The sequence below is a fragment of the Rousettus aegyptiacus genome, unplaced genomic scaffold (assembly GCF_014176215.1).
Source record: "Rousettus aegyptiacus isolate mRouAeg1 unplaced genomic scaffold, mRouAeg1.p scaffold_m13_p_8, whole genome shotgun sequence".
NCBI classification, from domain to species: domain Eukaryota; kingdom Metazoa; phylum Chordata; class Mammalia; order Chiroptera; family Pteropodidae; genus Rousettus; species Rousettus aegyptiacus.
In genome coordinates, this window is record NW_023416311.1 from 15,999,337 (window position 1) to 16,109,755 (window position 110,419).

A 110,419-nucleotide genomic window follows, 5' to 3' on the forward strand; every position below is an offset into this window, starting at 1 on the left:
ATCAGAAAAAAAGTAATTACTTTCATCATGAAGACAAGAGAAAGTCTCTTTTTTCCTTTTTCCTTTTTAATTTTTATATTCTAATTTTTTCAATTATAGTTGACTTACAATATTATATTAGTTTCAGGTGATTAGACATTCATTTACCTTATGAAGTGATCGCTCCAATAAATCCAGTACCCATCTGACACCATACATAGTTATTATAATACTACTGACTATATTCCCCATGATATACTCTACATTCCTAAGACTATTTTGTAACTACCAATTTGTACCTAGTAATCCCCTCTTCCCTCCCCTATTCCCCCACTCTCCAATCTGACAACCATCAAAAATGTTCTCTGAGTCTATGAGCTTATTTCTGTTGTTTGTTTGTTTATCTTGTTCTCTAGATTCCACATATGACATTTGTCTTTTCTGTCTGACTTACTCCACTCAGCACAATACCCTCTGTGTCCGTCCATGTTGTTACAGATGGCCAGATTTCATTCTTTTTTTATGGCTGAGTGATGTTCCATTGTGTATGTATGTGCGTGCGTGTGTGTGTGTGTGTGTGTGTGTGTGTATACACACACGCCACTCTTCTTTATCCGTTCATCCATTGATGGACACCCAGGATGCCTCCATATCTTGATCACTGTAAATGATGATGCAGTGAACATATGGATTCACATACCCCTTTGAAGTAGTATTTTGGGTTTCTTCAGATAAATACCCAGAAGTGGGATAACTGGGTCCTTCTTTGTCTCTTATTATAGGCTTTGTTTTAAAGTACATTTTGTCTGTTATAGGTATTGCTACCCCAGATGTTTTTTGTTTGTTTCCATTTTCATGAAATGTCTATTTTCATCCTTTACTTTTGGTTTTTGTGTGTCTTTTGATCTGAAATGAGTCTCTCGTAGGCAGCACATGTAAGGGTCTTGTATTCTTATCCATTCAGCCACTCTCTTTTGATTGGCACATTTAATCCATTTACATTTAAAGTAGCTGTTGCTAGATATGCAGTTATGGCATTTTATTCATATATTTTTTCTTTTTTTCTTCTTAAGTCCCTCTGACATTTCCTATAATACTGGCTTGGTGATGATGAACTCCTTCAGCTTCTTCTTGTCTGGGAAGCTCTTTATTTGCCTTCAATTCCAACTGATAGTTTTACTGGGTAAAGTAATCATGGTTGTAGGAAAATGCATTTTATCCTTTTGAATATTTCCTGCCAATCCTTTCTGGCATAAAAAGTTTCTGTTGAGAAATAAGCTTAAAGTCTTATGGGAGCTCCATTGTAGGCAATTAATTGCTTTTTTTCTTGCTGCTTTTAAGATTGTCTCTTTGTCTTTAACCTTTGACATTTTAATTATGACATGTCTTGGTGTGGGCCTTTTTGGGTTTATCTTGTTTGGGACTCTCTGTGCTTCCTGGGCTTTTATGTCTATTTTTTTTTTTTTTTTTTTTTTTTTTTACTTAGGTTCATTGAGGTTAGGGAAGTATTCAGTCATTATTTTTGTTTCTTATTGATTTTTTTCAGTCATTTATTGAAATAGGCTTTCAAATGCTTGCTCCCTCTCTTCTCTTTTTGATACCCTTATGATGTGAATATTGGTACACTTGATGTTGTCCCAGAGGCTCCTTAAACTACCCTCATTTTTTATATTCATTTTTCTTGTTGCTCTTCTGATTTGGGTGTTTTCTACTACCTTATCTTCTAAACCACTGCTTTAATCCTCTGCTTCACCTAATCTACTCTTAATTCCTCCTACGGTGTTCATTTCGGTTATTATGTTCTTCATTTCTGACTGGTTATTTATTATGTTTTCTATCTCCATTTTTATGTTCTATCTCTTTGCTAAAAGTTCTCATTGAATTCATTCACTTCTTCCCTGTTCGTTCAGCATTTTTATAAGTGTTTTGAACTCTGCACCTGATAGATTGCTTGTCTCCATTTTGTTTAGTTCTTTTTCTGGAACTTTGTTCTGTTCCTTCACTGGGGACATGTTTCTCTTTCTTCCCATTTTGACTGCCTAGTTGTGTTTGTATATATGTACTAGGTAGGGCTGCTATGCCTCCCAGCCTTAGTAGAGTGGCCTTATGTAGTAGGTATGCTGTGGGTCCCAGTGGCACAGTCTTCCCTGGTCACCTGAGCCAGGTGCTCCAGTTATATCCCTTGTATGGACTGTGTGTGCCCTCCTGTTGTAGTTGAACCTTGGTTACTGTTTGCGCATCAACGGGAGGGCTTGACCCTCAGGCTGGTTGTTCGTGAGGACTGGCTGTGACCAGTGGATTTGCCGTTGTGCGGGGGCTGACCCTACAGAGCAAGACTCACTTTAGCAGGGCTCTGATGCCTGTTTTGTATACCCTTTGGGTGTATTATCCTCAGATGTGACACTAGGTAGTGGTCTGGCTCAGTCCGAAGCTGGCACTGGGCATGCAGGCCCGGTCCTACTTAGAGGGTTCCTGCCACAGGCCAAGTTCAACTGAAGCCTGTGCCCTGCCCAGGGCCACCTGACATGAGCCACCAAGAAATATGCAGATGGCCATCACCACACAGGCCTTGGAAGTGCCTTGAGAGGCTAAGCTTCAAATCGAGGCTGGCTGTCACTAGTGTCGGGCTTGGGGCTGCTAAGCAAGAGGTACAGGGCATGCCCGAGGCCAGATGCCACTTGTTTAGGTTTTGTGGACCTTTGAGAGATTTTAGGAAAGTCTGCAGCATGAGCCAAGACAGGCCATTCGTAAGGAAAATCCACTGGAAGTGGCTTGAGTGGATCCATATGTTGAGAGGGGCGGGGTCTCAGGGAATCCCTAGGGTGGGGTGACCAGTGATAACCAAGTTGATTGAGACTCAGATATGGTACCTGCCTGCCAGGTTGGGGAGGACTCAATGAAGGAACAATGACCTCTGCCCACACTTCTGTCTGGGAGAAGCTGCCCCTCCAGCGCTCTCCCTGAAGCCAGACAACTCAGTTCCTCCTTGTGTGTCTCTTTCAAGCTGCTGCCCCAGCACTGGAGCCCAGAGTGAGTGAGTCTATCAGTGAATAAGTTCATCAGTGAATAAGGCCCCTTAAGAAGAAAGCCCTGCAGCCTTCTGTCTCACCTAGCCACAATTTCCGCTGGTTTCGGCAGCCAGAAGTTGTGGGGACTTCTCTTCTGGCACTGGAGCCCTGGGCTGGGGAGCCTGGGGTGGAGCTGGGACTCCTTGCTCCTCAAGGGGTCCTCCACAGTTGAGATATTTCTCCTGATTCTCAGTTGCCATACGCAGGTGTGGGACCAGCCCATTTAGCATCTCTGTCCCTTCTACCTAGTCTCAAGGTGCCCTCTTCTTCTATGTGTCCCCAGTTGTAGGACTTCTGTTCAGCTAGATTTCAGGTGACTTTCTCTGATGGCTGTTGTGTAGTTTAGTTATAATTTTGATGTGGTTGTTAGAGGAAGCGAGCACAGCACTTACCTACTCTGTCATCTTGACTGGAAGCCTCCAAGAAAAAAATGTTCTGATTAGGTTTTTAAACTATAGAAAATGTGCTTACAAAATGTCATTAAAACACTCACATCCAAACACCCTTGTGGTTGGGGTGAGTAGGTGACTGCTAATGGGGACAGTTTTCTGTTTCAGGGAAGATAGAAAAATCCCTGGAGGTAGATGGCCATGATGGTTGCACAGCATTGTGAATGTGCTAAATGACACTGAATTATACACTTATATGATTACAATAGTAAATTTATGTTGTGTGTATTTTACCTCTCCCCCCCCCGACACACACACAGAGTCCCTGGCACACATTTACTGCATGTAAAGGGTAGCCCAGCAAGGCCCTGGCCAGAGTCCACAGGGGCATTTTCCAGGGCCAGGTGGCTTCTGGAACCTCCTGGAACTTTCTGGCCCTCCTCCTTCCTGTCTGCTCTGCACCTGGATTAGGCAACTGTTTAAAGTGACATGCAGTCAGGGATTCTGGCCTCAGTTTCCACCCAATTCCCTGAGGCCTGACCGCATGGTCTTGCATTCCTCAGGAGGCTTGACTCTGAGCCTGGTGAGGAGATGGAGGCTGGGCTGGGAGCCCCTCTAGTCAGAGCCCAAGTCACAGAAATCACGACACCTGAACAGCTCCGCTGAGAGAGGAAGCAGGGGAAGGCTATGCCTGCCAGGGGGTCCCCACCACTGACCAGAGGTGACAGTCTCTAGGGGAGGAAGTGTGAGGTGGCCAGGGTAGTGTCTCCTGCTCAGGGGACTCTATGATCACTTTCTGGTAAAGGAGACAGAGCTTGGTCCTAATGTGAGCTAAACCCAGACCAGGACAGATTTACCTGCAGCTGCCCAGGAGTGGGGAGCCAAGGGAGGAGTCAGGACTAGAATGTGCAGTCCTGAGCTAGACAGCGGACCCCAACCTGGAGCCTTGACCAGACAGGCTCTCAGCTTATGGCAGGGCCCAGGTGGTAGGTTGGGGCTCACCTTCCTTATCTACAGCCTGGCTGGGCAGTGAGGGAATAAAGAGCATTCCTAGAACATCAAAAATCAAGCAATCACTGTGGCTGGCTGCCAGTACCTGGAGAACCTCATATCCCCCAAATCCATCCATTTACTTGACCCCCACCCTGACATCACTATACAAACTTCCAGGTCTCTAGGCATAGCCCCCACCCCAGGAGCCGGTGGCTTCCTTCCCTGCCTCCATGCCTCTGAGACCTCTAGAGGATGGGCACAGGTAGGAGGCTAAGTGGGTAGATCTGGGTGCAGCTCCAACCCAGTGCCATACCAGGGGCAGATGGCACAAAGGTGCAAAGAGAACCTGGAGTCCCTGCTGAGCCCTTAGCAGATGTTTCTCCAGGTGAAGATGTCTTTGGAGAGCAGGAAGGGCAGGCCTCCACCTTCTGACCTGCCCAGGCCTCCCATTGTGGTTATTCCTGGGACTGGAGTGGCGTGGACCCCCACCAGGTGAGGTTGCAGGGACAGAGCTAGCTCTGAGCCTGTGTGTGGGGTGGCATCCAGGTTCGTGCTTTCTCCAGTGTCCCTGGTCTTTATAGTGGGGGATACCTGGGTGAAGGAACCCCAGCGTGGGTAGTAACAGCATTTCCTGGCCATGGCCATGGGGAAAGGCTTGGATGCTGGGACTCCAACACCCTCTGCTCTTCTCTGCTGGCAGATGTGGCTCACTCTAGTGCTCCTCATCCTTCCCTTCCTGGGAGAAAGGGGTAAGTCTTGAGGCCGGGGTGCCTGAGAACCCAGAAGTCCACCCTCTAGACACAGCCCGTGGCCCCTTTTAAATGAGGCAGGTCTCTGGCAGGGATATAGGGGTCCTTCTGTACCCAACTCCCCATTCCAAGGTCTGTCCTGGGCTCCTTCCTGCACAACTCTGTCCCCCAGGAGACAGGTCTGGGGTGGCAGTGATCACATTTAATCCAATTCGTTCTTGGAGTTTTGTAATGTCACACTCATGTACCCTTTATAACTTTCAAAGTCCTTCCCATTGTGCACAACCCAGGAGGAAACTGAGACCCAAAGCGAGGAACTAAGATGTTCTAACACCCCTACATGCCAGAAACCACATTCAAGGCTTTCCCGTGTTTCACCCATGTATACTTCAAAATAACAGTGAAGGAGATCGTACTTACTAGTGAAGATTGAAAGTTGGCCTCATTCTGCAGCCTGGGAGCCACCTATCACACACAGGAACCACTTACATTTAAGTTAATTTAAATTAAATAAGATTAAAAATTCAGCTTCTCAGTTGCACGAAGACATTTCAAGAGCTCAGTGGGCACATGAGGCCAGTGGCTACTGCATTGGACAGCAGGTCAGAGGACACCTATCATCATAGAAAGGTCCACTGGGCAGCACTGTTTGTGGTTCAGAAAGTCGACCACAGGTGATAGACTCTAAAGGTAGAGGTGGGCGGAGAGCCTCTTTTTCTAGGCCCCACTTGGTGGGGAGCTTGCTGGGCTGGCTGAGTCTGGTGTCTCTGTTAGTGAATGGCTTTAATCCTGAGGCCTGCGTCACCGGGGGCATGGTGGCATCCCCTGGCAGCAGCCCTGGCAGGTCAGCCTCAGAGAGTGGAGCCAGCATGTTTGTGCAGCCAGCCTCGTCAGCCACCAGTGGGTGCTGAGTGCCACCTAGTGCATCTCCAGGTAAGCTCTGCTTCCCACACTCATGGAGGCCCCAGGCTGTGAGATTCCCAGGGCAGCTGGAAGGGAAAGAGAGTAGCTGCACCCAGAACAGCCCTGATCCTCACAGGCCTTAGCCCTTTATAACCCCAGCAGGTGGCTCAGGTTTCTGAGGGCTGAAGTCGCTCTAGCACCTCATTCTCTCCTCAGGAATTTGCCTCAGACCCTGGCCATTTTCTTCAAACCAGGAAAAAACTGAATTTTAATTATTTGACAATACTTACAAGTAGAGACTTTTTTTTTCCAAGTAGAGACTTTTTTCCCAATTGTTTTTATTGTGGTTAAATATGCATAACATAAAATTTACCATCTCAACCATTTTTAAGTACACAGTTCAGCGGCATTAAATATACTCACACTGTTGTGCAACCACCATTTATCCCCATAACTTTCCATTTTGTAAAACCGAAACTCTAATACTCATTAAACACTAACTCCCCATTCTTCCTTCCCTCAGGCCCTGGCAACCACCTTTCTACTTCCTGTCTCTTTTAATTTAATGACTCTAGAGACCACATACGAGTGAAATCATACAGTATTTGTTCTTTTGTGTCTGCCTTATTTCACCTAGCATAACCTTCTCAAGGTTCATCCACGTTGTAGCATGTCTCAGCACTTTCTTCCTTTTATGGCTGAATAATATTCTATTGAATGGATGGCCCACATTTTGCCTATCTAGTCACCCATCAATGGACTATTTGGGTTGTTTCTGCCTTTTGACTATTAGGAATAATAGTCAAATGTTGTAAACATTTGTGTACACGAAAGCAGAAAAATTTTAAAGAGTAAATGCCCTTTGACAATATTTGAAAACTAAAAACAAAACAAAACCATCATAAAGCAATTCAGTGCTGCATTCCACACAAAGATAATTCTCAACCAAGGATACTCACTCTCAAGACTGAACTACAATGCCAGCTTAACCTGAAGAGGTGTAATAATTAATATATTATCAGCTGATCCTAAGTGTAATTTGGAGTAAATAAACCTTTCACAATTAAGTTGGTGTCAAGATTTTTCTGGAATGTTCCTGGTAGAAAGTTCTGGAAATAATGATCGATAGTTAGTAGGGCTTCCTGCAGGCATGCATTGTTCCAAGCACACTCTGTGGGTTATGTTTTACTCATGACAAGCTCCTGTTGTAGGTCCATATTATCACTCCCACTTTCCAGATGGGGAAAATGAGGCATAGAGAGGTAAGTAATTTGCCTCAGGCTGTGTAATAAGCAACCCATCACTGGCTTTGTCCTCTCAGGCTCAGCACTGCCTCCCCGGCCATCTATCTGGCCAGAAAGATCAGGGCTCTGTCCACTCTGTCCCTCAGCAGCACAGGCCCTGCCCCTGGAGGGCTCTCGATAGTGAAAGGATAAAGCGTCTTATCACACGAAGCTGGACTTTTATGCTTTCTCCCCGGCCATACTGCATTTCTCAGGAACAAGGACACACAGCATGGCTGGCACTATGTTTCCCATGCCCAGATCTGCCTCAGTGGGCCAGGGCTGAGCAGAGGATCCTCATGGGACTGAAGGAAGCACCCAGCCCACTGCCCTCTTCCACCAACAGCCAGTCTGGGTGTGGCCCATACCATCGGACTCTGTCCTCATAGCCCGTCATTTCCCTCCTGCTTCCTGAACAGCTCTGTGAATCCACAGGGCCTGACTGTCCGGCTGGGAGAGTCCGTCCTGTACAGCAATGCCCGGGACTCCGCTTCTGTGGCAGTTGTGTCACCTGGCACCCGTCCTTCAAAAGGAATGCACCGTAGGGCAGGGACATGGCCCTGCTGAAGCTGGCACCCCCGCGCCCTTCTCCCCGTCAGATCAGTCTCTGGCCTGGCCCAGCTCCCGCTTCCGCGAGGGCACCCTCCGATGGCTGACCGGCTGAGGGGACGTCGGGCAGAATGGTGGGTGAGGGGCTGGGGTTCAGGGCCAGAGGGAGATGCCCCGATGCAGAGCAGAAGGCACTGCCGGGGTGCATGAGCCACCCCAGTCTTCTCTGTGTCCCTGACCCCACCCCCACAGGCCTGGCCCAGGCCTTGTTCTGTACCACCTGGGCCTGCTTTGGACAGGCATCTGCCTCACTGTCCACATATGAACTGCCCCACCCCAAGGAGGGAACCCATTGGACCCCTGCTGCTCCTGTCTATTTCACAGAGAGCAGGCAGAGCCAAACACACTGCACAGTGGTCCCCAAGGGGTCCCTAAGACACCATCCCTTGTCCTACCCTGACTGTCCATCCTGCCCCACAGTGGCCCCTCCTGAGCCCCAGAGGCTGCAGGAGGCAGATGTACATGTCACGGGCCTGCAGAGCTGTCACAGGTTCTATGACCTAGAGCCTATCACCAAAGAGATGCTGTGCGCCAGCTTCTTCCAAGGCCAAAAGGGCTTCTGCAAGGTCAGTCTCCTCTGGCCTGTGCTTCTGTCCCTAATCCACCAAGGGGCCTGGTCCACTGGACCCTTCTGAGCCTCATTTCCCCCTTTAGTATAGTGGGGGTGAGAAAGTAGAGCCTTGTTCACAGGGAATCTGTGATGTGCCTCCTCTGTGCTTAGCAAAGGGCTTCCCAGGTCACCTCTCTAATCCTAAGTGAGTCCACGAGGCAGGTTACTGGTTACTGGGCTGTTGACAGGGGCAGCACCTTATGATCTGGCTGCATGAGGCTGGGGACTCTGTCTCATCCCCAAATAACACTACACACAATAGTGGTGGCTCAGAGCTGGAGTTTGATGAATTCTTGTAAGAATGAGTCCAGGGTCATCCTGACTCTGGCTGTCACGGGAACACGAGCAGGTGCTGCAAGGCAGAGGGACAGAATCCAGGCTCAAAGATGCCATGCGACTCATAAGGGAGGCAGCAGGCATTGGAGGGAGCACTCGGGCTTGGAATAATAACAAAGTGATTGAATCTCAGCCCTGTTGTTTACTAGCTGTGTGACTTTCAACAAATTGCATGACATCTCTGAGTCTCAGAGTCTTCAATTGGTAAAAACAGAAAGGAGGCTGATACAGCTGATATGCAGGGCTGTTGGGGGGAACAGATCAAGGATGGAGACCCGGCCTGTCTACCAAGCCTGGCTGTTTAAAGCCCCAAAGGGCCTGCCCTAGCATTCAGCCCCATTGGTCCCCATGCTCCCTGACTTCAGTCTCAGTGAGAGCTCCCACTTCCTGCAGCATTGACCTGAGTCCTACTGGATCTCTTTGTTATTCTTGCTTCTTTCAGAGAGATTTCAGGGGACCCTGGTCTGTCAGCTCCAGGACTGGTGCTGGTACAGGCAGTAATTGTGAACTTCAGCAGGGCTATGCTGAGCCTGGACTCCTGGGGTACACCCCTTGGGGTACACCCCAAGGTCTCTGCCTACCAGCCCTGGATCCTGTGCTTCTGCTGGGGTATTTCTGCAGGAGCTGATGCCTCCCCAGGCCTCCATGTGACATTCTTGTATTATTTCTCCCAAGTTGCCTGTTTCTGTGCAACCCCTCTCTCCTATCCTGCTGTCCCTGCCTCTCCCTCCCACCTACCCCACCAGGCTGTGCTTCCTGTTCCAATCCCAGCCCTCTCTGGCAAGTAGAGAGCCGGAGCCCATGTCCTGGCTTTAGGGGAAGGAATGTGGGAGGATGGCCAGTTTGACTTGCACCTGTTTAAGGCAAAGTGCTGGGGCCGGGATGGAAGTACAAGTTGGGGGATCCTAGAAAGTCAGCCCCTACCTGTAAAGAGTAAATGCTTTAACCCGCTCCTCCCGCCTGTTCATTTGAACCCTCAGGGAGGGGCTACAGGACCCACAGTTGTCCCAGCAGACACCCCGCGGGGTGCGCTGCATGCTGGGGGTCTGCAGGGAGAGGAAGGGTGTGGGTTGTGGGGATTGTGTATGTAGGGAGGGGGCAGGTGTGGCCAGGGCTGCTCTCAAAGCAGAAGCTTAACACTCCCCCTAGGCAGGGTCAGCTATGTAATTTGCAGGGTCCCTTGTCTAAAAGGCAGGAAACAACTTTTTCCCGTTATTTTAGAATTTCTCTCTCCTGGCTCCCCAGGGCATGGAACACCCCCCACCTCCCACCCCTGGCCTGGGGTCCAGCCCCAATCGGAGCCCAGAGCACAGCCAGGCAAGTGGGAAGCAGGCCTTCCTTACCCGGGACCTCCCTCAGACACAAGGATTATGCTTTTCAAGACTTAGCACAGGAGCCCTCCTGAGCAGGGGGAGGGAGGGGGCCTGTTCACACCGTGTGACGCTGGCCCTGCTCCAGGCCACTCACGGCTCAGACCCTGGCGCCCCCAGGCATAGCTCATCCTAAACTCCCAACACCAACCTCACCCGCAGCCGCAGCCGTGTGGCGCATGGCCCCTGATGCTCACAAAGCCACTAGCGCCCCCTTCCTATGCCTCTCCCCCTCTCTCGCATGGCTCACGTCAGCGGTCCTGCCTGACTCCTCCACCAGCGCCAGGGGCTGGTGCAGGATTCCAAGTTCAGCTGGCAACCTGGGTGCTGAGCTGGGCAATCTGCTAGGGTGCGCTGGGAACCATCCAAGGAGCCCAGGCTAGCGCTCGCCGACCACTCCTGATTGGTCGCAGGCGGTCGCGGGCCTCCGCGTCTGTGCGTCCACTCCTTCCCATTAGCGGCCCGGAAAGGAGGGCAGCTCGGATTGACTGCAGGCCGCGATGACAACATGGGGCCGCTTTTCCTGTGAGCTGGGGTCTCCGCCCAGGGGCCCTCGGCTCTCTGAGTCCCCAGGCCTTCAGCTGGAATCCTCTGATTCCACAGGCCAGGGTGCAAAGGATGGGGGTGTGTGGGCTCCATGTGTCTGGGCTCACAGCTCAGGTGGCCCAAGGGTCGGGTTTTGAGGGTTGGTGCTGGGGCTCTCACCACCTCTGTACTTATTTCCTATGCTTCTGCCAGGCACAGACTAGGAAGAGGGCCCAAGGGGACCTTCCTAAATCTTGGGGGGTGGGCACTAGGGGCCCCAGGTTCCTGAGTCTAGACAAGGCCGAAAGGGGCTTCAGGTGGGGACTTGCGGCTCTGGAGTTGACCGTTGGAACCTCCAGGCTCCGCTCATCTCCTGTCTGTGTTTCATCTTCCCTCTACTGCCCCGCGACCTTTGCAGGGGGTACACCTGGCTCCAGTGGCCTATTTCGGCATGGGCAGGCCTCTCTCCCCTCCCTGGATTCTTACAGGGTCTTTTATTTTTATTTTTATTTTTTTATGTTTTTCTTCTTAAAGAAGTCCCTCTAACATTTCCTGTAATACTGGCTTGGTGGTGATAAATTGCTTTAGCTTATTTTTGTCCGGGAAGCTCTTTATCTGTCCTTCAACTCTACATGATAGCTTTGCTGGATAAAGTATTCTTGGGTGTAGATCCTGGATCTCCATCCTGTCGAATATTTTTTGCCAAGCCCTTCTGTCCTGCATAGTTTCTTTTGAGAAATTGGCTGCCAGTCTTATGGGTGTTCCTTTATAAGTAACTATCTGCTTTTCTCCTGCTGCTTTTAATAATCTTTCTTTGTATATAAGCTGTGGCATTTTAATTATGATGTATCTTAGTGTGGGCCTCTTTTGGATCCCTGATTTTTGGGATTCTCTGAGCTTCCTGGGATTTTATGTCCATTTCCTTTACCAGGTTAGGAAAGTTTTCCATCATTATTTCTTAAAACAGCTGTTCAACATCTTGTTTTCCTTCAAGTACACCAATCAGATGGATATTTTGACCCTTAATAGTGTCCCATATGCTCCTTAAATTATTTTCATAGTCTTAGCTTCTTTTTCCTTGCCATTCCTTTCCCATCCTCTGGATAGAGCATTTGATCCTTTTCTTTATTCGCTTTGTTTATTCCTTTGTTTATTCCATTTAATATACTTCTCATCTCAGATAATGTGTTCTTCATTTCAGACTGGTTCCCTTTTATAATTTCCATTTCCATTTTTATGTTTTTTATCTCTTTGTTGAAGTTCTCACTGAATTTATCTACACTTTCCAAAAGTTCATTGAGCATCTTTATAACTAGTGTTTTGAACTCTGCATCTGTTAGATTACTTGACTCCATTATATCTGGATCTCTGTTCTGTTCTCTCATATGGTTTCTGCTTCTTTGTCTTCCCATTTTGGCTGCCTTTCTGCATATGTTTCTATGTACTAAGCAAAGCTCCTAAGTCTCCTGGTCTTATTTGTATGGATTTGTGAAGTAGGTGTCCAGTGGCACAGTCCTGAGGGGTTTCGCTGCAGGCCAAATTTAGCTCAAGCCTCTGCCTCTCCAGGGCCACCTGTTTAGATTCAGCAAGCAATCCACAGATGCTGAGCTAGCTTATAGCTGCCTCAAAGGGCCACACCAGAAACTGAGGCCAGCTGCCTCCAGTGTGAGTATAGGCGCTACTCAGCAAGGAGCACCTGACTTGCTGAGGCTATACCTAGATGTGTCTTGGGTGGGGCTGTGAGTTGGGGGAGGCAGGGTTTCAGGGACTCCTCTGGGTGAAGAGACCTCTGTTATCCAGTCTGATGACGTCAGGGCTATGGCGGTGCTGTGTCGGCACACTGGGAAGTGGGAAAGCTCAACAGGGAACAATGGATAGCTTTGGTGCTTCTGTATAGAGTAAGTCTCACCTAGGCCCTCACTCCGACAATGTCTCTCTGTAAGTCCCTGGTGCCCCTTGCACATAGCCGAATAGGCACTGGTGCTCAGAGTGAGCAGTTCCGTCACCGCAAAAATCCACTCACAGACGCAGCACCTTTAAGAGGCGTCTGCTGGGCCGCTGCCACAGCCTCCTTCTCACTCAGCTGCTTCGGACTGGGTAGCCCTTGTCCTCGCCCCATCTTACCTTCTGCCATTGCAAGGTGCTTTCTTGGATTTTTCCCTAATTGTATGGCTTGTTCATCTATATCCCAGGCGATTTTTCCTTACTGCTCACTCCTTTTCCATTACAACTTTGATTTGGTCACCAGAGGGATGAACAGAGCCTCTATCATCTATGCCATTTTTTCCCCTCCAATATGTACAAGTTTTTGTACAGTCACGTGGTTTCCTCTCTCTTGGGTATCCTATTTCGAATTACAGTACAGTAGTCCCCACCATCCATAGTTTCAGTTACTCATAGTCAGCTGCTGTCCAAAAAATATAGTAAAGAATGTCTGTTAGTCTCATATTCACTTACATAGTTCTTTCCAAATGTAGCTATCTGTTTGCTAAAATCATAGCACAATCATGGGATCTCTAGGATCTTTATTGAAGACCCTCTGGGACCCCATACCCCCTGACCCCAAACCTAAAAATTGTAGTGGAGAGGCAAGGATACACATGGTTGAACAGCCAGCCTAACCTTGGGCATCCCATGTGCAAACATTTGCTGATTAGCTGTGAGAATGAGGGTGCTCTGAAGGTAGTTCTTGGGTCAGAAGCTTGTGGATCCTGAGCACCTCCATCCCTTTGCTCCCGCTGTCTACTGTGTGGCTTCAGAAAGGTACCTTCCCCCCTGGTCCCCAATCTTCCTGTTAATGCAAGGATGGCAGGCTAGATGCTCTAACTTAGCTCCTGGGGATCTAGCCTGAACCCCCAGCTCCTCCTCCCTGTGTTCTTAGTGCAACTCAAATCCCTACAATTCATTCAGTCCAAGAGGGGAGCCTGCATGAGAGAAGGTGAGGGAGGAGGAGTAGGAGAGGGAGGTGCTTACACACTTGCATTCATGCACCTAATATAAACAGATCTGGCCAGGAGATGAGACACCTGGATTCCCCCATGTTACCACTTCCCCAAACAGAGGAGATGGGGGGCAAAGCCAGCCCCAGGCCTTCCCCTTTGCCCAGAGTTTGTCTCTGACCCTGCACCCTTTGGGATCTGGGGTCTCCTTATCCAGCCTGTGGAACCAGGCTCCCATTGAGACACTGCTACTGCTGTCACTCAGGTCACCTGTCATCATTAGGGTGCAGGCATAGGCACTGCAAGTGAGTGTCTCCCATCTTCTTGGCCACACCCTTCTTGGGAGCAAATTGCTGTTATGAGCTGGGCAAGGGCTGGAAGGAAGGGGAGATGAGGATGGCTGGTGGGGGTGGCCTGGGAGAAGTCCAGGAGCAAGCCAGAGGGAGTAGTGAGGATGGCTTAAGCACCCTGAAGGATTTCTTCTGGGTGGGGCCAAGGTTGTAGAGGGCCAGTCTAAGACTGAAAGTCTAGAAATTAAGAAGAAGAAAGGGACATCCACCAGTGTGAGGACTGCTCACTGCTCCAGACCCTTTGTACGCGGGCACACTCATCCACCACACTCCAAAGAAGCAGCGCTTTCATAGGTGAGATTCACTGAGAGGTTCAGGAAGATTTGCTCTCTGGCCTAGGATCATATAGTGGGAAATACAACCACAGGCTTTGGGAATATTCATTGGCTGAAGGTATGTGCTCAAAGCTTGACCACAGTAAATTAACCATTTTTCTGGGAGAAGAAGTGGTTGGTATTCAGAGAGCATAAGACAAATATCTTTAGAAAATGACTTCTATAATTTAAATTTTTAAAAAAATTAGCTTTATTGTGATATAACATGAATATGCACGTAATTAAATATCGCCAATTTTAATCCCACAATCCGTGTTGGAAAAATGCATACAGTAACATAACCACTTCCACAGTCAAATTATACAACATTGCGCCATCCCTTAGCAATCAATCTCGACCCACACCCCAGCTGGGGAGAGGACAGGGCAGACCCAGGAGTGAGGAAGGGAGGATAGAGGAGGAGCTGAAGGCTAAACTCCACTGGCAGGCCCTACCTGCCCCATCTTCACACCCTGAAGGGAAGGCTTGTGATCACCATTTGCCCCCCATGTGGACCCTACGGCCCAGGTAGTGAGAGGCTGGCTCAGGGGTGTACAGTCAGACCAGGACAGGGAACTCCTGACCCCAGGTATCCTAACTGCAAACCTGAGGCTTCTCCTCACCCAGGCAGGATGATGGTTAGTGCTCTCCCCTTCAGGAAGCCCTCCCTAGTTCCTGTGGGCACACTGGCCCCTCCCCTGTCCTCTGGAAGCCTGGTCTTAGGGGTCCCTCAGGAGGATCTCAGCTCAAAGGCCAGACTGAACCTGGCAGAGACAGCTCAGGCATGTGACTGGACTCACCAACCAACCTCCCCAGAGTCCCTGTCCCACACCCATCTCAGGGTCCTGTGGTCTTTACAACAAATCAGATGGGCACAGCATCAGCTTTTCAACTTGAGGCAGCCCTTCCTAACTGTCCTCTATTTGACCTTTGATTACTGAGCTGATTATAGCCCTATAGGAGGGGCTGGGACATTCCTGTCCCCACCCACCCAAATCGCAGGCTGGGTGGGAGGGTCCCTTTCGGTCAGCAATTCCCTCTTAGATGTGGGGAACTGAGACAGGAGGAGTTTGCCTGGTGACCCACCAGGACCCAGCTTCTCGGCACACAACTTATCTCACCAGCGCCTGGCCCAGAGCCTCGACTCAAAAGTGTGTGCGCCATGTTTGACCCGGTGATAAACAGGGGTGACACTTGCGCCATCTTTGTGTGTGGAGCCTACGCTGAACCTGTGACAACCACACAGGGAAGGGGACCTGCCCTCATTAAACCGGCTCGAGGAAGCGAAGTTGGAGCTCAGGCCACCCCTTCCAGGCTCCAAAGGGTCTGATGTCACCCATTATGGGGGCACGGTTGGGAGGAACCCAGGTCCTTCTGGATCCCCGAGGGCCTTCTCCAGGAACCCACTGGAGATTTCAGGACCCTCACATGTCCTGGCTCAGTTCACCCGCAGCATTGCGACCCCACTTTCGACATACGTGGCTCCCTGCAGGATCCTTGACACCCTCAGGATTCCGGGCCTGGTCTCTGAGTGGGAAACTCCGAACACCATCCACGTGGTCCCTACAACGACTCTGACATGGCCTCATTTCTGTCTCCATTTAACAGGAGAGCAAACCAAGGGACAGGGAGGGATGTCCTGCCCTGGAGTGCCCCCCTATCCTGGCCCTGATGGGAGTCTCCTGCAGTTCAGTGAACATGAGCCATGTGGGCCTGCATGGCAGCCTCCATGGGAGGGCCCCAGTAGGCACAGAGGGAGTGCGGCCCCTTCCCCCCTAAGCCACGCTGGACAAGCAGAAGGCCAGTTTGACCCTCCCTGATAAGCCAACGCTCACTTTTATCTGTCACCTGCCACATGGCTGAGCTGGCTGAGTTCCTCAGGATTCAGGGCCAGATAAGGAGAAACTGGGGGTATGGAGCTTCCTCCCTGCCGCCCCCAGTGGGGGTCTCATCCCCAGTCACCGCCCATCCATCTTTCCTTGCCCCATCTCCAACCAAGGGCTTCTTGTCCCTCAGTGTCCCCCAGCATGATCCGCGTGTAGCTGGTCTAAACGTGCTTGTGTAAGGTTAGCAACCCGGAGAGGGCACGCGGGAGGAAGGAGGCACAGGTCCAGTCCATCCGTCTTTCACGTTCGAGGATGGGCATGCGTTACAGCTGCAATGGAATAACTAAAGATGAAGGGACAATGAGGAGGGCGAGCGCCTCTCCCACCACCGTTTCCACAGCAGTGAGGGCGCAGGGTGAGTGCGGGCGGAGCCCCTTCCCGCTCAGATCCGCAGAGTCTACACCTCGGGGAGCAGAGCTGCTGGCATATGGGAATCTGTGCCCAAGAGACAGGTGCACTGCAAGGCGGCCTGCTGCAGGACACGCCCACCCAGCGCGCTGACGTCTGCAGTGCCGGGGAAACGTGTCCAATGACGGGAGGGCCGCGTCCTTGGACTTGGGGCCTGGGGGCACCGTCCCCGGTATTGCAGGTGGACGGCTGTCCCCTCTCCTGCCAAGGGCGAAGCCTCCAACTGTGAAAGGGGCTCCCAGAATCAAAAACGATAAAAATGCACATTAAACCGTAATGAGGAGCCACACTCGCCAGAATGGCAGATTAGAGGGAGCGACATGGTGCCGTCCCCGTTGCTGGGAGGGGACACATTTGACATCTAGGAAATGGAGGATGCCTCAGCCCCCTTACTGGCACGTGACGCAGTCATTCGGGGTGTGCGCGCAGGAGTGGCCTGGCCACCTGGTCCTAAGACCCCAACTGGAAACACCCCGCGTGCCTGTAGCAGCCTGGACATCAGGCTCCCCTGGGAGCTGACATGGCAGTGAGAAACAGTGGCCTCACTACATTCAGCGCCAGGACAAAATCGGCGCGGTGGTCAGTGAATCATGAGGCTCAAGCGTTACAACTGGTCAGTCACAAAAATGTGAAAATGAGGCAGACGACACTACTCCCACGTGCACGTGGACCGTGTGGCCTGAGAGAGCAGGGGGACGGTGTTGTGGAGGGAGGAGCGAGGGGACCGCGTGGCTGGAGGGACACAGGGCGTGGGGCACGAGGCTGCATATCGTGACCCCATTGCTGGGGACCTGGTCACCCTTAAAATCATCTCTTAAATGGTCCGTGTTGCTTTCTACATCCCAAATACACGTGACCTCTCAACAAACAGACACAGCCCCAGGCACCAGGGGCTGGGGAGGGGGCCATCCCTACAGTAACACCCAGTTGCCAGGCCCAGGGCCCCACAGGGACAGCGGCTGGCCCAGACTCCCCTGGACTCCCTTCCCCCCTCAGTGATGCCCACGATCAGAATCATGGCCACAACGTGTCTTCTCCATGCTCTTTAATGAGGATCAGTGCCCGCTCTGAGAAGGGAGGGCTCAGGGCAGGAGACAGAAGGTGGGGAAGGTTGACGCCTGGGCAGGAAGCAGTGGTGTGAGGCCTGGAAGGGGCTGACTTCTCCAAGCCCCAGGTGGCAGCCCCAGGGACAGGCTCAGGGCTCCTCGGGAACGTACCGATGGATCCAGTCCAGGTAGTAGGTGACACGGGTGTAGATGCCGGGCCTGTTGGGTAGGGCACAGCCATCGCCCCAGCTGACCACACCTGCCTGCAGCCAGGTGCCATTGACCTTGCAGACCAAGGGCCCTCCGGAGTCACCCTGGGGAGGAGACAGGTCAGTAGCCGTTCTTGAGGCCAGTACATGTGGGGCTTTGGGGAGGACACAGGCTCACCTGGCAAGAATCCTTCTTCGTGTTCCCGGCACACATCATGTCATCACGAACAATCCGGACATTGTCCTCCGTGTACAAGCCAGTGTGATATTTTGAGTCACATATGCTGTTTTCTACAATAGGGACTTTCACCTGCTTCAGGGGGAACGGAGGTGGGAGGGATTCTGGGGGTGAGACAAGAGCATGCAACATCAGGGTGCTGGTTATTGGTAGCCTGAGTTGGCCCATGAGGACCTTGTCCCCCAAATGGAATCCCAGAGCTGAGTCCTGGGGGTGACCGGTCCCTGCTCCCCCAAGCCCTCCAGCTTTCCCTGATGTTTACCTCCATTGTCTATGTCACCCCAGCCTGTCACCCAGCATGGAGTCCCTGGGGGGAAGGTCTCCGAGGTAGGGGGCAGAGTGACCGGCTGGACTTGGCAGGAGATGTTCACAGGGTCCTCGAGCTCCAGCAGGGCAATGTCAAACCCCGCCTGGATGGCATAGTACTCAGGATGCACAATGATCCGGCTGACGGGCAGTAGGTTGTCACGGTAATACAGGTGCTGTTCCCGCAGCTGCACCCTGATGTCTGTGGGATTTTTGAAGTCCCTGGAGAAAGGGGGTACCCACTCAGGGGGTGGAGCAGCCTCCTGGACACCAAGGAATATGGGTGGAACCCCAGGTCTGCCCTCACCCACCAGGCCCCATGGTCACTCACGGTCCAACGCAGTGTGCCGCGGTCAGCACCCACTGGGGGTGGATGAGGGAGCCCCCGCAGAAGTGCTTCCAGTATTGACCATTCAATCTCAGGCTCACTTGCCAGGGCCACTTGCTGCCAGGGGCCTCCTTCCCTCCCACGATGTTCACTCGCTCCAGGTCCTGACGTGGGGCTGGGGCAGGAAGCACCCTCAGGATAAGACACAGCCCCGTCCCACTCAACCCTGGGCTTCTGTGAGCCCACCCACTCATCGTGGTGCTTTTGGGGTACAGAAGAAGGGGCAGGGCCAGGACCAGCCAGGGTTAGAACTCACCAGGGGCCATGCGGACCAGGCTCAGCAGGAGAGGCAACACCAGCACCAGCAAATTCAGCATCTGGAAAGAGAGAGGCTGGGGGCTGGGCCAGGCCAGAGTCTACAGCGTGTGGGGTGCAGATGGAGTCGGGGAGCCCAGGATCAGGGATCAGTCCAGGCCTGGGGTCCGAGGTCTTGCTTCTCCAGATCTGAGATCAGTGGCTCACTGCACGGTGACACCCAGATGCTGGGGTCCGGCGTGGGGTGCTTACCTTGGCTGGTGCCTGCTGCTGTTGCCGCAGTCTGCTCTCCCCTCCCCATTTATCCTTCCAGGCCATCAGGGGGTCAGAGGTGGGGGGGCACTCTGTCCTCCAATCCAGAGTGGAGGAATTGGATGATTCAGACCCAGGGCCCAGATGTGCCTTCCGGAGATGGCAAACCTGATTCCTCGAGTGGTCTGACCATGTCCATCTCCGGGCATTATCCGAGCACTTCTGCTGATTATAATGGAACCTTTTTATCTCGGTATCTGAGTGCAATCAGCAGAGGGACAAGGGAAATGGAAGCGACAGTGAGATAACAAGTAGCCAGTGCCAGCTTTCCTTGGACACTGCCCCCACCAGGCCCTACCACCTCTGACCCTTGACCTCTATAGCCAAGGCTGACCACTTTCCCTGCCTGTCTGTCCACCCCATCTCCTCACTCTCTTCTGGGCCTGCTGGTCACTGGGACCTACAGCTCACCTCCCTATTCATGGCCCTCCTGAACTGCCATCCAAATCAATATCAAAAATGAGGTCAAGGACATGGTCAGGAACAAGAACCATCTAATAGAAGCAGGTAGAAGGATTCTTGGAGCCCACAAAGTGCTGGGAATATTTCATGTTCCTCCTAGCCAACTTTTATTGGAGTTGGCTGCTTTCTTATCAGTGAGTTTTAAGAATTCTTTGTGTATTTGGATAATAGTTCTTCATCATTGTGTGTGTTTTGCAAATAATTTCTCACACCTTTCATTCTCTTAACAGTGTCTCTCAAGAGTAGAAATTTATAATTTTTATGAAGTCAGACTAACAAATTTTCTTTCACAGATCATGCCTTTGGTATTCAATCTAAAAATTATAATCAAACCCAAGGTCATCTAGGTTTTCTCCTATGTTATCTTCTAGAAATTTATAGTTTTGCATTTAAAATTAGGTTTATGATCCATTTTGATTTAATTTTTTTTATGAAAGGTCTATGTCAAGATTCATATTTTGCATGTGAGTATCCAGTTGTTGAACACTATTTGTTGAAAAGACAATCTTTTCTACATAGAATTGCCTTTGCCTCTTGTCAAAGGTCAGTTGATTATTTGCATGGGTCAACCTGTGGACTCTCTATTCTAGTCCATTGACCTATATTTTCTTTCATCAATATATCATTGGTTTATAGTAAGTCTTAAAATTGGGTAGTATCAGTCCTCCAATTTTGTTCTTTTTCTTCAATATCACATTGGTTATTATGTGCTTTTTGCCTTTTCACATAAACTTTAGAATCAGTTTGTTGACACCCACAAAATAACTTGCTGGGGCTTCGATTGGGGCTGTTATGAATCTGATCAAGTTGGGTAGATACTATATCTTAATAATATCATCTTCCTTCTCATGAACATGGATATCTCTCCATTTATTTAGATCCTTGATTTCTTTCAGCAGAGTTATGTACATAGACTTGTACCTATTTTGTTAGATTATTTTTTAGTACTTCATTTGGAGGATGCTAATGTAAGTAGTGTTGTTTTTAACTTCAAATTCCAATTCTTCATTGCTGGTATATAGCAATATATATGTAACAATTGACTTTTAACATTAACTTTATATCCTGAAACCTTGCTACAGTACCATATTAGTCCCAGGAATTTGTTTGTTTGTTCTTGTCTGTTCTGTGATTTGTACTTTATTCCCTTTTAAAATTTTTCATTCTCTTTTTATTGCTGAGAAGTATTCCACTATAATGAGGATAGTCTCCTGCTTTGTTCTAGAAGCTTCATAGTGTCAATACCCACATTTCACACAAATCCATCATGAATTAATTTTTGTGTATAATGTAAATAGGAGCCAAGTTTCACTTCTCCCCATATACTTACCTTATTGGTTTTGTACCATTTATTAGAAAGGCCACAGGTTACCCTTTCAATTTCTGTGACATTATTGTCATAAATCAAGTGATTCTGTAATTTTTGAATGTATATCTAGACTCTGTTCCATTCCTTTGATCTCTATGTACAGCTTGCCCCCATAATGCATTGTCTTAATTATTATTATTCTATAGTAAGTCTTAAAATTGGAAAAGATAAGTTCTCCATCATTCTTCTTTTTCCTCTAGACTTTTTTGGCTATTCCAAGTCCTTTTCCTTTTCGTTTTAACTTTAGAATCAAAATGTCAATTTCTGCAAAAAAGTAAGACTGCTGGGATTTGGATCGCATGATCTATAAATCAATATAGGGAGAAATGATATCTTTACAGTCCCTGTCTCTTTCAGAAATGTTTCGTAGTTTTTGGTGTAGAGACCTTGCACACCTTTCATTAAATTCATGTCTCATGTTTGATTTTTTTAATTCTTCAGCCAACAGTGTTATGTTTATTTTCCAATCATTGCTAGATATTTAGAAGTACAATATTTTTTGCGTATTGATTTTGTATCTCACGGCCTTGCTGAATTTACATACTCTTTTGTTGGTAGACTACTTAGGCTTTTCTATGTGCATAATCACACCCATGAATAAAGTGGGCTTATTTCTGCCTGAGCCTAGCTTCCTCTAGAGTCCCACAATTCCCTGGGTCTCCACCAAAGGGAGCCCTGGTACTCCCCTTAGCACCTTCTGGGAGGAGCTGGGCAGTATGGGGAAGGGAGGGGGATGCCTCCTCCACCTACTCCTTACCTGACCACTGGGTCAGGGTCACGGAGCCTGGGTCTGTCTGGGACCACAGGCCTGGGGCTGTGACCCTTTGAGTGTCAAGGTAGGCCCTACGAGGGTGGGCATGGGGTGAGAACAGGGTGGACTGGGAGTGCTGGGTTAGCAGACTCCTGAGTGTGACCATGGCAAGTGACCGTAACAACCCCCAACCTCAGATCCCCCACCAGAAAACACTGAGCTGGGCCAGGGTCAGGGCTGCTGCAACGATTCTTCCTTCAGGCCCAGCATGTATCCTGTGCCCTGGGTGCCCTTTCAGGAGGAGAGAGGAGGTCATGAATCAAGGGGCAGAGGGAGGGAAAGTGGACCCAGGCTCTGTGCAGAGGCAGCAACAAAGTTGCAGTCCCATCCCAGCCTACCATACCAGCTTGCAGCCAAAACCTGTGCACCTGGCAGACAAGAAGCCCTCTTGAGTCATCCTGGGTTCAGAGTGGAGTGAGTACCAAGATGCCAGGGAGTTAGGGAGACCCCATCCTCCACCTTGCCCCTCTGGGCTCATCTGGCAGGCATCCCCAGACCCCTGGGTCAGGGTAGTCCTGACTGCAGGTCTCTGTGTGCACGATGGTGGACTTCCACCTCCTGCAGGATGTATGGAGGCTGCAGAGACTCTAGGGGGACAGGCTGCAGAAGAAGTGAGGGCAGCAGCCCTTTATTGTAGGAGTTCCCCAGAAATAAACCCTCTCATGGTGACCTTACACATGTGGATCATATGCTGAGACTTTGGTGATTTAATATAAAGCTGCAATAATCAAGAGAGTGTGGTATTAGTATAGAATAATGTATAGATTAATGAAACAATAGTCCAGAAAGAGACCCACATAAATGACCAATTATTTTTAAGAGAGAAACTTTCTTAAGTTTCTGGAACAATTGTGTAATATGCATAGGAAAAAACATAAGCCTTGATACTCGCCTCATAATACACACAAAAAACCAGTTCAGAATGGATCATAAATTTAAATGTAGATGTTGAAACTATAAAAGATCTAGGAGAAACCACAGCAGAAAATCTTCACAACCTGAAGGAATGCAGAGGGGACTAAGAAAAGAAAAATATGATAAATAGGACTTTATCAAAATTTAAAACTTATACCGAGTGACACTATTAAGATAACAAAAGTACAGTCTACTGACTGGAAGAAAAATATTTGCAATACATGTATCTCATAAAGGGCTTGCATCCAAATTAAGGAAGGAGGAAAGGAAAGGATGGATGGAGGGAGGGAGGGATAAAAAGAAAAGAAATTCATAACTCGCAAGAAGACACTCAACCTAATTAAAAAGTGGACGACAGATTTGTGCTGACAGTTCATCAGAGAAGTTGTATGAATGACCAGGAAGCTCATGACAAGATATTCATCCTGCTTATTCATCAGGAAACTGCAGACTAGAAGGGCCACTGAAATGGCTACAATGTTTCAGGCTCTGCCCACTCTTCTTCCTCTCTCTGCCTTTCCTTCTGAACCAAGCAGCCCAAAGCCTAGAGTAGGTGAGATCTGGTAGGTGTCTGGTAGGTGCCTGGTTGGGAGTGGTGCTGGGGGCTGTGCTGGCCCAAGCTGGGGTTAGAGTCCACTGGTGGGGAATTGGCCAAATAAGTCAATGAATTAAGAATGAGAACCAGGTCTTACGTGCCCTAGAGGGCAGGCCAATATGGAGAGGAAGAAACTGGAATAATCTCTGTAGTATGGGATTGGGATTGGGATTGGGATTGGGGAAGGCTCACATTTCAATATAAATACAGAATTATAGATGTGGTATGTGTGTGTGTATGTGCGTGTGTGTGTGTGTGTGTGCACATACTACTATGTCCATGCATGTACTCTCTGTATGTACATTGTGTACACACATGTAAGTATGGATATGTATGTTCACATGTGTCTCTTGTGTGCGAGTGTGTGTGCATGTGTGTGAGTATGCATGTGTGCACGCACATTCCCTACTTCTGCCCCAGTGAAACCCTAGAGCAAGCAACAGCACCTTCAACTGGATTTGGGGTCTGAGTATAGTTTGCCCCTGAGAGGAGCTGGGTCCCCTAGAGAAGTGTCTGGAACAGGAAAGTACAGAGAGGCTGGGAATAACCTTGTGCACAGAAATAAAGAGAGATGAAGACCTTCACAAAAAGACTTAAACAATGATGTTCACAGCAGCTTTATTTATAAGAATCCAAACAGAAAACAACCAGAAGTCCATCAATGGGTGAATGGAGAAACATTGTGGTACATTCCTGCAATGGGATACTACCTGGCAATTAAAAAGAATACAAGTGGATTTCCCATCAAGATGGCAACACTGTGCTCACCTCCTCTCATTACCACATCAAAATTATAACTAAATTATAGAACAATCACCTTTGAAAACCACCTAAAGATTAGCTGAACAGAACTCTTATAACTTAAGATATCAAGAAGAAGCCACATCAAGACTGGTAGGAGGGGTGGAGACCAAAAATGAGCTGGTCCCACACCCACATGTGGCAGTTAAGAATAGGGAAGGTTATCTTGAATGCAGAGGTCCCACCCTAAGGAGCAAGGGTTTCTAGCCCCACAGTGAGATCCACAGCTCAAATCACCAGTGCCAGGTAGAGGAGTCCGCTTAACAACTGATGAAAATCAGCGAGGATTCTGTCCAGGTGAGATGGAGGGCTTTTGGAATCCCAGGCATTCTTCTTAAAAGACCCATGCATGGAGTTACTCACTGATGGACTCACTTGCTCTGAGCTCCAACACTGGGGCAGCAGCCCAAAAAGTGCCAGGGAAGAACTGATCTATCTGGCTTCAGGACACAGAAAGGAAGGGCAACTCATTCCAGGACCAAACTGCTGGCAGCCACCTTTGTCCCTATGTTTAGCCCTTCCCAGACAAAGCCTGAAGGTGGGCACCAAATCTGAGTCTTCATCAAACTTGCCCCACCCTAATGACTCCCTGAGAACCTACCCCATCCAACTCATGCACAGGCTGGAACTTTTTTCAGTGGCTATTACAAGCAGCCATCCTCAGTCCACATTGTGGACTTCCCTGAATTCTCAGAAATGTCCACAACCCCCAACAACCAGTGCTTGGCCTCGGTGTTGCTTGAACCTCTTTCTAAACAGCTCCCTAAGCAGCCTAGCACTAGAAGTAGCCAGCCTCAGTTTGTAGCATTGCCTCTCCCAGGCTCTTCCAAACCCAGCACAGGCAGCTAACAACTGCTGTTTAGCTCATGTAAGGTGGCTCTGGGCCTGGCACAGGCAACGGCTGACCTGGACCTGCACCAAAGCTCCTCCCAAGAGACTCCAGAACTAATACAGTAGCTGGCATCAGATCACACCAGAGAGTACCACTTAATAAGCTCCACAAATGATACACTCAAAGGGTGGACTCTGCAAGTGCCAGAGCCCCACTATAGTGAACCCCACTGTATGAGTTCAGCCCCCACTCAATGGTTCATCTGCTGTAGTCATGGCCAGTCCTGAGGGTCAATCCCATCCACTGACATGCCAATAGCAATCAAGGCTCAACTATAACAGGAGGGTACACACAACTCACACGAGGGATACCCCTGGCTCAGATGGCCAGGGAGATTGCTTCACTGGACCCCACAGAACACCTACTACATAAGGCCATCCTGCCAAGACTGGGAGATGTAGCAGAGCTACCTAACATGTAGAAACAAACACAGGGAAGCAGCCAAAATGAGGGGACAAAGCAACATGTTCCAGATGAAAGAACAGGACAAAACTCCAGAAAAAGAACTAAATAATAATGGAGGCAAGCAATCTACCAGATACAGAGTTCAAAACACTGAGTATGAGAATGCTTAATGAATGTAGGGGAAAAATGGATGAACTCAGTGAGAACATTAACAAAGAGGTAGAAATCATAAAAAAGAAGCAGTCAGAAATGATAAATACAATAACCGAAATGAAGAATATGTTAAATGGTATCAACAGTACTAGATGAAGCAATCTGGAAAGAAAGGTAACAGAAAACACGCAATTGGAACAGAAAAAAAAAAGAATTTTAAAAATTAGGATAGTTTAAAGAACCTATGGCACAACATGAAGTGTACTAACATTTACATCATAAGGGTACCAGAAGGAAGAGACAGAGAGCAAGAGATGGAAAACCTACTTGAAAATATAATGATGGAAAATTTCCCTAACCTGGTGAAGGAAATAGACACACAAGTGCACGAAGCACAGAGTCCAAAATAAGATGAACCCAAAGAGGCCCACACCAAGATACATCGTAATTAAAATTCCAAAAGCTAAAGACAGAAAATCTTTAAGAGTAGCAAGAGAAAAGCAGTTAGTCACCTACAAGGAAGCTCCCATTAGATTGTCAGCTAATTTCTGAACAGAAGCCTTGCAAGTCAGAGGGATTGACATGAAATATTCAAAGTGATGAAAAGTAAGAACTTACAACCAAGATTACCCAGCAAAGTTATCGTTTAGAATCAAAGTATAAATAAAGAGCCTTCCAGACAAGAAAAAGTTAAAAGAGTTGATCACCATCAAACTAGTATTACAAGAAATGTTAACGAGACTCTTGAAGAAGAATTAAAAAAAAGATAAAAATATGAATAATAAAATAGCAATAATTACATACATACAAATAATTATTTTAAATGTAAATGGGTTAAATGCTTCAATCAAAAGGCATGGGTGGCTGAATGGATAAGACAACAAGACTCATACATATGCTGCCTACAAGAGACCCACTCTACATCAAAACACACACAGATTGAAAGTAAAAGGATGAAAAAATATATTGCATCTGAATGAAAATGAGAAAAAGTGGGGGTAGCAATACTTATATCTAACAAAATAGACATTAAAACGATGGCTATAACAAGAGACAAGGAAGGACATTTCATGTACAACAGTCAAGATATGGAAGCAACTTAAGTGTTCATTAATAGACATTTGGATAAAGAAGAGGTGCTACATATATACAATGGAATAGTACTTGGGCATAGAAAACAATGAAATCTTACAATTTGCAATGAATGACATAGATGGACCCAGAGGGTATTATGCTAAGTGAAATAAGTCAGACTGAGAAAGACAAATACCATATGATTCTACTTAATATGTGGAGACTAAAGAACAGAATAAACAAACAAACAAAATGGAAACAAACTCATAGAGAACAAACTGGAGGTTGCCAGATGAAAGGGGGTGATTGGGGGTTGGGTAAAAAAAGTGAAGGAATTAAGAAGTACAAATTAGCAGTTACAAAATAGTCACAGGGATATAAAGTACACTGTAGGGAACAGAGTCAATATTGTAATAACTATATATAGTACCAGATGAGTACCAGACTTACTGCATCACTTCCTAAGTTATATAAATGTCTAACCCCTATGGTGTACACCTGAAGCTAATATAATATTGAATGTCAACTGTGATTGAAAAATTAAAACAAAAAATTTTTGAAAGAAATATGTCAGAGAGTGGTGGGGTTAAGTTAGAGGTCACTTAGGTGGTGTGGGAGGTAGTATTTTTAGTAGGATGTTCAATGTCAGCCTGCCTAAAATCATTTAATTGCATGTTTTATAACTTCTTTGCTAGCCAAAATATGGATTTGGCCTATGTATTGCATGAGATCTTTTATAGGGAATGTTTTACATTTTAGAGACAAAAATAAAACAAAATTAAGAGAGGAGTCAAGGTACTTGGTCAGGGTCACACAAATGATTTATGCAAGGTTAGGGCCAGGATCTCGGTTTCCTGACTCCCACAACTGAGCTCCTTCTATCACTACTGTACAATGTTTGTCTGTAAGAGCCATGCACCCTTGTCGCATCAGTATGCCCAGTCCTTTCTGACTATGCCAAAGGTCAGGGAAACCCAAGCAGGGAGACAAATATGTTCTTATAGTTCAGAGCCACATGCCCCGACAGCACGCTTACCCTGAGCATGCTAGTATGCACATTACTTATCACAAACATCCAGGTTATTGGTTAGAAAAGAACGAATCAAGCAGATTTTAGCCACTGTTGTAAACGCCGAGCATGCATGTGGTACTTTGGCGTGGTTTTCCAGGACTCTGAGGACTTCTGGGCTGTGGCAATTCTTTGTGGAAAATTATAGACCAAGGGTTTGGCAGACCTAGTGCTTTTCAGGCCACATGTTCACCTCTCCATCTCTGTGTCAGAGGCCTGGAAACACAACCTGGCCTCAAACGAAACCACTAGGCTCTGTGTGCTGGACACAGGCCACTCTCACAGCCTGTTGTACCAGCTCGTTTCATCATCTTTGGCTCTACTCTTGAAAAAGTACTTTTATATCATTGAAATAGTCACACGTTTTACTGTTTTCTCACCATAAAAAAAAAAATCCATGTTCCCTGCAGATAAGTTAGAAATTATTGAAGAATATACAAAGAAGGAATTTACATCACTTACTTTAATCCGATCACCTGAGAGTAATCATTAGTAAGTGGAAAGTAAAGCCCCAGTCTATTTTTTATGACTTAAAATACTTTTTAAGAATAAAAGATTGAATCATACTGTAAAAAAAAAGAGAAGGAACTCAAAGGCAGAAGGTGACAGAACAACCTACCTGTATCACAAACGTGTGACACGAGCTCCCTGGAGGGGGTATGGCTGACCTAAGTTACTTTGGTAATGAGTAGCAACTGTAAGACTAAAGGCACAGGGCCTGCACACAGCATGGCGTTGTAGTTGGAAAAGTTAATTCCCACAGGGGTACAGGGCGACAATCTGATAGGTACACTGAAAGTGAACAGTGAAGTGAATGGACGGAGGGTGGTGGAGCCAGGTCCTCACTGTTGGGGTGGGGGGTTCAGACGAGCAGGAGGAGGTGAGAGTGAGTGATCCCTATGGTGATGGATTAGAGCTGGAGACATGAGTTCAAAGTCATGTTTATCTTAATATAGATACAGATGGATATGTATGAAAATATTTATAGATACGACTACACACCAGTTAGTGCACACATATTGCCTTGTTCTGTCAGCTGAGGGCTTAGAAGCAAGGACACCCCAAGCGCAACCAGCACATCAGATTGGGGTTTCTAACAGCGTCTCCACAAAAAGGAACCAAAGTCCTTGGATAAATGGCTGATTCTAGAACTGAGGCAGGACATGAACATACAAGAGATGAGCCTGGAGTCTAAGAAGCTGTCACAGCCCAGAGGAGCCTAAGGAGATGAGACTATTAAATGTCATGCAGGGCCTGGATGGGATCCTGGGACAGAAAAAGGATATTAGAGAAAAAGTAAGGCCATCTAAATAAACCACAGACTTTAGTTAATATAATGCCTCTTATTGGGTCATTAATTATAACATATAAATTATACTATTATAAGATGTTGATAATAGAGGAAATTGGGCAAGGGGTATAAATCTACACTTGGTCTAAAACTTAAAAGTATATTTAAAAAAAAAAGAAATATAGAAATAAAGTTCCAGGCTCAGATTAAGCCAGGCAGAGGCAGCTCGGGCCCTATGACGAGAGTCTCCATGTCAACCTACCCTCCCCAATGTCCCTGTCCCCACATTCAATCCTGGGTCCCGTGGTCTCTACCACAAACAGACACAGCACCAGATGCCCAGACTGGGCCAGCTCTTCCTAACCGTCCTCTGTCCAGCCAGGGCCTGATGACTGAGCTGATTAGGGGGAGTCTGGAGAGGCTGGTACTTTCCTGCCTGCTTCCCCCAGCTCCAAATCATAGGAAAGTCCCTCTAGGTCAGCGATCTCCTCTTAGATAGGGGGAAACTGAGGCACTTGGGGGTTGCCCGATGATCCACCAGGACACAGCTTCTTGGGACACGGACTTATCTCCTTTCTGCCAGCATGTGGCCAAGAGCTGTGGCTAAAAAGTGAGAGTTCCATATTTGCCTTGATGATGGGTAAGGTCCACAGTGACACTCCCTTCTAGGCTCCAGGGGGCCTGATATTGCCCAGTGCAGGGATGTGGGGGGGGGGGGTCTTCAGGAACTTAGGTCTTCTGCCTCCTGGACCCCCAGTACCATCCCTTGGTTCACATGAGAAGGAAATTCATGTCCCTCAGCTGTCCTGGCTCAATTAGCCTCCGGTACTAGGACTCCCCTTCTGCACAATTGCAGCCCATCATACATGTGGGAGGCAGAAGGATGGCCCTCAAGATGTCCCTATTCTAGCCCCCAGCACCTATGATTATGGAGCTCACAGGGCAAAGGTCCTTTGAAGACATGATTAAGGTGATGGCCTTGAGATGGGAAGTTTTCCTGGGTGATCCATGTGGGCCCAATATCCTCACATGGGTCCTTAAAATCACAGAAACTTTCCCCGCTGTGGTTAGGAGCTGTGAGGATGGAAGCTGGGTCATGCCCCATGGCTGCCTTTGAAGATGGAGGACAATTTTTCCCAGTTGTAGTCAGGTGCTGAGGAATTCGTGGGCCACTAGAAGCCGGAAAAGCTGGGAAACTCATTCTTCCTTGGAGCCTATTGGAGGAATGCTGCCCTGCCCACACCTGAATTTTAGCCCCACATGTCAGACCCATAAGAGAATAAACGTGTCATTATACAACCAAGTTTGTGGTAATTTCAAACTCAGACGATTTCCCCAAATTTACCAAATATTTAAGAAAGGAATAACACCAAATCTACATAATCCATTCCAGGAAACAGAAGGGGAGAGAACATGTCTCAACTCCTTTTATAAAGTCAGGATTACCATGACACCAAAATTAGTCGAAGATATTATGTGGAAAGGAAACTACAGACCAATACCCCTCATCAACACAGACACAAGAATCCTCAATGAAATATTGGTAAATTGAATCCAGGGATATATAAATGATCTAGATAATACATCATGACCCAGAGAAGTCTGGATGAGAAAACCAAAGACCTTATAAGAAAACTGCAGACCAGTGTCACTTCTGCAAAGAGACGCCAAAAATCCTTAATCTGATTTTACAAAATAGAATTCCTTGATATACAGAAAAGATGGTGACATCGCAGCCAAGGTCAGTTCATTCTAGGGATGCAAGTTTGGTTTAACATATGAAGGTCAACCCAGGTAATTCACCATATTGACAAATGAAACAAGAAAAACAATTGTCATGTCTTTAGATGCAGAAGAGAAACAGACAAAATTCAATACACATTTGTGGTGACAGAAATTCTCAGCAAATTAATTGTGACAGTATGCTATAGTTATAAGGAGAAGTTGAGATCAATGGAACCAATGAGAGAGCCTAGAAGTAGAACTACATGAAGCCCACTGAGTTCCGAGACAGATGACAATGGACTTTAGTGAGTAAAGGGTGGTCTATCAACAAATGTGCTGAAATACTAGCTACTTCTATGGAAAAATCAGAGATTGGGCCTGACCTGACATCATATAGAAGACCTGGTTTGACTCAGAGATTTAGACAGCTGGAAAGAGCATCACTTATACTGCTGGACAAACTGCAAGACAACGTATTTTTTTGACTTCACCAGAGAACTGAGGTCACGGGACAGACAGCTAACCTGAACTACAGAGAGGAACAGGACTGAGCACTTGACCACCTGGAAAAGATGCTGCTGGAGCCAGCCAGACACAGGCAGGCCCCAGATCCAGGCTGGTGTCTGGGCGGGGGAGGGAACAGGCTGAGGCACAGGAGGGGAGACCCAGATGGCAGTGGGATAATGCAAGTGGTCCAGCAGGCTGTGAGGGGGGAGGTGCCCTGGAGGCCCTGGTGACGAGCAGGTCCAGGGGAGAGTGAGGAGATGACGTGGATGGGACAGTGGTCAGCCGTGGCCAATGGAGGTCAGGAGCGGGTGGGCAAGTGTCCAAGGGGAGCTGGCACTGCCTACTTGTCTCAATATCACTTCCATTTTCCTGTCCCTCTGCTGATGGCACTCAAATGCCAAGATAACAAGGTACCACTGTGATCAGCAGAACAGTTCAGATAATGCCCGGAGATGGACATGGTCAGACCACTCGAGGAATCAGGTTTGCCATCTCCGGAAGGCACATCTGGGCCCTGGGTCTGAATCATCCAATTCCTCCACTCTGGATTGGAGGACAGAGTGCCCCCCCACCTCTGACCCCCTGATGGCCTGGAAGGATAAATGGGGAGGGGAGAGCAGACTGCGGCAACAGCAGCAGGCACCAGCCAAGGTAAGCACCCCACGCCAGACCCCAGCATCTGGGTGTCACCGTGCAGTGAGCCACTGATCCTCAGATCTGGAGAAGCAAGACCTCGGACCCCAGGCCTGGACTGATCCCTGATCCCGGGCTCCCCGACTCCATCTGCACCCCACACGCTGTAGACTCTGGCCTGGCCCAGCCCCCAGCCTCTCTCTTTCCAGATGCTGAATTTGCTGGTGCTGGTGTTGCCTCTCCTGCTGAGCCTGGTCCGCATGGCCCCTGGTGAGGTCTAACCCTGGCTGGCCCTGCCCCTGCCCCTTCTTCTGTACCCCAATAGTCCCACGATGAGTGGGTGGGTTCACAGAAGTCCAGGGTTGTGTGGGACGGGGCTGTGTCTTATCCTGAGGGTGCTTCCTGCCCCAGCCCCACGCCAGGCCCTGGAGCGAGTGAACATCGTGGGAGGGAAGGAAGCCCCTGGCAGCAAGTGGCCCTGGCAAGTGAGCCTGAGAGTTAAGCGTCAATACTGGATACACTCCTGTGGGGGCTCCCTCATCCACCCCCAGTGGGTGCTGACCGCGGCACACTGCGTTGGACCATGAGTGACCATGGGGCCTGGTGGGTGAGGGCAGGCCTGGGGTTCCACCCACATTCCTTGGTGTCCAGGAGGCTGCTCCACCCCCTGAGTAGGTACCATCTCTCTCCAGGAAAGTCAGAAATCTCACAAAATTCGGGGTGCAGCTGCGGGAACAGCACCTGTATTACCATGATGACCTACTGCCCGTCAGCCGGATCATTGTGCATCCTGAGTACTATGCCATCGAGGCGGGGTTTGACATTGCCCTGCTGGAGCTCGAGGACCCTGTGAACATCTCCTGCCAAGTCCAGCCGGTCACTCTGGCCCCTGCCTCGGAGACCTTCCCCCCAAGGACTCCATGCTGGGTGACAGGCTGGGGTAATGTAGACAAAGGAGGTAAGCATCAGGGAAAGCTGGAGGGCTTAGGGGAGCAGGGACCAGTCACACCCATGACCCAGCTCTGGAGTTCCCTTTGGGGAGTGGGATTCCCACGGGCGGGCTCAGGGAGTGGAAGTTTGGCGAGTCTAGGAGAGGGAGAGGCGGCAGAGGCAGGATGCATTGAGAGTACGGACTTGGTGCCTGGACAAGTCACTTAGCACTTTTGTGCCTCAGTTTCCCCTTACATGAAAGGGCACAGTCACGGTATTTCATGAATATGATATGAAGAAAGAGAAATCTTGCAAAAAGGTATCTTATTGTTAATAATAAGAGAAAGAGAATAATATCGATTGCTGTCAGGCTGACCTGCATTTTTTCCCTGTGCCCACAGACAGACAGAGGTACCAGAAATCAGGGTCCTGCCCAGGGGTATTGGGTCAGGTTGGATGCAATTCAGTTTGACCTTTCCAGCACAACCATCTTGTTCCCATCTTATCCACAATTCAGAGCAAAGCTTTAGGGACACTTGGCCTGAGCAGGTGCCCTGTAGTTTGTCTTTTGGGCCTTACTCAAGGAACCTGATTGTGTCATTGCCCAAGGACCAGTGGAGACCGAACATCCTGCCCAACCACCCCAAACACAGGGAGAAAAACGAGTCCTGGAGCGAGGGCTGGCCAGGAGGCAGAGCTGGGAGGAACCCAGGATCTGGTCCCCACCCCTTCCCAACCCAATATGGGGCTTAAATGAGGTCAAGGAGCCAGGTCCATCCTCAGGAGAGAAGGGGCTGGCTCTGCAGCGTTCACCGCTGCATGTCTCTGAGTTTGCAGGCCCAGGGACAGGGGAGGCACCAGCAACTCTCCTGCCATCATGCCCCTGCCCTGCACCCATTGGATGACAGGGTTACCTGAGCTCCCCCAGCTCAGCCTACTCCACCCTTCTTTCACTCTCACTCCATAGTAGGTCTTCCACCACCATACCCCCTGAAGGAGGCGAAGGTACCCATCGTGGAAAATAGCATTTGTGACCTAAAATATCACACTGGCTTGTACACGGGGGACAGTGTCCGGATTGTCCAGGATAACATGATATGCGCTGGGAATGAGGAGCATGACTCTTGCCAGGTGGGCCCATGTCCTCCCCCTCAGCCCCCACCACGTGAGCCACTGCTGACCACTCTCTTCCCCAGGGTGACTCCGGAGGGCCCTTGGTCTGCAAGGTCAATGGCACCTGGCTGCAGGCAGGTGTGGTCAGCTGGGGCGATGGCTGTGCCCTACCCAACAGGCCCGGCATCTACACCCGTGTCACCTACTACCTAGACTGGATCCATCGGTACATTCCCGAGGAGCCCTGAGCCTGTCCCTGGGGCTGCCACCTGGGGCTTGGAGAAGCCAGCCCCTTCCAGGCCTCACACCACTGCTTCCTGCCCAGGTGGCAACCTTCCCCACCTTCTGTCTCCTGCCCTGAGCCCTCCCTTCTCAGAGCGGGCACTGATCCTCATTAAAGAGCATGGAGAAGACACGTTGTGGCCATGATTCTGATTGTGGGCATCAGTGAGGGAGGAAAGGAGTCCAGGGGAGTCTGGGCCAGCCACTGTCCTTGTGGGGCCCTGGGCCTGGCAACTGGGTGTTACTGTAGGGATGGCCCCCTCCCCAGCCCCTGGTGCCTGGGGCTGTGTCTGTTTGTTGCGAGGTCACGTGTATTTGGGATGTAGAAAGCAACACGGACCATTTAAGAGATGATTTTAAGGGTGCCCAGGTACCCAGCAATGGGGTCACGATATGCAGCCTCGTGCCCCACGCCCTGTGTCCCTCCAGCCACGCGGTCCCCTCGCTCCTCCCTCCACAACACCGTCCCCCTGCTCTCTCAGGCCACACGGTCCACGTGCATGTGGGGTAGTGTCGTCTGCCTCATTTTCACATTTTTGTGACTGACCAGTTGTAACGCTTGAGCCTCATGATTCACTGACCACCACGCCGATTTTGTCCTGGCGCTGAATGCAGTGAGGCCACATTTTCTCACTGCCACGTCAGCTCCCAGGGGAGCCTGATGTCCAGGCTGCTACAGGCACGTGGGGTGTTTCCAGTTGGGGTCTTAGGACCAGGTGGCCAGGCCACTCCTGCGCGCACACCCCGAATGACTGCGTCACGTGCCAGTAAGGGGGCTGAGGCACCCTCCATTTCCTAGATGTCAAATGTGTCCCCTCCCAGCAACAGGGACGGCACCATGTCGCTCCCTTTAATCTGCCATTCTGGCGAGTGTGGCTCCTCATTACGGTTTAATGTGCATTTTTATCGTTTTTGATTCTGGGAGCCCCTTTCACAGTTGGAGGCTTCGCCCTTGGCAGGAGAGGGGACAGCCGTCCACCTGCAATACCGGGGACGGTGCCCCCAGGCCCCAAGTCCAAGGACGCGGCCCTCCCGGATGTCCCGTCATCGGACACGTTTCCCCGGCACTGCAGACGTCAGCGCGCTGGGTGGGCGTGTCCTGCAGCAGGCCGCCTTGCAGTGCACCTGTCTCTTGGGCACAGATTCCCATAAGCCAGCAGCTCTGCTCCCCGTGGTGTAGACTCTGCGGATCTGAGCGGGAAGGGGCTCCGCCCGCACTCCCCCTGCGCCCTCACTGCTGTGGAAACGGTGGTGGGAGAGGCGCTCGCCCTCCTCATTGTCCCTTCATCTTTAGTTATTCCATTGCAGCTGTAACGCATGCCCATCCTCGAACGTGAAAGACGGATGGACTGGACCTGTGCCTCCTTCCTCCCGCGTGCCCTCTCCGGGTTGCTAACCTTACGCAAGCACATTTAGACCAGCTACACGCGGATCGTGCTGGGGGACACTGAGGGACAAGAAGCCCTTGGGTGGAGGTGGGGCAAGGAAAGATGGATGGGCGGTGACTGGGGATGAGACCCCCACTGGGGGGAGCAGGGAGGAAGCCCCATACCCCCAGTTTCTCCTTATCTGGCCCTGAATCCTGAGGAACTCAGCCAGCTCAGCCATGTGGCAGGTGACAGATAAAAGTGAGCGTTGGCTTATCAGGGAGGGTCCAACTGACCTTCCACTTATCCAGTGGGGCTGTCTTTTGGGGGAGGGCAGCCCTCCCTCCGTGCCTGCTGGGGTCTTCCTGCAGGGGCTGCCATGCAGGCCCACACAGCACGTGTTCACTGAACTGCAGGATACCACCAAGGCCATGATGGCAGGGCAGTCCTGGGCAGGACATCCCTCCCTGTGCTTCGGTTTGCTCTCCTGTTAAATGGGCACAGAAATGAGTCTGTGTCACAGTCATTTTAGAGACCACATGGATGGTGTTTGAAGTTTCTCGCTCCGAGAGCAGCCCTGGAATCCTGGGGCTGTCGAAGACCCTGCAGGGAGCCATGTATGTGGGAAACGGGGTTCCCAACACTGGGGGTAAACTGAGCCGGGACATGTGAGGGCCCTGAAATTCCCAGTGGACACCCGAAGGCCCATGGGGATCCAGGAGGCTGAGGACCTGGGTTCCTCAATGCCCCCAACCATGCCCCACCCCATAATGGGTGACATCAGACCTTTGGGAGCCTGGAAGGGGTGGCCTGAGCTCCAACTTCGCTTCCTCAAGCTGGTTCAATGAGGGCAGGTCCCCTTCCCTGTGTGGTTGTCACAGGTTCAGCGCAGGCTCCGCACACAAAGATGGTGCAAGTGTCACCCCTGTTCATCATCAGATCAAACATGTGCACACACTTTCGAGTCGAGGCTCTGGGCCAGCTGCCGGTGAGTTAAGTTGTTTGCTGAGAAGCTGAGTCCTGGTGGGTCACCAGGCAAACTCCTCCTGTTTCAGTTCTCTACATCTAAGAGGGAATTGCTGACCTAAAGGGGCCCTCCCACCCAGCCTGGGATTTGGAACTGGTCAGGTAGCTAGGTGTGGGTGGGGACAGAAAAGTCCCTGCTTCCCCCAGAGGCCCATAACCAGCTCAGTCATCAGAAGTCAAACAGAGGACAGTCAGGAAGGGCTGCCCCAAACTGGGCAGCTAGTGCTGTGCCTATCTGATCTGCGGTGGCGACCACGGGACCTGGGTGTGGGTGTGGGGACAGGGACATGGGGGAGAGTGGACTAGTGAGACTCTGGTCATGGGGCCTGAGCTGTCTCAGCCAAATTCAGTCTAGGGCTTGAGCTGAGACCCTTCAAAGAAACTGCCAACACCAGGATTCCAGAGGGCAAAGAGAGGGTCCCAAGGGGGTACAAACAGGGTCTGGTCCCTGAAAGGCCAGGACGTGGGGTGGGGTCACGGTCACTGCCAAAGGCTGGGGATAGGAGACTTCAGGGCAGAGACAGGAGAGTGGGATGCCCTCTGAAGCCCTAGGCTGACCATCTAGCCGGGAAGCTCTCACTGTGGGGATGCCCCCACCTCTGCCCACACAGAACCTATCCCTAACAGGAGCCCAGGCAACAACTTCTTCCCACGTTGTCAGATGTGGTTTCTCCAGTATGTGAACGATGCCATGTGGACTCCGCTATGGCGAGCTCAAGTTTTCCCACTGAAGAACTTCCTATCTGTGGATCTGCCTGAATGGGGGAACTGTAGGAGGCAGGAGAGCCCCAGCAGGGCTGGTCCTCAAGGAGACCCCGTGGCCCTGCCGTGGTGGCCACCATCACATAGCCCTCCCTTCCTCCCACGTGGAGTGACTGATTCTGTCATCCGACTTGTTCCTTTAATAAGTTAATATTTATTCCGCTTTGCTCTGCTCATCCCCAAACTTGAGAAGCTGAATTTTCTGCATCAGATTATTGCAACTTTTAACCTGAATTTAGAGAAGAAATGAAACAAAATAGAGGGGCCTCAGCAGGAAACGCTCAGCCCAGACCTCGGGACTGCCATCGGAGGTGCCCGGCACTGGTGTGGGGGCGTTTTATTGCAAGGCTCCCACTTCCTGGTGATGTGGCATTTCCCAGAGACCAGTTAATGGGTGTTTTTCTGAACAGGATGCTGTGGAGGGGGGTGAGAAAGGGAAGATGGAGAGACAGTAACGGAGGGGCGGGGGTTGGGATAAATGGATGAGAGCTCAGACTGAGTGACAGTGAAGCATGGCTGCAGGGGCTTTGGAGACAGCTGCCACCCGAGAGGGCACAAGTGGCCCCAATGAGTGTTCTCTATAAAAATAAGTGGACGTGAGAACAGGGCTCTGCTGGGCATCCTCTGCCTTTTTGCTTTTGGTCACTTTCTGGTCCTTGTCCTGTGGTTGCAGCTCTCTCATTACCGAGACTGCTGGCCAGGCCACCTGCAGAGTCTCGGACCACAGTGGCAAAACATGGAAACACCCAAACCTGAATGGATGGGTGGAGGCTCGCAGGCCGAGGAGCTAGCTTGTTCTTCTTCGCCCAGAATAGTATCTGCCTCCATCTCCCTGGACGGATATCCTCCCGGCTCCTCTGCCAGAAATGGGGGCCCAGCCAGGGTCCATGCATGGCCTCGCCTGGGCCACCACCCCACCGGGTATACCCCAACCCCAGTGCCAAGCCTGTGTAGCATTGTGCCCTCAGCTTACACAGGCTCGTCCACACTGTCATCTGGGGTGGGGCTGGCTGGAAGAGATACTGCTTTCTTTGCAAAACTCTGGGGGACTTTGAGGTAGAGTCCCCGCCCCTTTTCTGGGGGGTCACCAGAGGCCACCAGAGACTGTGTTTTGTGGGGTTCGGAAGGTGCTGTGGCCCCCGAGGAGGAAGCTCTGGGTTCTAGGGCCACCCTGTGGCCACTGTCCAAGTACAGGTCCCCACTGGGGCCCCCCACATCCAATGGTTCGAAGGCAAAGCTGGGGATGGTCAGGTGCTCTGAGCGGCTGGGAGCCTGGCCCCACCGCTCCCCCTTGGTGGTAGGGTCCACCCCCATGCCCTCCATGGGCTCACAGGACGGGGTTCTCCGCCGCAGGGTGGTACTACTGCCTTCCACCGTGGGGGGCCGGGCTGAACCCTCATCTTCCACAGGGGGGTCTACAGAGATGCATGGAGGGCTCATTTTCTTCTTCCTGCGTGCCCCCAGGGCTGGCTCGGCCTCCAGGGCCCGGACCTTCACCTCTCCAGTCTCTAGGCGGCCGTCCCCTCCACCCTGCTCCACCAAGGGCCTCCGGTGCTCGTCCACTCGGCCAGACTGGTCCAGGAAGCCCTGGGCGTCCACATCATAGAGCCTGTGCAAGCCTGGCTCATCACCCACCACCTCGTGGGCTGGGGGTGAGGGGCTTCGGGCTGAGCTGGTGATGTGGCTGACCTCCTCATCAGCTGGGTCTGGGGCCTCCACCTCCTCCCTGCCTGGGGCCGGTGGCTGGCTGGAGAGATAGCGTTGTCCAAAAGTGTGCTTGCGGGTGCGGACGCTGGCGGGCCTTGGGGAGCAGGGTGGGGACTGCAGGGAGGCCCTCAGGGAGGCCTGCCTCGTAGGGGTCTTCCTGCCAGGCTCCCCCCAGCCCAGGTTGCAGTCCCTGGGTCCATCAGCCTGTGGTTCCAGAGAGTCGGTGTGCACAGCCTCCTGCAAAGGCATGGTGTCAGGTAAACCGGGGTAAGCCCACCCAGCAGGGGAACAGGAACCTTTGCCCACCTGGGCCAGGGTAGGCTCTCGACTCCCCAAGGTTAGGGACCTAAGGTGAGATGGGATTGGGGGCCCCTGGTGGGGACATTACTGTCCTCCAGCTCCACCTATGCTGCTCTGGAGACCACCCTACGTGTAGGTGCCAACCACCTGTGCCAGTCACACTAGGAAGGGGCTATAAGGAGCAGAGGGCTGGGGCCTTAATGTAGGGAGAGCCTGCCATGGGCCCTGGAGACCCCACAGAGCTGAGTTAAAGCCACCTTGCACACCATCTGCCCAGCCTGGCACCCTGGGGGTCACGGAGGGCAGTCTGTGGGCGTAAGTGAGGCCCAACAGAACCACTGCAGGGAGCGCTGTGGGGCCATGACACTCAAGGAGGGAACGTGGTACCAGTGGCTTAGAATACACAGGCTCCAGGACACAGAACCCCCAACCCAGTGTCCCTGTCGCTCATCCTTTAAATGGAGAGAGGAAACCCCTAAAGAGTCCCCAAGCCTTGGCTATGGGAATCAGAGAAGGCTTCTCCTACCTGTCTGCAGAGCAGGCGACTAAAGCTAGGGGAGCGGGCTGTGCCCTGCGGGGGCAGGGTGAGGAGGGTGTTGCTGCCCCTGGCAGGGGAGGATGTGGCCGACGGGACCTGGAGGGAGGCGCAGGACTCCGCAGGTGGCGAGTGCTCAGAGGTGACCAAGCCTGGAACAAAAAAGTTGTCTATCGCCTGCCAGAGTCCTCCCACCCAAGTCCTCCCGCCCGTGTCCTCCCGCTGCCTCCATGGGTCTTACCGGAGGGGGTGGTGCCCACATAGGTCTCCATCTCCAGCTCTTGCAGTGGGTGGGCGTGAGGGGCTGAGGCAGGTGCTACAGGCCTGAACATGTAGCTGTCATTGGGCAGTGAGAGCATCCTGGACACAGACACCTTGCGTGCCATCAGCAGGTTGGGGGCATCGGGCCCGGCACCTGGGCTCTGTGGGGCTATGGGCCTGGTGTGAGCGGGGGGTCCCTGTGCTATCTCCAGCTCAAGCTCGGCGTCCAGCTCGGCATCCTCGCGGGCCTCCTTGTTGCTTTCCTCCAGGTGCTTCATGAGCACAGCTACCACCACGTTGACCAGCACGAACTGAGCCACCAGCACGAATGTTACGAAGTAAATGGGCGAGATGGCCGGCAGATAGCTGAGGCAGTGCTTGTCCTCACGGGCGCACTCCCGAAGTGTGTCCTGTGGGCAGAGGGGTAGCTGCAGGGCGGCGCAGGCTGAATCCACCTCCCTGCCTGCCTCACTCAAGCCAGTACCTTCATGATCCCATTCCAGTTGTCCCCTGTGGACACGCGGAACAGTGTGAGGAAGGCCATGCCGAAGTTGGAAAAGGTGGCGTGTCTGCTCAGGCCCTCACATGGGTTGTCCTCGCTGCACTCTGCAGGGCAGAGACCCGCCAGTCAGCAGTGCAGCTGGGCCAGGGTGCACAATGGCCCAGGAGGCCCTGGGACCTGCTGTGGGCCCTGCCTCTCCCCTAGGGAGGGAGTCGTGCTCTTCTGGGGGGCAGGGCGGTGGCCTAATTCAAGTGCAGGGCACCCGCAGGAGACACCTGGAGTCCTGCTTGTTCTACATCTAGGGCTTTCTGGATGGATAGGCCAAGCCCTTGGTGCCAGCCTAGATCTGGCTCAGCCCCTAGAAATGGCACCGCCTGCTCCCCAGGCCCCCTTCTTAGTCAGTATACCCTTAGGCCTTGGTGGAGTAATGGGGTCACTCTGGGGCAGGAAGCTGGACCAGGGGGCAAGAGTCACACCTGGGTTCTGGGGTACCAGTTGCCAAGTCCCAGAAGCCCCCTCTGGGCAGACACTTAACAGACAACCACCTCAGCCACCTCATGGACAGGGTCACTGGTGGCTCCTGGAAGCCACCGAGTGTTCAGTAACACCAAATATTCGGGAGACTCTGGCAGGAAGGGGAGGGGAACCCTACAGGAACTGGGTTGCCAGAGAGCATCCCCGACGGCCCCCTGCCCAGAGTGACCAGAGCCTCAGGCCTGGGGGAAACACTTGGTGATAATTATTAAGGAAAGGACGTGCTGCCACATTTGTCACAGGTGGTTCGGGGTGGCATGTGGTTGTTTGCACGCGCACACTTGCTTAGGCTCACGTGTGACTCTGCACCCCTGGCTGGCATATGAACATGCGTGCATGTCTACAGACACGTCTGTGCATGTATGTGTATGCATGTGTGTCATGGGTCTGGCACCGCACTTCTGTGTGTGCCTAGATGCTCCTGCATGTGCCTGCTGTCACGCTTGCCTCGTGCAGTGAAAGGCTGAGGGAGCAGGGGGCCCTGCCTTGGCCTGGCCAGCACCCTGAGCGGTCCGAGGGCCGCGTGTGCACGGGTGAGGCTGCACATTCCTGGACCTCACTCACCGAGCCTACCGAACAGCTCCACTCCCAGGGCAGCATAGATAAAAAACAGGAGCATGAAAAGTAGGCCGAGGTTCCCTACCTACACAGGAGAGAAGCAGAACCAGGTCAGGCCTCAATCCCGCCTGCTGCGCACGTAGCGCCTGGTGCCCCACCAGCCACCCTCGCCCCATCTTCCCACCAGGCGAAGAGTCAAATTCCCAGAGTCAGCCTTGGAGTCCCATCCTTTACCCGCTCCCCTGGCCCTGTGGTCCCTAGGGGCTCCTTGTTCTGTTTGGAAATCAAGGCCCCCCCTCAGCTCCTCACGCACACTCAGCACCCAGGACTACCCCTGCCTCCAGCGTCTCTGCTCACCAGGGTTCTGGAAGACTCCATGTAGGGCCAGCCTTTAGCCTTGGAGTCCTAAGCAGAGGCCAAGGCTGAGCTCTTCACACTAAGTGACCCCCATTTGAGGCTCTACCATGAATCTTGATGGCCCACCCTCTTAGCACTTGTCATACGTCCCCTCTGGGCAGGGCACCCTGTCTTTACATGCCACCAGCACCCCTGATGCTGGGGCCCAGGCTTCCCTCTTGTCACTCCCACAGACACTGGGCAGGAACAAAGAACCTTGGGGACTATAACTCAGATAAGGATGAGGAATGCTGCTAAGGGGATGGGGGGTACATACTGGGCTGATGGGCATGTGGATGGACAGGCTCGTGGATGAGTAGGTGGTTAGAGAGATGAAGTGCTAGGTAGACAGGCAGCTGTGTGGGGTGAGCAGATGGCTGCGAAGGCAGCCAGCCAGCCAGGAGGGCTGGAAAATGGATGGATGGATACACAGGTGACTGGGTGGACGGATGGCTAGTTGAGAGGGTTAGAACCACGGACAGATGGATACATGGCTAAACAGGCTCGTTGGCAGAAAGACTGGATACTGCACAGATGGGACAATGAGTTTCTTCTAGCTCAAGGGACCACAAAGGATCAGGGTGGGGGATGTGGGCAAAGGAAGTGAGGGCACAGGACCTGAGCTGGCTCCAAAAGAGGTATGAGGCTTTCAGCCAACACCTGAGCCTTGGATGTGGTCCTCAGCACTCAGAGAAGCCCACCATGGCCATGCCCTCTGCCCATATCCCACTGCATCCAGTATCAGATCAGGGGAGATGGGCGCTGGTTTCAGACCTCCCCGGAGGGACTGAGGCCCAGAAGGCGGCCAGCCATCTCCTTCCCTGCACAGCTGTTCCTGGCCTAGCTGTTATCACCCTACAAGTTATTCATCTGCAAGTCCAGATGACCACACAAATGAATGAATGCCAGTGATTGAGGCCCTCTCTGCAGCCTTGTCCTCTTGGGGGCATCTGTAGCGCCCGCTCCTGGGGCAGCTCTCCACTTACTTGGGGCAGGGCTTGCACCACTGTGTCCAGCAGGGCCCGCATGCCTGTGGCCATCTTGAGCAGCTTCAGCACTAGGGCCAGGAAGTGAGTGTTAGGAGTGGGTGGGGGCCAGGTCCAGTCTGACCCTCCCCCCGCTGGCTAAGACCTGGGACCAGCCTCATCCCTTACACTCCTATCGGCAGCGCCAGCCACCTGCAGAGGCCTCGGGGCATGGGGAAGGAGGACATGGGGAGGCCCTGGGCCCTGACGGGTGGGCAGGCGCCTACCTCGGGCGATGCGGAGCACACGCATGATGCGGATGATGGTGGGGTTGATGGGCAGTGCCGCGCTTGTCTCGATCTCCTCCAGCGTGATGCCCATGATGGACAGCAGCACGATGGCCAGGTCCAGCTGGTTCCACCTGGGCAGCCGGGCAGGCTCAGGGCTGTGCTGCCTCCTTCCCCCACTCACAGCCCTTCAGAGTGGGAGTCCCCTTCATTGTCACCCTAGTGTCCTGATGTTAACTCATAGAACACATCCTGGTGTCACTCTGAGAACGTCCTGGTATCACCCAGGGGTTTATCCTGTTATCACTCTGGAAACACTCTAGTGCCACCCACAGACATGTCTTGGTGTCACGGGCTGCATCTCACACCTCTGCTTAGCAATCACCTTGGCAGACCTCAGGCTGAGACCACCGAGGAGGGTGGTAGCTCTCTCCTGCCCCCACTCCCAAGAGACCCACAGGTCCCCCAAGGCGCTGGGTGGCCCTGTCCCAAATACCTGTCTTTGAAGAACCTCCGGAAACCGAATGCCACAAGCTTCAGCACAGCCTCAAAGATGAAGACAATGGTGAACACGTAGTTGCAGTACTTGAGGGCCTCGTCCAGCGACTGGGGGCAGAATGTCAGGCTGTGGAGGCCATCCTGCCTAGGCTGCCCCGCCCTCCTCTTCCTCCACCCCTACCCCCCATCGCAGCATTGGGCACCCAGCACCTGGGTCCTGGCCCCATCTCGCTCCTCTACCAACTGGGTGCTTCTGGGCTATTGAGCACTTACTATATGTGGGCCTGAGCCAGGTCTGGGAGGCCTCACATGGATTGACCCTTGCAGCATTTTGAGGACAACCCTCAGGCTGGGGGGAACCTGCCCCTCAGAGCCCAGAGTCTTGGTCCTGCCTTTACCAGGCTCCCATCTGCAGCTCAGGGCAGGGGCTGGCCCATGCTGGCTGGAGCCCGTCTTCCCCCAAAGCTGAGTGGGTTCAGACTCAAAGGCTCTGCTACCGAGACCCCTCCCTTCCCATGGTGGAGGACGGCAGAGGGTGGGGAAGGTGTCCTTTCTTTAATGAAATGATGGTGATGCAGATGTAACTGGGGAGGAAAAAGAGCTGATCATTTACGCCCGCACGTCTCCTGCCAGCTCCCTGTCTGGCTTCTTCTTGGACTGTGAAATCCACAGCCTGGGAAGCTGGACCCAGAGACTTTTCCACAGCTGGCACTTTGAGATGGGACCACTGTGGGGTGGGGAGGGCCGGACCCTCCAGGGCACCTGGGTGACCTGGGACTTTCAGGTGATGTTAAAAAGAGGACCCTCTGTTCATACCACACCCCATAAACCCCAGTGAGGGCTCACCCAGGGCTGTAGACCTAAGACTCCCCAGTCCTCGAGGTAGCATCTCCTGATCTGGGCCACCCACTAGGTGCCTGACCCCACCCATGGTCCTCTAGGGGCTCATCTCCCACACTGGTCCTGGAGGCAGGGCGGGTGGGGTCTTGTGGCCCCGAGCCCCACCTTGGGCTGGTTGTAGTGCTCCATGGACATGGTGATGACGTTGACCCCGATGATGAAGGTGATGAAAAGGTCGAGGTAGTGGCTGGTGCACAGCGAGTGGATGGAGCGGCGGGTGGGCGAGTAGTCGGCGTAGTAGGGCCGGCGCTGGGCCTCTGCAGGGAGAGGGCGCCTGTGACCAGGGTGAGCTGCTGGGGTTGAGGCTGCCTGCACAGGCTGGAGCGTGGGTGTGGCTGGGGGAGGGCCCCCAGCTCAGATGTGGGAGCTTTGCAGGAGGCCGATGGAGGGGGTTTCTTTCAGGAAGCGAGTCCTATTCTAGGTGAGCACTGGCTCCTTGTGAGTGCGGCTCCTGCTGCCTGATGGAAAACCTGGGCTGGGGACTGGGTGTGAGTGGGCCTTGAGGGCAGGCCACCCACCAACCCCCCCAGGAATGGGCCTAGAAGCTAAGGTCCCTCCTGGCTCTGTCCTTAGGTGCTGCTCAGAATCTGCCCTGTCTTTATGGTATACTTTTGTGGTCTGGCATTGGGGTTCAGAGACACCTTGATGATGACAGACAGGCAGATGGGCGTTTACTCAGGGAGCGGGTCCTGTCTCCCTGTCTGGGCATGAGCTACTCTACCCTCTGGCCACCAGGCCCAGAGTCTCACTCCCTGATCCTCTAAGGGTCCAGTGGCCCCTGCTTCTTGTCTGGGGTCTGCCTGGCTTCCAGCCCATCTCATGGCCATCCCCTGGAGCATCATGCAACCCCCAACAGGTCTGTCTGCACTAATGCTCTCCCTGTAGTAACCCTTTCAGAGCATGTCAGTGCCCACTGAGCTCCCACTGGATGCGGACATGGCTGCTACCACTGCACATGAGGACTTGCCTTGGCCACAGAACCATGCATTGGTGGGGGCCAGGGAGATGACAGCTGTGGCTATCCCAGGGCCTGGGAAAACAGGGTCAATGGGACTGACCCCGCCCTGGGACCCTCATGCTCCTGGGTTGGGCATGCAGTCACTAAAAGCTCAGCTCCGCTCGAGCAGACAAAGGGGCTAGCAATCAGTCAGGCCAGGCCAGCACTGAGGACATGGAGCAGCCATGAGCCAGCAGGTGTCCCAGAGCATGGCAGGGAAGCATGCAAGCTAGGCAGAGGGGCACACACGAGCTCACAGGCAGTGGCATGGACACCAGGCAGGGGAGTGGGCAATATTTCTTCCCCCCACTGACGCCTGGCAACCAACCCCGGTTGTCCCATGGCCATCCTGCAGCGGACCCCAGCGAACCTGGTACCCGCCTGCAGTGTCTGCCCTTCCACATGGCAGCAGCAGAAAGACGGAGGCCAAACTAGCTCACAGCCCTGCGCAAGGGCCGGCAAAAGCAAGGGGCTTAGGCATGCGGGACAGGGGCAGGTACCTGGGTTGGGCAAAGTGCCTGGAAAGACAAGGAGATGGTCTGAGCTGACTGAGGTGGGTGGGACACTCAGCGGCCCCCTCCTGCAGGAAGCCCTCCTTGCTCCTAAGCTGGGGGAGGCCTCCCTAAGACTCTCTCTCTCTGTCTCGGACAGTTTTACTTGTTCCCCCATGTGGCATGAGAACTCATGAAGGTAAACCCTCCTCAGTAAACCCTCCTCGGTATAGATGGGAGATGAGAACTGGGGGTCTCATTCACCTCCTACAGCATTTGGAAGGAGCCCCTGGCCTCCTGCTGCAGCTGCCTTCCCCTGCCCGGCCCCTGGAGGGCCTGGCCGCCACGCAGGCCTAGGCAAGGCAGGCAGCGTGCAGAGTCATTCGGCAAGGTCAGGCCCGGGAGGCTGAGGAAAACAGGGCTAGGCAGGCAGCTTCGGGCACCCACTGCACTCAAGTGCGAGGGAGACCCAGCCTCAGAACCCGTCCTGGCCGGTTCCCTGCTGCCCCTGCCATCCCACCGCCCTCCCGCAGGCGCGCGGGCACCGACCCACCACCGCCACTGGCAGCGCCTTACTCCTGCGCTTCCTCTCCAGGCGCCGCTGCCGTTTCTCCTCTCGCCGCCGCGCCTCCTCGGCCTCCTGGTGCTGCCGGCACTTGTGGAAGTTCTCCACCACCACGCCCACGAACATGTTGAGCACAAAGAAGCTGACGATGAGCAGGAAGGAGATGAAGTAGAGCAGCATCCAAGGGTTGTGGTTGGGCACCGGCTGTGGCACACGAGGGTGCATGGGTTCCCGCTGCACGAGGGCCCTGCCCAGCAACAGCCACGTACCCCAGGGCCCTTTGTGCTACAGTCTGCAGGGCCAGAGAAGGGGCCCGGTGATGTGGAACTCCGGAAGTTCGCAGAAGCCAAAAAACATCCTCTTGGAGGAATTCCCTGAGATAACCCAGAGGATATCCAAAGGGTATGCCTACAGCAGTGATCCCCAACCTTTTTGGCACCAGGAACCGGTGCTCCTATGAAACTCTAATGCCTGATGATTGAGGTGGAGCTGAGGCGGTGATGCTAGCTCTAGGGAGCAGCTGCAAATACAGTGAAGCTTCTCTCGCTTGCCTGCCACTCACCTCCTGCTGTGTGGCCCGGCTCCTAACAGGCCACAGACATGTACTGGTCCATTGTCTGGGGTTTGGGGACCCCTGGCTTAGAGAACCAGGGCTGCCTACCACCTGCTCGCACCTGCTGGTCTATGCCCACGGCGTCTAGCCCGTCGTACATGATGTTCACCCAGCCATCTTTGGAGGACAGCACGAATAAGGACATCAGCGCCTGCCAGGACATAGCAAGGGCAGTTACCACCCTGCCTCCTGCTCCAGACCCCCCCACAGGCCTCCTGCACTGCACACCCACCCATGGCTCCCAAGCCCTGGGGTCCTGCCATCCCCATCTTTCAGGAGACCGGAGCGAGGACATCTAAGATCAACTGGAGCACCGACCTCAAAGGACTCCAGGTCTGGCCGCCCCCCCCACCCTGCCCTCCCTGCCTGCCCTCACCCCGCCCACCTGGCCCAGGTTGTCGAAGTTGTACTTGCGCCGCACCCAGCGGTAGTGGGCAGCCCTGCACTCGGCCCTGGTGGAAATGTTCCTGGTGTCGGCACCCTCGCAGTAGTAGAACTTGCCCTTGAAGAGCTGACGGGGGGCAGGGGCAGTCACACAGAGGGCCGACCCTGCGCCCCCCGGCACACCAGCTCCCCACACGGAGTCTCCTGGGACAGCAGGGCAAGGGACGAGGCTGGGCCTTCCTGGGGCTGCCACACAGCTGCTGACCACAGGCCATCATCCCTTGCACGGGGCACCTAAGGATGAGTGGGGCTGCCCACCTGCACCCCGAGAATGCCAAAGATGATGAAGAAAGCGCAGCAGATGAGGACGATGTTGCCAATGGGCCTGAGAGATGATATCAGGGTTTCCACAACTAGCTTGAGGCCTGGAGCACGGCTGATGACCCTGCACGGGGCAGAGGCCGCCTGCTGTTGGGCCCGCCCAGGGAGCGAGCCACTGCAGAGGTCACACCTGGCCCAAAGGCCCCGCCCCATCTCCTCAACAGGCCCCTGGCTCCACCCCCACCCCTTTCCTTATCCACTCCACTCCCCACCTTGGTCTACCCTGGTCCCAAGCCCACCCCTTGTCCCCGCCCTCACCTCGGCAGTCCCTTCCCCTGGCCCAGCCCTCCCCACCTCAGAGGCCGGAGTGTCCTCAGCAGGCGCAGCACGCGAAGGATGCCCAGGATCTTGGCACCACCAGCTGAGGCCATGGCCACAACAATGTCGACCAGGGACACCAGGACCAGCAGCCCATCCAGCACGTTCCAGCTGCTCTGCAGGTAGGCGTGCTCCCCAGAGACCAGGCCTAGGGCCACCACCTGTCCAGGCGCAGAGGAGGAGGAGCCCAGGTAGGCAGTGCTGCAGAAGGGGGTGAGGGGTGGGGGGAGGGGACAGGGGCATAGCAGGTGGGGACTGCTGGGCAGGACAGGGGCATGACGCCTGAGGGCAGACCCAGAGGCTCTCCCAGACATGCTTGTACCTTCACCATCATCTCGACCACGAAGATCGCTGTGAAGATGTAGTTGGAGACGCTGAGGAAGACGCGCTCCTGCAGGGACAGGGTGGTGGGAGGGGCCGGCCGTACCTACAGGACCCCACCCCTTCCCTGAGCTGAGGAGGGGGCCTCACGGTGCTTCCCGGATCAATGTCTGGCCTCTCCAGGGCGATGGTGATACAGTTGAGGAAGATAAAGACCAAGACGACGTGATCGAACATCTTGTGAGCGATGATTTTCTGGCAGGAGGCGCGGAACCTGGGGAGCAGGTCGTGGGCACCAGATGAGGGGCCCGAGAATAGCCCTGCCCAAGCCCATGCTTTGCCCCAGTCCCCAGAGGGCAGGTGCAAGACCCTGATGCCCAGGGCACTCACAGGCTGGGAAATCAGGACCAAATGGGAGTGCCAGCCCTCCCCAGCCAGCGCCCCCTCACCTGTTCTGCGGGGAGAAGAGGTACAGTGCCCAGGGCTCCCGGCTCCGACACCACTCAGGCTTGTAGGGTTGCAGCACCTTGCGCAGGCGAGCGCAGCAGCTCTGGGAAGAGGGGCAGGTCCTCAGGTCCCTCCCAGCCTCACCTGCCTCCAGGCCCAGCCCTGCCCTTCTGCCCCTGGGGTCCCACCTGTCTCAGCCCATTCTCCCAAGCCACTTATGTGACCCATGCTGGGAATTCATGTAGCCAGATGAGAAGACATTCTCAGATCCCTGCCCAGAAAGGCCCTTCAGCTGGCCCCTGCTGTGGAACTGCCTTGGGCAACGGAGAAGGTGGCCCTGCCCTCCTCTCCCCTCCACCCCTGAAGGGCCACTAGTGGCTGAAAACGCTGGGCTCAGAATGGCCCTCAGCTGGAGGTGGAGCTGACCTTGGGGCCAACCCCACTCCACAGCTCCCAGCTAGGTCAAGTCCTGCTCAGCTTGTCCTGCTCCCTCCTCGCCAAGAATGATGCTCAGGCTCCCCTCTGGGAACCAGCACAAGAGAGGACGGAGGCATGGGCCCCGCTGCTCACTCACATCCTCCATGTCGTCGTCAAACTCGGCGGGGTCCTCCTTGTGGCTATCTATGCGCAGGAAGAACTCGCTGGGCAGGGACAGCACCTGCCCATTGCAGTCATGGAGCTTGGGAGGCAGCAAGGTGTCTGGCGGCAGGGGCCGCACATCCAGGGTGCCCCGGTGACCCAGGGACTCAGCACGCCGCAGTGCGGTGGCATGTGTGCCCGGCGAGGCCCCGGCCCCGGGTTTGCTGTCCTCGGCCTCTTCGTCCGTGCTGCCCCTGCCCTCACCAGACAGCAGCGACTCGCGCTCCCCACACTGGCTCCGGCGCTTGAGGCTGGGTGCGCGGCCCAGGCTGTTCCAGCTTGAGCGCCGACTGCTCCAGGCGCTGTTGGGACCCCAGTGGGCGCAGGGCGAGCTGCGGAGGCTGGACTGTGGGGGAGGAGGATGGAGTGGGCGGGTCCAGTCCCCAAACTTCCTAGGCTCCAGGGCACCCAGCCACAGGAGCCTTTCCCCACCGGTGGCATCGCTATTAACACCCATGGGTGGGACTGGTTCATGGATCAACACCATTACTATTAATGCCTGGTGTGAGTGGGATTTATACGTGGGATTTATACCATCCTGCTGGGGTGAGGCTGGCAACACTGCTATTCCAGGGGGGTGCCCGCAACAGAGTGGGTCAACAAGCTGGAGACACAGCTGGCCAAGTGCCAGGGCTGGACCTGCTCCAAGATTGGGAGGGCAGGCACAGATAACACTGGGCCTGGGACCAGCTACCCACCAGCCTCAGATACCACCCCAGCTGCTGACCCTGATCTCTGGGGTGGGGCCTTGAATCAGTTCCTAATTAGTGGGCTCTGGGGACTTGTAAAGAGGCACTCTCACGAGCTAAACTGACTTTGAGGCAGGGACTTATCCTGCAATGCCAGGATTCATGTTATCTTATCTCCTGGGTCTAGCAGGAGCTGAGCTTTAATCCTGCTAATCAGCCCCCTCCACCTCCCTCGTGGCTACAACGCATCTTGTTGCTAAGCTACCTGGCCCACCCAGGCTCGCTTTCTGTTACTGACACCACATCATCCTGTCTCAATGAACTTTGGCTTGATTTGACCCAAGTTCATGTCCCATTCCCCCTCTGCTGTCAGCTCGTCCTGCTCTGCCCACCCCTCCTTGGCCCTTCTGAGAAGCTGTTATTGTCTGTGTCCCTGGGGGAGGGGGGCCCAGCCTCCAATATCTGTTTCAAATGCTGTTAAAACATTTTTCCAGCTCCTTTCTGTTTTTTCTCCTGATTTATGCTCTGTGCTCTGCCAACTTTTATTTTTTTTATTGAAATTTGAAAGATGAACTTCCTGCCTGACATTCTACCAGAGGAAAAGGATTAGAGATGGGTTTCCACGTCTAGTCTCTGTGCTCCTCCTATAAACATGGCAATTCCTGCTCTGTTCGCAAAAATTAAAGCACTCTGGGCCACGGGCTCATGGGGCAACGATAGGGGGTGTGCAGGACCCTCACTTGTCTTTGGGGAAGAGCCTGAAGGTGCCCTGAGGCCAAGGCAGGGGATGGTCCCTACCAGAGACTTCTGGTCCCCCAGCTGAGGGTCCACAGAGCTGCTGCTACTGTGCTGTAAGTCCAGGAGGCTATGGGCCGTGTCCAGGTTCGGGGAGCTCTTCGGGGTGGGCATGGGCGTGGCTGCGGTGCGCATGATGACAGGAGGAGGCAGGCTGCCTCGGCCTTCCAGGTGCCCATTGGGGGTCACGGCCAGGGAGTACATCTTCATCTCTGGAGGGGGAGGAGGCCGCTCATACCTCAAGGCTCTCAGGAAAGGAAATCCACCCTCCTAGGACTTGCCCATGGGAATCCCAGCTGTGCCAGGACAGGACGGGCAGCGTCCCCTCCATCCCTGCCCCCATCGTCACCACACATACCTGTGGCCCGGAGGTCTGTGAACTTATCGAAAACTTCCTCCAAGTGGGTGGATGTCTTATCTTCATCTGTGTCAGACCTGTTGGCATCACCCTGTGCCCCACAGAGCAGAAGGCACACTTGAGGCTCTCCTTGGATGGGAGCCATGTGTGCCAAGCACCCCCCTACGGAGCTCCCCACAGGCAGGCTGGGCTGGCATGGAAGCAAGCACGGCATAAGGCCTGGCGAACAAGGTGGGCGAAGGACGAGGCCATAACATGTCAGTCTATGCCGGAGTCCTGCCCAGCGTGCTGGGCTCCCATCCCCTGCAAGTCCCCCTCACCTCTGCCTGGAAGCCCTCCACCAGGATGGCCACCAGCAAGTTGAAGAGCACGTAGTTGCCAAAGGTCATGAGGGCCACGAAGTAGAGGGCGGCCCAGGAGGAGGTGGAGGCCATGCCATTGTAGAGGACGACGTTCCAGTCCTCTTGGGTGAGGATCTGGAGAAGACGGGCAGTGAGGCAGAGTGGGACCCAGACCCAAGGGTGGGGCCGACATGCTGGCGCGAGAAGGGCCCTGGGGGTTAACCCGCTGTGGACATGCTGGCAACTCCTCGGCGCCAGAAGGAGCTCTGCAGCAGTAAGAACACACCCCCACCTCTCTGGGGGGCAGAATCGCTGTCCCTACCGCTGTTCACAGCTCAAAGCAGGCTGCGGCTCTCGGGGGCCGCATCTGTTTACATCAGGGGATGGCCCCTGCCCGGGCTTTACCTGGAACACGGTGACAATGGCCCACAGGAGGGAGTCAAAGTTCTTCCTGTCGGGGACCGTGTCACCGGTGTCTGTCTTCAGGCTGAACTTGCAGCCAAAGAGGTGCATACCCAGGATGCTGAGGGAGGGAGGCAGCAGGGGTGTGGTAAGTGGGCAGGGGAGGAGGTACAAAGGGAGGGAGGGAGGGGAGCCACTCTGCCTGGTAACCCTCACACCCAATAACTTCTCCTCTACGCCTCCCCTTGCTTGGCCTCCAGCTTTCTGGTTCACAGGGGACTCCCAGTGCCAGTGTCCATGATGGGAAGACTAAGGCCAGGGAGCAGATGGACAACCAGAGGCTACTCTGGCTCCAGGCAGCAGCCAGGACCTAGGGCGCCTACGTTAGCTTCTCTGGGCTGCCTTCCACCCCAGCCCTTCCCCAAGGCCTGAGCCCCAGCCAGGCTGGCACAGTGGGTTCAGCAAATGATGAACGCCAGCCCAGCTGCTCCCATCCCTTCTCCCATCCCCTTGTTCTCTGCTCTTCTTTGGGCACAGTACCCAATCTATTTTTTTGGGGGGGGGTTCATCCCATCCCCTTACTCAGCTGTGAGCCCATGAGCGCAGAGCCAGGGTCTGGGGCCCCACATGCCTCGGGCCTGCACACAGAAGTCACCCCATCAGTTCTGTCTGGATGGAGGAACCTGCCCCTACCCCAGGGCCCCAGGGCCCCAAGGCCAGAAGCACAGGGCCAGCGTGGTGGGGAGGGGTCCTCCTCTGGGAGGCCCACCTGAAGATGAAGATGAAGAGCATGAGCAGCATGCAGAAGGTGGCCACGTTGTCCATGGTCTTCATGAGCACCACCAGCTGCCGCCTCAGCGCCGGCATGAAGCGCACCAGCTTCAGCACCCGCAGCAGCCGGAAGGTGCGTAGCACCGACAGCCCGCCGTCCGCCTGCCCCACGATCTCCCAGACACTGTGGGCCAGGCCGAAGGTCAGCAGGGGCCATTCTCTGACTGCAGATCCCCGCACCAGCCCTGACTCTGGACTTCCTCTTTCTGGAAGCAGGAATGCCAGCCTGGGAGCCATGGGCTGCACTCAACCCCATGACAGGGAGCAGTGCCCAGAGGAGCTGAGGGACTGCGGTATTGCTAAAACCACCTAACCAGTTGCTGTCCCCGTCTCTGGCCTGGACAGAAGCTTCTCAGGCGAGGAGGGCCTTCCTGTCCTGTGCCTTTCACAACCATTCCTGACTCGTCTGTTCTTGCTCAGCATCCTCCCTGCAAGGGTGAGGCCCCACTTCCTTCTGCTAGAGAAACTTCCCCCAGATTCTCCCACTCCTGTGTGGATTTTGCTGTAGCAGACACACCAGGGGTAAGCTGGTCTTCCTCGCATGGGCCAAGCCCTAAGTGGAGTCCAGCCGAGAGGCTGAAGGGCCACTGACCACTCACTATTCCTGCAAGGAACAGCTCCACTAGATTCTAGAAACATTCCTCTGATATGCAGCTAACCCGTGTGTACCCAACAGTACCTGAGAGGACTCAGCCCCTGAGAGGAGACTCTACTCGACATCCCAGCTCTGTCGCTCGCCGGAAAATGCCACCAGCAGCACCTCTCCCTCTGACTGGAGCTTTGCTCTCTGTGCGGGTGCTCACCCGACACTGGGGCCTCAGGGACCCTGTGGCCTGGGTGGGAGCTGGGGACCTACTGGGTGGGAAATAGGGACCTACCTGATGACCACGATGATGCCGTCAAAGATGTTGTAGGGGTTCCGGATGTAGCCCAGGGGGCCACAGGCCAGCAACTTCAACAGCATCTCCAGGGCGAACATGCTGGTGAACACAATGTTGCTGATCTCCAGGGCATTGGTCAGCTCATCTGGCTGCGGGCAACAGAGGGACTGTCAGGGGCGAGGGGTCACTTCCCCACAGATGGGAGCAGGTAAGGCTGTATCGTGGGGCCACAGGCCCAGAGGCTACGGTGGGCATCTCAGGAACCTAATCACTTGCCATCTGGACGAGTATGCTGGGCCCCAAGGGATGTCCCCTCCCGGTGGACCCTAGCCCATCCAGCCCTCCCATCCTCACTATCCCTGGCTCCCCCAGGCCCTTCTTGACCTTACCACCAACACATCTGAGCTCAAGAGGCTTCTTGGGCTCCTAAGCGCAGGCCCCAGGAACAGGGACCAAAGTATTAGCACCCGAGTTCAGAGTGAGTGTGGTGGTGCTCGGGGCAGACGGCACGCACGATGCCTCTGACAGCTGCCCTGGTCACTGGAAACCTTACACAACCCTCCCTGTTGGCAAAAGGTCCCAGAGGCCCATCCTTACCGGGGACGTTCTAACCTGCCTGTGTGTGCCTGCATGTGTGCACGTACAACACCTGCACTAGTGTAACTGCCTGCATGTGTCCATGCACGTGTGCATGTGCCAGCTGACCTGCTTCTGTGCATGTGTGCCTGCACACACGCTGCACACGTGTGGTGTGGGTATATGTGTGACCACCCACGTGCACATCTACACACATGTCCACATCTACACAGATAAGCTTTGCACATCTATAACTGTGGACACACATACATGTATGATCATGTATGTCTACATATGTGCATGTGCATATGTCCACATGTGCATGTGGCAGAGGCTGTTCCTTACTAGTAGTACCCCGAGGCCCCTGCTGTCCCTGCCCCGGATCTCACCCTCACAAAAAGAACCTCCCTGCCCAGGGTTTGCGTAAAGTTGGTACTGCTTAGATCTTCCCTAAATTGCTCCAAGATGACAGAAAGTGGCTTAAGTGACTTGAAAACCCACAGGGTAGGAGACGAGGAAGTCAATTTGGTTGTTACACGTGAATTGGCCTTCATCCCGAGATGAAGGGACACCCGCACTCAGCGGTCTCCCTGCTGGACCCAACTGCTGCCCCTCCCTGGTGTGGCCCTGTGTGCTGGGTCTACGGTATCCAGGGGACTCGTGGGCCGGGCACCACCCCACAATTCCTCCTCCCGGGGCCTTTCTGTATTGCCGCCATTTCCGGCCACCAAGGGGCACCCCAGTGGGTTTGGCTAGAGGGTCTGGCTAAGGTAAAGGGAGGTATGCCCTCTGAGAGAGCTGAGAGAGAGGAGGGTCCCCTCCTGAGAAGACCCCCCAGGTGATCTGATAAATGCCCTTGGCTCCCTGCTGCCTCTGGGTTTGTAGTCTCAGCCCCCGCCCCAGACGGCGAGAACCTCCGAGCAGGAGCCCCAGTGTCTGTGTTCACCACTCAGCAGAGACCCGGCCCAAGGAGGAGAGAGGAGCGTTTGCTGAGCACCTGATAAGAATTCCCTCAACAGCAGTATCTGGCTCCATCACCACCCTGTGCCCTACCCCGCGGGTCCACAAAAGGCTACGTGCTCCCTCGGATCACGACAGTCCCGATCCACCTTGAGTGCAGGTGTCCCTGAGCCCCTCACCTGCTCGTGGTACTCGACGCCCATGCTCAGCGTGTTGGTGAGGATGGCCACCATGATGCCGCGGTTGAAGTACTTGCTGTCCACGATCCTGCGCAGCTTACTGCTGATGGCGGCCCACACTCGCGTCAGCCCGCCCTGCTCGCCAGAGCCCACCTGCCGCTGTGCCCGCCTCCGTGCGCTGCCCTGGCCTGGCGTGTCTGCCGCTGCGGGAGGCTGCATGGGGTCACGGCAGTCCCCGTGCCGCACATCCTGCGTGAACTCATAGACCGCGTTGCTGTCTGAGTCTCCGCCCTCTGAGTCGCTGAACTCAAACTCGGGGTCTTCCAGAGCGCTGGCACAGTATGGGCAGTTCTTCAGCTCACAGGTCAGCGTGCCCGCCTGGGGGCTGGGGAGCGGGCAGGGCACGCTCAGGCCGGACAGGCGGCTGGGGGCCTGGCCCAGTCCTGAGGGGAGAAGGGCAAGGGCAGGGTCAGACCACTCAGTGGCCACATCTAGGGCACCAGGGACCCACACCCACTGAGAGGCTGTTGTGAACAGTGCACATGTGCACACCTGGACACACTCATACTGAAGCAACACACAACTGTGGGCACACTCATACATGCCCTGCGTAGGTGTGCCTGGCTCATACTCATGGGCAGAGACACAGAGGGGCAAAGAAGCAGGTGTATCCTGGGGCCACACTGTCCAGAGATGTAACAGGAGCTACTTTCTAGCAGCCACGTTAGCAGGTGAAATTAACTTCCACGTTGCACGTAACCCGATACGTGAAAACCATCATCACTCCAACGTGGATCAAACACGAGATGACTGAGGAGTGCTGGGCACTGTCTCCTCGTGCTCAGTTTCTGGCACTGGTTACACTCTGTCCTCAGAGCTTTGGCTTGGACTCGCCACCCCTCGAAAGCCTGTAAGGCCGGGCCCACCTAATAGGTAGTGCAGAGCTAAAACTATATGCACTATGCATGCCACGCCAGCTCACACAGCCCAGGCATGGTGCACGAGGGCATGCACAGTGGCCCTGGCGCACATCCCTACCCACTCCAGCTGCACCAGTCCACACACCTGACACACCTCTTGGGAGGGCCTCAGTTTGCATGGGGCCCCGTGTCTCTCCCCCTCAACCACTCGTCTGAGGTGAGTGAAGCAGAGGTCCCAGGTGGAAGAATGGTGAGGGGCACCCGGCACCCCTCCCCAACCTTTAGGGGCACTGTGATCTTGATTCCTCCCTACCCCGAAGGGGGGCCGACCATCCTTCAGAAGTGGCCAGGGCATGAACAGAGGAGACAGTCCCTCTCAGAGTCAGATGGGGGCCACACCTGCCAGCTCCAGAATTCTCACAGTCACGTGATAAACGTTCTCGCTTCACTGAGCAACAGTTATTTGGGGCTACAACAGGGTGGACAGGGCAGGGAACCCTCCCCCGTTCTCTGCCATATCACAGCCTGAGGCACCCAAGCCCCTCCCCAGCCACCACTTCCAGGGCGCAAAAGCAGAAAGCTGGACTAACAAGGGTGCCCATGACCTCCCCAGAGGGCACGTGGGTGGGGACGTCCCCGAATCCCATTTCACTCTCGGCAGAGTGAGATTGGGGTACTTACCGTGTTCCCCAACCAAATGCTGGATCTTCTCGTAGGGGTCATGGCTGCTCAGGCTGAGGGGGCTGTGCCTTCCGGCTCCGGGTGGCCTGCTGGCCCGCTTCCCCTTGAGCCCAGGACTGGTGCCACCTTTGCCGCCACCCACTGCTGAGGGCAGGATGGTGGGGTAGTTCATGGCACCCAGCCCTGTGGCCAGCTTCAGGCTGGCAGCAGTGGCCACAGCTTGCACTGCCCGGGCCCTCTCCTGCGGGCCCTCCACGTGGCAGTCTGCGTGGTACACGCTGTGCACCGACTCGGCGTCAGGCGGCCCGTGGCTGGGGGACGGTGGCGAGGGCAGCACTCCGGCCCGCACCAGCCTGCCACCTCCGGCGCCTGGCTGGGGGCCGGGCCGGCGTGGGCTGCCGTGGCTGAAGTGGTAGTGGTGGTGGTGATGGTGGTGGTGGTGGTAGACCAGGTGGTGGATGGAGGCTGTGCGCCTGCCCACCCGCCGCGGCCGGTGTCCGGGGCCCTGACCATGCAGGGTGCTGGTGGGGTCCACCTTCTTGCGCCAGCGGCTCTGCCAGCGGGCATAGAAGCGCAGGCTGCGCCGCTTGACTTTGCGGCAGATGTGGCCCACGTACTTGAGCAGCTCCTCGTAGCAACTGCCCGGCTCTGAGAAGCTGGCCAGCGTACTGTCATCAGACAGGTAGCGGGCGCGCTGCTCCCGCATCAGCTGGTTCTCTCGCTGCTTTGTCTCTGAAAACTGTGTGGCGATCACTACCAGACACAGGTTGATCATGAAGAAGGAGCCCACCTGTGGTGGGCAGACGGTGGTGAGCCTCCCGGCAGCCCGTGCACAGCTGTGCTCACCGAGCTGTGTGCCCCGGCGAACCGGGGAAGAGGGACATGGAGACCCACCCACCCTGGAGACCGGGGCAGCGGCTGCGGTTTCTACTTGACAGCGATCGAGTCCCCGATGAGATAAACACCGAGGCCTACTACGTGCTGCCCATTCCAAGGACCAGGGATACAGTCCTGAGTGTGGCTGGCATGGGCGCCGCAAGGTGGGCGGGGTCCCTGCTGATTTGATGCTGAGCCCCAGCATCTGGGACAGGCGGGGGCATAGTAGGTGCTTCTCGCCTATTCGTGGGCAGATGGAAGACACGTGAGAGCCTCCTTGCCGTCATCTGTGCGGCTTGCTCCTTCTTCCTCAGGTCTGCCCTTGATGGGACCGTCTCAACTCGGCCACCCTACCCCAGTTACGCTTTCCTCTGTGGCAGGGTCACCATGCAACACTCTCCTCTGCTCGTGATAACTGAGACAAGGAGGGATGTCTGCCTGTTCTGTGCACTGCTGGGTCCGTGCAGACTGCCTGGATTGAGTGAGGGCCACACCTGGGGCCACGTACAATGTGGAGGGCCATGACTCAAAGAGGGTCCTAATTCTCCTGCAGTCTCCCAATTAAGACCTGGCCATGGCAGGGCCGTCTGAGGCTTCTTGGAAGTGGACTCTCCCCTCCCACCCACTCTGACTTGTTCTCTCGCTCCTACCCACTTCCTCTCACCTGGGGCTGCATAGAAGCCCCCTGCCCCACCACGGTCCCCCCACTAGCCTGCCTGGCAGCCTGAGGGCAGTCCTGGATCTCTGCTGCCCCTGCCCTGTAGCTTAGCCAACCTAAGGACCCATGATGGACAGCAAAGGCCAGGATGGTACAAGTAGGCTCAGGATGGGCCCTAGGGGCCAGGATGACATCCATTACGGAGCTTGGAGATGGAGCTTAAGGATCTGAGATTAGCTGTTACGACAGACACACCTCTACCCACTAATGGCTTCGAATATCCTGCTTTGTCTTATACTCACAATGATGAGCAGAATGAAGTAGATGAAGTTGTAGAAGGAGTGGGCATCCATGACGTAGTACATAATGTCCACCCAGCCCTCCAGTGTGATCACCTGGGGTGGGAGACAGACAGGTGGACACATAGATAGCCTTAGGAGAATGGCCCTGGGTGGGTAGCAGGGAACTTCCTCACCTGCGTCCCCTTGGGGTTATTCTGTGGGGTTGGCAAAGCTGGCGGAGCAAGTCAAGTCCTGCCTGGGCACCCCACCCCAGCCCTGCACACTCAGCACCCAGCGCGATAGGAAAACCGAGGCCACGGGCCATGCAGCCCAGAGCTGCAGCCCACCTGGAAAATGGCAATCCAGGCGTAGCCAATGTTGTCGAAGTTGATGGCACCGTTGTGAGGGTTGAAGTCGCCGGAGCGGCAGACGTTGTAGTACTGATTCCAGTTGATGCACGCGTTGTGGCTGGCACCGCCCAGGCCCTCAGCCTGCGGCTGCCCATAGGCCTCCCAGCCCAGCGTGCACTCCACGCGCAGCTCGCGGCGGCTGGGGATGTGCGAGCACTTCTGCATGCCGTTGTCACGGCGCGAGGAGCAGATGAAGGGATTCTCGTCGCCCTCCTCCGTCTGGTAGTATGGCCGCAGGAAGGTGAGGTTGCTGTTCCTGGGGGCAGGTGACCCGGTGTGGGGAAAGGTGTGGGGAACGGGAACAGAGACAAAGAAAAAGAAAAGGAAAGGGAGGGTGAAGGAGACACAGTGGGAGATCGAAAGAAACAAAAATAGAGACAGAAAAACATAAAAGGATAGAAACACATAAAAACAAAGATAAGAGACAAAAACTCAGGCCCAAACTAGAGGTATTCCACAGAGTGCCCTTGGGGCTAACTGGGAAGAGCCTGCTGGGGGGGAGGGGTGTGAGGACTGGAGAGGAGGCGCCTCTGCTTGTGGGCTGCCCAGAAGAGCCTTTGGGGGTGGGGGAGGGCATGGCTTGCTGGGTGGGGGTGGGGCCTTGCACCTGGCAAAGTTACTGTCCAGGAAGCAGCGGTTGCGCAGCAGGCCAGCCCAGAGCTGCACGCCCACGATGCCGAAGATGAAGAAGACGAAGAAGCACAGCAGGAGCACGTTTCCCAGCATGGGCAGGGTGTCCAGCAGCAGCGTGACCAAGATACGCATGCCTGCAGGTGACAGGGTGGATGTCAGCACAGGGAACTCTTGGCTCGTCCTCTGGGCCCCCAGCCCCTCCCGTCAGCCCTCCCGCCGTTCACAAACGGGTAGGGCAGCTCTGCAGAGATGTGTGTCAGGCCCCTACACATCCAGCGGACCCTAAGGAACAATGACGCCCCTGGGTCAGGCCTGCACCAAGGGGAGCAAGGCTGCCGGCCAGGAGGGCCACAGGGCAGGCGCGAACCTCCTACTTCTGAATGATGGCCAGGACTGTGCCCCATCCAGGTCCTCAGGGGGACCGCCTGCCTGGGCATCCAGAAGTCCAGCTCTGTCACAGCAGTAGCAGCCTTGGGGCCCCCAGCAGCTTGGGCTCTGATCTGCCCTCATGCTCTGCTTAGGAGCCTGGGGGGTCCCGCAGCTGGTGTGGGGTTGGGGGAGCAGCATCTTTGCATTCCTGTGTGATCATGCTGGAGCACAGAGCTGCACTGGAGGGAGGCCAGGAGGCTACACAGACCCCCGGGGCAAGCAGTGCCTTCTTGAGAGGCAGTTTTGAAGTCCTTGTTAGTAGGTGCTGTGGGCCACATGAATGCAAATTAATCCAGGGAGTGGCCAGCAGACTCCCCACTACCAGAGTCCTAGCTACCCTCACTCCCCTGCGCCTGCCTACTCCCAAACCACAATGAGAATAAGACGCAGTTCCCAAAATGAGCAAGGGCTGGACTAAGGCTTCAGACAAAGGCCTGGGCCAGTGGCCCCAGGAGGGGCAGTGCCAAGGCCTCATGGAGCAGCACTCTGGGGGTGGCAGATGGCAGAATGAGCCCCTGAGGTCACGGGGTGAATCACAATCAGGAGGGGCACTGAAGTTTCAGAAACAGCTGAGGAGAAGATTCATCAGGGACAGAGAAAGTGAGCACTTCCCTGTCCAGATAACTGGCTCAAAGGTTACAGAGAAGCCATGAGAGTGGACCTCAGGCAGCCACAGTGAGACATAGCTCCGAACATGAGCGCTTGCAGCTCATTATGAAAAACATATAATCCTGTCTGGGGGAGGCGCCCTGTTTGGGAAAGGGGGGTGTTCTCAAAGGGAGGCCATGCTGCTGGTGACAGCTCTGGCCACTGGGGGCATTAAACTTGAAAAATGAACATCTGCAAGCGGGAGCTGGGCCGCCACTTGATTGCTCTGAAAGGCAGGTCCAGGCGAGCAGACCAAATGTGCAGTGGGTCTGCCCGGCAGAGCCGAGAACTGCACACACGTCGCTTCACTTCATACTCACAGCCATCCTTGGGCGGGAGGGGGGGGGTACCACTAGGGCCCTAACATTACAGTTGTGGAAACTGAGTCTCCGAGAGATTCAGTAACTTGCTCAGGGTCACACAACATCTGAGCTCTGTCTGACACCCCAGAGTGGAGCCAGGATGGAAGGTGGAAGGCAAGCCCAGGGGTCCATAGCACAACCCTGACCCGCCTGTCCTTTGATGAAGTTGATCACCCCAGGGGGACGGAGTGGCCGCCCTGCAGGTGTGTCACTTCTCATAGAGGCTGCAGGACAAGTCCTAACAACCCAGTTTGGGTGCTAAGGCTACTAGGAGACTGTACACAGCTACGTGGTACACGCATCCCCCCAATACACGTACACACACACCTTACAGTCACATGGCCCCTGAATTCAGCCACAGCACTGAACACTCTGAAGAAAGAAAAATCCCCAACCATTTCCCTATGGGAAAATAACCAGTGTGAGGATAGGACATCTTCCCAACAAGCTGCCAAGCAACTTCCTGGAAGCTTCTCTGTGCTTCCTGTAGCACCAGAGCCTGGGCAGAGCTCCCCCGTGAGAATCACAGGGATGGGCCAGATGATGACGCCACCAGGGCCCACACAGCCCATGCCCTCACCCAGTACCCACATGTAGATGAGCAGGTTCAGAGTGGCCCTGTCACTCAGCAGCACTGTGGGGAGCCAGACCCCACCTCGCAGCCTGCTCATTACATCCCAACTTGGTCCAGGGCTGCACTGTCCTTGCCAGAAAAGCAGCAGCAGATGCTCAGGGCCCACCGCCCCTCTTCCCCTAGTGCTGTGGCCAGAGTGTCCAGAAGCCATATGGGCAGTGTGGCCTCCTGGTCCTGTACCCCACTGGGCCCTCACGAGCTCTCAGCAGGGCTGGCGGAACATGTAGACCTGTCCCAGGACAGCATGGGATGGGGTGGTCACTCACTGGGCACGCGGTTGATGGCACGCAGGGGCCGCAGCACACGCACTGTCCGGATGGCCGAGAGGCTCACGTTGTGTCCATCCAAGGAATACTCCATCATGCTGGGGGAGGGGCAGAAGAAGGGAGGCTCAGATGGTGGGCAGGTGACCATACGCTGGAGGGCTGGTCCCTAAGCTGTGCACCTAGCCAGGCCAGACCCTTAAGCAGGAGCAGCAGGACCCTGAGTCACACTAGTGGGTGCTCCTCACCCTCCCAGACACCGTGTCCACCCGCCAACCCTGCTGCTGGCACAGGCAGTCCCAGGACAAACTTCCATCCCCAGCAAAGGCCATACTGGTTTCCCACCCCAGCCACCTCCCAAACCAGGCTGCACCTCCAGAGTACACCTGCCCCTCCCTCTTCCTTAGGGACCCAAGGCCTCTTGCGGGGTCTGAGGAGGCAGGGTTCCCAGCCAGGCTTGGTCAGATAAGGTACCACTCCCGGTGCTATAGCTTCATAGAGCTGGGCTGTGAGCGGCAAGGAGCTGTACCCCGCCATGACGATGAAGAAGTCCAGCCTGTTCCACGTGTCACCCAGGTAGCACTTCTGACCGAATAGCCCCAATGCAACCATCTTGATGACCATCTCCACCGCGAAGAAGGCGAAGATGAAGTCGTCAAAGGCCTGGTGAGAGGGAGGCCTGAAAGTGGGACCTGTGCTCTCCGCATCCGGGTAGGGGGTGTCCCTTAGAGTCATTCATGGCAAGTGAGCCAACCCAGGTCCCCCCAGGCCCGGCCCTCACCTCCAGGCCCCCGCCGCGTTTCCGGCCCCTGCCCGCCGCCCACCCAGGCCCCCGCCGCGTTTCCGGCCCCTGCCCGCCGCCCACCCAGGCCCCTGCTGCGTTTCTGGCCCTGCCTGCTGCCCACCCAGATCCCCACCTTCAGGATGCTGCAGCGCTCGGAGCGGCACTCAACGTCTTCGCAAGGTCGGAACATGCCCAGGGTGACGCAGTTGAGCATGATGACCAACATGCTGACGTGCTCAAACCACGTGGGGACAGGCAGCTGAGTTAAGGATCAATATGAGAGGCAAGATGGCTGCAAGGCAGCAGGAGGGGAGCTGGACCCCATGATCTGCCTCTGACGTCCCCTACAGCAACCAGGTTCCCAAGCCTTCTGTACCCCTGCACTGGCCCCATCAGCTGAGAGTTGAGGGATAGAACCTCAATACCGACCACCACACACAGGATCAGCACATCCCTCACACAGGCTGCCACCCGTGTACAGAGGAGGATCTAAAGCACAGAGCAAGACCCTGGATGAAGGCTGGAGGCTGCCCATTACCCCTGCACAGGCTTCTCCCAACTCCAGTGCCTAAACCAAAGCTGCACATGCAGATGAGCATCTCTGGGGCACTGCTCAGCCTGGACTCCAACAGGTGTCACAGATGCCCACAGACTGTGAGGGGAACCCCAGAACCTTACCCTGTGGCCCTGCACTGACCTCCCCCATGTGACTCTAGGAGACAGAGGAAGCCCCAATTTTAGCAATGGAGAGGAGAACGTGAGCTTCAAATCAGTCCGGTGACTGGGCCGGGAGATCTGAAGCCCTACTGTGCACCTGGGTGAAAGGGGACAGGACATGGATGAATAAGCGAGGGAGGAAACCCCTTACCTGCTCCAACCCCCACCAACTAGTCAGTCCTGGGAGGGAAGGCTGCCTGTCTGTGAGAGGTAAGTCCAGAAGCATCTTCCCACTGGCAGGAAGGTGTCCAGCCTAGCATGGGGCCTCAGACTGCTGAGCCAGCAGTGAGCACCGCATCCCATGTGTTGTGTGTATCCAGCACGGGTGCCTCAGCCACCTTGCCAGGTTGCTGCTGGCCCTGAGGACAAGAAACCACCCAAGGACCTTAGTGAGAATTCCCACCCGTTCCAGGAGTAACCACCAGGTGGCGCCATAACTTCATGCAGGCCCTGACCCACTCCAGCCGCCTTCAGGAAGGGGTGCTATACCTGTTGATTCATGAAGAGATCTGGGAGCCCTGTGGTGGGCCAGCCGTGTCAGGTAAGAGGGAAGGGTCCAGAGACCAGTCCAGTAAAGGCAGACAGGGGCCTACGGCTGCCTGGATGCAGGCTGAGCTGTGTGTGTGTATGTGGTCCCTAGCCGGGGTCTGAGGCTTCTCCTGAACCATGCGGATAAAGGAATACCCCGCGTGGCTGAGAGGGCCCTGGGGGTTTGGGGGAATTTAATGTACCCCACACGTCATCTTGTCAGAATCCCCCCCTACTTAGAACCACTCCCATCCTGAGGCGAGTGGGCTTTCTGTGGGGCTGCCAGCCGCCCTGCTAGGGCTAGAGAGAGCGAGGGCCCCCAGCCCATGTTGGAGCCAGTGCGGGGAGGACAGGGAAGCTTGGGAACCACCACTGTGCATCCCTTCTTTGTAGGACCCCCGCAGCCTGCCTTGATGCCTCGACCCCTCTCCCTTGAGCTTTCCAGGCAAAGGCGGGGAGTGCTGGGGGCCAACAGTTGATGTTGGCAGCCCCTGGCCCATGGTGTAGCGTGCTGCATGGCACAGGGCCACCAGTGTAATTACACATTCCCACCAAGAGTGCCATAATTATACTTAATGGGTTCAGCAGTAACAAGTGCCTTTGCTGTGATTTGGCTGTGGAAAAACAGAAATCAGCATCCTGCTAAGGCAGCGCTGTGGGCCCGACCTCCCAGCCCCCGCAGGCATCCAAGGGGAACTGGCTGAGAGGACTGACAGGGTGACTCCCCATGGTCAGGGCCTGCAGGGCCAGCCAGCACTGGGGCACTGCGAGGCCTTGCCTGCTGCTGTGTGTCTGTCTCTGTGGGCGGGGTGGAAGGAGAGGAGAGAGCTGTGGCTGAAAGGTGCACTACCCATGTCATACCCGCTGCACACCAGCATGGCTCCATCTCTAAGCTTGCAGAGCCCATGAGGCCGGCACTGTCCAGCTCCACCACAGACTGGGGACTTGGATGACATGCGTAAGGAGCCTAAGGAGTCATAGGATCCTGAGCCCTCACGTGGGAGCTGGTCCTTGGGCACTAGGCAAAGATGGAAGGAACGGATTCAGGCATCTCCTGATCTGAGGGATTCTTGCAGGGACCTGTCCTAGACCCTGGGGCTGCTGTTGGGCAAAGCCAAGGATCTCGGTCCTCAATAGTGGAGTGGGTATTTCTGGAGTTCCGGGGTGGTCTGGGCCAGGACCCATGAGAGGCTACTCAGGTCAGGGACTGTGGAGGTCAACTCCTCAGCAGGAACCACAATCTAGGACCCCAACAACTCCAAAAGACAGCCTGGCTTGGGGTCCCCGAGTCTACACCTTCCCAAACCTTTGACAAGCAGAATCCAATCTATCCTTGGCTTCTTCCTGACCCTGCCAGCCCCAGCCTAGCTCCCTGCCCTTCAGGCACACCTTAGGGGCTCAGGACAACCAACTATGGCTAGTGACTAAGGACCCATTGGGGAGGCCATGAACACAGGCTTACCTGAGATGTGGGAACACCATCGGGGTGGCCAGAATAACCAAACCAGTCAGCAAGGCCCCAGCACCTGGCAAGTTCCCCACCCATCCCTGTGAGCATTTGCCCTCATGGAGTTACTACCCTTATGACACGCCCCTTCCTCTCTCCACCCAGCACCCAAAACACGTGCCTAGGAGAGACAAGATCCTGGGGTCCTGCACCCTTGACCTTGTCTCGGTGAAGGTGCACACACATATGCATGGCTCTCAAGAGAAGTACAATGGAGCCCTTCTTGCCCTGGGGGCTGCCAGTCCAGGGTGCACAGGTCCTGTCTATGGAGGGAGAGGGCTCAACTGCGTCTTCACACACACGCATATCACAGCTGTCTCCTGGCCACACCTTGGTGAGCAGCTGAGGACAGCCAGTGCCGACCAGCCACTCATTGCACGAAGCCCAGTGACTTCTGGAGGCTTAATTACACAGATGGATTTTCTGGCCTTTAATTAAAAATCCTTTAGATTTTGAACCAAGTTTTACAAATTAGAATCAATTTCTACTGTGGGTCCAAGAAAGCCAGGCTGACATGCAGTCAGGAGGCGGTAGCCATGCTGGTTGCATAGAGAGGGCCCTAGAGCCGCCTGGGGCCTGGCCACAGAGGGGCCATGGGTCTGGGTCCACAGTTCAGTGAAATGGCCTTTCCCATGAAATCCCAAAGCCAGGGAGGTTCTGCTCCAGTCTGGAGACCCCAAGAATGGCACTGAAGCCCCTGACTCACGTTCCTTGACCACCCTGGGCCTAGCCTCTCAGGCCCCAGGGACCTTACTGATTCTCCCTTTCTCTGACCAACATTAAGGGGACTATGGGGACCTCTCCCAGCCTAACAAGTCCCTGGTATACAGCTTGGCAGAGAGGGACCTGGAGTGACTTTCTCCAGGGGACATGTTCCCTCTCAGATCATGGCTCCAACTTACCCCAAATTAACCCCTCAACGCCAGGCTTCCCTTGGCCTGGAGAAAATTGATGGCCAGAGGCAGTATGGGTTGTGACCACTGTCCATGGTGCTGAAGCAGCCCTGTGCTGGGTATGCTCAGGACTGGGTAAGGGCACTCACTTAGCAACCTTGTTACTCACTGCTCACCTTGACCCAGGATTTAAGGAAAAACACTCTGTCAACCACTTTTCCTCATTCCTAGACTCAGCTGGTTAAAAAAAAAAAACACGCCGAAGGCCACTTTAAAGATGGCGCTGACCCACAAACACCTTGGCCCTGGGCATGGGCACGAGGAAATCCCAGGGTCACACGGCTTACCCTGTTGAGTGCCACAAGGTCCACGGCCTATCATCTGGTGCAAAAGACCTGGAAGTGGGGTCAAAGCCTGGGGCTGCTCGGAGTGTTTGTGGAGGTCAGGAGAAGGGGCTCATGGCTGCTCAGTACACATTAGGAGCTGTCAGCCCCTCACTGGCAGCAGTGCCAATGGGGGACCTTAATACCTATGATAAGAGCTCTCACCAATGGCAGTGGCCTCCGGGGTCCTAGAACAGGGCAGGGGTCCCAGGGAGGCCTTCACGTTGCAGGACAGTGTGGCCAGAGGGTGGTCCTGGCCTCCAAATCAAATCCTCGTTCACAGGCAGCTCCCCTTGGCCCGCCTAGACCTGCTGGCTCAGGATACATAGAGCCAGTGGGTTCTCACACTGCCTAGTTGTGAGTTGGGGATGAGAAGTGCTGAGGAATTCACCCAGATTCCCTTCTATAAAGTGCCCGGCAGGCTCCAAGTTCCCCATCCTGTTCCTCGTCCTCAAAAATGCTGCCCTGGCCTCTCCCTACTGGCCCTGGACACACGGAGGGAGGGGATGTGGTATTTTCCCCAAGTTGAGTACACTGGGTGACAGGCTGGCTGTCTGCAAGATGAAGGTCAGGACAGGAGAGACACTTTCACCAGCATAATAGACAGGTGAGCTGGGCGTTCCTCACTGAGATGCAGTTCCAGGCCCCAGGGCCATGGGATGGGGTTCCCCAGGCATGGCTGCTGCTCAACCCCTCATGGTAAAAGAGGCCCCCACACAGGACTGTGTGGGTATGAGGCCCCAATCCCACAGGCCAGCTCTTTGCCAGGCTGTGATGAGATCATACAGACACTCTGGAGCAGGGAGAAGGCACTAGCTGCCTGAGCCAGCCCTATGCCACCTACTGTTGCCCCCGCCACCTTGCCTACCCTATACCGCCTACTGCTGCCCCCCCCCCACCTTGCCTACCCTATGCTGCCTACAGCTGCCCCGCCCCCCGCCACCCCAGAGCAATCTGCTCAGCTAGCTAAGCTCCATTAGGCCAAATCCACAACAGCTTGATGAGAGCTCCCTGAGCCCCTGCGGGCGGCAGGGCATGCAATGGTAAGGAGGGGAAACCCAGGGTGGGGTGGCCCAGAGCCCGCCACTCAGAACACCTTGGCCAAGCTGTGCTGGCTCCTGCTGGGGGCCTTCTGTAGCCTCCTCCACTCCCTGCTACCTGTCCTGTACCCACGGCAGGCCCGTACCCATCCTTCCTCACCCCACTGCCAGAGCCCCCAAGCCCAGGACACACAAACCAGAGAGGTGGCTCTAGGCCATCTCAATCCACTGCAGACAAGAAGGGCCTCAAGGGCTGGTACATGCAGGGAGGAACCAGTGTGTGGGGGCCTGAAATCACAGATTGGCCTCCAACCTTCAGACTTTTGGTCTCGGGTCTTCTCATGTGGTGAGGCCAAGTGGCCCAACAGGCAGGGCGGTACAAGGGTGAGCTCAAAAGGACACCCAGCAGGTCCAGGGTCTCCGCACACATGCACACCTGCACACCTGCACCCAGGAAAAAAACCAGCTGGCAACTGAGGCCCCTGCACCCTAAGCCAAGTGCATCCCTGCTCGATCCCACACCCCCTGGTGGGCAAACCCTTTCCTGTCCCAGGGAAGGGGGCACTGGGTCAGCTTGTCCGATTGCTCTGCACATGGGGCCTGCCACACCTCCCCCCACCCCCACAGTCTGCATGCCCATGCTTGCTGCCATCCCCCACCCCCGCTTTCATTCTCAACAGGCACTCAACCTTGCTTTTCCAATTTGCTCGAGGAGAAAATCATGTTTATTCATGGGGAGAAAGTCCATCCTGCAGAAATAGACGACTCGGAGCCACTGGAGAGGAAACACGGGCTGACTTCATGCAGGTGAGCGGGTCAGGCCACTTGGAGAAAGAATGGCCGCTCTATGGCCCCAAAAGGTAACCCACATGAGGCCACCCTAGCCACAGACCCGGGGGCTCACTGGGTAGCACTCGGTGGGGAAACCCCAAGAAGTGGCCCACCTCTAAAACAGCACAGCCTTCCTGAACCCCCAACCCTCCTGGCCCCTTGGTCCACATGTCCACTGAGTACCAGGGAAGTTCCAGGGACCTGTTGGGGTGCTGCGAACCAACCACTTGAAGTCTGGGTCAGTGAGCCCGGCAGCACCATTTGCGATCTCTTAAGGTTAAAAATGTCAGAACGTCTCTAATCCCAGTGTGCGAGGCCACAGGGCACCACGTGGCAGCTAAAAAGGAGGCATGAGCGCTGTTCGTCATTAGCACGGAAACACATCCTGGGAGGGCGGAGTGAGAAAAGCCGGCTGTGTGAGAACAGGTGACCCCATTTAAGAAAACACCGCAGTGCAGAAGGATGCTTCTCTAGGACATGCTGACATGTGTGTGTACAAGGTGCAAGGAAGTTCCGGAAGACCCCCTCATGCAGAGAACCACGGCTCCTGCATGGAGGGGGCAGGATGAGGGCTCAGGGAAGTGGGCAGAGTGGGCGCAGGAGAAGGTGAGTGGTCCCTGTCAGTCTGGGTTTTTGTACAGTGTAGCCTTTCGTTGTTTGTGCAGTTACAAAAGTGAGGGGTCAGGAAGCTTGGCCGTGTGGTCTAAATGGCTGGCAGCCTAAGTGGGATGGGGGACATCCCTTCTTTGGCTCCCCCAGCTCAAAGGGGCTTCCTACCCACCCAGAGCTGACACACTTAGCTCTTTGCTTGCGGGGCGGCAGGTGTCCATAGTGTTCTGTTCTGCGCCCCAGCTGGTGACCTGCAGCTTCCAAGTTGCCATGGCAACAGGCTCACACCAGCCTCCTCCCTTGGCCAGGCATCTGAACAGAGCGCTGAGATTGTATACCACTAACAAGGGGGTTCTCCCCAACCAGACCCACACCTGCGGGCACCCTGCAAGAGGGCAGGCAGCACACACCTCAGACCCAGGACTGGCCCAGTGACAGCTCTTGCCTTCCGCTTCTATGCACTCACTCGTGGACCCCATGCAGGCTTTTCTGAGCATCTCCAGGGAACCCCAAGAGGGCAGGTAAGATGTGTGACAGCAGAGCTGGGCAGCAGGGCCCTCTGTGGATAGCCAGTTCCACACAGAACTCAGGTGACTGGACCCACAGACACTGTCTGAGTGTAGCTCCCACCTGGAGGTTTGTCCAAGTCCAGGGGGAGGATGCATCACCACGGTCTGGAAACTAATCATTAAACTTAGGGTTTGCACGTGATCCAGCAATGCCACACCTGGGTACACACCCCCAAAGGAACTGAAAACGCATACTCTGACAGATGCACGTATACACGTACTCACAGCAGCACAATTCACCGCAGCCAAAAGGTAGAAACAACCCACATGCTCATTAACACACAAATGAATAAATAAACACAGTCTAGCCATTCAACAGAATATTGTTCAGCCATAAAACAGAAACACTGACACACACTGTAACGTGAAAAAACCTTGAAAACGTGATCAGTGAAATAAACTAGACAAAAAAGGACAAGCATGGTATGATTCCCAAGCATTGAATGATTCCGTAACAAAATGTCCAGATAGGCAAATCCCAAGAGACAGGGATAGTGGTTGCCTGGGGTTGTGGGATAGGGTTCTCTTTGGAGTGATGGAAATGTTCTGGAGCTAGATGGGGGTGGAGATTGGACAACATTGTGGCTGTACTAAATGACACTGAGGTGTTCACTTCAAAACAGATAATTGCATGGTATGTGAATATTGCTTCTATAATCGCTATGATTATTTGGGAATTTTCAATAACTCTGTCTTGCTGGAGCCCCAAGCCTGCCACCACTATCACTCAAAGCACGGTTAGGATGGAGACTCAGAGACCCAGCCACTGGGTGGCATGGTGGGGCCTTGCCCTGGCTCCCCTGCCATGTGGCCTCCCTGTGGGGCACAGCTACCCCCCAATTCAGGTGGTAGTAATATGCTCCCCAACATGATCTGGTAGCCTCTCTCAAGCAGCCTTGGGTGATACCGTCTGAAATCTGCCTCTGACCTGTGGGGTCCAGATGCCCGGAGAGGGTGGGACCAGGGCCCAGGGCCCAGGGTATCTAGTAACATGTCCCAGAGCTCAACAGCCTCCAGCCAAGGTGACGGGCGCAGGAGTGTGATGAGCAGCTGGGGCCGCAGCTCATTCCCACCAGGCAGGGCTGAGCCAGGCCCTCCGTACCTTCGAAGGCAAATCTGCAGCTTTAGGCAAGGTGCTGAGGCCATGCCACTTGGCATCCTCCCCGACACCAGACAGGCCTGGCCCCCCAACGTGCCCCCTGGTCCCAGCAGGTCCGGGGCTCCAGCCTGCACTCCGGGGCCTCGTAGGTCTCACTTCTTTCTCTATAAATGATGCCGAAAGCCTTTGGAGGGTCAGCTGTGGCTGGAGCCTCAGGCGGGGATCTGCTCCTGGTCTCAGGGACCCCATCTGTGTGGCAGCCTGGGGGGTTCTCATCCCTGAAGCTCTGAAAGGCTCCCCTTCGAGCAGAGGGTGTGGACCCTACCTATACCCTGTAGGGTGGGCTGCTGCCCATTCCCACTGCCAAGCTCCACCTTGCCACCAATAGGTCCAGGAAGAGCCCCCTGAAGCCTTACCACTTCTGCCCCAAACTGGGGGACCTAGCCTCACCTTAAGCACTAACACAGCCCTCCAGGTTAGACAGGCCTTCCCTGGTGGCTGGGGCCAATTATTCCATAAGCACTCTTGGTTAATTAGTGAGGTAATTAATTAAGCAAGGCTTTAACTGCATTGACAGGGCCTAGCCAGGGGCAGGATGTTCATCTGTAGATTTGGGGGCCTCTGGATAGTGGGAGAGAACAGGCATGGCGTCACCTGGCACATGCGACCACGAATGTGCACACACGCCCCCATGTGGCTCAGATGCCCTGACCCTTGCTTCAGGATTCCCGTCAGGTCGGACTGAACTGCTGCCTCAGCCACCTCCTCTCAGAAGACTGGACACAGGAGGTGACTGCGGTGGGATGAAACAAGGGGGTCCCGGGTGGCAGAAGAGGCTCCACTACAGCTGTGCCAGGTCCACTGGGACACCCTGGGGCTGGAAGCAGCCACCCAAGCAGACACAGACATCTCTTCAGCTACACCGCTCAACTGCAGCCCTACTGCCTCCTCTGGGGGTGACAGGGGCAGGCGCTGCCTGCAGGAATGTGGGAGGGAGCCTGTCTCCAGGTGGGCACATCAACTCCCCCTAACATGGAGGGGCCCTGACCCAGAGGCCGGGGGTGAGGGGTAAGCAGGCATCAGGCCCCTGAGAGCTCAGGACAAAGCCAGCCATCTGGAATCCTGAGCCCACTCTGCCACTTAAGACTTACCATGGTCCAAGGGAGCCCCGGCCTTATGGGGGAGGTGAAAGAAATCCCATCCAATAGCTTGTGGGAGCACAGTGCCCAAGGAACTCCCAAAGCAGGGCCTGAGCACGTCTCCAACCCTGATACCCAGATGGGCACTCAGCCAAGTCTCCCAAAAGGGCCTCTGAGGGGTGGGGGAGGTGGCCACTATTGAAGGAAGTTTCTTTCCTTCCTGAGGCTGTTGCCATGGCAACAAGCTGCTGACTTGGGGAGGAGGACCTGCTGCAGCCCTCAGAGGCCTCTGGGGGTGGAGGAGGGGCTCTGAGAAGGGGATCCCCCAGCCCGCCCACCATTACTCCTCATTGAGGAAGCTCGCCAGTGGGGGATCCCCAAGGCTCAGCCTCCCAGCCCACCCACACTGCGGGAAGCCAGCACCACAGGGCTTTAATTGGGGGTGGCAGTGGTACCCGAAGGGTTACTTTAGTGTTTGTGAAAGAGGGGGGCCAGAGAGGGGTGGTACGGAGACTAGAGGAGGGCAGGTGTCAGCTGGTGGGGTTGCAAGTCTGGTTATTTTGAAGTTAGAAATTAAATAGCCCTGTCTGGAGTCACTAGGAGCCCCCAAAACACACAGGTTCTGTGCACTGGGAAGTCTCTGGTCTCCAAGGAGATCTCCAAGTTGCCCCTTCATCCGTACCTGTGGGGATAGATGACTGCCAGCCAGCAGCGAGCCACTCATGCCCCTCAGAACCACAGGCCTGCCCGCCTGTTCCCAGGCCCTGACACTGCACCGTGCAGCGGTGCCCTACTCCCCTCCCTGCTCTATCACGGGGCCACGGCCTGCATAGGGTGGGGGCAGCTGGGTGGGGTCTGGGTCAGGAGCAGCCATGAGTACTGAGCTGGGCGTCCCCCGAACTGCAGGCTCTCCTGACCCTCTGGCCAGTCTGCATCCCACTGGCCTCTCCTAGACTGTTCCCTCTGCTCTGAGCTCCAACTTTCTCGGAGCTTTCCTTTTGGCTGGACCCCTGTGGCAGGGAGCCCTTCTCCCCCCTCAGCCCTTCCCTACTGTTCCTTGCGTGACTCACACTCAGTCCACTGGGCTGGCCGGGGTGGGGAGCCAGCTGGCCAAACATGGAGCTGTTTGTTCTCCCTGGTGGCTTGGGGTCACGTGGTGGTGGGGGGGAGAATTCAGGGAGGCTGGGATGCCCCTGGGAGCGTACCTCCTCTTGGAAGTTGAGGGGCTGGGAGCCTACCTCCCACAGGAGCCACCCAGCTCCTCACCCTACCAGTGGGTGACTCCACTGCCAGAACATCCTTTCTCCTCCTGGACTCAAATGTCTGTTTTGAGAACTTCTCCTGGTGCCCACAGGCGCCCTGGCAAACCAGCTCTGACCTGGGCCTATACTGAACCCCTTCCCCAGGCCCACAGGACAGAGAAGCACTGTCAGATCCCCGGGAGGCCAGGACCTGGGCCTCCAGCTCCCACACAGCCAGGGGCTGCTCCGGCAACTGAAGCTTGCCTCCTGCCCAGACAGAGCTCAGCGCCTAGATATCGGGTGGAAATTGCCACAGCGTTCTGAGCAGCTCATGACACGGATGCCCCCTCCCCGCCTCTGTAATTACTGAGCTAATCTGGGCAGTGCATTGTTCTCACCCTGGCAGTAGTGTCCTTGCCCATCTGCCATGGGAGGGAGGGGACAAGGCGGGCAGCCCCCTTGACTCCAGCCAGGTAGGGCCGGTGGTAGCAGGGGCACAGCATGTGACTGGGCGCTACAGAGCCCAGCGTTCTGCCTGTTCCGGCATGCCTCGCACGCCCCGCACACGCATCTGAGAACTGTGCGTGTGCACACGCCCATATACACCACACAATCTTTTACACTACCTCACACACACACACACTCACATATATTCAGGTGTGCACCTTCAATGCACTGTCCTTGAGAAGAGGAGGTAGAGGTTGGCTTTACTCAGGAAGGTCCCCACCCCCAGGACTAAACAAAACACTTGCTCACACAGACACTGTGGAGCCGAGCACATGCCCACAGCTCCCTCTAACTGCACATTTTAAAGACCGTGCTAATTAGGAAGAGTGCTAACGTCTCAGCTTAGCTCTTAATAAAGACCTTGATTCTGGATTTTACTCAAGGCATAATTGAGTGGAAAAGTGCCCTGTCTCTACCTCCAGTCACCACGCCTGCAGTCTGGCTGTGCAGCCCACGGCCTCATGAAGACCTCACTAGCCACTTGGTGGTGGCGTGCGCCAAGTGCCTTGGCTTGCTTCTCTCCCAGGGGATGTTCCGGCCTGAGAGTGGAGCCAGCCAGCCCCCAGCCCTGTTTCTCTCCCGTATTTCCAGGCTCCCCTGACGAATCTCTGGCGCGGTTCCCACGGGGAGCGGCTGAGGGCTCAGAACCACTCGGACAGGGCCTAGGAAAGGAGAGCTCGGGAGGAACTGGCCTTGCCAGGTGAAGGCCTCCTTCCCAGCCACAACCCTGCCCATCTTTGACCCTCTTAGGGGGTTCTGCACATCCCCGCCCAGACTCTGGAAGGAGAAAGCATGGGCAGGGGGCACAGAGCCAAGAGGGGCCCCAGGGGAAGATGACCACCCGTCCATGGGGACAGGCCTAAAGGGCCTGCTCTAGGCAGGAATTCTCTGGGCCAGAAATAACTGCCTCAGCGCCACTGCACAGCTGCCTGAGGCCTGATTTAGCGACCCCGGGGGACTGGATGCTCCTTCTATGGGAACATGGCTTGGAGTGCCCCGCTGCTGGCCCTGCCCCCACGGCAGGCAGGCAGCCCCCAGACAGGGGGCCCAGGGTCCGCAAGAAGCTAGCTGAAGGAGATTGCTTCCTGCAAGAAAACTGGGGGTAGAGGTGGTGGTGAGCCACCTGGCCATGAGCCTGGCCGGGTGCTGCAGAGGCAAGGGCAGGACATCTACAGGCCTGGGGACGTGTCCTCCTCATCCCAGGGCTGAGAGCCCCATGGGTAAGCCCTGGCCTCCCTTGCTCTGCCCCCAAAGTGGGAACCCAACGCGGCCTGAGTCCTTCTCTCTTAACTTTACTGTAACGCTCGTGGTCTCATCCTGTGTGTTAAAACCTAGCTCACAGCTAGGATGTACAGGAACTGTGGTGACACGCACAGGGACATGCACCTTGCAGAGACATGCACGTCCGCACAAGCACCCCAACACGGAGGCACACGGCCTTCACCCCACACTGGCCATTGCCCCTGCAAACCAGGCCTTTCCCCAAAGCGCTGCCTGGCAACCAGGTGTTTATTACAAAGGACAAGCTCCCCCACGGCACATGCGCACACTGCTCAACCCCCACCCCAAGGGCTGGGCCAGCTAGGGTCTCCTTCTGGGGTAGGATAACGGGGGTCAGGGGCCTCAAGAGCCTCAAGGCTGGGGTCAGGGACGCCAGAGTCCAGTCCCCACCCACAGACAGGACCAGACACCCTCCCCACTGGCCCTTGGGCACTTTCTGAACATTCTGGTGTGCTCAAAAATCCCCAGGGTGTTGGATAAAAATACAGTCCCCTCTGCTAGTGGTGGGGACAGCTGGCTGGGAGCCTAGGGCATGATGTTTTACATCCCAGGCAGGTTTGGGAAACAATGTGCCAGAGGAAAGCTGAACCAGCCTAGGGGGTCAAGTGCCCTCCACAGCCTGGGCCCACTTGATCATCTGCTTGCCACCATTAACAGGGCACCATTGTCACAACAGGCCCCACGGGACATGGCTGCCCCCCCCCCCCGCAGGATGCTCAAACAGAGCCCAAGGCTGGGCAGAGGCCCCACCCCTGTGGACGGCATCTAGAACCTTCCAGATAAGTTCCATTGCTGGGAATTAAGGTGGCCCCCATCCTCTAGAGCAACCTCGGGCCCTGGTTGGCTGCTGAAGGAAAAACGCCCAGTTAGATACTGGACACTGGTGCCGCCGGATGCCAGGCCAGGCTGCCCCCAGGCACTCTCGACCCCCAAGAGCCCCACCAAGGCAGCGACTCTCCCACAGTAGGAAAAACCTCCCACCTGAGTGGGGCACAGGCTCAGTTGGCCACAGAGCAAGAAGAATGTCAGCTGGGCACCGCTGACTAGAGAACCCGGCCAGCCTGGGATCGCACAATGGGAGTGCTGGCATGCGTGTGGGCTGGTGGGGAACTCAGCAGGGCAGCGAGCGGGAGATGACCAGTGCAAAACCACCCCCAACGGGAACCTGGGGTGGGGAGGCTTGTGGTGGGAGAGGCCATGGGAGGAAGAACTACGGGGCTTTCGGCTGAGATTTAGGAGGGAGTGGCTGCTGGGGTCAGGGACCCCAGAGTCCAGCCCCCACCCACAGACAGGACCTGTGCTCTGTGGCCCCAGGCTGGGAGGTGGGTGGGAGACAGCGGGAGTCAGGAGTGGCACTGGAGGCCGTGGATTCTGGTGGCCTGTTTTATAAACGGACACAGAGGCCCAGGGAGAAAAAACTCCCGGTCACGCATTAAGTTCAAGGCCCAGTGGGGCCCCCTGCCTCCCCTGGGCACCTCTTCCCAGCCCCCATCTGCCCCACCCATGCTGTTTCCCCTGTGAAGGCCCAGGCAGCCTGCCTGATCCTCAATGGAAGCTGCCCCCCGCCAACCCCACTCACCACCCCACCCCCCTCTGAACCCCAAAGGCCCTCCGGCTGCGGAGGCTGGGACACCAGGCATCCAGCCTCAGCCATCCCTCTACCAGCCATGTTATTAATAGCAGTGACATTTAAAAAGAACAGTCCAGACCCTCAGAATGTCAACTTCAAAGTGAAAGGAGCTGAACTTGGGCCCACTGTCCCGGCACTATCGTTGCCTCACGCCTTCTGCAGCCACTGCCCTCTAGGACCTGATGCCCACCACCCAAGACCAGCACCCGGACTTGGCATTTACACAATGCCACTGCTGGTGTCCTTGGAGAGCTTGCCCAAAGTTCAGGGTCAAGGGCCCTCTGCATGGAGGATGAATAGATCTCTGCAGCTCAGGGTCACCTTCTGGCCTCGGGCCCTGGCGGGCAGCACACGCTCAACTTGAGAAATCCTGGAGCCAACGTGCAAAGGGTCCCTGCTGCCAGGCCCAGGGGACACTGGCCCCCCGCACCCTTCTGTCCAGGCCATGGTCACCTTCCCTGCTTAGCCACTCCCAATGGGCCATTGCCTCTAAGTCACTCCTATCCCTTTCCCCCCAACCCCCACTGTAGACCGAGTTGTGCCCCCTCCAAATTCATACATTGGAGTCCTAACCCCTAGGACCTCAGAATTTGACTGTATTTGGAGAAAGGCCTTTAAAGAGATGATTAAGGTAAAATGGGGCCACGTGGGTGGGTCCTAATCCAATGCCGACTGGTATCCTTTACAAAAACAGAAGATTGGGACACAGACATGATCACCAACCAATGTGAGACCACAGAGAGGAGACGGCAGTTACATCCTAAAGGGAGGCCCCAGGAAGGACCACCCGCTATCAGACTTCCAACTCCCAGGACTGGCAGGAAATAAACATCTATTGTTTGAGCTCCCTGTGCTGCCCAAAGCCGTCCACCACCTCTGCAGGTACAGGCCTCACGCCCAAGCCCCTGACCCTGTAGCACACAGCGAGGCCCTCGGACCTTCCAGAAGAGCCGCCAGCACAGGTGGGCAGGGGCAAGTGCCATGTCTTCCCACAGGCCAAGACCACGCTCAGTCCCGGAACCCCGGGCCCGAGACAAGGTAGGGATTCCTTCTGATGGTGACACCAGCTCCCCTCAGGGCTAATTAGAGCTCTGTGTGGTGGCACACTCAACACCAACAGTCAGGGCAGCCCTGGCACAAACATTTCAAAAAACATACTATTTGCGTTTAATGGACTAAAATTCTTTAAGCTGAGAACCCAGCTGGGCCATTATGCCAGCCAATTTGCAGAGAAGTTGAAAACACTGCATGCAGAGCTGGCTGAACACGGCACACCCATGTGACCAGAAATGAGGCAGTGGCCACAGGAGCCCCAACCCCTGAAGGCCACCATGATGTCCCTGAAGCATCGTAGCCCTAGGCCAGGTATAGATGGAGGACCAACCTGGGTGGCTACAGTGTAGGGAGGGGTAGCCAGACTCGGCCTGCTACAGTCACTGGAGCACACCTGGCTGGTGTCTGGTCTCGATGAGCCTATGCCTGCAATGCCCGTTTACCTTCCTGCCCTGGGAACACTCCTACTCATCCCTCAAGTCCACACCAAGACCTTTCTCCAGGAAGTTTCCTGACCTAGCCTGGAAGCACCACTGTTGTCATTAACCAAGCACTCACTGTATGTTAGGAACACTCCAGGTCCTTACACGTGTGTGTAATGGACAAGGGCCAACCTCTTGGCTGCTGGGGGCACTCCAGGCCCTGCGGTGAGTGGGGTGAAGTGCTGACAGAACAGCAGGAACAGGGGGTCCTGCTGGCAGGAAGGGAGGTGGCCAGTAATACAACAGTCTCCGAGTGAGTGAGGCAACCCCTCCCAGTGCCCTCCTCACCCCACTCACAGCATTGGACAATGAAGAACGAGGGTCCTGTGGGATCCACCCAACCACACCGCAACTGGGGTAGCTCATGGCACAGCATGGTATGGCTCACTCGAGGCAGGCACAGACCTGCTGGAGGATGAGGTGCCCTCATGGGCCTCCTCAGAGGATACCTTTTTTCACTCCCTGAACACAGAAGGCTTCACTTGGTTGGTACTACCCAGTAGGGCCTCCCTCCCAATGGATCACACAGACAAAAGAGCTGCATATTACATAGAGCTGTACACTTGGGTTGGCGCGCAAAGTAGAACCTCATTCAATGAAATCACACTTAGTAGGACCTTAAATTATGTGGGGCTTAGGTTCAGTCCTGTGCACACAGTAGGAATTCTCAAAGGACTGCACATACTCACCAGGGCCTCCCACATCAGGTGGGACTGCGGATGGCAGACTCTGCACATAGCAGGACCTTGCCTGGCGAGTCATAAAACAAGCTAAGCCTCATCCGAAGAAGATGCACATGTATGGGCTACACACATAGTAAGCCCCTGATCCCTGCCTCCTACCATATAGCTGGTGGCCCACCCCAGCTGATGGGGGTGGGCGCCTCCCACTGGCTGGCTGCCTACCCACCAGCTCACTGCAAGCCTGGGCCCTGGGGAGTCTTGCAGCCCTGCAGCATGCCGACTGGCCCATCCTGGCTCTTCTCCAGCAACTCGTGTCTGAATCGATCCCCTAATAACTCGATCCATTATGTTTGAGCAGAATTCTTGGAAACCAGCAGGAAAAGGATGGCTTCTATAATTTGTCTGAGTCATTTTTTTAAACTAACAATGGGGCGTCTCTCCCCTCCCTAGCACAGCAGGCTGTCCGTTCTCACTGCATCCAAGAAGGCGCCTGAGGGTGTCAAGGGGGAGAGGCTGTGGGCACACTGGACCCCATAGCCTGACAAGGCACTGTCTTCTCTCTGAGCATCACAGGGCCTGGTCCTTCCCTGCTCCAGCCTGGGAAATTCTTCATGCTGGCAGCCCCTCCAGTCCCAACCAAGGGTGGGCTCTGGGAAGGAACTAGGGCCCGAAGGAGGGAGGCGGGCCTGATGGTGACTACAGGGCCCAGGGCAACCCCCACCCCCAGACTCTTGGGCCCAACTGCCTGTTACAGTGGTCAGCAAATTAAGGCTGTCACCCACCCAGGGCCAGAGCAGGTAAGTCAGACTCCCAGGAGACCTGCGCTTCCATCCATGTACTTCCTAAAGCACTGCAGACGTCACCTCATCTAGAAAACGAGGACCCTGGGCCTCACATTCACGTCAGAAGGTGTTTCAGAAGGAACCTAGAGAATTCTAGAGGTGGGCTGGGGATCCCAACCCTTCGAGGTTCCTGAGGTGATGCCTTCCTCACGCGCTCCCTGCTTGTTACACTGGGTTTCTCCAGAGACCACCTGATCTGACCCAAAGCAGATGCAGGAAAAAGCATTCCACTGTCTCTGGAGTCTCTCATCAGGCCAGTGAGACTTGGCAAAACCACAAAACGCCCCCTCTTCTTGCTACATTTTTGTTTTGGAAAATACAATCATTTTTCATAAGCTGCTCTGTTAACATGTAAGAGGGTTGTTATTGCTTTAAACAAAGTATTTAGCAGCAACTTATAAAGTTCTGTTTTAAATTCCAGTAAGGTGAATACTGAGACAGTCCTGTCACAGAAGCTCCTGGGACCTCAACTAACCCAGGTACCAAGGGTCCTGAGAGCCTGGAGCTTTGGAACCTAGTCTATTGGACTGGGGAACAGGCTGGGTGGTTGTCATCAGCAAACTCTGGGCTTGTCATATTGGGCCAGGGGCTCCTACACCCCAGAGGATGTCCCCCACTCCCCCACCAGGGGCTCAGACCTACTGCACGGCCTGCCGGCCCCACCCATACCAGCAGAGCTCCAGTCCCCACTCCCCCACAGACTCCCTCCTGGGCCCCCTCAGTCCCGCTGCCCCCTAGTACCCATCACACCTCAACACGCTCCCCAGCATTCACAAGGATGATAGCGCTTTTGGGCCCTTTTAGCCACACAAACGCTGTTCCCTGTGTACAGCACCCCATGCCCCCCACTGAATACAGGTCAGTAGCCCCTCTCCATGCTTCCCTCTAGAAACCCCTCATGTCCGCCAGAGGCCCGAGCACATCATAGGGCTGGCCCCTACCCCATGAAGCCAACTGGGGCAACACAGTGCTCAAAAGGCCTTTCTTGGGGGACAAAGCCTACCCTTTCTCATGGGCACGCATGTGAAAGGCCTCAAAGTGACCCCTCCTGAGGCAGGGTCCCCCACAGCTTGCCCTCACTGCTCAGGAGCCTGCCCGTCAGGAAAGCAGCTCTGGGGAAGCAGGGCGCTTTAATAATAAATCCTTTAATTAGGGAATCCCGCTCTGAGGACAGGCACGCAGGTTACCTGCTGTTCCTGTATCTCGGGAAGGGATTCCCGGTGCAGCATGCCCGCCTGAGGGGGCGGGGGCGGGGGGGGGGGAGGCTGGGCAGAGCCTGAGGCACAGAGCTCTGGAGGAAGCTGCTGGGGAGCACCATACACCTGTGCCTGCTGCCCCAGGGCGTGACCTTTGCAAATGGACATAGAAGGCACATTTAAGGGTTCCCCCACCCCCTGCATTTCTGGAATCTTCTACGAGGCCAGGGTTTAGGGGTATGAAGATTTGCAATTTGGTTGCTGGCTCTGGATGGCCTGGGAGTACCAGGGAGGCTGGACCTTGGGCTTGCGGCCAGTAGATGGGCTAAGGGCGGCTTGCCACCCACAAGGGGAAGCTGTGGGGTCCAGAAAGTTTCTAGCAGACCAGGAACCAGCTGTCAGTCCAGGCAGCTTCTCCAAGGAGAGTTTGTCATCACTCCCTGTTTAGGCTACACCCTCAAACCCCCATGATGACTTGCTGGACAGATGTCCCTAACAGCCTATCTCCGTGCAGGCCTCCAGACTTCCAGGGTCTCCCATCCCGAAGATTAGGGCTGCCCAAGAGGTATCCATCCACAAGGAGGCTGCTTGGTAACCAGGGGTTCCCTGGAGTGTACCCAAGGAGAATGGGGACACGCACTGGTCAGCAGGGACAGGCCTGTGTGGGAACACGACAGGGCTTAGTCGGCCAGAGAAGAGGGTAAGTGAAGGGAGCAGGGAGACAGGCCCGGGCCTCTGCACTGGGGAGAATTTGGGCAGGGGGTAGAGGGCAGAACTGGACATGGGGACCTGGTGAGCACTGGCCCTTGAAGCACCTGTGCTAGCAGCACTGAGGTCCCAAGGTGACTCCCCACGGTCAGCACCAGAGCTTAAGGCCCTTGGTGAGTCCCTCTATCCTCTGAATTGGAGGTTCCTACCCTCTGTTTGTCAATGTGCTGCCTTTGATGGCTGTGAAGGATCTGCTCAGCCCAGCACCCTCCTGGTGATGAGTTTCAAGTGGCACGCATGTCACGGGTGCCCAAAAGGCACACAGATGAGAGAGTGTGTCTCACCCTGGGCCCCCATGAGGAGGGGTCCAGGCTTCTCCCTGCCACAAACCCCACTGAGGCCCCTCTGTAGAGGATGTCCCGGGGGGATATCAGAAGGGGTGTAAACCCAGTTGGCCTAGCATCTGGGAAGCCAGCCTGGGCCTCAACCAGACCTTAAGCACTGGAGGAAACACACTTTCTAATTAAAGTTGGGAAGACAACACTGGTCCTTCACAGGATGTTGGGGACGTGGGGGCAGCGGGGGGGGGGGGGGGATGCTCTGCCCTGGTCGGAAGATGGTCAAATTCACTTTTCATTGGCTTGGCTGCCCATCTATGTTCTCCCACCCCCTGCCCCAGTTTTCATGTTCTTTTACCATAAAACTCTGACCCGAGGGCACAGCTGAGTCTGCCAGCCTTGCCCCAGATTCCTCACAACTCCCCAGGCCCACAGCCCCGCCCCACCGGTGGACTTTGCTGTCCAGAAGGGTGGGGAGGGGGCTGCCCCTCTCCGAGGTTGAGTGGTGCCCAGCTGACCGTGCAGATGCCCCCAGGGCTGGCTGAGGTCCACAGGCAAGCCCCCCACCTCTGTGCCCACCAGGCACTGCAGCGTTGGAGGCGGGAGGCACCGTGGCAGGGGGGCGGGGGCCACTGTCTCTTCCCGCCCCAGCCTCCAGAGCTCTGCAGATAAACAGTCTAAATTAGGAATTAAAACATCCCTTGCTCCCATCAGCCGGCAGGCTGTATTTCAAACGTGCAGGAAACACCCCAGCCACCGTGGCCTCAGAACTTGCTAACGTGACTCTGCGGGGTCCAGCTGTACAGAAGAGAAAGTCTGTGCTGGGGCACAGCCCGCTCCACCCGGGGCCAGACTCTGTGAGCCAACGGCCGCAGGGCTGAGATCCTGGTCCCCAGTGCCCACTGGGGCCACGCTGCCCTGCCCAATCTCCTGCAAGCCCCTGAAGAGGGCACGCAGTCCTGGGACCATGGATCGGGGATAGTGAATGCCCTCCTTACTGCCCCGGCCTCTCAACCAGGGAGAGGCCACCATGGTGCTGGGTGAGAATGTCCATCCCTAGACACTGCATGGGGCCAGCAAATAGCAGGACTACAGGAACCCCCCCCCCGCCCCTGTGCTCCAGGGCTCCTCCAGACAGGCGTCCTGCCCACCCACACCCAGGACCTGGGAGGGGGAGCTGCCTGGAACAGAGTGCAGCTGGGACAGAGGCAGCTCTGCGTTGTAATTTCAGGCATCAGTCAATGGAACTGATGGCTATGTCTCCTGACCCCCTCCTCCTAAATTCCAGACGCCTGGCCCAGTGCCAGGGCTGCCCGCTCTACCAAGGGTCACCTGTGGGCCAGGATGCAGGAGACAGGGCATTAAGCTAGTCCAGAGAATGCTACCTTCACACTAAGGGGTAGTTCAGGTAGAGGACTTAGGGCCAAGGCCAAGGTGGGAGAAGACAGTGCATTGGGAGCTGCGAGCAAGGAAAGCCAAATCAGCGTGGGGAGGGGGCACCAAAGTGAGGATCCCCCTGAAACCCATCTCCCTTTACAATGTCCCCAATGTGGACACTATTTGGGTCTGCCCCAGGCCAGGGAGAAGATGCTTCCTGGGGTATCTGCTGCCATGAGGGGAGCCATGCTCCAATGCTTTCACTGACACTCCCAATTGGGCTTGTGTCTGGTAACAGTGGCTGAGATATCTGCCCACTCTGGCTACAAAAAGTGGACCACTGGCCAGGTGTGCGGCACCTCAAGTCCCTGTCCCTCTTGGCTCTCACCCCCCAGAACCACACAGCCACAAATCTCAGCCTACATCCAGCCACAAAAACCAGTAGATACAGCGCAGCCATGACTCAGGCCACACATGCTAGCCACAGTGACTTTGAGAAGGACAGAGAGGACCAGGGGACTGACCCACAGAACCCAGATGGCCAGAGTGGACACTAGGGTTCTGGCCCCAAACACCAAGCAGCCTGCCTCGGCCTGACCCACCTCAGGCTGGGAGGGCCTGCGGAACCCCCTGGAGACACCCCTACTACGCCTGGCCACTTGCTCAATGTCTGTGCATGGACACCCCTGGCCACGGGAGCGTCATGGCTGCCCAGCCCCTTCTGCCTTTGGTGAATGCCTCCATTAGCAGGTTCCACTTGACACTCCTTCAAGAAGGAAACCGGACAGTGCTGGAGCAGCTGGACTAAAACCACAGCAGTCACCCAGAGGAATGGGCCATACATGCCCTGGGAGCTGCTGGGAAGTGGGTGCTGATAACCCAAGACTCCTGGCTCCATGTGGGGGGGTGGGCCTGGTCATTCCAGGCATTAAAAGCTATCAGGCTCAGCAGCTCCAGGGAGTATGGCGAGGATGTGTGACCAGCCCAGGTGGCCTGGGGCTCCTGAGGGCAATCCTCTGACTCGATAGCTGACCCTAGAGCCCATGGTGTCATCCCAGGGAAGGGACACCCTGTGTGGGAGATGGACTGGTGACAGAGACAAGGCACCACTCAGCTTTCCACTCACCTGTCCACCACTCCATGAGGGATTGGATCAACTTTCAGACTATACTACTAGAGCCTTGCTCATACTCCAGGGGGGCTCCAACTGCTACCCAGGACCCCGTGGGTCATGAGATGACCACCATCCTTATCCCTGTCCTTGGGGTAGGACCCTAGCCTCCTCTCTTCTCAAACGAATGGCCTGCAGCCCCCTAGATAGACTGGCCTCCTCTCTTCTCAAATGACCCACAGCCCCCTGGACAGCCTGGTGGGACCAGAAAGTTGACGTAGCCACAGGCCAGGGAACTCAGCTGGCCAGGTACGAAGCTGAGGCCTTGAACCTAGAATTGCCATCCAGTCCTAGCCCCCTCCTTCCCCTCTCTGGTCTCAGCCATGTACCAGCAAACCCCACAACTGAGACCTGTGGCATCAGATCATCAATCCATGATCTGGGTTTAAAACCTTCTCTCCATCCTCCTAGCTGCCCAACTCTGCATATTTAATGAGCACCCCACCCCAAGTGACTAGCCTCAGGCAGAAGTGCCCTCCCCCCAGCTCATCCTGGGTGGGCAACAGGCTCTCGAGGGCCTAAGACCCCAGCCTGGGCCCACCTCCGCACACTGTGCAGTGGCCATCAGGACCCTGCGAGGGGGCAAGGTCTGTTGACAGCCCAAGGCATGGTCACGCAGAGGCCAGTGGCTGCCTCTGACAGCTTTATTTTAGACCTACAGCTTAGACACCTGCTTACCAGGCTATTTCAGGGTGGGGTTACTACCCGGGGGGCCCCAAGGTGGGGAGTAGGGAGTTGACAGAGGTAATGTGGCTGGAGGAGCCCATGAGGGCACATGTCAGGAGGGTGTAGAAAGGTTTGGCTGGATTGGAGCTATACTACTAGAGCCTTGCTCATGCTCCAGGGGGGCTACCTAGGGGCTCAGAAAGACCAGAGACCCCAGAGCTGGAGGCAGAGCCCAGCCCGAGTGTGAAGGGCTCAGAGAGGTGCTATGGGCTGGACTGCCTCCCCCAGAAATTCCTGCATTGAAGCCCTAGGCCCCAGGCCCTCAGAATGTGACTGCATTTGGAGTCAGGGTCTCTAAAGAGATGATTAAGGTAAAAGGGGGTACCATGGGTAGGCCCTAATCCAATATGATGGGTGTTGTTATAAACAGAGAAAATTGGAATACAGATAGTTAACCAGATCAAGACAAAGGGCAAAGACAGCCATCTACGTGCCAAAGAAAAGGCCTCAGAAGGAACCAGCCCTGCTGACATAGTCACCGTGGATTTCCAGCCTCCAGGACTAAGAAGAAATAAACATCTGTGGTTTGAGTCACCTGTCTGTGGTGTTTTGTTACAGCAGCCCAGCAGAATAACTGAGGAGGCAATGTCTGGGGATGCCCAGGGGGCTCTGTGCCCAAAGCAGATCCCTGAGCTGGATGCAGAGATCATCCTGAATGAGTGAAGGACTCTTGGGGTCCACAAGACATGCTGGGCTTCACCCTCAGAGACGCCCACATGGAGCCGGCTTCCTCCAGGATGCCCTCCTCACCTGCGGCCTTGCACTGCCCCACCTATGGGGGGCCACCCGCTTCCCAATCAGCACCTACTCAGGCAGCTGGAGGATATCCCAGAGTGGCTGGAGAGCGAGCCAAAACCTCAAGTCCAGTAGTCTCCCTGCCTGGCTCAGGGCAGCCCTACAGCACCTCCTAGCATGGCTGACCCTGTCCTAGAGCCAGGCCCAGGGGCAGACAGCCAGACCTCTGACAGTGGGATCCACCTGCTTCAGATCCCTGAGTTGGAGTTTGCAACATAGTAGGGCCTCAAGTACTTGAGCCAAATACACCAAAGAGGAGACAGCCATCAATGCCCACTGCAGACACCCACCACGTGCAGACAGGTGTCAAGCCGCATTAGAATTGACTAGATCACGTGGGCTCCTGGACCGAGCCAAGATTGTAGACCATCACCGCAGCATCTGACACAGCCTCCCTCCCATCACGGGATGGGTGGGACCACCAAATCCACTCTGGCCTCCCACCTCCACACCTGAGAATTCTAATTCTAGTTCACCTCTCAGGTTCAGGTGCCCTCACTCCTAGTAAGTTCTTCCACTGTCAGGTGTGGGGCAGACAGAGGCATGGGCCCCAACCCTAGAGATAAGCAGCCACCTCTCAGGGCCCTAGGGCCACAGGCTGCCAAGGAACATGCCAGCTCCCATGGATCTGAGTGCTTCCCCCACTCATCTACTAAGTACCACTGAGCACTTACTTACTACATGCCAACGCCGTGGGCAGACACGGGGAACCAACCAAAGGCTGACACTCTCCCTGCCCCCCAGGACTTCTCTTTTTAGTCACATGCCCAGCACCATGGGCTCGGGGGCCTCCATTTTCTGTGTCTGAGGGACTCATGTGTGGACCCTGGAAGTGAAAGAGCTGGGGGCCGAGGGGTCTCTAATCCAGGAGCAGCCTTGAACTCAATAAATCACTTTATGTAACTTGGGCCAGGCCGGTAAACCAGGAGCCCAGCTGGGGATTAGTGACAGGCGTTGCCACAGCAACCTGATTAGTCGGATACATGCATCTCAGTTCAGGCCTGGCACAGCTAGGCAAAGGTAAAAGGAAGCCCCAGAGATTCATTAGCAACAGGTTCCCATGGCAACCATGCCAAGCTCATTAATAATTTTTTATGCCAACTGTGGGTGTTGAAATTCTCCAGAGGACTGACAGAGGGCTGGATGCCGAGCAAACACACACGCCAGCTACTCCCACCCGAAGCCCAGTACCACCCCACTCCAGAGCTTCCTGCTGACACATGCCCCACCCACCTATGTGCCTAATGTGCGCCAGGACACGGTGCCCAGCAAGCCACATGGCTCTGATGGCCATGCCCTGCAGGATGGACCACTGAATGGAGATCCAGATCAGAAGAGCGGCTCGCACCCAAGGGGCTGTCCGAAGTGTCTGCAGAGGGGAGCTGGGGGGAACCCTACTCGCGTAGGTGGGCTCCGCACTGGGCTCAGACTGGGTTTGGTGTCCCATGCCCATCAGCTGCCTCCTTTGAAACCACTGCTAAGGCTGCTGCAGTGGCTCAGAGATCCAAGTCCAGTGGGTGAGAGGTTAAGAAGTAGGCGCCGCTCCTCAAATGACACAACACAGTTTTCCTATGACCCAGCAACTCCACTCCTGGGAGAAGACAGGGATTCGGACAAAACTTGTACATGACCATGATGGCAGCATGAATCACAGCAGCCAAAAGGTGGGAACAACCCAGTGTCTATCAGCAGCTGAACGGTCGTGCCCATCCATACAACAGAGTACTATTCAGCCACGAAAAGGAGTGAAGCACTGATACACACTACAACACAGACAAACCTTGAGAAAATAATGCTCAGCGAGAGAAGCCAGACACACAGAGATCACAGTGTGTGAGTCCATTCACATGAACTATCCAGACCAGGAAAACCCAGAGACAGAAAGTGGACTAGTGAGTGCCTGAGAAACACGGGAATGGGTTTCCTTTTGGGGTGATGAAAAAGTTCTGAAATTGATTGTAGTGACAGTTGTACAATTCTGTGACTATAATAAAACCACCAAATTGTACATTTTATGTGAGTTGTGTGCTGTATTACATCTTGGCAAAACTTAGAACAAGTGGGCACCTGAGCTGGCCTGCCTGGGTTCTGAATCCTGGGGGCCGCTCAGGGACCTGACCTACCCACTCTGAGCCTGTTTCCTCACTGGCAGACAAAACTCAGGTGCTGAGGTGGCCCTCCAGGGCTGAGACAGAATGAGGGACTCCCTGCGGCAAATGCAGGTGAGCCTCCTCCTCACGGGTACCGTGCTCCAGGGTCAGAGCTGACCAGCACCAGACCCACACGACATGCCCAGTACCCAGCATGGCCTTTCAGGGTGAGGGACACCACCTTCCCAGAAAGACCTGGCCACCCCCAGCCCTGTCCCACCTCCATCATCCAGTCCTGGTGACGTCCCAGTGAGGAAACATGCAAATGGGACAATCCCTGCTACGAAGTCGTGGTCACTCGATTTTAATCTGTGGACAGGACACATCTCCTGGTAGCATCTACAAAACATCCAAGGGGGCAGTCCCAACAAAGGAACGTGGGATTTGTAATCAGAGGACATACAGCATGTTCCGAACCCAAGTGCTCGCCATTCGCCCGCCATGTGGGTGACAACCAACTACCCAATTAGGAGCCACAAACTCAGGGCTGCCCTTTTATACACAGCAGGATGGGACAGTCCAGTCCCTGAACTTCAGAAGAGACATGATGGCAGGGCAGGAGAGTGCTGGGACACCAACCAGACCTCGGAGCCAGGTGTGGGATGGCAGCCCCACTGCGGACTCTCAAGGGCAGCCTGGACTCCCTGAACCCCCTTAGGCCCAGATGCCCCCTTTCCCTCTGCCCCAGTGCCAGGCAACCCCTTCCCTCGTACCAATGCCTAGAAGTCCTCCTGTGTAGCAGCGAGGCCAAATTCCCTTCCCTGAGCCCACCCACTGGGGCCTACATGTTCCCTGAGACAGTTCCGCCTGCCCCTCCTTGCTCAAGTGACCCAGATTTCAAATGTAGATTGAAAAAAAAAAAAGGCTCTGGAATATTAAGGAATGAGTGTCAGTAATCCTAGCTTCTAAGACATAGAACTATGGTCTGGGGTTCACCATTTCTGAGTCTTTGTGCCCCAGGCCCACTGGCAGGTCATTTCCCCCACACTGCTGCTGGCTTCCAGAATATTCCTTGAGGGATGGCAACATGTGCCTCCTGCCTGCTCCCTCCCATCAACTGTAGCATCCAGCTCAGCTAATGGGAGGCTAGGTGGCCCCCACCCTGTGTCCCAACACTCAGGGCCTCCTTCCTGCCTCAATCCCACTCCAGATACACCACCTGCCGGCACCTTCTCGTGTCTCCCACTCCCACTGGGAGAGGCCCACCTGAAGCCCCTGCCCAAACTCCCCATAGGGGGTATCCTTCAGATCCTCAAACCCCCACTGAACCTAAGATCAACCGCCTGAAGGGTGCTCTCACAACATCAGAACTGTAGGAGCGCCCAGCCTGCCGCACCCAAGGATGCGTCACAGGTGGTCCCATCTTGTTGTAACAGACACAGCAGGCCTATTTTGTGCCCAGAGCCAGGCAGCTGCCCTGCCAGCAGCTCAGGACCCGGGACATGTCCTCATACATTTCGATGAGGCACTAATGCAGGCTGACTCATCAGACTGCGGCCACGACTAGCCACTGCTCACAAAGACAAAGGGACACAGGCAGAGGATGCCGTGTGGCCACCTTGCCCTGGAGAAACCAGCACAACCCTCCATACCTTCCCGGCAGGTGGCAGCCACCCCCCTGTGCTCCTGTGGCAGGCTGAGGGCTTGGAAAAGCAGTGGTTACAGGCCAGCTACTTAGAGGATCCTCCCAGATCACATCGAGGCCCGGGCCCCCCGCATTCCAGAGAAAAGACCTAAAACATTTCTAGAACCCAAGTTTCTAGGACCCAGCCCTCCATCAATGCTCCCTTACCTCTGTCTCCCTGCTCCCATGCCAGATCACTAACTTCCACTACCCATCAGAGAGGCACCCTGGGGCCCATCCAACACCTGCCAGCCCACCTGGCCACAGCCATCTCTAGTAGCCTGAGAGCACCCCACACTCTGCTCACCCACACCCTGGATGGTCCCTCCAACCCTGAACACTATACACCAGGAAGCAGTAGCTGGCCTCGGCCACAGCAGGGTCTCAGCCATCTGCATGTCTCCTGCCCCAACCACACAGCCAAGCACTGCCCCACAGCCCTGAACAAGGGCCCAGGGATCACCGAGGAGCCACCTCATGGCTTTCAGATACTCCCAGACACTCCCCAGCTGGGCTGGGACCATGGGAACTCCAGAGAGCCTGGGCCTGAGGCAGTGTACCCTCATCATCCAAGAAAGCCAAGCTGGGGGGTGGGGTGGGGTGGGGGGCCTTTGGGAGCCCGGCTCTGAACTCGAGCCTCTCTTCTCTGGCCACCTGTGGGCAGTGTCTCTCTGTGACCGCTAACAGGATGTGGCAGCAGCTGGAGCCCAGATGCCTCCCAGAGCCTCTGCTGCCACAGAGATCCCCAGCTGGGAATCTAGCCCTTGGCCCTGCTGCCCACACTGCACCCTGCAGGAAGCCCTCCACCTGGTTGAGGGGGTCTCAGGACAGAGCCAGGCGGGGCTCGAAGCAAGGCTCTCACTGAGGCAGTTGCACCCAAACTATACCCCCGGGATAGCAGAAAAGCTCCCAAAGGCGTAAGGGGAACACTTGCTGAGTGAAGGTCCTAGACTCCTGCAGGGGCCTCCAGGGGCTCATCCTGGGGTAAGAGGTCAGTCCGGCACAAAGATAACTGAAGGCCCAGTGTCATGGACACCTCCTTGGGGAAGCCCCCTAGGTGGGGTGGGGATGGCACTGGGCTCCACCTGGGCGAACATAACTGCTCAGGGTGTGATATGACCTCCCCTCTGTGAGGCTCAGAATGACCAATTCTCAGTTGGCTTCCCCTCACCGGGTGGCTCCACTGCTTGCTTGTCAGAGAGCCTGATCTGGTGGCTGATGGAGATTTATCCTAGAAGAGCCTACCTTCCATTAATAGGTCCGGCACCTCTGGGGACAGCAAGGGCATGCCTGGGGTGTGGGGGCAAGGGAAGGGACGACTGAAACAAACCGCCACAGATGGGGGCTTAAACCGCAAGAGTCCTCTCACAGTCTGGAGACCAAGGGCTGAGATCACGATGTTATAGGCTAGTTCCTTCTGGGGGCCAAGAAGAAGGGTGCATTCCAAGGCTCTCCCAGCTCTGGTGACTGTGGGAAACCCTTGGTGTCACTGGGCTTGCGGATAATCACTCCGTCTGCCCCCATCTTCATGTAGCTTCTCCTGTCTCTTCATCTCCTCCACTTATGAAGACACCAGCATCAGACTCAGGGCCCTATTTCCCCATAAAGTCACATTCAGAAGTTCCAGGTGGACATGAATTTGGGGAATGCTATTCAAGCCAGTACACTGGCCTACCCGTGCCAGACTGTGTGGACAATGTTCACACCCCCACAACCACACTCTTGGATACTGCACTCCACCTCCAAGCATGGTGCACCTGCCCCTGTACACCTGCCTGTCCCTGGCCACTCCTGGCATTCGCACCCAGCCTAGCTGCTCTATGAGCCCTGCAGTAATGTCCACAGTATGGGGCTGAGGTTTCACCTCTGTCAAGCCCCAGTGCTGCCATCCCTCATACATCTGCTTCTAGCTCCTCTGTGAGCTCCCCGGGGCCAGCCCATGGCTAGCCAGCTGAGACACAGCTGGTCTCAGAGCTCCCAGAGTACCTGGGAGGCAGGCGGCATTTAAAGGTCACCCCAAGGGCACCAAATGGGCAACCTAGGATATGGCCTCAGGCCTTGCACTGGGAATGCCCCGTCCCGTGCTCACATCTGAGAACATGAAGGCAGCTTGCTCCTACGGGCACTCCCCATTCCCCAAATACCATTAGAGAAGCTTGTCAGTAGCTAGAGGAGGCTGAGAAAGTCCCTCCCCAGGTGTCCTTTCAGAGAACACTCAGAACCTCAGCCCTCAGTCCAACAGATGGTCCCGACCACCTGACCTCCCCTTGGGCAAGACCCTGTGCCATTGCTCCAAGCAGAGACACCTGGCTGGCAGGCCAGCTGTCTACAGATTACCATGACTAAAGGTCTCAAAGGGCATAAGCCTGTTCAGATCAGGAAAACGAGGCCTACAACACAACCTCATCCATTAAGGTCCCGTGGCTTTGGGGTAGTGACCTTGGCAATGAGGCTCCAGCCTGACGTGGCCAGTAGCAGGAGGGGCACCCCAAGCTCAGAGCCCACCCCACTTTGCTGCCTTGGACCTCAGAAACACACATTTTGTCCAAAGCCTCTGCCACTTTCTGGAAAAATGCCCCCTCAGCATCTCCCTCCCTCTGTTAATAGGTCAGATGCCCCACACCCTCCCTGCAGGCCAGGTTGGGGGACCCCAGGGGAGGCCGGGTTGCTCTCAGAGCTGGGGATAGGGCCAGAGGTCTGTGTCCCTATTGGGCCCCTAGAGTCTCCACTGCATGCCCTCTCGCCAGCCAATCAGAGTGTATCTCACCCTGTCAACAATGGAGGATGATCAGAGGTGATATGAGGGAGAAACCACCCAGGCTGGAGGAGGGGGCTGCTAGCCCCAACTCCTGTGCCCAGAGAGACCCCGGCCCTGGCCTCCCTAAGTGGGGTCACTGACTCCTGAGACAACTGACTTCAGGCCACATCCCCTGAAGAGGCGTAGGGGTATCCCTACTACAGTTCACTCAACAGTAGTGAGGAGCTAAGAGAAAACCACTTCCCACCAGGTGTTCTAACAGATGAAGACAGGTAGAAAAAAGGGAAGAGAGAGAAAAAACTACAAGTAAAGAAAGGCTGGGGCTCGCAACTGGAGGCCACTGCAGCCCAGAAAAGAGGCACTGAGCCCCTACTTCCCAGGCCACTGTCTCCATCACACCAGGGCCAACCTCACCTGGGGGCCCACTGGTGAAGTGGGGGCCACTGCAAGCACCCAGATCAGAAAGAGGACATCATGATCAAACAGGCCAGCTGCCGCTTGCCAAGCAGATCTCTACACGGATGCCAGCGCTGGGCTCTGCAGGCAGGGGTGGGGGCTGTACCCGCCCAGGACTGTGTACAGTTAGTTGTGTGTGTCCCCCCTCCCTCACCCAGCAAGCCAGGGGGCTCCAGGGGGCTCCCAGCCGCTCCCTGCATTGCCAGGCATCCCCCAATGTCAAGGCCCAGGCCAGGCAGGGCTTGGGGTAGTTTCATCCTTGGCGACCTCTAAATTTCGGGAGCCTGGCCGGTGGGGTGGGGTCCGGGATCCCCTCTCTGCCAGCTCTGCCTAGTGCGCGGCTGGTCTGGGACATGGCCTTCGCCCTTGCTGGCATCACACAGAAGGGAATGTTCCTGGTGCCCCTAAAATCCTCCCACGTCCAAGAAGTGTGCTGGGGCAGAAAGAGGCAGCCACTCACAGCATGAGGCCCCTTGCTCCCCACTGATCCTAAGGAGCTAGAGGTGGCAGCGAACCCACCCAGAGCTCCGAGTACACTCATCAACTATCCCCACTAGTCAGCACGCCAGGCTGACAGCACCACCAATATCCTGCTCCTCCCTGCAGCAGGGGAACAGGTGCCCTGGGCGCGGGGACACGGGTGTTCACTAGCCCACCTGCCTGCCAGGCCACGTGGAGAGGCACACCCTTGCCTCCCTTGGGAAGGCACATATGTGTTCAGTGGGGCCCCTTCTAAACAAAACCACGAGCTTTGTGAAGGCAGCGCAGCAGAGGCCCCCCTATGTCATCCACGGCAGACAGTGCCCTAGGTTCCCGAACCCACTGCCAACTCACGAGGGCCGGACTGCTTTCCTTCACGCCCCTCCACCTCTGAGGATCCAGACCCTAAATCATGCTGTGGGCTGACAGCTTGACTTCCCTCCTCATGTTTGCCCAGGACCAAGTTTAATTACCCGCCTAGAAATTCAACCCAGGCCCACGTGACTTACAGTTGTTCCCAGTTGTGTCAAAATTAACCATTGAGGGAAGAACAGAGTAATTAGTCTTTTGAGCCACAGAGTTAAAAACCCACTTTTGAGAAGAAAGAAAAATATCCCTAATATGGCCTGAAGGGCTACCGCCCCGCCCCCTTCCTGGGCGGGCTCCAAGGAGCAAGGGGGGAGAGGGAAACGTGTGACATGTGGTAAATCAAGGTGACATCTCTCCCGCCTGACCTTGACTGTGCAGAACTGCTGCCTGGATTCATCCCTAGAATAGTGGACAGGTTGGCCCATCCCCCACATTCCTTCACATCCAGACCCAGGAACAAGGAGTCTGGCCAGTAACTCAGGGGGAGCTGTCTGCCTCCCACCCCACTTCAACATGGGAAGCTCCCTGGACCACCTGAGTGTTCTACAGTGCCAGAGAGGGTGCCCACAGTCAGGGAGGAGGCGTTTGGGTGGTCCAAATATGATGCCCCCCCAGGGCCAAGAGCTTCCTCCTCACGGCCATAGCCATGGACTCACCTCAGACCTCAAAAGCATGGTATGGCCAGGTGGAGCACCAGCACCTTCCCGCCTCCCAGCCACTGCTCCTGCAGTGCCGCCCTCCACACCTGCCCTTCCGCTCCCACCTCTCCTTGATTTTCCCCCCGAGTCTGGTCCCAATACTGCTCCCCTCTCGTGGAACCAGCCCTAATCCCACCTGGAGGCAGACCCATTCCCTGAGCCCCCGGGCTAGCCCATCGCCCTCCCATCATGCTCACAGGCTTTTCCTGGCCTGTCTCCACAGCCTAGCTTGCCCCCACCTCACCTTCCACCTCACTGCACAACCCCACCCCCAGCTGCATGGACAGATTCCCCCTGCTCCAGGACCTCTGCATATACCATTCCTCTGCCTCGGACACTCCTGCTCTATGTCCAATCCACCCCTGCCCATGTCTCCCCCGACACAGGTTCCTGTGCCCATTGAGCTGATGGAGTTTCTCCCTGGGTCTCAACCCCATGGTCTCCATCTAGCCCATCCTACCCTCCCGAGCACCCTCACGGAGATCAGTTCAACCTCACTCTACTGTAGAACAGCCAACAGTTGGACATGCTGGGCACACAGTAGGAGCTCACAGAGTCCTGCTGCATGCCCATAGGGGTAACCCACGGTGGGCCCAGCGCAGAGACCAGCACAAAGCTCTGGCTGGTAAAGGTTTGTTAAGTGAGGCCCCCTTTTAAAGTGCGTCCGAAGAAGACTGTCCTGCTCTGCACCAGTCCTCCAAGTATCTCTCTCTGACACCCCCCCCCCACCCCGGCACACAGAGCCTCCCCAGAGTTCAGCTGAGCGGCAGATGTGGGGGCAGGGGCTACACGCAGCCTCACTGAGCCACACGCACAGGGCACTTAATCAGAGCTTCCCAGTCTCCGCTGACTAATCAGACCACCAGTAAGCTCGAGGGGCACCAACTGCTTGCCTGGCTCTGGGCCCTGTGGGTGCCTGAGTGGGGAAGTGGGCAAGGCCAGAAGTTTAGGCCACTGTAGAGAGAGTGGGGGCTCAGCCAGGATTCTTCCTGGGCAGTCTCAAGGCACTGAAAGTGACAGACAGGGAGGTCAGGTTCCTCTCAGGCAGACAAAACCTTGCTCATACTCGCACTTGCTCATATTAATTCCCCCTCCCACACTCCGCCCACCCCAAGGGGCAACACAGGCACAGATCTGAACCTGTAACCAGAGCAAGGTCCCCAACAATCGCGCCTTTTTGCCTTCTTGTCGGAGACAAATCCTTTAGAAACCCCTTAAGAACCTTCCCGTTCCTTCTCCACCACCAGCTCCTATCCAAGGACATGGCCCAGCCCAGCCTCACCCCCTCTGGGAACCCCCCCACCCCCAGTAGCCCTATTACATTCCATGGAACCCAGGAGGATGCCCATCACACAGCCCTGCTCTCACTCAGGGGTCAATGGGAGCTCAGGCTTCTGTCCAGAGGCCCCTCCACCAGTCCCTCCAGGAGTGGCCACCCAGGAATGGGGCTCTGGTTACCCCACCACCTGCAGGCACTCAGAGATCTACCCACCGTCAATCACCCTCCCCAGCTCTCAGGGGAAATGCCTCCTCCTCACAAAGCACCACACCAAGACACTCCTCTCTTAGCCAAGATGTCTTTACTTCCACACCCTGCCCCTGCCAAGCCCTGGAGGCCAGGAACATGCCTTTCCCCTCCACACACACGATCAGCACTCAGCATGAACACAGAAGCCCTCAGAGGATGAGGTAACAGTGGCGGCTTCAGAAGCAGAGACACACATGCTGTAACTCCTTCCATCTTCAGTCAGAGGGAGTCACGGTAGTGCCATGAGCATCAGCCACCAAGCCCAGACCTTCCGAGTCCCCGCCCTCGTCCCTCTGCTCCCACATTCCACAATTCTATGGGGGCCTGATGGCCTTCCTCTCTGCCCAGGCCGCCTAGTGCCTACCTGTGAGCACCCCAAAGGGCAGCCTGGGGCCTCTGAGTTCAAGGAAACAGACACCTTGGTGCCAGGATAAAAGGACCAGGAATGAGGTGCTGGGGCTCAGAACATGTGAGGAAAGCCCTGTGCCTACAGCAGAAGTGCTCAGAGGTCAAGGGCCATTAGGTCAGAAAGGTGAGTACATGGCACCTACTCACTCACATCAGGTTTGTGAAGGCAGAGAGAGCTGAGGGCACAGGGAGGCAGGTGAGGACAGCCTAGGGCCTGTCCTTTTCCAGATCACTGCCCCACGTGTCCTCACTGGGACAGCCACGCCTGCCATGATCCCCAGGCACTGGCAGCAACCACAAAGAAGTATGATGGTTCAGAGCATCAGTTTTTACAAGATGCTTTTAAGGACTTGAACTCGTCCAATCTCACCTCCCTAGCAGGCATGGCTCTGACAAGCACGTGGACTTGAGAGTCAGGCTGGATTCACCCAGATATGCCCTCTGCAGCCACATGACCTTGGCTTGTCTTCTGCCTTCTCTAGGAGGGAGAAGGTGGGAGACACTCCTGGAGCTGCCCATCATCCCTGAGTCCCCAAGTGCCCTCTCGGCCACCTCTTAGTCCCTAAACACCCTGGCCAGGCCAAAGCCAGTCTCCCTCACTCATAAGAGAACCTGAGCGAGGCCCCCTTCCCAGCTGCCAACATCCTTGGGGGACTCCGCCCAGCCTAGGTGCTGGGATGCAGCAGCTGCGACGCAGTCAAGTGCCTAGTCAGGAACCCCAGGGGAGCCCGGCCATAACGTAACCCAGCTGTACAGCTACAACACAGATCCCACCCACCTTCTGCTATAAATAAACCTGTGTAGGAGAAACAGCACTTGCCCCAAAACTTCCACCACAATTACAGTTTCAAACAGCAAAATAAATCAATGAAGGTAGGGGCCATCCTCACAGACTCCTTCACCTTGGATCAGTCTCCCAAAGGCAAAAACAGAACATGCGTGTTCACGTGTGCGGGAAGGCCCTCCACTTAGGGATTTCAGAAAAGTGCAAGGCTTAAGGCAGGCCCGTTCCTTCATTCTGACTGCCAATGGCATCCCAGCTCGGGGACACAGGCTGAGACTCTGCCAGCATTTAGGAAGCAAGGTGCTGTTTTACACAGCGTAGGTTCCCAGAGTAAACACCATTATCCTATTTTGGGCTCCCAGTTTACCCTCTACAGCAGGGGAGGCTCCAGGAAGGACGGTGAGTGTCCTGACATGACAGCTACCTGCAGGGAGGGATAACTGAGATTTCAGATGCACCATGCAGCCACGGGACACTCCACAATCCCTGGAAAACCCAGCTACACGGACCTCAATCCCCTGGTGTTCGCTGCCAAGGCCACCCCCTGACTCCCAGGAATCTGAAGTCCCTGCTGAGGCCCCATGGGCTTCCCCAAGGGAGCTGATCCCCACCTGTCCAAGCACGCCAGCTTATTTTAGGTTCTCCTTGTGGCTGACACACACCCCGAGCCAGGGGCTGGCATCTGCTGGAGATCAGCAGCCGTTCCCACATGGGCGGGGGCCTTTGACAAGCCCACCCCACTTGACAGATATGGTGTTTCGAAAGACTGTGGCGTAAAACTATCCTAGAATCTAAGCTCCTCAACCCCCTGGCAGTCAGAGGGGACGGTTCTCATCCCGAGTTGACAGCCATCAGCACCTTCCTGCTCCTTGGGCCACAGGGCATCTTTCTTCTCCAGGTCATGAGTATGTCCAGGGACAGGGACATCAGCAAGTGGCCCAACCAGCCCCATCCCCTGCTCCCTCTGGGCCTCACCCAACCTGCACGAGGAGCACCCCCGGAGCTCCCCTCCACTGAGTAACACAAACAACCCTGTCAGACGTGGCATCCTCAGGGACATAACTCCGCCTTGAACACCCAGAACATCAGGATCAGGCTTAAAAACTCCCTCAGCCTCGAGGGGACAAAGCAGCCAGGCCCAGAGGCTGTCAGGAGAGAGAAAGTGCAGGCCCTACTAGGCTCCTTCCCGATCTAGTATCTGTGCTGGAAATGACTGACATGTAAGGAAGGCTGGCCTCCTATTCTGTCTGTCTCAGGGCCTTCGGGAGCTGCCCACCACCACACTCAGCCATGCCACCTTCCTGCCAAAACAAAGTGGTCCAGCCATCTCCAGGCCGGGTTCTGGAGAAAACAAAAACACACCTACAGTCACCCTGAAAAGTCAGGCTGACTGCTGCTCAGAGACCCAAGCCCCAACACCCCAGGATACCCATCCATGGGCTGTAAGGACTAAGGCAGGCGCTGAAGCCTGCTGCTATGCCTTGGGCAGGCCCTGCATCCTGGAGCCACCATCCTGGACTGCCACTACCTCCTTCACAACCAGAAAGTGATTCTGACTCAGCCCATGTTTGGACTTGAGAAAAAGAAACACGGGTTTTATTACTTTTTTTGGTACAGGTTCCTCTTTTGTATTCAATATTTATACAATTAAACACACAAGGTAAGAAAAATATATACACACATTGCTCATTTCACCTCTGTCTCCCCAACTCTGACAAGAAAAGTTTATGTACAAGCTTCCACTTCTGGCAACCTCCTCTCCTCAGCAGTCCGTCCAGGACCTTAACTCCCTCCAGGTCCACGTGCGGGAAGGCTCAGCACCTACAGCGGAGCCACCTGACAACCAGCTCTACCAGCAGACCAGTGTGGAGAACTAGCCAGGAGGCAGGATGAACCAAAGCTGACACTCCCCAAAGGCCACCTGCTGGGGGACAGCAGATCTGATGCCAGTATCCCAGAAATGCCTCCTGCACAGATCCAGCTCTGCTCTGGAACCTTCAAAGTCTGTGCTACTCTGACCAGAAACACAAAAAGCGGTCCCTTCCTCTTTTAAGCCAAAGAAAACACCCAGAGAAAGTACCTGAATAAGGGGCTCCAGGGTGCCGCGCCAGCTGCCTCCCTGCCCCCCACCCCTAGCTGCGCATGACTTAAATCGGCCCCATCTCTGAGTTCAGCCCGAAAAAGCGAGTTCACAACCAACGTCACTGCCTCTCTCCGTGGAACGTGCACAAGGCCGGCGAACGAGCACAGCTTCCCGGCTCCCACGGGTCTCCTGCAGCAGCGCTCAGATGCGCAAGGCACAAGCTGAAAACTTTGCCTCCTTTACACTAGCTCCTTCCCGTCTATCCCTCCCCAGCGAGGGTCCTGCCTCAGGGCGTAAGTTCTCTAAGCCTAGTGAAAACTCTCCTGATCGCAACCCACGAACGCTCTGGGAGTTCCTATCTCACCTGACGACTCCTCTCCCCTCCAAGCCTCGCTGCTACTCTTCCATCCCTTCCCGTACTGAGCTGGCTCTGGACCGGGGACACCCATTCGAGTGGAGAGATGCCCCGCTGTCCTCCAAAGCGTGGACCGGGCCACCTCTCTTGGAGAAGCGTTGCCATTGCGTCCCTACTCTGCGCCCCCGCGCGCCCGGCCCGAGCCGGGTCCAAAGAGCCTGGGCGCGCGGGGACGCACGCTGAGTGAGTGTCACGCACAGAATACCCGCACCCTGGCGGCTCGAGAAGGATATGGGTTACAGACCAGCCGGAGACACCAGCTGCGCGGCCGCGTGGTCTGCCCAAGGCAGAAGAAGACAGTGGCCGCTAGCGCCGGGTACGGGACGGGCTGCTCCTCGTCGGCGCCCAGCTCCGCTCTGCGCTCTGCTGCCGGGCTTTCGGGGGGCGATGCACCGAGCCCAGACCCACGCTCCGCCTCTTGCCCCGGCGCCCCAGGGCTCGCTGGGGACGCCCCCGCCGCCACCGCAAGGCCCGGGGCAGGCGCGCCCAGGGGCACTCGGACCTCGTCCGCCGCCAGCGCGCCCTCGGTCATGGTGGCGGCGGGCAGCACCTGCGGGGGACAGGCGATGACCGGGCCCCAGGAACGACAGTCTCCCCCGCCTCAGGCGGAGCGGAGCTGCGGGAACAGGCGCGGCCGCCGGGATGTCTTTGTCTTTTCTTATTAGAGACAAATGCGCCCCCCGCCCCCTCCCTCCGGCGAGGGCTGGGCTGCCCCTCCCCCACCGCCGGGGCGGGGGCTGGCGCCCAAGGAGCTCCTTGCCGGCTGCTCTTAAGTTGAGAGGGTCCCGGCGCGCAGCGGAGCGCGCGTCCTCGCTGCGTCTCACCTCGCTACCACGACCGGCGGCGTCCCCGCGGGCATTGCCCAGGCGGCGCGGTCACCGCGATCCCAGAACGGCGTTCGGCCCTATTGGAACGCCGCCGCCCCCGGCCCGCGCCCCCGACCCGCTGGCTCCGGCTGCTGCACCCGTTCCCGCTATGGTTCCGGCTCCGACTAGCCCAGCGACGGCGGCGGTCCCGGTGCGGAGGGTACTGCTGGGCGGACCGGCGCGGGAGAGGGGCACGGGCCGGGGGCGGCAGCGACGGCGAGGAGCAAGCCTGGAGCGTGTCCGCGCGCGGCGCAGGAAACTTCGGAGTGAGCCGCGGGCGGGGCGGGGGCGGGAGGGGCGGGGCCAGATCGGGGGCGGGGCCGGCAGCGGAGCGGGCGGTAGCGAGCCGGGGCCCTGGGACGCCCCCCATCATGGGAGAGCCGAGGGCGCCGGGAGGGGCTGCCGGAGTCCTGAGGCGTGCGCAGGCGAGCGACCCCTCCCCCATTGTGGAGGGTGCCCCGCCTCCTCAAGGTCCGGGAGGGTGGAGCTGGACCCCGCCCGTCACCCCACGGCGCCCCCTCCCCCTCCCGGGTATGCGGGGCACCAGGGGGCGCTCGCGGGGTAGCTAGGCGGGGGGGGGCGGGGAGCAGCGCCAACGTCTTCCCCACCCCCAACTGCGGGGGCGGCCCGAGCTGCGGAGGCGGGACCTCCCCGCCCCCTCTCGCCGCGGCGAGCCGCCCCTGCCCCCACCGCGACGCGGGCCGGGGTCGGCAGGGGGCGGGGTCTGGCGAGCGTGGGCGGTGTGCCACGGCTGTGACTGCGAGCTGTGTGTCCCTCCCCCTCTCCCTGTATGTCCCGGGTGTGACCGTGCGCGTGTGATGTGCTGCTGTATCTGTGGGTGGGATTCTGGATGCCCCTGCATGTGCATCTCCCCCAACACATACACATACATACACACACTCTCTTTCTCTTTCTCTCACGCGCGTGCGCGTGCACACCAGGTTTTACGAACTTGGTTCCCATCCTCTCCTGGGTCTCTACAGAGACCTATGGTACCCTGCGGGAGGGTCAACCCCTCCCGCAGTCCCCTACTCTTACACTAAGCACAGGAGGGACAGAGCACCAATGCCTCTGTGCTCCAGGGGTTCTTCCCTGGAGGAGTCCTGGTGGGACTCATTCCCCTCGTCTGGCCGGCACCTTAGGGCCTGGACCAGATCGGGAAGGCCCCCACCAGACCCACAGAAAGACCACCACCTGAGATTCCAAGGCTAACAAGGCCTATCCTAGAGTCAAATCACTGTCCTTTGAGGTGTCAGCAAAGAGGGGGCTGGGGCTGGCTCCGACTTTCCCCCACCCCAGTGTTTGCTTCCCCACCCCCACCCCACTCCTTCCCTGAGGTTCTAACAAGCTTTTCACTTCCCCAGGACCACCTGTATTCCTTCACAGTGGACTTGCTCAGGGGTGCATGGCTTTGCCACATTCCAGCCAGCCCACCCTCAGGGTGGAGGGGAGACCCCACCTCCCCTAGACAAAGGCTGATCATTACATACTGGCTTCAGTGGCCTGCAGGCCTCACCAGCTGCTGTACTGGATAGGGGATAAGGGCCCACCTGGGGGGTTCCCAGACCTGAAGGGTGGTAATTGCCAGCCTGGGCTTCCCCACCTGCAGGGTGGCACTGGGGAGAATGTAACCTGAAACGACGGACCTGTGCAGGGAGCAGGGAAGATCGAAGGGGGCATCCTTGCCCTGCTCCCCACACACCAAGCCCTGGGAAGGGCACACTAGCCCTTGGGGTGAGGAATGTACTAGAGCTGCAAGACTATGGCAGCTCCGACGCAGGTCCCAGTTGGTGCCCTGCACAGGACACTCACTGTTCAGCCCCACCTCCATTTGTATATGATAACTTTTCGAGAAAAAAAAAACATTACTGTAATGTTACTGCTTAGTGGTGGAGGGTCACAGCTGGTAATTAAGGTCCTCAAAGATGAAGACCTGCAGGGAAGGGAGGAGCAGACATGAAAACAGCAGCAGGATCCTGGGATGGGGTCACCTGAGCCCCTTGATCCTTTTCACTCTACCTGCCTCATTAAAAGTTAAGATGAAGCTCAAGATTGGTTAGTGTTTTGCTGGACAAAAATTACTGGGAGGTGGACAGTATGACAGGCCATGGGTGGAATTGGGGTTATAGGGGAGGTGAGCGGTACTCGTTCCCTGCAGCGTCATTCCAGCAAGGAGGAAGCCATGAACAAGTCCTTGGTTAAAGAAAACATTTACAAGCTGGGTTAAGTGTCACAGATAGCCAAGATAGACAGGGGCAGGGGGCCTACTTGGGGCCAAGAAAGCAGCTAGAAGAGGAGTGGGGATTCTCCTAACAGAGAGAGCAGCCTGTGCAAAGGCTCTGTGGCAGACGGGAGAGAGCTGAGGAGTGGAAAGAACCAGAGAGAGCCTGGGGGCCCATGCTGTGGGCAGGGGTGGAGAAGGTCAGGGTTCCCATAGGGCCCAGTGGCACAAGGAGGAAGATGAGTGTCATTCTGCGATTGTCACCCTTTTCTGTCATGCTCTGTCCTCCAGATGTCCTCCAGGGACAAGGCCATGGATTTTTAAAATAGACATTATTTTTTAAAGATAGTATCTAAAACCTGACAAAGCTTGTAGCCTTCAGGCATCCTTTGGCCCATTTACAGACTGATGGGGCCTCTCAGATACTTGGAGGGGCATTTTCCACTTCAAGGTCTTGGAAAGAGACCTACTCCCACCAGCTTCCATTCCAGTTGACTGAGCTGGGAACTGCCAGAATTGTCCTTGCAGGGCTCCATGTCCCCTGGGCTGATGCTCCAGTGGGGCCAACCTATATGCAGGGGCTTGGCATGCTGCACTGGGGGACTCCATTGGGCTCACGGTAATGCAGCTGAAGCCTGAACTCATTCATCTTAGGGTACTGCCCAGAAGTGGGGGATGGCTTCACTCTTGAGAAGGGAAATGGAAAGCAGGTCATAAGTTGATATACAATGAGAAAATGGCATAAAAACAATAAAACTGTGATACATACATATCGCTAGAAAGGAATGTTAGATGAAGCATGGGATAATTTGGAAATTGACATTAAAATTGTTCAATTAAACCATATAGTGTGTTCAGATTTTTTTTTTTTTTAATCCTTTAGGCCTCTAGAAAATTTGGTTCTCACCCCGCCCCTCAGGCCACCTCAGTCAGAGACTGTGGGCACCAACCAGCCCAAGCTCAGAGGCCTGGAGGGCTCCTCTATCACCTGCCCCTACCCAGCCACACTGCTCTGTGTCCAGAGCACCCCATCTATCCTTTGGCTGGAAAAGTGGGCTCCCAGCTCCATGTCGGTCCCTTGTCCTGCCCTTTATGTGGTCTCCTCTTTCCTTCTCCAACTATACCCCTCCCCTCCACGCACTCTCTTCTTTCCTGAAGCCCCCAATGGTTCTGGGCACTGGGTCAAGTGTTCTTGAACTGGTGTGGTCCCACTTCCAGGAACTGTCTCCAGCCCGTCCTCCCCCGCTGTCCCTTTCGAACCATAGACCCGCCAGCCAAGCAGCCCCTGCAGGCCACCAGCTTTGGGCATGCAGTGCCACTGCTGGAATGCCCCTGCCTGGACCGTATTAGCCAACTCCCTCCTGCCAGCAGTGCCTGACCCCACACATCTCCGCCTGGTGCTCTCCTCTGAGGCACTCACTTCACTGTCTGCTGGCCCGGTCTGTTTTCAGGCCAGAGTGTGGCTCTCCAAGGGCAGCCACAGTGTCACATTTAATGTGCCTGTGATGGTTGGCAAGTGCCTGTCCCAGGTGGGTAGACAGGAAATGCTTAGTGAATGTGCAAGTGGTAAGAGTGGTGACCTGAGCCAAGGCTTCAAAAGATGAGACGCAGGTTACCCAGCACATGTGCATGTTGGGCTGCAGTCCCGACACTGCAGCCACACAATGCCTGTTGGGCATTCCCAGTGACACTGAGCAGACCTCGGCCCCCACACCCCTTGGAAGCTCATGCCTCAGAGGAGGGGTCCTGGGCCTGCTGAAGCTGGCAGATCTGTCTTGGCCTCCTCTGAGCTCCTCCAACCCCACCTCATACCTCTTGGATGGGCGAAAGTCACCAGGGAGCCGGCCTAACACCTTGCGGCCTAGAAACTGGGCCCAGAGGTTCTACCCTCAGCGTGCACAGGAGCCGGAGGCCCGCCTGGGCCAGGCTCCATGAGGTAGTGGCTTTCAGGGCAGGCAGCAGGGCCATGAACCAACAGACGCCTGGGCTCCTGCCCAGCCGGGGCGCCTCCAGTGACAGTCACCTCACTCTCAGTCCCACACTTATCTAGGGTCACCTCAACTCAAGGACCACCCAAAATTTCAGATGGCCATGCTGGACAGTGGCATCCCTGCTGATGTTCTTTCCCCGGCCCACAGGACAAAGCAACAGCTAAACGAGGGGCTTTTCTGAAGTCTTATTTTAAACTCTCAGCGGCCATCAACGCTGGTATCTAGAAGGTGGTGTTTGGTGTAATGCCGTGGTTTCCTTAGATTTTGGTGTCCTATTTCCTCTTTCACACCGTCCCTGCCCCTCTCCCAGACAAGCCACTCCACCGTACTCACTCTACCCCAGCTTGGCCTTGGCTCCTTTGCCTCCTGGGTCCACAAAGAGTGATGCTGGACGAGGAACAAGAAGAGTGTGGTGCCCAGGCCTCAGGTGTCCATCCAGCCTGTGGCTGCAGGATGGGCCCGATCTACTCTGCTCACAGAGCTTCAGGGACTGCCAGATTGAGCAGATAAAAATACAGGTAGCCCATTTAACTCTGAATTTCAGACAAACAATCACTAATTTTTAGTGTAAATATATCGTGTGTAATATTTGGGACATACTTAAACTAAAAAAAAAATGTTGCCTATATCTGAAATTCAAATTTAAGGAGGTGCCCTGTATTTTATGTGGCCTGTGAGGGGCTGGGAAGAAGAGAGGGGGCCAGGCCCCACTTGAGCCAGGTGCCCTCTGCAGGCAACCTCTGGAAGATGCACAGCACAAGCTAATGTCCCCTTTAGCGATGCCGGCTGCAGGGAGTCAGTGTATTTTGAAATAGTAGGCGCCCAGAGAAGGGGATATTGAACTGGGGTCGGGGAGGCATCCGCAGTGAGTATTCCTGCATGACCAGCATCCTGCACCTGGCCTTCACCCACCTGCCTTTCTCACTAGAAGCTCAGAGGGTTCAGTCCCAGCCCTAAAACCCCGCTCTGGTCCCTTCAGGTCATGTGGGGTGTGGTCTTGGCAATGTCCCTTGAGCCCCCAGACTCCAAAAGCAGGAGAAAGAATCACAGGTCACCCAGAAGCACAGGAGCTTATAGACCTTCATTCTGCAATTGCACAGACTCCATGGGGCTTTGGACTACAAGAGCCTGGAAGATGGGAGCAGGTAGGTCTTCTTTGCTTGGTGCCTGGCATACAGTAGACACTAAATAAATGTGTTGACTAGATGGGTGGAGGAGCTTGTGCTTGTACTTGAGGGAATTTGGGGAACCACACACCCTCATGTTGTGCTGGGAAGGGTGACCCCACTACCCTGGGGTCCCGATGACTGGCCAGCTGGTGGGCACCTTAGCACCTCAACTCGCAGAGGGGGGGCTTGCCCTTTCCCTGGAGACTCATGTAGCTCATGGCATTTCAGATATTGTCTAGAGTCTTAACTCAGCAAACTTTATTGCAGCTGGATTAAACATACCATCTCCCGGTGGCATCTAGACATCTCCACCAGCACTTTATGTGGAACCTGCCCTTTCTTGCCTTCTTTCTCACTTTCGCTGTCATTTGATAGGCTGAGCTCTGGAGGGTGCAGCCAGCGCAGGGCCGCAGGGCTCCTCTGGCCCCAGGTCTGGCCCCAGACTAAGAGGTGCCCTTTCCTGCCCAGGACATGCTCTGGAGGGGCATGCAGACCACTGTGGGTCTAGGGGACCACATGTCTAAGCCAACCGAGGGATTTGGAACACTTTCCCAGCCCTGACCTTGTACCTAGACCACCTGTGGGTGGAGGGCAAGGGAAGTGCTAGCCCAGGTCACTGGGGAAGTGGTTTAATGGGAAAGGGGCTGTGTGGGGAGAGCACTCAGAGTGTTCTTCAATTTCGGCTCAGTGCCTGTCTTTCCTGGAGACTGCCAAGAGGCTGGGATGGAGCACAGAGCCTGGGGTGTGTGGCCCACGTCACCAGAAGACAAGGTGGAAAAGAGGCTCAGGGTCTTTCTTGGGCTCCACTACCTCATAGGGTGCATTCAGATCCCAGCTCCACCGATTCTGGCTGTGTGGCCTCAGACAAGTATCTTGACCTCTCTGAGCCTTAAATTTCTTCCTCTGGAAAATAAAACCTGCATCAGTTTAAAAGAGATATTGAACTGGTTGTTAGTCTCAAATAGTTAAGCATAGAGTTACCTTACCACCAGCAATTCCACTCATAGGTACGTGCTCAAGGGAAATGAAAACCTACAGAAACTTGTACATGAAGGTTCACAGCAACATTATTCGCAAGAGCTCAAAGGTGGTGACAACTCAAGTATTCAACACATAGATAAACTGAATGTGATATGTGTATGCAGTGGAATAGTATGCAGCCACAAAAAGGAGTGGAACACTGACAACCCTACAACATAGATGAACCTCGAACCCATGATACTCAGTGAAAGAAAGTCAGTCACACTGATATGATTCCAGAGATATGACATGTCCAGAATAGGCAAATCCACAGAAACAGAAAGTGGATAGATTGCCATGAAGTAAGGCGAGGGGGAAATGGAGATGAATTATCTTTTTGGGGTGATGCAAATGTCCTAAAATTGAGGAGATGGTCGCACAACTCTGTGAATATTGTGAAAACCACTCTGAATGGTGAATTGTGCGGTGTGTAAATGAGATCTCAACAAAGCTGTGATGTGATAGCAAAGGTGGCACTAGTGAAGGCGGCAAAGGTGGGCCTGAGACCCCTGCGGGGGCCGGAGCTGGGCGGGCCTTGAGGAAGTTGCTGCTTGCAATGGGGTGGGCCCAGGGGGAGCTCAGCCTGCATCCTTCAGGGTGCTCACCCTCCCTCGGGGGGCCTCAGGGACTCTAGGGTCCTGGGGTCCACCCCGTAGCAACATCTGGCCTGGGCTGAGGCTTCGTTGCCAACTAGGCAGGGGGAAACCATGTGGGAAGGGCAGCCTCCTGGATGGTTTCAGTGGGGCCTCCTTTTACGGGGGAGCTGTGTCTCAGCTTTAAGTCTGGGGTGCAGCCCTTCCTGCCTGAGCCACTGAGAGCCCCCCAACAAAAACACTCCCTGAGAGGGAAGGTGATATAGGTTGATCTGGGTGAGGAAATGGAGCATGTGAGCCCCAGCTGGAACCTTCCAGAGAATTCGAAGGGGCCATGGGAAGGGGGGTGGCTGGAGGCAGATATCAGGCTTGTCTTCTCTCCCCACTGACTCACTCACACATCCTTTATCAGAGAGAAGCCCCAGAAGGTCAGCACTGCCACCCCACAGATCCCAGCCTCCTCCGCACCCTGGCAGTTCAATGATGTCCCTGAAAAGGTGTGGCTCTCCCTGGAGCCCAGAAAAGGTGGCGCATACCCAGGGGCAGTGAGGACCCCAAATACAGTCTGCATGCCAGCCTTCTCCCCAGATCTTCACACAGGCAGCGTGAAGGGAAGTGGTGGGAGCGTGACCCAGGGCCGCAAGAGCACGTGCCACTGGCTGCTTGGTCGTTAGAGTCAAGAAACCGGTCGCCTGTCCAGTGACATGGTGACTTCTCCTGGTAACGTATGAGGGATAAGTGATCAGCCCAGGCGAGGCCAAGTGCTGCAGGGAACAGCTTGTGCAAAGGCTCTGCGGGAGTCAGGATGCTCCCCACCTTACATCTGTTCTCTGTTGGAGAGAACCAAGGGAGAGACACCAACTGAGGTAGCGGGGCGGGGGTGGGGGAGGTCGAGCGCCCGCCGTAGGCAGTGAGCAGGACGAAGCTCTACATGGACTGCAGGGATTCAACTGGGGGGCCGAGGGCACCCGATTCCTGTCTCCTTTTATACATTCACCTCCCAAGGTATGTTTTGTTTGTCTTTACAGTTAAGCGAGTTAAGTCTTCAGCTGCCACATATCTTAACAGGCTCCCCTGAGGGAGGCCTTCCCCAGCTGTGACGAAGGTCGGGAACCTCCCATAGGGGACTGGGATGACAGATGTGACACCAGGACTTAGGCTGGGCAGAGGCTAAGGCTCTGATGGTCTTTCCATAATTTATTGTAAATCGTTCCTCCTTTGTTTAACGTTCTGTTGATTCCACTTAGAACTAGCCTCCCCAGTGCCCGCTGGCCTGAGATGTCGCAGGCAGTTCACGGTTTTAGGGAGGGAGAGCTGCATTCAACAAGGAGGACTCTACCTCAAACCTCAATGCCAGGCTGGGGATGGGGAAGGGGTCCTGGAGAAGCTGGCTTAGTTGGGGGCACAGAATGTGGAGGGGCTGTCAACTGTGAGGTAGGCCCAAGATTAAAGGCCAAACAAACATATCTTCTATCTGTATGTGCTCAGGACATTTGGTGAGGGACTGAGGGGGGTGGGATTAGAATGTCTGCAGGTATCTGGCTGGGACGGGCGAGGAGACTGAATGGCTGGAGCAGAAGAGGCATGCTGAGTGGACGAGGCAGCCTCACAGGTTCAAAAGACC

The 110,419-nt window shown here is 55.3% G+C and overlaps 3 protein-coding genes across 5 annotated transcripts; 1 reads left to right on the top strand and 2 right to left on the bottom strand.

The window, feature by feature from the left end:
• Nucleotides 1-17,751: 17,751 nt before the first annotated feature.
• On the bottom strand, nt 17,752-19,599 carry LOC107506027 (tryptase beta-2). The gene is made up of 6 exons (XM_016136478.2): nt 19,406-19,599; nt 19,155-19,215; nt 18,842-19,013; nt 18,467-18,732; nt 18,145-18,308; nt 17,752-18,071 (listed from the first exon to the last, which is right to left on the bottom strand). The coding sequence occupies exons 1-6, from the start codon at nt 19,469-19,471 to the stop codon at nt 17,907-17,909; spliced, it is 894 nt and encodes a 297-aa protein (XP_015991964.2). The 5' UTR covers nt 19,472-19,599; the 3' UTR covers nt 17,752-17,906.
• A 12,392-nt stretch (nt 19,600-31,991) lies between these two features.
• On the top strand, nt 31,992-34,613 carry LOC107506028 (tryptase beta-2-like). Its single transcript, XM_036225833.1, is given in 6 exon segments — nt 31,992-32,185; nt 32,377-32,437; nt 32,579-32,770; nt 32,865-33,125; nt 34,065-34,228; nt 34,294-34,613. Coding segments are annotated over 6 exon segments (909 nt in total). The 5' UTR covers nt 31,992-32,119; the 3' UTR covers nt 34,459-34,613.
• A 2,823-nt stretch (nt 34,614-37,436) lies between these two features.
• Nucleotides 37,437-101,467, bottom strand: CACNA1H (calcium voltage-gated channel subunit alpha1 H). 3 transcript variants are annotated; one of them, XM_016136653.2, is made up of 34 exons: nt 101,169-101,467; nt 63,971-64,082; nt 63,583-63,716; nt 63,057-63,154; nt 60,692-60,851; nt 60,022-60,340; nt 59,696-59,788; nt 57,860-58,649; nt 56,259-56,701; nt 54,541-54,692; nt 53,601-53,786; nt 52,835-52,952; nt 52,409-52,564; nt 52,089-52,179; nt 51,734-51,942; nt 50,182-50,592; nt 49,610-49,710; nt 49,311-49,434; nt 49,162-49,230; nt 48,816-49,000; nt 48,459-48,585; nt 48,142-48,267; nt 47,818-47,907; nt 47,155-47,347; nt 46,588-46,605; nt 45,196-45,347; nt 44,189-44,298; nt 43,693-43,826; nt 43,427-43,497; nt 42,051-42,129; nt 40,935-41,056; nt 40,431-40,860; nt 40,181-40,341; nt 37,437-39,591 (listed from the first exon to the last, which is right to left on the bottom strand). In XM_016136653.2, the coding sequence occupies exons 1-34, from the start codon at nt 101,465-101,467 to the stop codon at nt 38,617-38,619; spliced, it is 7,038 nt and encodes a 2,345-aa protein (XP_015992139.2). In that variant the 3' UTR covers nt 37,437-38,616. The 3 variants fall into 3 exon arrangements, with proteins under 3 accessions (XP_015992139.2, XP_015992140.2, XP_015992141.2); XM_016136655.2 differs by lacking the exon at nt 101,169-101,467 and adding an exon at nt 64,535-64,869 and having other exon boundaries at nt 37,438-39,591; nt 63,971-64,096; XM_016136654.2 differs by lacking the exon at nt 46,588-46,605.
• Nucleotides 101,468-110,419: the final 8,952 nt, after the last annotated feature.

Excerpts from the sequence above, each read along its gene's own strand:
- CACNA1H (XM_016136653.2), bottom strand. The coding sequence starts at position 101,467 with ATGACCGAGGGCGCGCTGGCGGCGGACGAGGTCCGAGTGCCCCTGGGC. Across the intron at positions 56,702-57,859 it reads GCATTTGGTTGGGGAACACG|GACTGGGCCAGGCCCCCAGC; the intron begins GTAAGTACCCCA and ends TTCTCCCCTCAG. Across the intron at positions 54,693-56,258 it reads GCGTCGAGTACCACGAGCAG|CCAGATGAGCTGACCAATGC; the intron begins GTGAGGGGCTCA and ends TGTTGCCCGCAG.
- LOC107506027 (XM_016136478.2), bottom strand. The coding sequence starts at position 19,471 with ATGGCCTGGAAGGATAAATGGGGAGGGGAGAGCAGACTGCGGCAACAG. Across the intron at positions 19,216-19,405 it reads AGCAGCAGGCACCAGCCAAG|ATGCTGAATTTGCTGGTGCT; the intron begins GTAAGCACCCCA and ends CTCTCTTTCCAG. Across the intron at positions 19,014-19,154 it reads CCTGGTCCGCATGGCCCCTG|CCCCACGTCAGGACCTGGAG; the intron begins GTGAGTTCTAAC and ends TTCCTGCCCCAG.